At 48.1% G+C, this 144179-nt stretch overlaps 2 protein-coding genes and 2 pseudogenes across 6 annotated transcripts; 3 read left to right on the top strand and 1 right to left on the bottom strand.

The window, feature by feature from the left end:
* Window positions 1-1430: 1430 nt before the first annotated feature.
* On the top strand, window positions 1431-8741 carry LOC119961618 (annotated as a pseudogene).
* A 32303-nt stretch (window positions 8742-41044) lies between these two features.
* Window positions 41045-49793, top strand: LOC119961621 (zinc finger protein 436-like). 5 transcript variants are annotated; one of them, XR_005459688.1, is made up of 2 exons: window positions 41045-41147; window positions 46958-47013. XR_005459688.1 is itself a non-coding variant. In XM_038788917.1 (2 exons), exon 2 carries the CDS (start codon window positions 48904-48906, stop codon window positions 49675-49677), a length of 774 nt encoding a protein of 257 aa, XP_038644845.1. In that variant the 5' UTR covers window positions 41063-41147; window positions 48802-48903; the 3' UTR covers window positions 49678-49793. The 5 variants fall into 5 exon arrangements, 4 of the variants coding, with proteins under 4 accessions (XP_038644845.1, XP_038644846.1, XP_038644843.1 ...); XM_038788917.1 differs by lacking the exon at window positions 46958-47013 and adding an exon at window positions 48802-49793 and having other exon boundaries at window positions 41063-41147; XM_038788918.1 differs by lacking the exons at window positions 41045-41147; window positions 46958-47013 and adding exons at window positions 42887-42898; window positions 48802-49793.
* Window positions 49794-56805: 7012 nt separating this feature from the next.
* Window positions 56806-118194, top strand: LOC119961626 (annotated as a pseudogene).
* A 22909-nt stretch (window positions 118195-141103) lies between these two features.
* On the bottom strand, window positions 141104-142595 carry LOC119961609 (oocyte zinc finger protein XlCOF6-like; the record flags this gene model as incomplete). Its single annotated transcript, XM_038788903.1, has 1 exon — window positions 141104-142595. A coding segment is annotated over one exon (849 nt), but the record flags the coding sequence as incomplete, so codon positions are not given.
* Window positions 142596-144179: the final 1584 nt, after the last annotated feature.

Raw genomic sequence — 144179 nt, 5'->3', positions numbered from 1 at the left:
TTCACATCCTGGGGCTGTTTAGCACAGGGCTAAATCGCTGGCTTTGAAAGCAGGCCAGCAGCATGGTTCGATTCCCGTACTAGCCTTCCTGAACAGGCGCCAGAATGTGGCGACTCGGGGCTTTTCACAGTAACTTCATTTGAAGCCTACTCGTGACAATAAGCGATTTTCATTTCATTTCATTTCCTGATATATCAGATAGATATTGTTCTGACAGTGCCACCTGGTGTAAATAATTTGATTGAATATCCAAAGATTGGATTGGATTTTGTTTATTGTCATGTGTACCAAGGTACAGTGAAAAGTATTTTTCTGCGAGCTGCTCAACAGATGATTAAGTACATGAAAAGAAAAGGAAGTAAAAGAAAATACATAATAGGGCAACACAAGGTACACAATGTAACTACATAAACACCGGCATCGGGTAAAACCTGGTAGGAGTTAATGTGGACATGCCGAATTTCCATAGTTTCGGGAGGAAGTATAGGCGCTGTTGTGATTTCTTGGTGGTAGCGTCTACGTGGGCAGACCAGGACAGATTTTTGGAGATGTGTACCCTAGGAATTTGGAATTGCTAACCATCTCCACCTCGGCCCGTTGATGCTGAGGGGTGTGTACAGTACTTTGCTTCCTAATGTCAATGACCAGCTCTTTCGTTTTGCTGGCATTGAGGGAGAGATTGTTGCAGCTGCACCACTCCTCTAGACTCTCGATCTCCCTTCTGTACTCATCGTTATTTGAGATCCGGCCCACTATGGTCGTATCATCAGCAAGCACAGGGGTGAAGGGCCAAATTATTTCCATCGATAATGGAATGAACAGTCAATATCAGGGAATAGAGAGAAAAAGAGAGGGGAATAGAGAGAAAAAGAGAGGGAAAGCAATGATTCCGAGACAGAACCCAGTCCAAATAGAATCCGGGGAGCTGAAAACAAGGTTGGAAATGCTTAAAAATCTCTCCTTATTCCCAGAAATGAAATATGAGAGTACCGGGACGGAACGGTGGTGCAGTAGTTAGTACTGCTGCCTCATGGTTCCCAGATCCTGGGTTCAATCCTGGCCCCGGGTCACATTCTCCCAGTGTCTGCATGGGTCTTACCCCCACATCCCAAGAATATATGTAGGTTAACTCGATTGGCCACGTTAAGTTGCCCTTTAATTGGAAAAATGTATATAGCGAGCACCTATTCACAAAAATGGGTGTGATTTTTTTTGAAAAGCAATTGATCTCAATTGGGTAACAAATTTATTTTCACTGCAGTGTCACGGTTCAATGGCGCTGTAATTACCCAGTATTCCCTTTGTATGTGCAAGTGCCCTATTCACTCCACAGGAGCCAACCGCGCAGGCCCAATGCTGGGCTGTATGTGGAGCATGCGCAGTGTCACTTTTCTCGGGGTCCTGTGCGTGCGGGAGATGCTTTTCTGAACGGGTGAGAGTCGGTGGGCCGGAGGGAGGAATGGAGCCGGGAGTGGGGGTGGGGAGGGAGCCGAGGCTTCATAAACACCCAGTGCCGGTCTCACAACCGCAATAGGAACCTGGAGGTCCCGAATTTGTAACACCCAGGCTTTTCCCCAGGGGCAGGCCCAGGTGGCCGGCCGCCACCTTGGACCAGTGGGGTGAAGCGCATGCGCCGTTATGTGACGCAATCGTGTGGGCGGGGCTTCAGGGTTCCGGTGACCAGGGGTGAGTCTCCTTTGCGACATTTCTGTTCTCAGAGCTGGATTCAGGTGGACGCAGAGGCGACACTGATTCAGATGGTGATGGACATCCTGGTGCATCCTCAGCCACCGAGAGTAATTATGCAACATGTCGAGGATTTGAAAGCGAGAAACATGCCCCAATTTGATGCATTTTTGTTATGAGGCATCGAGGTGTCGCTCAATTCTCAGCAACATTTGTCACTGAGCCACACAGTGGAATATCAGAGCAGGTGGACAAAAGCTTGTCTGCAAGGTAGGTTTTAAGGAGATTCTGAAAATAGGAAAGTGAAGGAGTGAGCAGGAGAGGTTTAAGGAAGAATTTCCACAGCTTGGCTCTCAGGCAACTGAAAAAACAGGCACCAGTAATAGTGATTAATATTGCAAATGCTAAGTACAGCATTGTGGCGCAGTGGGTTAGCCCTGCTGCCTCACAGCGCCGAGATCCCAGGTTCGATCCCGGCTCTGGGTCACTGTCTGTGTAGAACTTGCACATTCTCCCCGTTTTTGAATGGGTTTCGCCCCCACAACCGTGGGGCCTCACGGTAGCATGGTGGTTAGCATCAATGCTTCACGGTAGCATGGTGGTTAGCATCAATGCTTCACAGCTCCAGGGTCCCAGGTTCGATTCCCGGCTGGGTCACTGTCTGTGTGGAGTCTGCACGTCCTCCCCGTGTGTGCGTGGGTTTCCTCCGGGTGCTCCGGTTTCCTCCCACAGTCCAAAGATGTGCGGGTTAGGTGGATTGGCCATGCTAAATTGCCCGTAGTGTAAGGTTAATGGGGGGATTGTTGGGTTACGGGTATACGGGTTACGTGGGTTTAAGTAGGGTGATCATTGCTCGGCACAACATCGAGGGCCGAAGGGCCTGTTCTGTGCTGTACTGTTCTATTTCTAAAAAAACCATCTTTGGTGGATTGGACACGCTAAATTCCCCTGAATGGAAAAAATGAATTGGGTACTCTAAATTTATTTTTAAAAAAGCAAAAAATGTTGAGAATGCTCATGCCCATAACATGTAAGATGTAGAGCAAAGTAGGCCATTCGGCCCATCGAGTCTGCCCTGCCATTCCATGAAATGGTGGCTGATCTGATATCCTCAATTCCACTTTCCCGTCTTATCCCCATAATTCCCTTGATTCCCTTCCTGATTAGCAATTGTCTATCTCAGTCTGAGTCCAGAATTAGATGAGAGCAAACATCTCGGTGGCTGGTTGAGATGACAGAGACAGGGAGACACAACCCTGGAGGAAAAGGTGCTTCTTAAACGCGAAATTTTATACGTCACTGAGCCACTGGATTAACTCAATATTACAGGGGGGTTGAATATGGGAGGTCATCTGAGGGTGTGTTAGGATAGTTGGGTCTAGAGGAAATAAGAGAATGGATTGGGTAGCACAAGTCGATAGCACTGTGGCTTCACAGCACCAGAGTCCGAGGTTCGATTCCCCGCTGGGTCACTGCCTGTGCGGAGTCTGCACGTTCTCCCAGTGTCTACGTGGGTTTCCTCCGGGTGCTCCCGTTTCCTCCTACTGTCCAAAGATGTGCATGTTAGGTGGTTTGGCCATGCTAAATTGCCCTTATTGTCCAAAAAGGTTAGGAGGGGTTATTGGGTTACGGGGATAGGGTAGAAATGAGGGCTTAGGTGGGTCAGTGCAGACTCGATGGGCTGAATGGCCTCCTTCTGCACTCTATGTTCATGTCGGCCAGACCAGGTAAGGACGGCAGATTTTCTTTTCAGTTCATTCTCGGGATGTGGGAGTCGCTGGCTGGGCCAGCATTCACTGCCCATCCCTAATTGCCCTTGAACTGAGGGCATGTCAGGGCATTTTAAGGGTCAACCAGCTGACTGGATCTGGAATCACATCAAGGCCAGACCAGGTAAGGATAGAAGATTTCCTTCACTGAAGGACATGAGTGAACCAGATGGGTCATTATAACAATCAACAATTGGCTGAGCCAGCCACTCAGTTTAAGGGAAATTAGGGATGGGCAATAAATGTTGGCCCAGCCAGTGACTCCCACAAATCATAAAATAGAACCCTGGAGTCTCCAGTCAGTCAATCCGGGAGAGTTGGTATCCGGTCCAGGCTCGCAGCGCATGCCATCATGGTCATCAGTAGACTTCCAATGAATTAAAATTTTACCTTCTGCCTTGGTGAGATTCATGCATTGGTCTCTAAAATCATTAGAACAGTAAAAAAGATTTTTGGGTCTCTGAAAAAAATAGTTGGCCCCTCGAGCCTGCTCCTTACCCACAAACTAGGAGTCGGCCCCTCGGGTTTGCCCCTTACACACAAACTAGGAGTCGGCCCCTCGAGCCTGCTCCTTACACACAAACTAGGAGTCGGCCTCTCGAGCCTGCTCCTTACGCACAAACTAGGAGTCGGCCCCTCGAGCCTGCTCCTTACATACAAACTAGGAGTCGGCCCCTCGAGTCTGCTCCTTACACTCAAACTAGGAGTCGGCCCCTCGAGCCTGCTCCTTACACACAAAGTAGGAGTCGGCCCCTCGAGCCTGCTCCTTACATACAAACTAGGAGTCGGCCCCTCGAGCCTGCTCCTTACACACAAACTAGGAGTCAGCCCCTCGAGTCTGCTCCTTACACACAAACTAGGAGTCGGCCCCTCGAGTCTGCTCCTTACACACAAACTAGGAGTCGCCCCTCGAGCCTGCTCCTTACATACAGACTAGGAGTCGGCCCCTCGAGCCTGCTCCTTGCAAACAAACTAGGAGTCGGCCCCTCGAGTCTGCTCCTTACACACAAACTAGGAGTCGGCCCCTCGAGCCTGCTCCTGACACACAAACTAGGAGTCGCCCCTCGAGACTGCTCCTTACATACAAACTAGGAGTCGGCCCCTCGAGCCTCCTTACACACAAACTAGGAGTCGGCCTCTTGAGCTTGCTCCTTACATACAAACTAGGAGTCGGTCCCTCGCGCCTGCTCCTTACACACAAACTAGGAGTCGGCCCCTCGAGCCTGCTCCTTACATACAGACTAGGAGTCGGCCCCTCGAGCCTGCCCCTTACACACAAACTAGGAGTCGGTCCCTTGAGCCTGCTCCTTACACACAAACTAGGAGTCGGCCCCTCGAGCCTGCTCCTTACATACAAACTAGGAGTCGGCCCCTCGAGCCTGCTCCATCAATCAAAAATTTTAACCTCAACTCCACATTCCTGCCGACCCCGATAACCTTTCACCCTCTTGCTTATCATGAGTCTATCCATCACTGCCTTAAAAATATTCAAAGACGGGGCAGCACGGTGGTGCAGTGGTTAGCACTGCTGCCTCACTGCGCCGAGGTTCAAGGTTCGATTAAGGCTCTGGGTCTCTGTCTGTGTGGAGTTTGCACATTCTCCCTGTGGTTGTGTAGGTTTCGCCCCCCACAACCCAAAGATGTACAGAGTAGGCGGGTTGGTGACGCTAAATTGCCCCTTAATTATTAATAAATGAATTGGGCACTTCAAATTTATTTTTAAAAAAATATTTAAGGACTCTGCTTCCACTGCATTTTAAGGACGGAAGTTCCAAAGTCATAGAATCCCGACAGTGCAGAAGGAGCCCATTCGGCCCATCAGGTCTGCACCAACCCTCTGAAAGAGCACCCCACCCATGCCCACTCCATCTTCATAACCCCACCCAACACCCACGTCCTTGGAGACGAAGGGGCAATTTAGAAAGGCCAAATCCACCTAACCTGGCCAATCCACCTAACCTGGCCAATCCACCTAACGTGGTCAATCCACCTAACCTGGCCAATCCACCTAACCTGGCCAATCCATCTAACCTGGCCAATCCACCTAACCTGGCCAATCCACCTAACCCGGCCAATCCACCTAACCCGGCCACCTAACCTGGCTAATCCACCTAACCCGGCCAATCCACCTAACCCGGCTAATCCACCTAACCCGGCCAATCCACCTAACCTGGCCAATCCACCTAACCTGCACATCTTTGACCTCTGTGAGGAATCCGGAGCACCCGGAGGAAACACAGACACAGGGAGAACGTGCAAACTCCACAGTCACCCAGGGCCGGAATTGAACCTGGGTCCCTGGTGCTGTGAGGCAGCAGTGCTAACCACTGTGCCACCTCCTGTCTTACAACCCTCAAGAGAAAAAAATACCTTCATCTCCATCTGAAATGGGTGACCCCTTATTTTGCAACAGTGATGCCCTTGTTCTAGATTCTCCCACAAGAGGAAACATCCTCTCCACATCCACCCTGTCAAGACCCCTCAGGACCTTATATCGTTCAATCCAGGTTTTACCCAAAACTTTAAATCTGTGTCCCGACTGTACGATCAGTGAATGGAAACAGAGTTTCTCTGTCCACCTGATGGAAATCTGGCATAATCTTGTGTCCCTGAATCAAATCTCCCCTCAGCCTCCTTTGCTGGAACCATTCTGGTAAATCTCCTCTGCACCTTCTCCAAGAACCTTCACATTCTTCCTGAAGAGTGGTGACCAGAGCTTTATAAAGATTCATAGAATAGAATTGGAGCCATAGAATTCCTACAGTGCAGAAGGAGGCCATTCAGCCCATCAAGTCTGCAGTGATTCTCTGCAAGGGCACCCTGTCTAGGCCCACACCCTACCCTGTCCCTGTAACCCCATAGCCCCACCTAACCTGCACATCCCTGGACACTAAGGGGTAATTTATCAAGGCCAATCCCCCTAACTTTCCCTTCTTTGGACTGTTAGAGGAAACCTGAGCACCGGGTGGAAACCCACGCAGACATGGGGAGAAAGTGCAAACTCCACACACACAGTCACCAAGGCCGGAATTGAACCCGAGTCCCTAGCGCTGTGAGGCAGCAGTGCTAATCACCGTGCCACCAGAAGCATAGTTTTGGGATCAATATTACTGTTTATGAATAAAAGCAAATTATTGCGGATGCTGGAATCTGAAGCCAAAGAGAAAATGCTGGAACATCTCAGCAGGTCTGGCAGCATCTGTAGGGAGAGAAAAGAACTAACAAAGGACCATCTGGATTCAACATGAGATCTTTTCTCTCCCTACAGATGCTGCCAGACCTGCTGAGATGTTCCAGCATTATCTCTTCGGTTAATGTTTATGAAGCTCAAGATCGAATTTGCTTTGCCATCTATTCTCTTTAATATGACTTGTAGATGTACAAAATCTCTCTTTGCCTCTTTCTCTCTTCTCCCAAAGAAGCCAGTTGGGTTTTTATAACAATCCAGCAGTTTTCATGGTCACTTTTTCCCAGTGCCGGCCCCACAAATGACCAGATTCATTCAGCTCAATTTCACAACCTGCCTTTGTGTTTTTGTGGGTTCTCTCTCACTCCCTATTTTCTGTTTTCAATCAGATTCACAGGGTGTTCGAAGGGGAGGCTTCAAAGTCCGGAAACTCAAACCAAGCATCACATCAGGATCTGACAGAGCCCTCAATTTATCATATCCTGAATCAGCGGATTTTGAACATGGAAGGAAAAAGCATCGTTCAAAGTGGGGAGAAACTGTACACGTCATCAGGCCCCATGAGACAGAAATGCAGCCGCACTGAGGAGAAACCGTGGAAATGTGCGGACTGTGGGAAAGGATTCACTTACCCATCCCATCTGGAAACTCATCGACGTAGTCACACTGGGGAGAGACCATTCGCCTGCTCCAAGTGTGGGAAGGGATTCACTCAGTCAAATGCCCTGCGGAGACACCAGCGAGTTCACACTGGGGAGGGACCATTCACCTGCTCCACGTGTGGGAAGGGATTCACTGAGTCATCCACACTGGGGAAACACCAGCGTGTTCACACAGGAGAGAGGCCATTCACCTGCTCCACGTGTGGGAAGGGATTCACTCAGTCATCCACCCTGCTGCGTCACCAGCGAGTTCACACAGTGGAGAGACCGTTCACCTGCTCCACGTGTGGGATGGGATTCACTGAGTCATCCACACTGCGGAAACACCAGCGAGTTCACACTGGGGAGAGACCGTTCAGCTGCATCGAGTGTGGGAAGGGATTCACTCAGTCATCCCAACTGCTGAGACACCAGCGAGTTCACACTCGGGAGAGACCGTTCACCTGCACCACCTGTGGGAAGGGATTCACTGAATCATCCACACTGCGGAAACACCAGCGTGTTCACACTGGGGAGAGACCGTTCACCTGCTCCACGTGTGGGAAGGGATTCACTCAGTCATCCACCCTGCTGCATCACCAGCGAGTTCACACAGTGGAGAGACCGTTCACCTGCTCCACGTGTGGGATGGGATTCACTGAGTCATCCACACTGCGGAAACACCAGCGAGTTCACACTGGGGAGAGACCGTTCAGCTGCATCGAGTGTGGGAAGGGATTCACTCGGTCATCCCACCTGCTGATTCACCAGCGAGTTCACACTGGGGAGAGACCATTCACCTGCTCCACGTGTGGGAATGGATTCAGTTCGTCATCCCACCTGCTGATTCACCAGCGTGTTCACACTGGGGAGAGACCGTTCACCTGCTCCACCTGTGGGAAGGGATTCACTGATTCATCCCACCTGCTGAGTCACCAGCGTGTTCACACTGGGGAGAGACCATTCACCTGCTCCACGTGTGGGAAGGGATTCACTCAGTCATCCCAACTGCTGAGACACCAGCGAGTTCACACTCGGGAGAGACCGTTCACCTGCACCACCTGTGGGAAGGGATTCACTGAATCATCCACACTGCGGAAACACCAGCGTGTTCACACTGGGGAGAGACCGTTCACCTGCTCCACGTGTGGGAAGGGATTCACTCGGTCATCCAACCTGCTGAGTCACCAGCGAGTTCACACTGATGAGAGACCGTTTCAATGTCCAGACTGTGGGAAGAGCAATAAAAGTTCTGGGGAATTGCTGTGCCATCAACGTGTTCACACTGACGAGAGACCGTTCAGGAGCTCTCAATGTGGGACTGGGTTCAGACAATCATCTTGCCTCACTGTACATCAGTGAATTCACACCGGGGAGAGGCCATTCACCTGCTCCACGTGTGGGAAGGGATTCACCACTTCATCCCACCTGCTGAAACACCAACGAGGCCACAAGTAACCACAGTGATTGGATTTTGCTGTGAACTCACATTCAGGACTGAACCATGTTCATTTGGGTCTCTTTCTGCAAATGAAGGCAACCTAATTAAGGCAAGGATTGATTGGGTGGAACAGGAAATGGAAGCCCATGGACCGGCGATCCAGAAGGTGGCCGAGCACGAGGACCATTTAACCGCGGTGGAGGTGGGGCTGATGAGGGACCACCAGAAAAAGTTGCAGGAGGACCTGGAGAACAGGTCCCAGAGACAGAACCTGAGGATTGTCGGTCTCCTGGAGGGCAGTGAAGGGTCGGACGCAAGGGCATGTGTGACAAATATACTGGAAAAGCTGATGGGAGATGGGGCGTTTTCTCGACCCTTGGAAGTAGATAGAGCGCTTGGGAGGTAGCCGCAAGCGATATGAACCTCCGAGGGTGATCCGGGTGCGAATGCATCGCTTCCTGGATAAGGAGCGGATTTTGCGGTGGGCAAAGCAGACACTGAGCTGCAAGTGGGAGAACTGTGAGCTGCGCATCTACCAGGACCTGGGCGTGAAACTGGCCAAAAGACGAGCTGGATTCAATAGGGTAAAATCGGCCCTCTTCAAACAGGGGGTGAAGTTTGGGTTGTTATACCCAATGCGTCTGTGGGTCACGTTTGAGGGCCAAGAACTTTACCTTGAATCGCCGGACGAAGCGATGGACTTTATCAAAGACAAAAGGCTGGCAGGAGTTTGAGGGCATTGAACCTTGGGGGAGGGTATTGCGGTATCGATTCTGTTAACGTTTCCTTAGTTTTGATCTGTATATGCAGTGCTCTCTGTGTAACAGTTTTTTAGGCCGTTGCTTAGATTTGTAAAGTTAACTTTATTTCAGTAGGTAGATGGTGGAGGGATTTTTTCTACTGTGTGTTGATTGGGGACTGTGATGTTTTGAATATGTATGTTTGAGCCGGGGGGGATGGGGTAGGATGTCTGGCGCCATGGGTGGGTTACCAGGCTAGGTGGGCTAAATCACGGAAGTGCAGTGGGGGAGGGGGTGGTGAGCAGGTGGTAAGTTTGTTCAGGGGGGTTGGGATTCTTGTGCTGCTAAAGTGGGGCGGAGGGGGGAAGAGGGAGCTGCTCTGCTGACAGAGGAGAAACTAATGCTGAGAGACAAAAGGGGAGGTCAAGGAAAGTGGATGCCCAAAGGTGGGCCAATGGAGGTGAATTGTGGGGGTGGGTGGGGTAGACCCGTGGAGGTTCGGACGGCCAAGAGAGAAGGAATTTTCTTTTTTTCTCCCATGTGCACAAAGCGTACTGCCGGATCAACTTCTTTATTCTGAGCATGGTTCTACTGGCGAGGGTGGTTGATACCGAATATTCGGCAATTGCTCTGTCGGACCATGCCCCACATTGGGTGGATTTACGGGTGAGTAAGGAGAGAGGGCAGCGCCCGCAATGGCGGTTGGATGTGGGACTGTTAGCGGATGAGGGGGTGTGCGGGCGGGTGAGGGAATCTATCCAGAACTATTTGGAAATAAATGACACGGGGGGTGTCTCGGCAGTGGTTAGGGGGGAGTTAATGTCGATACGGGCCCATAGGGAAAAGGTGGAGCAAGCAGAGAGGGACAGGGTAGTTGGGGAAATACTCCAGGTGGACAGGACATATTCGGAGGCCCCGGAGGCGGGGTTATTGAAGGAGCGGCAGAGGCTAGACATGGAGTTTGAGCTGTTATCTACAGGGAAGGCGGTGGAGCAACTGAGGAAAGCTAGGGGGGCGGTATATGAGTGGTGAGAAGGCCAATACGATACTGGCGCATGAGCTGAGGAAAAGGGAGGCAGCCCGGGAGATAGGAAGAGTGAAGGTCAGACGTGGGAATGCGGTCTTGTACCCAGCAGGGGTGAACGGGGTGTTTAAGGAGTTTTATAGCAAGTTATATGAGCCGGAACCACCAGCTGGGGTAGAGGGGTGAGGCAGTTTCTGGGTGAGTTGAAGTCCGAAGGAAGGACTGGTGGAGGGGTCGGGAGCCCTGATTGGAATTGAAGAAATAGTAGAGGGGCTGGAGGCCAGGCATTGGGTAAGGCCCCGGGGCCGGACAGCTACCCAGTGGAATTTTATAAGAAGTTCTCGGAGATGCTGGGCCCGCTGCTGGTGAGGGTATTTAATGAGGCAAGGGAGCAGGGTGCCCTTCCCCCAACAATCTCGCAGGCCTTGATCCTGAAGCGGGTGATGGACCCTGAGCTATGCGGGTCATATAGGTCAATCTCCCTATTGAACGTGGATGCCAAACTGTTGGCCAGAATATTGGCCTCAAGGCTAGAGGGCTGTGTCCCTGAGGTGATAAGGGAAGACCAGACGGGGTTTGTGAAGGGCAGGCAACTTACGGCCAATGTCAGAAGGCTTTTAAACGGTATGAGAGGTGGGAGAGGGAAAGGTATCGGATATCTACAAAGAACTCATGGAGTCGAGGGAAACTCAGATAGAGGAGCTAAGGGGCAAATGGGAAGAGGAGCTCTAGGGAGGGATAGAGGCAGGTCTGTGGGCGGATGCCTTGAGCAGAGTCAATACGTCCTCATCATGTGCCAGGCTCAGCCTGATACAATTTATGATCGTTCACAGCACAGACATTTTAAAAAAAATGTAGAGTACCCAATTTATTTTTTCCAATTAAAGGGCAATTTAGCGTGGCCAATCCACCTAGTCTACACATCTTTGGGTTGTGGGGGAGAAACCCACGCAAACACAGGCAGAATGTGCAAACTCCACACGGACAGTGACCCAGAGCTGGGATTGAACCTGGGACTTTGGCGCCGTGAGGCAGCGATTCTAACCACTGTGCCATCGTGCTGCCCCGTTCACCGGGCACACATGCTGGTGGCCTGGATGAGCAGGTTTTTTGGGGTAGAGGAGAGGTGTGTGTGTGTGTGTGTTGTTGGGGGGGGGGGGGGGGGGGGACAGCAAGTCATGTCCATATGTTCTGGGCCTGCCTGAAGCTTGGGGGATTCTGGCAGGGTTTTACAGATGTCATGTCGACGGCCCTAAAAACACGGGTGGTGCTGAGCCCAGAGGTGCCGGATTTTGGAGTGTTGGCAGTCCAGGGGGCGAGAGAGGCTGATGTCCTGGCCTTTGCCTCCCTGGTAGCCCGGAGACGGATATTGCTAGCGTGGAGGGACTCGAAGCCCCCGGAATCAGAGATCTGGGTTCGCGACATGGCTGGGTTTCTCAGTCTTGAAAAATCAAGTTTGCCCTCAGAGGGTCAACGCTCGGTTTCATCAGGAGGTGGCAGCCGTTTGTCGACTTCTTTAGAGAAAATTAACTGTCAGCAGAGGCAAAAAACTTAAAGGCGGGTAGTTAGGTTATTCTCTGTTGAGGGTAGGAGGGACTTGTTAGGGATGGAGATGATTTATGCACGATGTTTTATGTGGATTTGCATTGTTTACTGTTGTCACTTATTATTATAAAATTACAAAACCTTAACAAAATGTATTTTTTTAAAAAAATCAACATCACCAAAATCAGATCATCTGCACATTGCCACATTGCTGTTTGTGGCATCTTGCTTTGTGGAAATTGGCTGCTGCATTTCCTCTAACAGTGACGACACTTCCGAAGCTCTTTGGGACATGCTGTGGTTATGAAAGGCGCTACAGAAGTGCAAGTTTTAAATTGAAGATTGATGCTTTCTGATCCTTAATTGATTTCAGACATCCCCAATTAATAAATTTGCTTTGGTTCGGACAAGACTTTAACCAATTAAATCAAAGGCAGAATTCTGAACAGTAAATTTAAAAAGGAGTTTTTTAAAGAGAAGCTTTACTGAACGACTTGAAGACATTTACGTTTACAACTTCACGCAGGTGATCAGTCTGTGGAAGCGTAACCCTCCCTGGCTCCTCCTTTGACAGTAATTTCCTTGGAACTCGGCCTCGAGAGTCTTCAGTACTTGGCCAGCAAGGAAGACCTTCGGAACCTCGACCTTTATCCCCAAAGTGACCATTACCTCATGTCAGAGTTGGGCCTGTGGTAACATGACCATTGGTTAATTGGGCACCAGTTTAATTTAATTGGATCTTTAATTACTGACACCACCTTCTCTCATTACCTTTGACAGGAATACAATTGAACAGTTTCATACTATCCCTTTATCTGATTCTGTGCAACCCCTTATTCAGTTTCAAACATTGAGGCTAATCAGAGTTGGAAGGTCTCCCTTGCCAGTACATTTATCCTCATCGCACATTCTTTATATACACAGGAATTAAGCGTTTACATTTATACAACAAATAAAACTCAGACTTTTACTATAACTACTGATTTGTAATGCACTGTCCATAAATGGTGCTGGAATCTCATTGGACTGTAACTTCCAAAAGGGAAATTGGTACATTCTGAAAAAGAAAACAAAATAGTCGAACTATGGAATTAAATGGGTTGCTGTACAAAGAACTGGTATGGGAAAAATGGGCGAAATAGACTTTTCAGTGCTCGAGGAGCCTTGTGTACATTAAAGCAGTGGTAACGACCTGGAACCTACTGCCTCTGAGGGTAGGCGGTGCAGAGATGACAGAAGGATTGCAATAGGAAATTGGACAGGCACTGAGAGAAATAAACCCACAGGGATTCGGGGAAATGGACAGACTGGCTTCCTCCACAGGGAGCCGACATGGTCTCAAAGGGCTGAATGGCCCCATTCGCCATCCTCCAGATGCTGTAATCTCAGAAGAGAGATTCAGCTGCTCCAGTCGCTCCAACTAACTAGAGTCCCTCATCTCTGGTGCCATTCTCGTTAATGTCCTCTACACCCCAAGAACATCACATCTTTCCAAAAGTGGGGAGCCCATATACAGGGTTCCATTGCAGAGGGATAGAATTGAAAAACACGGAGGAAATGTTCAGCTTGTTTCGAACGATGGTTAGACTACACTGGGAGCTCTGTCAACATTGGTGATCTCCATTTAGAAAAAGAAATAGATGCACTGGATAAGGTGCAACAAAGATTCATAATGTACGGAACTGAGAGCATTTAACACTCGGGAAAGGCTGGGGCAGCTTTTTTCAGGAAAAGCAAAGGCTGATGGGTGACCTGGTGGAAGTCTTTGAGATTATGAAGGGATTCAATAATTCAATAGGTATTTCAGTGGAAACCTCTATCCTCAGCGAGTGGTGAGAATGTGGAACTCGTTACCACAGCGAGTGGTTGAGGTGAACAGCATGAATACATTGTATGGAAAGGTAGATACATACATGAGGGAAGGAATAGAAGGAGATGCTGATGGGGAGATGTAGAGGGGTGGGTGGAGGATCATGTGGAGCATAAATACTGACAAAGTCCATGGCTAACCTCAGCCAGTATGGGAATTTAACCTGTGCTGTTGGTGTCACTCAGCACGAACCAGCCATCCAGCCAACTGAGCAAACCGATCACCATGTAAATCTGTAATAATTCCTTAAATATCAGTGATTGCCTGTCTCCCGCCACAATATTTAATGTAGTTTCCCAGTGCACCTCAGACAACTTGCCCCTCATACCCTGATTGTTTTTTTCTGTGAGAAACATGAAGATAAATTAAACAAAAGAATCATGTAACCACCATAGCCCATCTTCATGGCAATGAGGCATGATTTTTGGGGTTTCCAAACAGAAATGGTAATGAAACATCTTCTAACCGCCAAACCCCTTTCGCTCCTTGATCCTTGCGAAATGTGTAACCAGATATTTGCAAGAAGGCCCAGAGAGAATCAGCCGACTGGGGGAGAAGCCGTGAGACCGGCCAGTCCAGCAGAAAGAAACCCTCCGACCATCCCCATTGACCAACAGAATGAACAAAATGCAATCCTGGATGTAATTGAGAACAGAAACAATAACAGCGGAATCCAATCCCTGTAATCAGTTCTGAACTTGTTGGTGTCTCAGAAAGTGCGATGAATTACTAAATCCCCTCACACATTGAGAGCAGGTGAATGGCCTCTCCCCAGTGTGAACTCCCTGGTGTGACTGCAGACGGCATAACCGAGTGAATTGTGTAAATAGAACAGAGAACGATACAGCGCAGTACAGGCCCTTCGGCCCACGATGTTGCACCGACATGGGAAGTCAAAAACTAAAGGCCATCTAACCTACACTATGCCATTATCATCCATATGCTTATCCAATAAACTTTTAAATGCCCTCAATGTTGGCGAGTTCACTACTGTTGCAGGTAGGGCATTCCACGGCCTCACCACTCTTTGCGTAAAAAACCTACCTCTGACGTCTGTCCAATATCTATTACCCCTCAATTTAAGGCTATGTCCCCTCGTGCTAGCCACCTCCATCCGCGGGAGAAGGCTCTCACTGTCCACCCTAACCCTCTGATCATTTTGTATGCCTCTATTAAGTCACCTCTTAACCTTCTTCTCTCTAACGAAAACAACCTCAAGTCCATCAGCCTTTCCTCATAAGATTTTCCCTCCATACCAGGCAACATCCTGGTAAATCTCCTCTGCACCCGTTCCAAAGCTTCCACGTCCTTCCTATAATGAGGCGACCAGAACTGGACGCAAAAGTCCAAATGCAGCCGTACCAGAGTTTTGTACAACTGCAACATGACCTCATGGCTCCGGAACTCAATCCCTCTACCAATAAAGGCCAACACACCATAGGCCTTCTTCACAACCCTATCAACCTGGGAGGCAACTTTCAGGGATCTATGTACATGGACACCGAGATCCCTCTGCTCATCCACACTGCTAAGAATTTTACCATTAGCCAAATATTCCGCATTCCTGTTATTCTTTCCAAAGTGAATCACCTCACACTTCTCTGCATTAAACTCCATTTGCCACCTCTCAACCCAGCTCTGCAGCTTATCTATGTCCCTCTGTAACCTGCAACATCCTTCCACACTGTCTACAACTCCACCGACTTTAGTGTCGTCTGCAAATTTACTCACCCAACCTTCTGTGCCCTCCTCTAGGTCATTTATAAAAATGACAAACAGCAACGGTCCCAGAACAGATCCTTGTGGTACGCCACTCGTAACTGAACTCCATTCTGAACATTTGCCATCAACCACCACCCTCTGTCTTCTTTCAACTAGCCAATTTCTGATCCACATCTCTAAATCACCCTCAATCCCCAGCCTCCATATTTTCTGCAATAGACGACCGTGGGGAACCTTATCAAACACTTTACTGAAATCCATATACACCACATCAACTGCTCTACCCTCGTCTACCTGTTCAGTCACCTTCTCAAAGAACTCGATAAGGTTTGTGAGGCATGACCTACCCTTCACAAAACCATGCTGACTGTCCCTAATCATATTATTCCTATCTAGATGATTATAAATCGTATCTTTTATAATCCTCTCCAAGACTTTACCCACAACAGACGTGAGGCTCACCGGCCTATAGTTACCGGGGTTATCTCTACTCCCCTTCTTGAACAAAGGGACCACATTTGCTATCCTCCAGTCCTCTGGCACTATTCCTGTAGCCAATGATGACATAAAAATCAAAGCCAAAGGCTCAGCAATCTCTTCCCTGGCTTCCCAGAGAATCCTAGGATACATCCCATCAGGCCCCGGGGACTTATCTATTTTCACCTTGTCCAGAATTGCCAACACTTCTTCCCTACGCACCTCAATGCCATCTATTCTAATAGCCTGGGTCTCAGCATTCTCCTCCACAACATTATCTTTTTCCTGAGTGAATACTGACGAAAAGTATTAATTTAGTATCTCGCTTATCTCCTCAGCCTCCACACACAACTTCCCACCACTGTGCTTGACTGGCCCTACTCTTACCCCAGTCATTCTTTTATTCCTGACATACCTATAGAAAGCTTTTGGGTTTTCCTTGATCCTACCTGCCAAAGACTTCTCATGTCCCCTCCTTGCTCGTCTTAGCTCTCTCTTTAGATCCTTCCTCGCTTCCTTGTAACTATCAAGCGCCCCAACTGAAACTTCACGCCTCATCTTCACATAGGCCTCCTTCTTCCTCTTAACAAGAGATTCCACTTCTTTGGTAAACCACGTTTCCCTCGCTCGACCCCTTCCTCCCTGCCTGACTGGTACGTACTTATCAAGAACATGCAATAGCTGTTCCTTGAACAAGCTCCACATATCCAGTGTGCCCCACCCTTGCAGCCTACTTCTCCAACCTACACACCCTAAGTCATGTCTAATGGCATCATAATTGCCCTTCCCCCAGCTATAACTCTTGCCCTGCGGGGTATACTTTTATTTTTTATTTTTTTTTTTTAATTTAGATTAGCCAATTATTTTTTCCAATTAAGGGGCAATTTAGCGTGGCCAATCCACCTACTCTGCACATTTTTGGGTTGTGGGGGCGAAACCCACGCAGACACGGGGAGAACGTGCAAACTCCACACGGACAGTGACCCAGAGCCGGGATCGAACCTGGGACCTCAGCGCCGTGAGGCGGTTGTGCTAACCACTAGGCCACCGTGCTGCCCTTTGCGGGGTATACTTATCCCTTTCCATCACTAACGTAAAGGTCACCGAATTGTGGTCACTGTTTCCAAAGTGCTCACCTACCTCCAGATCTAACACCTGGCCTGGTTCATTACCCAAAACCAAATCCAATGTGCCCTCGCCTCTTGTTGGCCTGTCAACATATTGTGTCAGGAAACCCTCCTGCACACATTGTACAAAGAACGACCCATCTAATGTACTCGAACTATATCTTTTCCAGTCAATATTTGGAAAGTTAAAGTCTCCCATAACAACTACCCTGTTACTTTCGCTCTTTTCCAGAATCATCTTCGCCATCCTTTCCTCTACATCCCTAGAACTATTAGGTGGCCTATAGAAAACTCCCAACAGGGTGACCTCTCCTTTCCTGTTTCTAACCTCAGCCCATACTACCTCGGAAGAAAAGTCCCCATCTAGCATCCTATCCGCCACCGTAATACTGTCCTTGACTAGCAGCGCCACACCTCCCCCTCTTTTGCCCCCTTCTCTGAGCTTACTAAAACACCTAAATAGAGGTGAACATCTTTGAGTTATGGGGTGACACCCACACAGACACTTGGAGAACGTGTCTCCACATGGACAGTAACGGGGGCCAGGATTGAACACTGGTCCTCAGCTCCGTCAGACCGCAGTGCTAACCATTTAGATGAGGGAACAAAATGCAATATCTCCAAATTTGCAGATGACACAAGTTGCGTGGAAGGGTGAGCTGTGAGGAAGTTGCAGAGATCCTTCAGTGTGATTTGCACAAGTTGAGTGAGCCATTCACCTTCATTGCAAGCGGATCCAAGTACAGAAGCGGGGATATCTTGCCGCAATTATACAGGGTCTTGGCGGGAATATTGTGTGCAGTTTTGGTCTCTGAATCTGAGGAAGGTTAGGTGTGTATTCGCTGGAGTTCAGAAGAATGAGGGGGGGGGATCTAATTGAAACCTATAATATTCTAACAGGACTTGACAGGGGAGATGCAGGAAAGATTCTCCCGACGGTGGGAGTGTAGAGAACCAGAGGTCACAATCTGAGGATACGGGGTAGACCATTTAGGACAAAGATTTTTTGTTTTTTAATTTAGTATACCCAATTAATTTTTTCCAATTAAGAGGGTCCAATTTAGCGTGGCCAATCCACCTACCCTGCACATCTTTTCGGGTTGTGGGGGTGAAACCCATGCAAACACGGGAAGAATGTGCAAACTCTACACAGACAATAACATAGAGCCGGATCGAACCTGGGACCTCGGCGCCGTGAGGCAGCAGGGCTAACCCACTGCGTCACCGCGCTGCCCCAATTTAGGACAGAGATGAGGAGAAATTTCTTCATCCAGAGAGTGGTGAGTCCTGGAATTTGTTACCACAGGAAATAGTTGAGGCCAATACATTGTATGTTTTCAAGAAGCAGTTAGATATCGCACTGAGGGCGAAGGGGATCAAAGGATGTAGAGGGGAAAGCGGGATTAGGCTATGGAGTTGGATGATAAACCATGATCATAATGAATGGCAGACAAGGCACGAAGGGCCAAATGGTATCTTCCTGCTCCTATTTTCTACGTAATCCCTTTTCACACTGAGGGCAGGTGAATGGCCTCTCTCCAGTGTGAACTCGCTGGTGTGTCTGCAGAGTAGATAACTGTGTGAATCCATTCCCACAGAGAGAGCAGGAGAATGGCTTTTTCCCAGTGTGAACTCACTGATGTTTCCGCAAGATGGATAAATCACTGAGTCTCTCCCCACTCAGAGCAGGTAAATGACATTTCTTCAATGTGAACTCGCTGATGGTTCCGTAGGCTGGATAACCAAGTGAATCCCTTCCCACACTGAAAGCAGGTGAATGGCCTCTCCCCAGTGTGAACTCGCTGATGGCTCCGCAGGTTGGATAACCAAGTGAATCCCTTCCCACACTGAGAGCAGGTGAATGGCTTTTCCCCAGTGTGAACTCGCTGGTGTGTCTGCAGACTAGATAACCGAGTGAATCCGCTCCCACAGATGGAGCAGGTGAATTGCCATTCCCCAGTGTGAACTCGCTGGTGTGTCTGCAGGCTGGATAACTGTGTGAATCTCTTCCCACACACAGAGCAGGTGAATGGCCTCTCCCCAGTGTGAATTCGCTGATGTCTCAGCAGGGTGGATGAATCAATAAATCCCTTCCCACACTGGGAGCAGGTGAATGGCTTTTCCCCAGTGTGAACTCGCTTATGTTTCTGCAGGCTGGATAAATCAATAGATCCCTTCCCACACTTGGAGCAGGTGAATGGCCTCTCCCCAGTGTGAACGCGCTGATGTTTCCGCAGGGTGGATAAATCAATGAATCCCTTCCCACACTGAGAGCAGGTGAATGGCCTCTCCCCAGTGTGACTGCGTCGATGAGTCTCCAGCTCAGATGGGACTCTGAATTCCTTCCCACAGTCTACACATTTCCACGGTTTCTCCATGTTTTGGGTCTCCTCGTGTCTCTCCAGGTTGGACAGTCAGTGGAAGCCTTGTCTACACACAGAACATGTGCACTGTCTCTCCTCACTGTGAATGGGGTGATGTTTTTTCAGGTTGTGTAACTGGTTGAAGCTCTTTCCACAGTCAGTTCACTGGAACTCTCTCACTCGGGTGTGTGCTGTGTGGGTCTCGGTGCCTTTCCAGTCACACTGATGTTTAAAATCTTTCGAAGTCGACAGATTGGACAAATATTTCTCCTCGCCGATGATATTCAGATCAGAAGGAAGCGAGTGAGTTTGGCACATCGAGACGTGATGTTTGAGATTTCTGCCTCTCATTCCTCCTCTTCCAATATCCTTTAAAAACAATTTACAAAAGTCATCATTGTTAGTACAGGATAGAAATTCACCGTAACTTCATTGCAATGTAAGCCTACTTGTGACAATCAAGATGATTATTATTAAAATTCAGAACAGACAATTCTAGTTCCCATGGAATATCATTTTCTCTCGTTCTCCAAAAGCTGTAAATCTCCATCCCACACAATCTCCCTCCATTCTCACTCTGCTGTATCTAATATTCACCCTCCCAATTCTCCTGAAGGTGCTGATTCATGTTGATTGACAGATCCAAACTCAGCTCACTGCTTCCTGACCAGGACACAGAGATTAGAATAGGATCAAGAGTAGGCCATTCGGCCCACCGAGTCTGCTCAATCATTCAATGAGATCCTTGGCCAATCTACCTCAGCACCATTTCCCCCACACAATCCCCATATCCCTCGATATCTTCAATATCCAGAAACCTGTCAATATATGTCTTGAACATCCCTGATGACTGATTTACTTATTACAGAACGGTAAATAATACATCTAATCTGTACCACATAACAACACCAGACATATCTCTGTCCATTATTAATTTAATGTCCCCTGAAATGTCAGCCATCTCCTGGGGAACCCACCCCTTTAATTGCGAACATTAGGAAAGTGACAATTTTTTTGAAATAAATTTTGAGTAACCAATTAAGTTTTTCCAATTAAGGTACAATTTAGTGTGGCCAATCCACCTACCCTGCACATCTTTGTGTTGTGGAGCTGTTACTCACGCAGACACGGGGAGAATGTCCACATGGACAGTGACCCAGGGCCGGGATCAAACACAAGTCCTTGGCGCCGTGAGGCAGCAGTGCTAACCATGGTGCGACCAGAGACCATTCTTTTCGTCAGACAAATAAATGCACGAACCTGTTAAGGAGATGGGTGGGAGGAGTTGGAAACACTTTGTGGAGCCGCGAACCTACATGAAAATATTGATTTCCCAATTAATGTGGTTCCAGTTTGGGCTCAAATCATCAATGAGGGCTCTGATCTCTGGCAAGGAAGGAAACCCTGGCAGGTGGGCGGGGCGGATTCACAAACACCTGCTGGAGGCCCCAAACCCCCCAATAAGACCCATTGATTTTATTGTCAGTCTGCAGACAGGAGCTGGAGAACTGAACCCAGGCAGAGGAGAGGGAGGGAGAAAACTGGGAATGGAGGAAAGAAATGGTGAGATGGGTTTGGATTTCAGCCCAGGGAGGAGAGAGAGTGTGTGGGACGGGGATTGACAGCTTTGGGGGAACAAGAGAGGGAAAAATGTTCCAGAGAAACTAGAATTGTCTGTTCAGAATTTCTATCCTGGACTGACAGTGATGGCTTTTGTTTGTTTTAATTACAAAAAAAATAAATTTAGAGTACCAATTCTTTTTTTCCAATTAAGGAGTAATTTTAGCCTGGCCAATCCACCTGCCCTGCACATCTTTTTGGATTGTGAGGGTGACACCCATACAGACACGGGGAGAATGCGCAAACTCCATATGGACAGTGACCCAGAACCAGGATCAAATCCGGGTCCTCGGCTAACCACTGAGCCACCGTGCCTGCCCCTAGTGATGACTTTTATCAACTCCTTTTACAGGATATTACAAGGGGAGGATTTACAGATGGAAACTCAAATCAAACTTCACATCAAGATTTAACAGAGTCACTCCATTCATCAGGACCTAAATATCATTGGCCTGTGAATGTGGAAGAAGAAATGTTTGTCTGTTCTGTCGGGAGGAAATGATTTTCAAGATCTATGTGACTGAAAAAAAACCCGATGCACACACAACTCGCGTGAGAGTGTTCCAGTGAACTGACTGTGGAGCTTTAACCAGTCACACAGTCTGAAAAAACATCACACCATTCAGAGCGGGGAGAGGCCGTACACATGCCCACTGTGGGGACAAGACATGAAATGAAAAATGAATTTACTTATTGTCACAAGTAGGCTTCAAATGAAGTTACTGTGGAAAGTCCCTAGTCGCCACATTCCGACGCCTGTTCAGGGAGGCTGGTACAGGAACTGAACCGTGCTGCTGGCCTGCCTTGGTCTGCTTTAAAAGCCAGCGATTTAGCCCTGTGCTAAACTAGCCCCTGTAACCCCTGACATAAACTGATCGTCAAATTTGAAGAGGGACAAGGACACCAGCAGCATGCTGAAACCATGGACATGTGGGGACTGTGGGAAGGGATTCAAGTCCCCATGTGAGCTGGGAACACATCACCGCAGTCACACCGGCTACAGACCATTCACCTGTTCTGAGTGTGGGAAGGGATTCACTCAGTTATCCGAGTGAGGATTTACCAAGATGTGGGAAACGAGCCGACTGTTTCACTCGGGCTTTGACTAAGGGTTAGAGATCAGACCGGACTGCGGAGCGGGGAGCCGACTGTTTCACTCGGGCTTTGACTAAGGGTTAGAGATCAGACCGGACTGCGGAGCGGGGAGCCAAGTGTTTCACTCGGGCTTTGACTAAGGGTTAGAGATCAGACCGGACTGCGGAGCGGGGAGCCAAGTGTTTCACTCGGGCTTTGACTAAGGGTTAGAGATCAGAACAGACTGCGGAGCGGGGAGCCAAGTGTTTCACTCGGGCTTTGACTAAGGGTTAGAGATCAGACCGGACTGCGGAGCGGTGAGCCAAGTGTTTCACTCGGGCTTTGACTAAGGGTTAGAGATCAGACCGGACTGCGGAGTGGGGAGCCAAGTGTTTCACTCGGGCTTTGATAAAGGGCTCAAGGTGCTGCAATTCTTTTGTTTTGTAAATTTAGAATACCCAATTCATTTTTTCAAATTAAGAGGCAATTTAGCGTGGCCAATTCACCTACCCTGCACATCTTTGGGTTGTGGGGTGAAACCCAGACAAACATGGGGAGAATATGCAAACTCCACACCCGTAGTGACCCAGGGCCGGGATCGAACTTGGGACCTTGGCGCTGTGACGCAGCAGTGCTAACCACTGCGCCACCATGCTGCCCGAGGTGTTGCAATTCTAATCGATAAACAGGTCCCTCTTTCGGTCACTAAGATCATTGCGGACACTAATGGGAGATACGTGGTGGTCAGTGGGTCATTGCCCCTAACTGGGACGATGTTCCTTTGTAAAAAATATTATTGGGGTCCACCCCAGACCTGGATACACATCAGTTGATTCTTGGAGCAAACATCAATTGCGTACTGGATCCTAAATGGACGGGTCCAAGCCCATTCATCCCCTACAAATACAGGAAAAGGGAATGAAACCGAACGGACCACCCGGCAGCGACCCAGGCACCGGAAACGACAATGGCAAACCCGGCAAAAGATAAAGAAAAGCTGTTCAAGAGCAAATTATAAAAGGATTATGGGACACAGATTTATGATTGTGAGCAAGATCTACAGGGGAGATTTTACACAGTGAGTGATAATGATCTGAACTCAATGCTTACACACAAAGGTCGATAATCTCCAGGTCCTGATAACCCGAATGGTGCTGTCAGAATTTGGTGTGAGGATTGGTTGTGAGTTTCCTGTCTGCGAATCCCTTTCTAAGTCCCTGTGAAAGAAGTTTACAAAGGCATCACTGTCAGTCCAGAAATGAAATTCGGGAAAGATAAATATTTCTCCTGGTTTGAATTTGCTGTGTGTAAATCCTCCCCGACTAATCCCCTGTAAAAAGCGTTTTCAAAATTAATCACTGTCAGTCCAGATTGAAATTCACAACATTCTCTCCTCCTGCTCCCTGGTCCAGGATGACCGCTCATGCCCCCCCCCCCCCCCCCCCCCCCGCTGCACACTGACCCTCTTGTCATCAGCAGTCCCTCGATTTGAGGGTGTTGTCCACTCAGGGTTGGGAGTTTCTGCCCTGGTACTTAATGTGACTGAACAGAGCCGCAGAGCTTTGGACACATGGGATAGGATGTCCAATGAACCTTGAATTTACAGTGCACAAGGAGGCCATTCGGCCCATCGAGACTGGATCGGCCCTTGGAAATAGCACCCCATTTAAAGCCACACTTCCAACCTATCCCCTCAACCCACAAACCCACCCAAACCCTTTCAAACACTAAGGGCAATTTAGCATGGCCACTCCATCGAACCTGCACATCTTTGGACTGTGGGAGGAAACCGGAGCACCCGGAGGAAACCCACGCAGACAATGAAATGAGAGAGTGAAATCTGGAGAGCAGGATTGGCTTCCTTTTCTTTCCATCTCTGCCGCCGCTTTGCATCATCAATAAGACATTGGGGCTCAGACTAATCCAGTTTGATGGACAAGTTGTCTCCATTCTGAACAATGGGGAACAAGCTCCTCCCACTCATTGAAACATCGCCCCGACAAAGATGAGAAACGCGCATGCGCCCTGATGCATATCCAATAAAGATGGCGGCCATTGACCGGAGCCGAAATTAGGTGTTGCAGTTCTGCTCTGTACAAACTGGGTCCCGGAAACTTTTTTCCGCGCTTTGCGGCTCACAAAAGCTTTATACAACGTTTCCACCCACCCCCGCGATCTCTTGCTCCCTCCATATTGTTAATCGCCTATCACCAATTTCCAATCTTAAAAACACATCCTTCTCCTTCGCCATTACCCACACTGCGCATGCCTCAATCACATTCCCCTCATTCACTCCGATTGGTTGGAGGACCAGCCGCCCTCACTCGTTCCTCCAGTTCCGCCTCCTCCTGCTATTGGTCCGGAGCTGCTGTCAATCACCCGGACATTGTGACGGTGACAGACGGTGAGAGGGGCCACAGGCTGACTGTCCAATAATAACAGTGAGAGTCTCAGTGGGACAATCAGACAATAATAGTGGAGATGGGACCCAGAGGAGAAACAGCAAAGGATTCAATCACTTTGAGAGTAATAAACACAGTGTCTTTCCAGTAATAAGTCAGACTGCAGTGTGTGAGTGAGGAGGCCATTCGGCCCATTGAATCTGCACCGACCCTATGAAATATCACCCTATCTGGGCCAATCTAGGGCGGCATGGTAGCACAGTGGGTAACACTGTTGCTTCCCAGATCCAGGGTCCCAGATAATAATTCTGTCACTGTTATTATTAGACAATAACCTGCCTGAAATGAAAATCGCTTATTGTCACAAGCAGGCTTCAAATGAAGTTACTGTGAAAAGCCCCTAGTCGCCACATTCCGGTGCTTTTTCAGGGGAGGCTGGTATGGGAATGCCTGTTATTCCAATGCTGGTGTGTGTAATCTGTCACTGTTATCATTAGACAATAATAGGAGGGCAAGATGCAAGGTAGCAATGATAATTTGATGTTTCTGTGTTATAGTCAGTGTCACTGGGAGGTGTGTGATAAAATAGGAATGGAAACATCGTGACAGAGGCACGTGTGACTGACTCCACCTGATTCAGAGCTGTTCTACCCAAGATGAGAGCAATGAGGACATGGGGAACTCCAGAGATTTCTGGTATCTGAGGTGCATCTGTAGAGGAACTGAAATCATTCTAGTGGTTCTCGATTTATACAGGAAATATATCTGACAGCTAAAACCAAAGTTTCAATCTTCTCTTTGAGACACATTGTGATTGAAAAGATCAAATGTTAAAACATCAGGAGAGGAACAAAACCTCCTGCTGTTGGGAAACAGTATCTCCCCATCGACACTGTCACAAATCCTTCATTTTAAACACCTCTATTAAATCTCCTTTTCACCTTCCCTGATATCCCGGTTTCTCCTGCTCTGAGTCAGAGGGACTCGAAACGTTAACTCTGTTTCTCTCGGTACCGATGCTGCCAGAACTGCTGAGTTTTTCCAACATTTACTGTATCGTTCCCTCTTTTTCCTCCTTCAATCTATCAAACACTTCATGATTTTGAACACCTCAATTAAACAGGAATAGGAGAAAAATATAGATGGAAGGAGAAAGAAAGACTGAGATTTAAAAAACAGAAAGGTGAGGGTGAGAATAAAAGATGAGTAATAGAGGAAACAAGGAACACAGAAAGAATGATATAAAATATAAGGGAGCAGGTTATCAGCTCTCAGCTACAGAGAGCAGAATGAACCATGGAAGAGAGAGATTGGGAAGATATTCCTGCTCCTTGTTGCACGTTTTGCTATGTGGGCAAAACGCGTTTATTGGGGTGTATTAACTTCCAAGTGCTTAACACCACTAGGCTCTGTTCTGTGTATTTATTCAGCTTAGGAGTCGCCAGGTGCCGTATAGACACCGTCACGAGTATTCCAAGGTCAAGTTCAAAGTAATAAAGACGATACACCGATTAGTAAGGTCCAAACGATAATATTTATTATACAGTTGTAATAAATATTCATGCACACACTAAGAGACTAAGCTATGACTAACCTAAAGTAATCAGAATACTTATCTAACAGGAACAGGCAAGGTCAGGGAGCGAGGCCTTCGTCCTGGTCTTGGGCTGCAACCTTCAGCAAGCGTTCTGGTCACTGGGGGTTCTAGCGGGCTTAGTTCGCGTAGCGAGCGTCGTACTGGCACTTACGGTTCGGCGGCTGGTGCTCGACGGCTGGAGTCAGATTGGATCTTCAAGTTCTTGGTCAGAGCCGGAGCACGGAAAAGCAGACAGGACAACACGAGGTCCCTGTCTTTTATAGGGATCCCAATGTCCTTCCCTCTTCTTGGGCGGGCTTTAACCTTTGGATATCTATTGGGTCAATTCCTCATCGATACTGTTTAAATTCCCCAATGCGAGGGGGGTCTCCGTGATGGGGGGGGCGTTTCTTATGCCCTTTTGTTTGGAGGTTTCTGGTGCCTCGATGTCTGGGCCTTGATTCAAATGTGTCCATTCAGAATCAAATGTATATTGTGTGGGTGTTCAGGTCTGATTGCCTCATTAGCATGCAAAGCGTTTTGCCATTTGCACCTAGCTAAGGTCTTCTCACCTGAGCCCAAACTGGTTTCTGTTACTTGCAGAATGCAAAATGCTCTCTTTGCAGACTGCTGTTCTGGCTAAACTGTCTGTTTCCCTGCAGACTTAGCGCTTGGCTTATTTTGTAGCTCAGCGTCCATTTTAGGTGGCTACATTCCCTCCTTGTGATCCTCACAATCAAAATATTGTGAAGGATCACCTATGTACGTCGCCTTGAGTGCATCTGGGTTGCCTTCTTTGTGTCCCCTGACCTCTTGCCAGTTCCTGGGCTACTCTATCTTAAACTATGGGAAGAAAAAATTTTACCTTACAGTTCTACTTGGCGCTATGTCAAAGGGGACATGCATTACCATAAACTGGGAACCTCTACCTATCACAATTATCCCTAACTTAACTTAAACATTTCCTCACACTCTAAAACCTTAACCATTCACACCACAACATCACATTTCCTAACTCGGCAGTCGAGTATAGGACAATATAATACAGGGTCGAACTTTATTTACAGAGTGCTTTAATCAGTGAGGGGCTGAGGGGCTTGGTGAAATCCGAAGATGGGAGATTGAACTCCATAGACGGTTGAGGGGCAGGGAGGCTCTCCTCTTCCACTTCCTCAACCTGAGGGTCTGTACCAGTATAATGAGGATCGCAATCACCAGTAGTGATTCGATTACGTATGACATGGAGTACCATGTCATAAATTTAGTGCACCAGGTCTGAACCTCACTGATCAGAGCTGAGCACTGGGGAGTGGTTGTAAGGGAAACATTTACTGTGGGGGTTGTGGGGGAAACGTGTCTTGCTTCCACACAAACAGATATAACAGTTAACAACAATAGGTGAGCTTCCATCATCTTCAACTTGGTTTTCCTTCTTTCTTCCTCCTGTATGGACAATCCTTGCTTCGATCCCTGTCTCGTCCTTCGAAAGCTATGGGATCAAGCACAGTATCTGTCAATACACAGTTTAAGATCTTTACCTGTTAGTGCATCTGTCTTTTAAATTCCAATTGACCCTTTAAAAATGACTGGCCAAGTCACACCCTGTGACTCCCCTCATTTTTTTTTTTTTCAAAAGCGAATTTGAAGACCAGAATACACCTAACAATCCTTCTCCTGCGAGCCGTCTCGCAGGCTTTGCTAGCTTACCATCCGAATGTTCCCGGATGTAAATAGCATGTGGGATGGCGGCCGAAGGGCTGCCTAACGAAAAACGAAAACAAATTTGAAAGAAACGTCCGAATGAGTTGCGTATGGGCCGCTACGGGTACGAGTTGGATGGGATCCCCGGGTAGGGCGTGCTGTGCCATACCGAGCTTGGCTGACCAAAGTGGGTTCTCAGACAGGGCGGGTCCTCAGTGCCGTTTGTCCACTGCCTGAGTAACCTGGATTAAACGGGTAAGAATGTGTTAACCGTGACTTGCAGCCTCTATTCACCGAATAGAGGGGCACCTAAAAACAAGGGAGCCAAGATGCTCCCACTGAGGATTGAGCTGGGCTTCAGATATTTCAGACGATAAGGTGAGCTGCTCACCATAGAAGTTCTCAGAGGTTTCGGCAGAGAAACTATTGGGTGTGTAAGGTGGTCACAAGCCTTACAACTTTGAAAAGATCTCCAATCAAACTGGTGTTTTGGAACCGAAGTTCTCAAAGGTATCTGCGGACAAGCTAACGTGTATGTGAGGTGGTCACAATCTTTTCAGCTGAAAAGAAGATGTCCATCCTCCAACTGAACCATTTACAGTACTGAGACAAACAAACATAAAACGATAACAAACATACGTGCAGGTTCCATCAGAAAGGACATCGCTTCCCTCAAACGATTCCTATTTTACATCATCTGGACACCTCACTTTTCCTCTGTCTCTGTGAACAGGGTCACAAAGGGGTTGCCGTATCGGGATTCAGACACCGTGTCGTCCTGCTCTCCCGGATCCCACACCCTTGTGTGGATCAGGCATGCTATTTTCGAATTGTGTGACCGGGGGTCACTTTCGTCATTTCGGACAAGTCTGTATGAATTGTCCCTGTGCCATAGTGTTGTGTCAAGTGTGTTGTCGGGGTAGTCGGGGTCGGGTGGTGGTTCTGGGTTTTTAAGGTAAGTGACTTCCATGGGGTCACTGGAGTCGGGGTCGTAGTTGGTGCAGTGTGGGCTGTATGGCTGTGTGCTGTCGCTGTCCTCAGAGTCAGTGTCTGTCCTGCTGTCTCTGCTGTGGCAGCTTGTGGGCGTTTCGGGGCGTGGTCTGTCGTGGTCTGTGGGCGGAGTCGTGGGCGAGTCCGTTGATGAACTGGTCTGTGAGGGGGATGGTGGAAAAGTGTCTCTAGTGGGCGGGGTGAAGTGTTCTGCTGCATCTAGCAGTACATGATGAGCATGGTTAGACTGTGTTCCATATGCCTTTAACTGGTTGATATGGAACCACGCGGTCTTCCCATTAGGATATTTTACCCTGTAAACTGAGGGGCTAATTTTATCCGAAATTGAGTAAGGGCCGGAATATTTTGGAGCCAAAAAACTGCTGGGGTTGTAAACAGATAACATTACCTGTTGCCCAACCTGGAATTCTGTGGGGTGTACGGTCTTATTAAAACAAGCTGTGCGTTGTTGGCGGCGTTTGCCTAGCTGAACTGCGGCTGCAATCTGTGCAGACCTCACAGTCTCAACCAAGTCTTTAACCGTCTTTTCGTGTGTGAGGGCTGTCACCTCGGGGCTGGTCATGTCCAGTCCTAAAAGGAATTCTGTCCCTTTCATAGGGCGTCCGGTCATGAGTGTGTGTGGTGTGTAGCCTGTGGAAGTGGAAACAGTGTTCCTTATGAACATGAGTGCAAATGGGAGCACTGAATCCCATGTGGAGTTATTCTCCTGAACCATTTTTCTAAGGGTAGTTTTTAGAGTCCGATTCATGCGCTCCACAATCCCGCTGGACTGTGGATGATACGCAATATGAAAATTTTGTTTTATTCCAAATATTGTCAGGACGTTCTTCATGACCCGTCCTGTAAAGTGAGATCCCTGGTCCGAATCAATACTTCGGGGTAAACCCCATCTCGTGAAGATGTGGTGGGTCAGGATCTTTGCAGCTGTCTTAGCTGTATTTGTTCTAGAGGGGAATGCCTCCACCCATTTGGTGAAGGTGTCGATGACCACCAGAACGTATTTATAGCCATTCCTACAAGGGGGCAATGGTCCTATAAATCGATCTGGAGGTTTGTCCATGGGCCGTTAACTGGGCGAGTATGCCGAAGTTGTGCCTTCTTAGAATACCTCTCCGGGTTATTCTGTGCACAAATAAGGCAATTCTCAATATAATGCGTTACATCGGTCCTGAGATTAGGCCACCAACAGAGTTGCCTGAGGTGCCTCGTTGTTGCATCAATTCCCTGATGCCCGTGGTTATCATGGAATAAAGCAATCATTGCATTCCTGTCCTGCTGCGGGACCACATAAAGTTGTTCCTTTATGATCACACCCTCATGTGTGGTCAGTGCGTGTTTAAATCTCTCGTACTCTGGCACAAAGTTGCCTTTAAAAACCTCTCTGAGGTCCTTATCCTGCTTTTGTGCTGCTACAAGATCTTTAATATCTGTCTGTGAGATTTGGACTGCGCTCACAGGGGCGCTAGCTGGTGCGCTAGCTGGGGGGGGTCCATAAGTGTCCTCGCCTGGAACCTGCCTTAGCCAGTGCGTCGGCCTTTACATTCCCAGGGGGGGATGACCTATGGTGACTTCTTACCTTTATTATGCCGAAGGTCCTGTCCTTCGCTTTTTCTAAAATATGCTGGAGCAGAGGGGCTGATGGAAGGGGTTTCCCGTCTGCGGAGACAAAACCTCGTGTCCTCCACAGGGGCAGAAAATCGGTCAAACTGTTACAGACATATAAGCTGTCTGAATATATGTCTGCTGGGCTGGGGAAAGAATCGGGGTGGTCCACTATATACGCTATGGCCGCGAGCTCTGCTGCCTGCGCGCCTAAGTGACCTGGTAGTTTTAGAGCGATTTCTTCGAGAGCGCGACCCTGCGCGTCCTCGACATAGATGCCACATCCTGTGATACGCTCACCATTTAAAACTGTGGAGGAACCGTCCACGTAAATCCTCAGGGGTCCACACGTGTCTGTGGGTTGGGGACTTTGTTTTGGGTTCCCTATCTTCCTGGGGGGTGTTTTTGCGATAAAGGGTCCTGTGTTATGCAGGGGAGCTACAATTTCACAGTCATGGGGCTGTCCGGGGTATTGGAGGTTGTCTGCTAAATATGTGTGTGTGCGGGTCCGTTTTACTGTAATGTCCCGTCCTTGTAGGAGTAGTGTCCACCTAGCTGCCCTAATCTGGCTAACTGAACCGTCCTTCAGTCGACCGTCTAGGAGTAACTGTGTGGGTGTGTGTTCGGTCAGAATAGTAATGGGGTTGAGTCCGGTAATGTATGAGAAGTATTGTACTGCCCAGAAGACAGCAAGGAGGTGCCTCTAACAGGCAGAGAATCCTTGTTCTACCGGGTCTAACAGTCGGGAGGCATAAGCCACTGGTCTTAGCTGCTCGTGCCGTTCCTGAAGCAACACGGCCGAGAGGGTCAGATCGGTGCTCGCTACCTCTATTGCATAGGGGGAAAGTTGGTCTGGGACTAGCAGCGCGGGTGCTGCGCTAAGGGCTCTTTTTAACTCTTCCACAGCCTCTGTATGCTGCGGAAGCCATTCCCAGGGGGCTCCTTTCTTAAGGAGGTCTGAAAGTGGGGCGGCTTTTGTCGCGAATCCGTCGATGTGGTTCCGACAATAGCCAACCAGTCCTAAAAACGACCGGAGGGCCGAAACATTTTGGGGAAGGGGCAATTTGACAATCGAATCAATTCTTTTGAATTCGATCTCGCGTTTGCCGTGTGTGATGACTGTTCCCAAATACATCACTTTATTTCCAAAATCTGGGCCTTTCTTGGGTTAACTTTACATCCAATCTCGGTTAAAAGTTCCAGGAGTTCGGCCAGAAGCGTAATGTGCTCTGCCTTTGTGTCTGTCTGCAGTAGTAGGTCGTCTACATACTGTACCAGACATTCGGGGCGGGAGAATTTCTCTAAACCACTTGCCAGCTGTCGGTGGAAAATGGAGGGGGAATTGTGGAATCCTTGTGGGAGGCATGTCCACGTATACTGCTGCGATTTGAAAGTGAAGGCAAATTTGTACTGGCACGCTTTTGCCAATGGTATTGACCAGAATCCGTTACTGATGTCCAATACCGTGAAGTATTTGGAGTTGAGACCCTGTTTGAGCATGGTCTCGGGACTAGTAGCTACCGTTGGGGCTACTGCGGGGGTGACTTTGTTGAGTTCCCGATAATCGATGGTCAGACGCCATGATCCATCGGGCTTCCTCACTGGCCAAATAGGGGCATTATTGGTCGAGGCTACCGTTCTGAGCACACCTTGCTCCAATAAGCTTCCTATCACCTTTTCTATTTCCACCTCTGCTTCCAGGGGAAATCTATACTGTTTCTGTGGTCGGGGGTCCTGTCCGGTAACGTGAACTGGTCCAGTCATTCTGCCACAGTCATGACGGTGACTGGCAAATGCTGTCCTGTGTTTGTTCAGTAGGGCTTTTATTTGTCTGTCGGAGTGGAGTGTAGTCAGGTCAAATGAGTACTCTCCCACTGCGCTAATCCGATTAGCGTAGTCTCCTACTGTGAGGGTGGCTGGTGCTCTGTCTGATCTAGCCATGCGCCAGACACACTGGTTCACTGGGTCGAACGACAAGCTATGAGCGTTCATAAAGTCTATCTCTAGGATGTGTTCTGCTGTCCGGGGAAGATTTACTAAAACAACTGGGTGTTTGGTGGAAATGTTCCCTAGCTGGATTGCTACGGGTGCTGTGATATGTCCCTGCTGCGAGTGTCCGGTGAACCCGCTAAGTGTAATGGTGGATGTGGTCGGCCACGTGTCTGCATGTGCCGTGGTCGTGGAGTTGATGGTGGTGCGGGAGCCTCCTGTGTCCCACAGTAACTCTATGGGCTTCCCTTTTACTCTCGCTGTGACTACGGGTCTCCCTGATGAATCCCATAGTGTGTCACAGACCCAAGTGGGGGAGCCCGAACACCGTCAGTTCGTCTCGTCCACCTTGGTGGGTCCTGACTGTACTGCTATATTGTGGATGGGTTTTGCCTTACTGCGGTTCAGAGTGCCTGTCTGCTGGCCTCTCTGAGATCGCTGGGGTGCATTGCATTCCTTTGCCCAATGCCCTAACTGTCCACAGTTATAGCACTCCTGTCCTTTCTGTTGTGGGCTGCTCTTCCCTTCATTTACCCATGCGGGTTTCTGGTGCTCTCTCACTGCCTGAATATCTGCGGCAGCCTGAGCCTCTTCTGGGGATCTAACCTTACTCTTTCCCTGAATTGATTGCTCCCAAGCGCGGGACAACCTTTTCAGGACCCATTTCTCATTATGGGCCTCTTCTGAGGGGTCATAACTGTTGCAAGCGCTCTGTCCTGCCTCTGTCGCGTGTGAGATTATAGTGCGCGTCCATTTGACCATATTTTCCCGGTTCAAATGCGCTCTATTTAACTCGCCGAAAACTGCGTTGAAATGAATCCACAGCCTTCCTGCGAATGCTGTGGGGTGTTCGGATCTTTTCTGCCGGCACTTATTCAGTCCTTCCACGGGGTCACCTCGATTATACCCTATGGCATCTAAAATGGAGGTGTGCATCTCCTCTAGGGTGCCTCCGGCAACGTTCTGTGGGTCGGGGAGGGCTGCTACTACTGACTGGTCTAAGCTCAGAACTGTGAGCTTAACCTGCTCTCTCTCATCCAGGCCGTACATGGTAGCCTGCTGTTTTACTTTAGCAAAGAACTGGTGGGGGTCTGCGGTGGGGAGGAACAGAGTGATCTTCTCACATGCGTCCCTGAGCTGGGTTACAGTTAAGGGGGTGGTGTAGGTTATATCTGGTGCGCCTTCTGTTATAGCTTTTCTCTGCGTGGTTACGGGGTTCATGGGTGCGGTTATGATCTGATCTGTGGGGGGTGGGGGTGCCTGCCTTTTCTGTTGCGCTGCTGGCGCACATGTTCCCTGAACATATCGCTGCGCTGTTTCACTTAATTCTTGCCAATCTGGGGCATTTTTTCCATCTAACTGGGTTCCAAAGCACATTTTGCACCGAAAGCAGCGATTGCAGCTCTGCAATCTGTTTCCTGCATTTCGCGTGATCCACAGTACTTTGCCTTTGTTCTGTGGTTGCAGCATGGAGTGCTCTCAAAGCTGCTTTGAGGTCAGAGCATTGCCTCTGCAATGCCTCCACCTGCTTCTCTGATTCCTCTCTTATCAGAACGGCACGTTGCACGTCCTGATAAGCCTTTTCGTACTGGGTCTGGGAACTGCTGAGATGGGCTAGACAAGACTGATGTGCCCTCTTGGCATCATCCACCTCTCTACCTTTCTCTACCAACTTCCCTCTTAGATCCAGATTTTCTTTCTCAATGTCCCTGACATCGACCTTACTCATTCGGTTCCTTTCTTCTAAATCTGCCCGGAGCGTCCTGACGACCTCCTCTGTGCCTCGCAACTGTGCCAAACAGGACACAATTGCCATCGGCTTACGTGCTTTACTAAGGTTCTTTTTGTGAATTTGAGAGAGGTTCTCCCACCAAGTATGTCCTATACTTCCGGGACCTGTCTCCTCATTCAAACAAAACTCTTTCCAAAGGGGCCATCCCTTTCTCTGCAGATATTTGCGGAGTTCCAGCTCCCACGTGGGACACTGACCTACTCTGCTACTGCTGCTGGTCACTGCGACCACAAACCTTTCTGGATCTATCAGACGTTCCATTGCCTGCATGGCCATTTTCTCTGACTCTCTTTTAGTTAATTTGGTACAGGGGGTTGCTGGGGTTGTGTTTCAAGAAACGGGTACGGCTTACGCTATGTTCCGTTCACAAAACTACCGAAAGTTTGTCGCAACAAAAATGCTTTCAGTTTTACCTTACAGCCCTGTTAGTACGCATGCACTAAACACCAACTTCCGAATTACGCTTATTAGTTTGAACACCTTGAATACTCGTGATTTCTTTACTTTCTTACTTTCTCTGTAAGTTGGAGTTTCCAATTCAAATTTCTGGGTCCTGGACGGTGTGGGGTTTCCACTTACAACCATTGTCCCGTCAGGATGTCGCCACTAAATGTTGCACGTTTTGCTATGTGGGCAAAACGCGTTTATTGGGGTGTATTAACTTCCAAGTGCTTAACACCACTAGGCTCTGTTCTGTGTATTTATTCAGCTTAGGAGTCGCCAGGTGCCGTATAGACACCGTCACAAGTATTCCAAGGTCAAGTTCAAAGTAATAAAGACGATACACCGATTAGTAAGGTCCAAACGATAATATTTATTATACAGTTGTAATAAATATTCATGCACACACTAAGAGACTAAGCTATGACTAAACTAAAGTAATCAGAATACTTATCTAACAGGAACAGGCAAGGTCAGGGAGCGAGGCCTTCGTCTGTCTTGGGCTGCAACCTTCAGCAAGCGTTCTGGTCACTGGGGGTTCTAGCGGGCTTAGTTCGCGTAGCGAGCGTCGTACTGGCACTTACGGTTCGGCGGCTGGTGCTCAACGGCTGGAGTCAGATTGGATCTTCAAGGTCTTGGTCAGAGCCGGAGCACGGAAAAGCAGACCTTGACAGAAGTTAAGCCGGAGCACAAAACAGACCGGACAACACGAGGTCCCTGTCTTTTATAGGGATCCCATTGTCCTTCCCTCTTCTTGGGCGGGCTTTAACCTTTGGATATCTATTGGGTAATTCCTCATCGATACTGTTTAATTCCCCAATGCGAGGGGTCTCCGTGATGGGGGGGGCGTTTCTTATGCCCTTTTGTTTGGAGGTTTCTGGTGCCTCGATGTCTGGCCCTTGATTCAAATGTGTCCATTCAGAATCAAATGTATATTGTGTGGGTGTTCAGGTCTGATTGCCTCATTAGCATGCAAAGCGTTTTGCCATTTGCACCTAGCTAAGGTCTTCTCACCTGAGCCCAAACTGGTTTCTGCTGCTTGCAGAATGCAAATGCTCTCTTTGCAGACTGCTGGTCTGGCTAACTGTCTGTTTCCCAGCAGTCTTAGCGCTTGGCTTATTTTGTAGCTCAGCGTCCATTTTAGGTGGCTACATTGTAAAACCCGTCTGGTTCACAAATGTCCTTTTGGAAATCTGCTCTCCTATGTGGCCTAGCCTACACGTGACTCCAGATCCACAGCAATGTTGTGTTTGACTTGAAATTGCCTCCTGAAATAGCCTCACAAGACACACAGTTCAAGGGTAATTGGAATGAGCAGTAATGCTGGCCCAGCCAGTGACCCCCACCTCCCATGAATTAATAATGTTTAAGGCGGCTCATTGTTCAACCTGAAGACGAGTAAGAAACTGTCTCTTTGATTGGATTTGATTTAGTGTCACGGGTACCGAGGTACAGTGAACAGTATTGTTCTGCGCACAGTCCAGACAGATTGTTCCATACATGAAAAAACAAAGTGCGGATCTTGGCAGTTTGCTCAGTTCACAAAATAATTTAATGACTTTGTAGACGTAGTTTATATTTTAATCACCACCCAAAACAAATTAAACATAGAACAGTCGAATGGTAATGTGTCCTCAAATAGACAGACATGAATTGGGGGAAATGGCAGAGATTTAACTGAACCATATTTTTGAAAAATTCGGCCTTCATGATGGAGAAACAGGAAAAGTCACTGAGGGAGATGAGAAAATCCAGGCTCAGTACGGATTTGCTGTCACCCCTCCTTTCTTATACATGAACGGGATTTCGGCTGCAGAACGTTTCACACCAAAACACGGGTCAAATATAAGTGACAGATAATTCTCAATTCACTCCCATTTAACTATGTTTGACATTGTTCAAAAGCTGGGCGGGCAATTTAGCGTGGCCAATCCACCTAACTTGCACATCTTTGGGTTGTGGGGGTGGAACCCATGCAGACACGTGGAGAATGTGCAAACTCCACACTAACAGTAACCCAGGGCTGGGATTCAAACCCAGGTCCTCAGCGCCGTGAGGCTGCAATGCTAACAACTGTGTCAAATGCCACCCTAAATGCTTCCTATATATGGTGTGGCGATGCTGGCGTCGGACTGGGGTAGGCACGGAAAGGAGTCTTCCAACACCAGGTTAAAGTCCAACAGGTTTGGAATCACTACCTTTCGGAGCGCAGCTCCTTCCACAGGTAAATGAAGAGGTAGGTTCCACAAACACATATAGAAAAATTCAATGATGCGAGATGGTACTTTGAATGCGAGTCTTTGCAGGTAATTAAGTCTTTACAGGTCCAGATGGTGCGACTGGAGAGAGGGATAATCACAGGTTAATGAGGGGTGAATTGTCTCAAGCCAGGACAGTTGGTCGGATTTCGTGAGAGCAGGACAGATAGTGGGGGGGTGAATGTAATGCGACATGAATCCAAGGTCCCGGTTGAGGCCCTAGTCATGTGTGTGGAACTTGGCTATCAGTTTCTGCTCAGCGATTCTGCATTGCCATGCGTCCTGAAGGCTGCCTTGAAGAACGCTTACTCGAAGATCAGAGGCTGATTGCCTTTGGCTGCTGAAGTGTTCCCCGATTGGAAGAGAACATTGCTGCCTGCTGAGTGTCATGCAGTGGTTTAGCTCAGTGGGCTAGACAGCTGGTTTGTGATGCAGAACAAGGCCAGCAGCGTGGGTTCAATTCCTGTACCAGCTTACCCAAACAGGCGCCAGAATGTGGCAACTAGGGGATTTTCACAGTAACTTCTTTCAGCGTCTGCATGGTCTCGCCAACGTACCACGCCTTGGCATATCCTTTCCTGCAGTGTATGAGGTTGACAACGTTGGCCGAGTCACCACGAGTATGTACCGCGTATCCGGTGGGTGGTGTTCCCGCGTGTCATGGTGGTACCCATGTTGATGATTGGGCACATCTTGCAGAGGTTGCCATGGCAGGGTTGTGTGGTGTCGTGGTCGCTGTTCTCCTGAAGGCTGGGTAATTTACAATGGTCTGTTCGAAGTTGCGTGGTTGTTTGAAGGCAAGTAGTGGGGGTGTGGGGATGGCTTTGGCAAGATGTTCATTTTCATCAATGATGTGTTGAAGGCTGCGAAGGTGATGTCGTAGTTTTTCCGCTCCAGGGAATTCATCAGGCAAATGAGGCTCTGGGAGTTCTTCCACAGACCCCAGGAGGCCTACAGCGAACCGAATGAGACAACCAGTGAACCGGAACAGCAGTCCGAGAGATCTGTGGAAGATCCAGCCAGCAGGAAGGACTGGAAAACCCGACCCATTGAACCAATCCAACCAGCTGATTCTGCTGCTCCTCTTGCACGAAACCACTCAGTAAAACTGCCTCGAAATTTTTGTCCAAATTCTGAACTCACATCTTTCTCCTCTTTTCCTGCTATCTCCCATCATGCTCTCTCAGAGCTCATCTTGTCTCTGATACTTACCCTTTGCTCCTTTGGCTCGATTCTCATTAAACTGCTGAACATCCAACTTCCACATGTTTCCACAGTGTCTCCATGGAGTCAGTGTCTTTGTGCATTTCCACTTTAGACAATCAAGTGAAGCTCTGTCCTCACACAGAACACGTGTATGGTTTTCTTCCCTTAGTGAATGGTGTGTTTTTCAGGCTGTAACTGGTTAAAGCGCTTTCCACAGTCTGTCCACTGGAACACACTCACTCAGGTGTGTGTGTGTGTCTTAGTGCTTTTCTAGTCGCACATATGTTTGAAATATTTTCCCACAAACAGAACAAACATTTTTCATTCCACATTCATAGTCTGAGGATATTCAGGTCCTGATTAATTAAGTGATACTGCCGGATCTTAATGTGATATTTGGTTTGTTTCCTGTCTGAAAATCCTCTCCTAATGCCCTGGAAAAGGAGTTTACAAAGGCCACACTATCAGTAAAAGATAGAAATTCAGAACAGACAATTCCAGTTTCTGGGGAACAGTTTTTCTCTCTTCTTTCCCCAAAGCTGTAAATCCCTGTCCCACACACTCTCCCTCCTCCCTGGGCTGAAATCCAAATAAAGTATTAGATCATTATTTTTGTATCTTTTTACCAAAGTTATATAATTAGAGGTAAGAATATGCTTTATAAGTCACTTCATTCCTGTACGAGCCTCCCCGAACAGGCGCTGGAATGTGGCAACTAGGAGCTTTTCACAGTAACTTCATTTGAAGCCTACTTGTGACAATAAGCAATTTTCATTTTAATTTCATTTCATTCATGACTTGTGACAGACTTTAATCTGAATCATCCTGACTGAGCAGACAGAATAACAAATGTTAACCTTGTGTCCAGAACTGACTGTGTGGAGATTTGATGAGCAATCGCAAAGGTTGTTTCTCCAAATCTTCCAGGGTTTCCTTTGTTTAACCTCTCCCTCTTGAACTAAGTTATACCAGATATCACACTCAGGGCCCATTCTGGTTCTCTTCCTGTTGACTAAATATCTTGAATCAAATATGGAGAAGACTGAATCCACTGTTCGGTCCCTGCACCAATCTCCATTCCTGACATACCGACTCTATCCCTCTCCCTGGCAACAGTCTGAGACTTAGCCAGTCTCTTTGTAAACTTGGTATCACATTTGATCCCAATATGAGCTTCTGACCTCATAGAATTTACAGTGCGGAAGGCCATTCGGCCCGTTGAACTGCACTGGCCTTTGGAAAGAGCACCCTAGCTAAACCCACACCCCCACTTATCCCTGTAACCCCCTAACCTTTTTAGATACTAAGGCAATTTACCATCTTCACCTCCCGATTCTACAATTCCATTACACACCTGGCTGCTCTCCCACAGTCTACCTCTGGAAACTTAAAGCCATCCAAAAGTCTGCGATCCATGTCTTTATTCACAGCAAGTTCCTTTCCCCTATGATCCCTGTGCTCCGATACGTGCATTTGCTCCCAGTCAATTCTCACCCTTGTTTTCAAATCCCTCCATGGACTTGTCTCTTCCTGTGTCTGTCATCTCTTCCAGCTCCACAACCCCCTGAGATATCTGCACAGCTCTGATCCTGGACTCTTGCACACCCCCGATTCTAATTACTCCGCCATAGTTTTCAGTTCCCTCGGCCCCAAGCACTGAATTCCCTCCTTGAACCTCCCTGTCTCCACCTCACTTACCTCCTTTCAGACTCTTTAAAACTCACGTCTTTGACCAAGTTTTTGGTCACCTGTCCTAATATCTCCTTTTGTGTCTGGGTGTCTCACTTTGTTTTATAATGTTCCTGTGAAGTTGACTGGGATGATTTATGATGTTAAAGGTGTTATATAAATAGAAGTTGTTGACTGTAACCATGACCTCCTGTTTTACAATATCCCACTGGTTTCACAACAAACTCTATCTCTGATGTTTTGCCCCCTGCGGGTTTGCAGCCTCTATAAAGACGGCGGCCGTTAACTCAGGCCTGTCACCGGGAGCAGGCCGCAGCTGTCCCCCCGCTCGATGCAAACCCGGGCCCGGAAACTTCTTATTGGGGTTTGGAGCCTCCACCGGGTTACAGTGAAACCTGCCACTTCGCGGCTCTGCCAGAGACCTGCTCCTTTTGCGGCCTGGTGGAGACCGTAGAGCACGTTTATGTTGTCTGTCCCAGAGGGGGTCGTCCAGCCCGACAGTCTGCCCCTCTTCCGCGGCCTCGTTCACGGCCGGCTGTCCCTGGAGAGGGAGCATGCGGTGTCCATGGGCACACTGGAAGATTCCCGTGCTCGGTGGGCACCGCAGGGGTTGGATTGCTTTATCGACCCCGATTTTCAGACTCTAATTTGACGGGTTTTAGATAAGTTTCTGTTCCCTTTCTTGTTCCATTTGGGTTGTGCTCCACTCGTTGTTTTAGCAGCACTCCCTTCTTTTGTTTTATCCATTATTTACTTTATTTTCTTTTGCTTAGTTCTTTTCACACCCAGCACCATGCTAAGGCAGATGCTGGCTTAATCCTGCATATGAACATAATGTGCAGGTCTCAAAACTCACAAAATCATATTAAAAAAACGAACATCAACATCAGACATAAGCTAAAGTAGTGAAGCCACAAAACAGCTTCAGTGAAACCTCCCGGCCGAGTCCAGCATGGCCACTGCGCATGCCTGAACTCACAATGCAGTGGGAATGATTGACGGCAGCTCTGATCCAATAGGAAGAGAGGGATGGGCCTGGAGGACCGAGTGGTTTGGGCGGGTCCTCCAACCAATCGGAGTGAATATGGGGCGGGGTCTGAGCCCGGTCTCCCACGTGAGGTGGAGCATGCGCTGTGCCGAGTACAGTTCAGGATTCAGGTGGTGGGCTGGAGATTCCTGGTCAGATCCCGCTCGGTGAGTCATGAGGGAGGGATGGAGCCGGCGGATGGGTCGGGAGGCTTCATAAACACTCCGTGTCACCCCGAATACGAATCTCGGATTTGCAGTTGAACCGGCGAAAGGTGCTCGGCCTTTTCACCGAGATAGGCCCGGGTGGCCTGGCGCATGCGTACGGAGCGAGAGTCCCGGCTTTGCTCCGCCTCCCATTCACTCTGATTGGCTGGATGACCAGCCGCCCCCGGTTAGTCCTCCAGCACCGCCCCCTGAGTTGGAGCAAACCCTTCAGCTTCATCCAACAGATAGAACATAGAAACATACAGCACAGAATAGGCCCTTTGGCCCACGATGCTGTGCCCAACCTTTGTCCTAGATTAATTCTAGATTATCATAGAATTTACAGTGCAGAAGCGGCCCATCGAGTCTGCACCGGCTCTTGGAAAGAGCACCCTACCCGAGGTCAACACCTCCACCCAACCCCATAATGCAGTAACCACACCCAACACTAAGGGCAATTTTTGACACTTAAGGGCAATTTATCTTGACCAATCCACTGAACCTGCACATCTTTGGACTGTGGGAGGAAACCAGAGCACCCGGAGGAAACCCACGCACGCACGGGGAGAATGTGCAGACTCCGCACAGACAGTGACCCAAGCCAGGAATCGAACCTGGGACCCTAGAGCTGTGAAGCAATTGTGCTATCCACAATGCTACTGTGCTGCCCTTAAGAACAAATTAATCTACACTTCATTATTCTACACTTCATTATTCTACCATAATCCATGTACCTCTCCAATAGCCGCTTGAATGTCCCTAATGTTTCCGACTCAACTACTTCCACAGGCAGTGCATTCCATGCCCCCACTACTCTCTGGGTAAAGAACCTACCTCTGACATCCCCCCTATATTTTCCACCATTCGCATTAAATTTATGTCCCCTTGTAATGGTTTGTTCCACCCGGGGAAAAAGTCTCTGACTGTCTACTCTATCTCTTCCCCTGATCATCTTATAAACCTCTATCAAGTCATCCCTCATCCTTCTCCGTTCCAATGAGAAAAAGCCTAGCACCCTCAACCTTTCCTCATAAGACCTACTCTCCATTCCAGGCAACATCCTGGTAAATCTCCCTTGCACCTTTTCCAAAGCTTCTGCATCCCTCGTAAAATGAGGTGACCAGAACTGCACATAATACTCCAAATGTGGCCTTACCAAGGTTTTGTACAGCTGCATCATCACCTCACAGCTCTTAAATTCAATCCCTCTGCTAATGAACGCTAGCACACCATAGGCCTTCTTTACAGCTCCATCCACTTGAGTGGCAACTTTCAAAGATCTATGAACATAAACCCCAAGATCTCTCTGTTCCTCCACAGTGCCAAGAACCCTTCCGTTAACCCTGTATTCCGCATTCATATTTGTCCTTCCAAAATGGACAACCTCACACTTGTCAGAATAGAAGTCTTACAACACCAGGTTAAAGTCCAACAGCTTCAAATCACTAGCTTTCGGAGCACTGCTCCTTCATCAGGTGAATGAAGAGGTATGTTCTAGAAACATATATATAGTCAAAGATGGAAACAATGCTTTGAATGCGAGCATTTGCAGGTAATTAAGTCTCACAGAGATAGGGGTATAGCCTAGTTTGCGGGCTACTTGAATAAATGTACATTTCTATAAAACCTTGCACTGCCACTGAACCCTCTGAAGTCTTTTAAAGCCAATGAAGTACTTTTGAAACATATTCACTGATGTAATGTAAGAAGCTGTAAGTACGTATGTGTAATCACATTTAGTTTTAAAATTGTTATTTTCATAGTGTATTCACTGTCATTGGTAACAAGGTCAAGGAAGCCCTTTTATACCTCTAACACGTGGCTTCCTGCAGCCATTTCCCCTTCTGTACCTTTTCTATATTAACTATGCATTGATTTCATAGCAAAAAACACTTTTATACCTCTAACACGTGGCTTCCTGCAGCCATTTCACCTTCTGTACCTTTTCTATATTAACCATGTATTGATTTCATACCATAAAACAATAATTACATTGATGATTATTCAGTGGTGAACATTAATTATCATTAGTGAATTGGTGTATTCGGTAATTATATTGCAAAGGCTAGATCTTTATTTTTAAAAATAACACCTTCAACCAAAATGTTTCCAGAAACTGCAGAGATATCAGAATTTGATTGAAAAAGTAAATTACTCCATAATTTTGTGAAGTTACTGGACATCATATTCTGCCAAGACTGTGTGGGCCAGGCAGTAGAGTAATGGTATTGTTACTGGGCTAGTAATCCAGAGACCCAGGTTAATGATCTGGGATCCAATCTGCCTATGATAGATATTGAAATTGAATAAAAGTCTCAAAGTACAAGTCTAACGGTGACTTTGTCGATTGTTGTAAAAACCCGTCGTGTCCTTCAGGAATTCTGCTCTCCTTACGTGGTCTGGCCTACACATTACTACAGATCCACAGCAATGTCATGGTTGACTTGTAAGTGCCCACTGAAATAGCCTCACAAGACACGCAGTTCAAGGGTAATTGGAATGAGCAGTAAATGCTCGTCCAGCCAGTGACGCCCACCTTCCATGAATGAAGAATTTTGAAGAAGGCTCAGTGAGGTACAGTGAAAAGTATTTTTTCCATATAAATTTAGAGTACTGCTCCAATAAAGCTCAAAGGAAACTTGAGAAACAGAACCTCATCCTTGATCAGGCAATTTATCTTTTATTTGTATAAATTTAGAGTACCCGATTATTTTTTTTCCAAATTAAGGGGCAATTTAACATGGCCAATCCGCCTAACGTGCACAATTTTGTGTTGTGGGGTTGAAATCCACGCAGACATGGGGAAAATGTGCAAACGCCACACGGACAGTGATCCAGGGCCGGGATTCGAACCTGAGCCCTCGGTGCCGCAGTCCCAGTGCTAACCACTGCGCCATATGATGCCCTGTATTCATTAAAAATTACTGTATTAATTAGCTAAAAATCTGCAGCAGATGATTAAATAAGTGGTGATCATTAATTGAGTTACAATCAGTGAAACAATTTTTTTAATGCATTGGACGTGGGCGTCGCAGGCTGTGCCAGCATTTATTACACATCCCTAATTGCCCTTGAGGGCTGGTAAGAGTCAACCACATTGATATGGGTCTGGAGTCACATGTTGACTAGACTGGGTAAGGACGGCAGATTTCCCTCCCGAAAGTACATTAGTGAACCAGCTGGTTTCATAGACTTTTAATTCCAGAAATATTATTGAGTTTAAATTCCATCAGCTGTGGTAGTAGGATTCAAACCCGGGTCCCCAGATCATTATCCTGGGTTTATGGATGACTAGTCCAGCCACGATACCACTACACCACCACCTCCCCACTGTGTAACTGGTTAAAGCTCTTTCCACAGTCAGTTCACTGGAACACTCTCACTTGGGTGTGTGTTGTGTGAGTCTCGGGCTTTTCCAGTCACACTGATGTTTGAAATCTTTTCTCATTGAGAACAGAGAAACATTTCTCCTTCCACATTCGAATGATGATATTCAGGGTCTGATGAATCAACTGACTTCTGTCCGACCTTGATGCAATATTTAGTCTCAATTTACCGAATACAAACCTTCTATTGTCCCGTAAAAAGAGTTTACAAAACTACGGTACTGAGGACCCGAGTTTGAAACCCGGCCCTGGGTCAATGTCCGTATGGAGGTTCTGTTCCTCGAGTTTCCTTTGAGCTTTATTGGAGCAGTGCAGGAGGCTGTGGACAGAGTGGGAGTGGGGCAGGGAATTAAAATGTTAAAATGATCAGAAGCTCAGGATTATGTTTGCAGACTGAATGGTGATGCTCCACAGTCACCCAATCCAGATTTAATCTCCTCAGTGTAGGGGAGACCAAATCGTGAGCAGTGAATACACAACACTGGATGGCAAGAAGTACAAATAAATCACGGTCACCTGGAAAGTGTGTTTGGAATCCTGGAATATGGGAAGGAAGGCGATGAACTGGTGTTTGTTCCATCTGTTGTGTCTGCATGGAAATGGTTTACAGTGATGTTCATAAGAACACATGAAATGGAAGCGGGGGGAGCCTATATGGATCCTCGAGCCACTGCATTTCTTGCTGGCTGTAACCTGCCCGTTCAGGCGTCATTCTGATATACTTTCCCGTATCGTCCCCAGTCCTTCCAGATCCATTTTATGATATGGATACATTAGCTCAACAATCCTGTGAACTAATTTAGTCTGGCCCAGTGTCACCGAGCTGAAATCCAGTCTTTCTCTGACACATTATTCTTGATGCCACAGCTGACAGGTTAAGAGTTTAGCAGTAAGTGGAAGAGGCAGGTTTGTAGATGCTCTGCAGTGTTACAGACTGGCTCGTTGGATCTTGTTCTGTCCCATCTTACATTCAGCTAACAGTAAAATGACTAAAATGCTGCAACATACAGGCATTTGGTGCAACAGTGAATTTGCTGCTCAGATTAGTTAAAGTCTCCATATTGTAAAATGGATCTCGAAGGACTGGAGAAGATGCAGGAAAAGATATTTGAATTATGCCTGAACTGGCAGGTTATACCCAGCAAGAAAGATTGGACAGGGCATAACCTTTTCTTTGGAAAAGGGAATGAAGGATGACCTGATCCTGCAAGATTATGAAAAGGTTTGATATGATAGACAAGTGGAAGATGTTTACATTGGATAACAATAAATATGAGTTAGTCATTAATTAATCTAATGTGCAGTTCAGAGGGAGATCACCCACACACTTCATGTGTGCAAAGAAATGGAGCCGGTGGGTAGCCGGGAAGCAATAGAAGCTGCGGAGTGACTTGGGGAGGCTTCAGAAAAACCCTGAGGAGGCTTCAACTCCCGAGTAAAATGTTAACGGTGCGGTCTTAACGGGCACCGAACAGAGTGAGAGCTGAGCGGTGACAGGCCCGGGTTACCGGCTGCCATCTTTACAGAGGACAAGGTGCCGCAGGGCGCATGTGCTGCGAGCCTGGACCGGTTGCCAACTTTCCCAGATTGACTGACTGGAGTCTCCAGGATTTTATTTGAATAATTTGTGGGAGTCACTGGCTGGGGGCCAACATTTATTGCCCATCCCTAATTTCCCTCAAACCGAGTGGCTGGCTCGGCCATCTCGGAGGGCATTTAAAGAGTCAACCACATTGCTGTGGTTTGGAATCGTGTCGGCCAGACCAGGTAAGGATGGCAGATTTTTTTTTCTGTTCATTCCCGGGATGTGGGTGTCGCTGGCTGGGCCAGCATTCACTGCCCATCCCTAATTGCCCATGAACTGAGTGCATCTCAGAGCATTTTAAGAGTGAACCAGCTGACTGTGGATCTGGAATCACATGTAGGCCAGACCAGGTAAGGATAGAAGATTTCCTTCACTGAAGGACAGGAGTGAACCTGATGGGTCTTTGCAACAATCGACAATGGTTCCATTGTCATCAATAAACTTTGAATGAAATCAAATTTTACCTTCTGCCTTGGTGAGCTTCATACCTGGGTGTCGAGAAAATCATTGGGACAGTAAAGGAGATTTTTGAATATTTCTCTTCAGATATTGAAAATGGGATAAAGGTTGATTGGCTGACAGTCAACCACTGTCCTGTAAGGTAATGAGTCCTTCTGCTTCCCAATTGGCCGAAGAAGGCAGTGTGTCACAAGGATGGATGTGTCGACCGATTAATGGCTGGAGGATGGGGGCAGGTCATGTGATCAAACCTCCAGGAATACATTTAATCAAAGTTGGCGAGGAGAGAATGTTGGGAATTTCTATCCTAAACTGACAGTGAGGTTTCTGTAAATTTATAGGATACTGGAAGTGGAGGTTTAACAGACGGGAAACGCAAACCAAACGTCACATCGCGATCTGACAGAGTCACTCGATTCATCAGAACCTGAATTTCAGCAGCATCTGGGTGTGGAAGGTAAAAGGTTTGTCTGTTCTGTCTGTGAGGGAAGATTTCAGGTCTCAGTGTGACTGGAAAAGCCCCGAGATTCTCAAACCCTGGTTAGACCAAACCTGGAGAACTGTGTTCAGTTCTGGGCAACAAGCCTGAGGAAGGATAGAATGGCCTCGGAGGGAATGTAGCACAGATTTACCTGAGTGATATCTGAACCCCCCGGGGTTAAATTACAAAACGAGATTACACAAACGAGTCAGAGACATGATGGCACAGAGAATGGCATTCGGCCCATTGAATCCATGCTAGCTCTCTGGAGCAATCCAGTCAGTCCCATTCTCCTGCTCCATCCCTGTATCCTCGCAGGTTTATTTCCCTCAAATCCAATTTCCTTTACAAATCAAATCATTCATTGTGTCTGTTTTCAAACTCCCTGATCGGCAGCAAGTTTCAGGTCATTGCCGGTCACTGTGTAAAAACATTTCTCATATCACCTCATATCTCCTGTACCTTTTACATACAAACTAGGATCAGGCCACTCGGCCCCTCGAGCCTACTCGGCATTCAATAAGATTGCGGCTGACCTCATTCTAACCTCAGTTCCACATTCCTGCCTACCCCTGATGACCTTTCACCCCCTTGCTCATCAAGAATCTATCCAGTTCTGCCTTAAAAAGATTCACGGACTCTGCTCCTACTGCCTTTTAAGGACGTGATTTCCAAAGTTTTACAACCCTCGAGAATAAAAAATCCTCATCTCCATCTGAAATGGGTGACTCCTTATTTTGCAACAGTGATACCCTCGTTCTCGATTCTCCCACAAGAGGAAACATCCTCTCCACATCAAACTTGTCAAGACCCCTCAGGATCTTATATAGATCAATCCAGCTTTTACCCAAAACTTTAAATCTGTCTACCTAGTGCTCGTACGATCAGTGAATGGAAACAGAGTTTCTTTGTCCACCCGATGGAAACCTCGCATAATCTTGTGGACCTGAATCAAATCTCCCCTCAACCTCCTTTGCTGGAACCATTCTGGCAATTCTCTGCACCTTCTCCAAGAACCTTCATATCCTTCCTGAAGAGTGGTGACCAGAGCTTTATAAAGATTCATTGAATAGAATTAGAACCATAGAATTCCTACAGTGCAGAAGGAGGCCATTCAGCCCATCGAGTCTACACCGACTCTCTGGACGGGCAGCCTGTCTAGACCCACACCACTACCCTGTCCTTGTAACCCCACAGCACAACCTAACCTGCACATCCCTGGACACTAAGGGGCAATTTATCAAGGTCAATCCACCTAACTTGCCCTTCTTTGGACTGTTGGAGGAAACCTGAGCACCGGGTGGAAACCCACGCAGACATGGGGAGAAAGTGCAAATTCCACACAGTCATCAAGGCTGGAATTGAACCCAGGTCCCTGGCACTGTGAGGCAACAGTGCTAACCACCGTGCCACCAGAAGCATAGTTTTGGCATCAATATTACTGTCCATGAAGCTCAAGATCGAATTTGCTTTGCCATCTATTCTCTTTAATCTGGCTTGTAGATATACAAAATCCCTCTTCACCTCTTTCTCTCTCCTCCCAGAGGCCAGTTGGGCTTTTATGACGATCCAGCAGTTTTCACGGTCACTTTTTCCCAGTGTCGGCCAGTCTACAAGTGGCCAGATTCATTCAGCTCAATTTCACAACCTGCCTTTGTGTTTTTGTGGGTTTTCTCTCACTCCCTATTTTCTGTTTTAAATCAGTTTCACAGGGTGTTCGAAGGGGAGGCTTCAAAGTCCGGAAACTCAAACCAAGCATAACATCAGGATCTGACAGAGACTTCAATTTATCATATTCGGAATATCATGGAACATGAAAGCATTTTTCACAGTGCGGGGAAACCATACACGTGTTGTGTGTGTGGACGAGGATTCGCTCGATCATCAGGCCTCACAAGCCATAAATGCAGTCACAGCGAGGAGAAACCCTGGAAATGTGCGGACTGTGGGAAAGGATTCACTTACCCATCCCTGCTGGAAACTCATCGACGCAGTCACACTGGGGTGAGACCATTCACCTGCTCCAAGTGTGGGAAGGGATTTATTAATTCATCCCACCTGCTGAGACACCAGTGGGTTCACACTGATAAGAGACCGTTCCAATGTCCAGACTGTGTGAAGAGCTATAAAAGTCCTGGGGATCTGATTCGCCATCAACGTGTTCACACTGATGAGAAACCGTTCAGGTGCTCTCAATGCGGGACTGGGTTCAGACGATCATCTGACCTCATTGTACATCAGCGAATTCACACCGGAGAGAGGCCATTCACCTGCTCCCAGTGTGGGAAAGGATTCACTCGGTCATCCAACCTGCTGAGTCACCAGCGAGTTCACACTGATGAGAGACCGTTCCAATGTCCAGACTGTGTGAAGAGCTATAAAAGTCCTGGGGATCTGATACGCCATCAACGTGTTCACACTGACGAAAGACCATTCAGGTGCTCTCACTGCGGGACTGGGTTCAGGCGATCGTCTGACCTCACTGTACATCAGCGAATTCACACTGGGGAGAGGCCATTCCCCTGCGCACCGTGTGGGAAGGGATTCACTCAGTCATCTGACCTGCAGAAGCATCAGTAAGTTAATACTGGGGAGAGGCCATTCACCTGCTCCAAGTGTGGGAATGGATTCACTCAGTTATCTAACATGCAAATGCACCAGCGAATTCACGCAAGGTATAGGCCGTTCACCTGCTCCAAGTTTGGGAAGGGATTCACTCAGTCTTTCAACCTGCTGAAACACCAACGAGGCCACAAGTAACCACAGTGATTGGATTTTGCTGTTCTTCACATTCAGGACTGAACCATGTTCATTTGGGTCTCTTTCAGCTGATAACAAACTCCAGCCCATTTACAGGGACTGATATTCTGCCTAAAAGTCAAATAAATTAGATTTGTGTTAAATACGCAGTGTGTTGAAACTTTTTAATATCTCTGACACAAGTTTGTTCCTTTTGAAGTACTCTCGCTCTCCCCTGTCTCTTCCATCCTCACCTCCAACAAGAACTGTGAGGAGCGTGTGGAGCTTCTTTGTGACTGAGATCGAGTAAATCCGATCAACTGCCTCTGCTGCTTCCCTCCCTTCCACGAGCCCACCGGACCAAACTGTCTCGAAAGTAATCCTTTCCCGAGTCCTGAACTCACATCTTTCACTACTTTCTCTCCCATCTCCCCTCATGCCCTCTCCGAGCTCATCTTGTCCATGAGACCCAGCTCCTGCTCCATCGACCCTATTCCCACTAAGCTACTGATCAGCCAACTACCCTGTGTCCACGGATATTGTCAACATTTCTCTCTCTCCAGGTACTATCCCTCTGTCCTTCAAATCTGCCATCATCACCACCTCTTCAATAAAACAAGCCATTGACCCTGCCATCCTTACAAATTACTGCCCCATCTTCAACCTCCCTCTCCTCTCCAAATTCTTTGAACATGTTGTCATCTCCCAAATCCTTGCCCATCTTTCCCAGAACTCCCATGTTTGAATCCCTTCAATCAGGTCTCTGCCCTGTCACAGTGAAATACAAGAGACAAACAAACAAAGGCAGACAATTTGTGGGCTTGGATCCAACACAGATATGTTCATAAGACCAGAAGACAAGGGTAGCAGCACAGTCATTATCGAGAGACAACACTACCTGCTGGCGTCAGACAGACAACTAGACAACACAAATGACAACACCAAGCTACCTGGACCCATATACACGAGACAGAAAGGAGAATTGGAGACAGACTGGAAGAACTCAGACTCCAGACACATTAACCAAAAACAGATGGAATAGCTGAGGGGATAACAGGTAGAACCAAGGAAGTTCCACCTGCTCTCTAAAATACCCAAACACGTATTAATAATATTCTTTGTTATTGTCACAAGTAGGCTGACATTAACAGTGCAATGAAGTTACCGTGAAAAGCCCCTAGTCGCCACAATCCGGTGCCGGTTCGGGTACACGGAGAGAGAATTCAAAATGTCCAAATTACCTAACAAGCACATCTTTCTGGACTTGTGGGAGGAAACCGGAGCACCTGGAGGAAACCCACACAGACGAGGATGGACGTGCAGACCCAACGCGAATTTAACTCGGAATCCTGGCGCTGTGAAGCAACAGTGCTAACCACTTTGCTACTGCCGGAAAATACCAGCAGACAGACACATCGGATCAAACTGTGAGAGAAAATCCTCCAGAACCAGAGAATTTACAATGCAGAAGGAGGCCATTCCATCCATTGAGCCTGCATCGGCCTTGGAAAAGCACCCTATTTAAGACCATGCCTCCACTCTATCCCAGTAACTCCACCTAACCTTTTTTTGGACACTAACGGGCAATTTAGCATGGTCAATCCACCCAACCTGCACATATTTGGAGAAAACTGGAGCACCCGGAGGGAACCTACACAGACACAGGGAGAACGTGCAAATGCCACAGTCACACCAGGCTGTAATTGAACCCAGGTCGCTGGTGCTGTGATGTAGCAGTGCTAACCACTTTGCAACCATGCCACATCTGTGGCGAGTGAAACACAGTTAACGTTTGTTGTTCCTTGTTGTAAGAGTTCTGTAGAAGGGTCAATGGACTCTTAAAAAAAGTCCATTGAAGTGGAAAGAAACTGTTTTATTCAAAAGTTTGACTCAGGAAGAAGTTTTAGTCTGTGTGAAGCTCAATCTTCAATCACTCAAAGCCCACAGTCTGATTGGCTGGAGGACCAGAGTCCATCCGATCCTCCAAGTCTTCCCATTGGTCAACACCTCTCACGCAGGAAATGAGATTCTGGAACCCACCTCACGTGGCCAACAGGAAGAAAAAATGATGCAGAGTCTCAGCCAATAAGGGAGGTCCACGATCAGCCCCGCCCCTCATTCACTCTGATTGGTTGGCGAACCAGCCATTCCTGCTCGGTCCTCAAGTCACGCCCCCTCTTCCTATTGGCCTGGACCTGCCGTCAATCACTCCCCAGGGCATTGTGATGTGGAGCATGCGCAGTGCGGCTCATGTCCAGGGACAGACGTTTGTTTGTCTCATCTTCAGGCGGGAAGGAGGCGGATAAGCGGAGGCAGCGTTAGGGGCAGTGGGTGGGAGGGGAGGCTTCACAAACACCCAGTGGAGGCCTCAAAACTAAAACAAGAAATTACTGCTCCCCAGTTTGCACCGAGTGGGAAGGTTTTCCTGCAAAGCCTTTCCCCAGTTAACCACCACCATCCTCATATGGTGCAGCAGGGCGCATGCGCGGTGATCCCTGTCCACTCAGCAGGGCTGACAGTAATAGATTCTGGAAACTCCTTTTACAGGAGGTTACAAGGGGAGGATTTAAACACAGCAAAGTAAAATCAAACAAGACATTAAGACCTGAAATTCTGTTTTGAACCAGATGTATTGACAATTTTTATATGATGCAAAGCAAGGCCAGCAGTGTGGGCAGCACAGTGCTGAGCACTGTTGCTTCACACCACCAGGTTCAATTCCTGACTTGGGCCACTGTCTTTGCAGAGTCTTCACGTTCTCCCTGTGCTGCGTGGGTTTCCTCCGGGTGCTCTGGTTTCCTCCACAACCCCGAAAGACGTGCAATTAGGTAATTAGGACATTCTGAATTCTCCCTCGGTGTACCCAAACAGGCCCGGAATGTGGCGGATTAGAGGCTTTTCACAGTAACGTCATTGCAGTGTTAATGTAAGCCAACTTGTGACAATAAAGATTATTAGAAATAAATCAAATCAAATGAAAACCAGGGTGACGATCACATTCAGGAGAAGTTATTAAAATGGAACCACATACAGATAAACTATATCAGGATTTACTGATATTTCCATTTTAATCACTGCTCCTGGTACCTGACACCTCTTAACTTGATCCATCACACCAACACTTGGCGGAACTGACTGGGCTGAGGTCTGTCGTGGATAAAAACTCGAGGATCACTTGTCATCACAGAATCCTAGAAATTTACAGCACAGAGGAGGCCATTCAACTCATTGTGTCTGTGTTAGCTGAAAATGGTTTATCCAGTCCACTTTCTGCCTCTTGGTCTGTAGCCCTGCAAGTCACAGAAACTCCACATCAGGGTGTCTTTAAATGTGATGAGGGTTTCTGTCTCTACCTCCCTTTCAGAGTTCCAGACCCCCACCTCACTCCTGGGTGAAGAAAATCTTCAATTCCCCTCTAATCCTTCCAATAGATACTAAATCTCTACCCCCCGGTTACTGACCTGTCTGTTAATGAAATAGGTCCTTCTGCCTTCTGATCCACTATATCTGGGACCCTCATGATTTTATACACCTCAATTAAATGTCCACTCAGCCTCCTCTGTTCCACAGAAAACAATCCCAGTCCATCCAATCTTTCCTCAGTTAAAATTCCCCAACCCTGGAAACATCCAGGGTAATCTCTTCCGTACTCTCTCCAGTACAATCACATTCTTCCTGTAATGTGGTGACCAGAACTGTACTCAGTACTCTAGCTGTGATCTAACTCGTGTTTTTTAGTTCTAGAATAATCGTTCTCTAACCTTCCATTAACTTCAATGTGATGGAAACTGACAGCTGCAACTTGTCAGCATTTGAAAGATATTTACAAATGATTTGAGAGTTTCTTACAGTTGGGATCTTTCTCTGTCCTGTCCATTCGAGGTGTTTGATAACAGCCTTTCTCTTGTGAATATCTAGCTGGAGTATTGGGCCCTGATATGTTTCCTTATTCACCTTGTTGACTAAATATTGAATCTTGTGGCTTTCAGATACTAGATAATCAAACTGCCAACAATAAATCGTCTTTTACTAATTTTATTTACAGCGCTGCAATAATACAGACAGTCAAATCCTTACATGGTTCTGGTCCTCAGTGAAATACTGAAATGATGAACTTTAGATGTACTTCATATATTCCACAGGCAACTAAGTACATTTGGTTTGTCCGCATTGAGTCCTTTTTTAAAATTTAGAGTACCCAATTGTTTTTTTTCCAATTAAGGGGCAATTTACTGTGGCCAATCCACCTACCCTGCACATCTTTGTGTTGTGGGGGTGAAACCCACACAGGCACAGGGAGAATGTGCAAACACCCAGGGCTGGGATCGAACCTGGGTACTCAGCGTCATGAGGCAGCAGTGTTAACCATTGTGCCACCCCATCCACATTGACTCTTATAAATTATTACAGATGCACCACAGAAAGCAACCTATCTTACTGCATCACAGCTTGTATGGTAACTGATCAGCCGAAGACCGGATTAACCACACTAAATTGCCCCTTAGTGCTCAGAAAACATGCTTAGGTTAGGGTCGTTGGTATAGGGAATGGGAGCGGACTTTTATCATCTTTATTATTATTGTCACAAGTAGGCTTACATTAACACTGCAATTAAGTTACTGTGAAAGGCCCTAGTTGCCATATTCTGGTGCCTGTTCGGGTACTCTGAGGGAGAATCCAGAATGTCCAATCCACCGAGCAGCACGTCTTTCGGGACTTGTGGGAGGAAACTGGAGCACCCGGAGGAAACCCACGCAAACACGGGGAGAACATGCAGATTTCAATGTGGGTTTTGAGGAGAGATTTAGCCTGCTGCTGCTGAGTAGACTGAACACTGGTTCTGAAATACTGTCACACTGATCCAAATCCTCCCAGTCAATCCAGATTTAAGTAGAATTATTTAAGTTAAAAAACTGGTACCATTTAAGTTCTTTAAACTTGGGTCAGCAAACCCCGTCACACAAACTACAAGAGATAGTCTTTGAGATTAATTATTCCTTTAATGTCTGTGTTGTTCTGAATGTTGACAGTATTAACCTTCTCCCTAACATGCGCTTACCCTTCTTTAGGTTCATTCTAAAAATGTTTAACTAACTTGCTGGAGTTTTTTGAGGAGCTAACAAAAGGCGTTAATGAAAATCGCTTATTGGCACAAGTAGGCTTCAATGAAGTTACTATGAAAAGCCCCTAGTCGCCACATTCCAGCGCGGCTGGTATGGGAATCGAACCGTGCTGCTGGCCTGCTTGGTCTGCTTTAAAAGCCAGCGATTTAGCCTGGTGAGCTAAACCAACCCCTGAGGGGGGGTAATGCTGCAGATGTGGTGTACATGGACTTTCAAAAGACTTGTGAGCAAAGCTATAGCTCATGGAATAAAAGAAACAGGAGCAACATGGATACAATATTGGCCGAGTAATAGGAAACAGAGAGGACTGGTCAATGGATATTTTTGGGAACCGCAGCACCCAGAGAAAACTCATGCAGACACGGGAGAACATGCAAACTCCACACAGGCAGCCACCCAAGGCTAGTATTGAACCCAGGTCCCAGGTGCTGTGAGGCAGCGGTGCTAACCACTGTGCAGCAGAATAATAAATCCCAGGATACTGAGTACTTTTGTTTTGTATCATCCGCAAACTTTGAAATTGTTCCCTGTACACCAACGTCTAGATCATTGATATACCTTCACTGAAGGACAGGAGTGAACCAGGTGGATATTTACAACAACCAGCAATAGCTTCATGGTCATCAGTAAACTTTCAATGAATTCAAATTTTACCTTTTGCTTTGGTGAGATTCATACCCGGGTGTCTAGAAAATCATTGGGACAGTAAAAAATATTTGTGTGACTCCGGAACATGATTAGGACAGTAAAGATATTAATTTTGGGTCTCTGGAAAACCATTAGGACAGTAAAAAGGATGCTGTTTTGTAAGCTGGATGTTTTGAGATGACCTGAGGTTATGAGAGTGTTGAAATCCTTCATTTCCTCAATGGGTAAAACTGGGGCTTAATATTTATCCGAAATAGCTATCTTTTACCTATTAGGTGTGTTAGGAAATAGTTGACTTCTACACCCGAGCTTTATAAAGATTCACAGAATAGAATTAGAACCATAGAATTCCTATAGTGCAGAAGGAGGCCATTCGGCCCATCAAGTCTGCACTGATTCTCTGAAAGGGATCCCTGCCCAGGCCCACACCCCTACCCTGTCCCTGTAACCCCATAGCCCCACCTAACCTGCACATCCCTGGACACAAAGGGACAATTTATCAAGGCCAATCCACCTAACCTGCCCTTCTTTGGACTGTTGGAGGAAACCTGAGCACCGGGTGGAAACCCACGCAGACACGGGAGAAAGTGCAAACTCCACACAGACAGTCACCAAGGCCGGAATTGAACCCGAGTCCCTGGCGCCGTGAGGCAGCAGTGCTAACCACCGTGCCACCAAGTGCATAGTTCCACTATCGATATTACACTTAATGAAGCTCAGATCGAATTTGCTTTGCCAACTCCTCTCTTAATATGTCTTGTAGACATACAAAATCCCTCTTCACCTCTTTCTCTCTCCTCCCAAAGAGGCCAGTTGGGTTTTTGTGACAATCCAGCCGTTTTCTTGGTCACTTTGTCCGAGAGCCGACCCCACAAATGACCAGATTCATTCAGCTCAATTTCACAACCTGCCTTTGTGTTTTTGTGGGTTCTCTCTCACTCTCTATTTTTTCTTTTTAATCAGTTTCACAGGGTGTTCGAAAGGGAGGATTCAAAGTCTGGAAACTCAAACCAAGCATCACATCAGGATCTGACAGAGTCCTCAATTTATCATATCCTGAATATCATCGTACTTTAAACATGGAAGGAAAAAGCATCGTTCACAGTGCGGGGAAACCGTACACGTGTGTGTGTGTGGACGAGGATTCACTCGATCATCAGGCCTCACAAGCCACAAATGCAGTCACACGGAGGAGAAACCGTGGAAATGTGTGGACTATGGGAAAGGATTCACTTCCTCATCCCAGCTGGCAACTCATCAACGCAGTCACACTGGGGAGAGACCATTCACCTGCTCCAAGTGTGGGAAGGGTTTCACTCGGTCATCCCACCTACAGACACACAAGTGGGTTCACACTGATGAGAGACCGTTCCAATGTCCAGACTGCGGGAAGTGCTATAAAAGTTCTGGGAATCTGATGCACCATCAACGTGTTCACACTGAGGAGAGACCGTTCAGGTGCTCTCACTGTGGGACTGGGTTCAGAAAATCATCTAACCTCACTGTGCATCAGCGAATTCACACTGGGGAGAGGCCATTTGCCTGCACCAAGTGTGGGAAGGGATTCACACAGTCATCCGCTCTGCAGCAGCACCAGCGAGTTCACACTGGGGAGAGACCATTCACCTGCTCCAAGTGTGGGAAAGGATTCACTCAGTCATCTACTCTGTCCATACACCAGCGAGTTCACACTGGGGAGAGACCGTTCACCTGCTCCCAGTGTGGAAGGGATTTACTAAGTCATCTGACCTGCTGAAACACCAGCGGGTTCACACTGACGAGAGACCGTTTCAATGTCCAGACTGCGGGAAGTGCTACAAAAGTTCTGGGAATCTAATGAGCCATCAACATATTCACACTGACGTGAAACCGTTTAGGTGCTCTCACTGCGGGACTGGGTTCAGACACTCGTCTCACCTCGCTGTACATCAGCGAGTTCACACTGGAGAGAGGCCATTCGCCTGCTCCCAGTGTGGGAAGGGATTCACTCAGTCATCCTCCCTGCGGAGACACCAACGAAGCCACAAGTAACCATAATGATTGGGTTTTGCTGTTCCTCACATTCAGGACTGAACCATGGTCATTTGGGTCTCTTTCTGCTGATAACAAACTCCAGCCCATTTACAGGGACTAATATTCTGGCTAAAAGTCAAATAAATTAGATTTGTGTTAAATACGCAGTGTGTTGAAACATTTTTTTTAAACAAACAATTTTAATGAGGTATTTTCCAGCATTCTAAACAGTAGAATTACAGAACATGAAAAAAAAGGGCTGTGCAGTAAACAAAGTACATAGTGCAATTGCCGTAGTCCACCCCACCCAGATCTGCCTAAATGACCCCCTATACACATTACCCTAACCCCCCCCCCGCCCCGCCCTGCTGACGATCAATTATCCGCAAATAAGTCAATAAATGGTTGCCACCTCCGGGCGAACCCTAACCACGACCCTCTCAAGGCAAACTTGATTTTCTCTAAGCCAAGGAAACTCGCCATATCTGACAGCCAGCCTTCCGACTTCGGAGGCTTTGAGTCCCTCCAAGCTAGAAGTATCCGTCCCCGGGCTACCAGGGAAGCAAAGGCCAAAACGTCGACCTCTTTCTCCCCCTGGACTTCCGGGGCCCCTGAAACCCCAAAAATCGCCACCTCTGGACTCATTGCCAATCTCGTGTTAAATACTCTGGACATGACGTCCTCGGATCCCTGCCAGTATCTCCTCAGTTTTGGACATGCCCAAAACATGCCGTACCAGCCTCCCCGGACAGGTGCCGGAATGTGGCGACTAGGGGCTTTTCACAGTAACTTCATTGAAGCCTACTCGTGACAATAAGCGATTTTCATTTTCATGTGGACATGGTCTGCCGGTCCTCTCAGCCACTTTACACACCTGTCCTCTACGCCGAAGAATCTGCCCATCCGGGACACTGTCATGTGGGGCCCGGTGGACGACCTTAAATTGAATCTGGCCAAGCCTGGCACATGTTGCAGTCCCATTAACCCTGCTCAGCGTGTACACCCACAGGCCTTCCTCAATTTCCCCTCCCATCTCCTCCTCCCATTTATGCCTCAGCTCCTCGGTCTATGTCTTCTCCACCCCCATGAGCTCCTTGTAAATATCCGAGACACTTACCTCCCCCACCCATCCTCTAGACACGACCTGATCTTGGATTCCCTTTAGAGGCAAGAGTGGAAAAGATGGCACCTGCCTGCGCAAAAAGTCCCGCACCTGAATATACCGGAATTCATTCCCCTCGTCAACCCAAACTTGGCCTCCAGCGCCCTCAAGCTCGGGAAGCTCCCTTCCAAAAACAAATCACCATCCGCTCAATCCCAGCCCTCTGCCATACCCAGAACCCCCGTCCAACCTCCCCGGGGCAAACCGATGGCTGTCACATATCGGGGACCAGACCGATGCTCCCGTTGCTCCCACGTGCCTCCTCCACTGCCCCCAGATCCGAAGGGTCGCCATCACTACGGGGCTGGTGGAGAAGCGCGCTGGCGGGAACGGCAGAGGTGCCGTCACCAACGCCCCCAGACTGGTACCCCTACACGAGGTTGCCTCCACCCGCTCCCAAGCCAACCCTCCCCCACCACCTACTTCCTTATCATGGCTACGTGAGCCGCCGAATAATAGTTGCTGAAATTCGGCAGTGGAAGCCCCCCTTCCCCCCCGGTTCTGCTCGAGCATCACCCTCTTCACACGCGACGATTTGCCCGCCTATGCAAAGCCCAAAATGATCTTGCTTACCCTCTTAAAAAAGGAACGTGGAATGAAAATGGAGAGACATTGGAACACGAATAAGAACCTCGGGAGGACCGTCGTTTTCACTGTCTGAACTCTCCCAGCTAACGACAGCGGGAGCGCATCCCACCTCCGAAACTCCCCTCGCATTTGATCTACCAGCCGGGACAGGTTCAGCTTGTGCAGTCGACCCCAATCCCGCGCCACTTGTATTCCCAGGTACCTGAAACTGTCCCCAACTAACCGGAACGGCAGCTCCCTCAGCCCCCCCCCCCCCACCCCCCTTCTCCCACCTCCCCTCCGGGTTGCTGCTGCTGCTGTCCCTGTACCCCATCGTTGAGCCAGAAAGTCGAGAAAAGGTTGCCACCACCTAAAGAACCCTTGTACCGACCCTCTCAGGGCGAATTTGACCTTCTCTAGCTTAATGAAACCCGCCATGTCATTGATCCAGGTCTCCACGCTTGGGGGCCTCGCATCCTTCCGTTGTAGCAAGATCCTTCGCCGGGCTACTAGGGACGCAAAGGCCAGCACACCGGCCTCTTTCGCCTCCTGCACTCCCGGCTCCACCCCAACCCCAAAAATCGCGAGTCCCCATCCTGGCTTGACCCTGGATCCCATCTCCCTCGACACCGTCCTCGCCACCCCCTTCCAGAACTCCTCCAGTGCCGGGCATGCCCAGAACATATGGGCATGGTTCGCTGGACTTCCCGAACACCTGACACATCTGTCCTCACCCCCAAAGAACCTACTCATCCTCGTCCCAGTCATGTGGGCCCGGTGCAGCACCTTGAATTGGATGAGGCTAAGCCGCGCACACGAGGAGGAAGAATTAACCCTCTCCAGAGCATCAGCCCATGTCCCGTCTTCGATCTGTTCCCCCAGTTCCCCCTCCCACATAGCTTTCAGCTCCTCTACTGACGCCTCCTCCGCCTCCTGCATAACATTGTAGATATCAGATATCTTCCCCTCTCCGACCCAGACCCCCGAAAGCACCCTGTCGCTCACCCCCCTCGCGGGAAGCGAAGGGAATCCCTCCACCTGCCGCCTAGCAAATGCCTTTACCTGCAGATACCTGAACATGTTCCCCGGGGGGAGCCCAAATTTCTCCTCCAACTCCCCCAGGCTCGCAAACCTCCCATCAGCTGTCTGATGCCCGCTCTGTGCCAACCCTGAAATCCCCCATCAATGTTCCCCGGGACGAACCTATGGTTCCCCCTTAACGGAGCCTCCATCGAGCCCCCCACTTCTCCCCTATGTCGCCTCCACTGCCCCCAAATCTTGAGGGTAGCCGCCACCACCGGACTCGTGGTATACCTCGTAGGAGGGAGCGGCTACGGCGCCGTTACCAGGGTCCCCAGGCTTGTATCTCCACAGGACGCCCTCTCCATCCGTTTCCATGCTGCCCCCTCCCCCTCCATTACCCACTTGCGCACCATCGACACATTGGCCGCCCAATAATACCCCGAGAGATTGGGTAACGCCAGCCCCCCCCCATCTCTACCGCGCTCCAAGAAGACCCTCTTCACCCTCGGGGTCCCATGCGCCCAAACAAAGCTCATGATGCTGCTAGTCACCCTTCTAAAAAAGGCCCGAGGGATAAAGATGGGCAAACACTGAAAAAGGAACAAGAACCTCGGGAGAACCGTCATTTTGACGGAGTGCACTCTTCCCGCCAACGATAGCGGTACCATGTCCCACCTTTTAAATTCCTCCTCCATCTGCTCCACCAGCCTGGTAAAATTAAGCTTATGGAAAGTCCCCCAACTCCTGGCCACCTGCACCCTCAGGTATCTGAAACTCTTCACGGCTCTCTTAAATGGGAGTCTCCCAATTCCCTCCTCCTGATCACCCGGGTGTACTACAAATACCTCACTCTTGCCTAAATTTAACTTATAGCCCGAGAAGCCCCCAAATTCCGCTAACAGCTCCATCACCCCCGGCATTCCCCCTTCTGGATCTGCCACATACAACAGCAGGTCGCCCGCATACAGCGATACACGATGTTCCTCCCCACCCCGCACCAGACCCCTCCATCTCCCTGACTCCCTCAACGCCATAGCCAAAGGTTCAATCGCCAGTGCAAAGAGCAAGGGGGACAGGGGGCACCCCTGCCTGGTCCCACGGTAGAGTCTAAAGTACTCCGATCTCCTTCCATTGGTAACTACACTTGCCATCGGAGCCTCGTAGAGCAGCCTCACCCATTTGATGAATCCCTCCCCGAATCCGAACCGCTCCAGCACCTCCCACAGGTACCCCCACTCAACTCTATCAAACGCTTTCTCCGCATCCAGCGCCACCACTATCTCCGCCTCCCCCTCCACTGCCGGCATCATAATAACATTTTTTTTTTTTTTTTTTTTTTATAAATTTAGAATATCCAATTCATTTTTTCCAATTAAGGGGCAATTTAACGTGGCCAATCCACCTAGCCTGCACATCTTTGGGTTGTGGGGGTGAAACCCACGCAGACACGGGGAGAATGTGCAAACTCCTCACAGACAGTGACCCAGGGCCGGGATTCGAACCCGGGTCCTCAGCGCCGTAGGCAGCAATGCTAACCACTGTGCCACCGTGCCGCCCATCATAATAACATTTAGCAGTCTCCGCACATTCGTGTTGAGCTGCCGTCCCTTGCCAAATCCTGTCTGATCCTCGTGTATCACCCCTGGCACACAGTCCTCTATCCTGGTGGCCAGGATCTTCGCCAGCAACTTAGCGTCAACATTGAGGAGCGAGATAGGCCTGTATGATCCACACTGCAAGGGGTCCTTATCCCGCTTCAGGATCAGAGAGATCAGTGCCCGCGACATCGTCGGGGGCAAAGCCCCCCCCCCCCCCCCCCCCTCCCATGCCTCATTGAAGGCTCGCACCAACACGGGGCCCACCAGATCCGCATACTTTTTATAAAATTCCACCGGGAACCCGTCCGGCCCCGGCGCCTTACCTGACTGCCTTTGTCCAATCCCCCTGACTAGCTCCTCCAACTCTATCGGCGCCCCCAGCCCCTCTACCAGCTCCTCTTGAACCCTTGGGAAACATAGCCTGTTCATGAAGCTCTCCATCCCCCCTCTCCCCATCGGAGGTTCTGACCGGTACAGTTCCTCGTAGAAGTCCCTAAAGACCCCATTTACTTCTGTCCCCTTCTGCACTACATTCCCACCCCTATCCGTCACTCCACCAATTTTCCTAGCCGCATCTCGCCTGCGGAGTTGATGCGCCAACATCCTGCTCGCCTTCTCCCCATACTCATATACCGCGCCCTGCGACCTCCTCCACTGTGTCTCCGCCTTTCTGGTGGTCAACAAGTCAAATTTGGCCTGCAAACTGCGCCGTTCCACCAGCAACCCCTCCTCCGGTGCCTCCACGTATCTCCTGTCCACATCCAGGAGCTCCCTCACCAGTCTCTCCCTCTCCTTCCTCTCCCTCCTTTCCCTATGGGCCCGGATGGAGATCAGCTCCCCCCGGATCACTGCTTTCAGAGCCTCCCAGACCATCCCCACCCGGACCTCCCCCGTGTCGTTGGTATCCAGATACCCTGCAATACTTCCCCGGACCCTCCTACACACCTCCCCATCAGCCAGCATCCCCACATCCAGGCGCCAGAGCGGACGCTGGTCCCGCGCCTCCCCCATCTCCAGATCAACCCAGTGCGGAGCATGGTCTGAAATCGCTATGGCCGAATACTCTGCATCCTGCACCTTCGGGATCAATTCCCTGCTCAAGATGAAAAAATCTATTCGGGAATAGACCCTATGGACATGGGAGAAAAAGGAATACTCCCGCGCTCTCGGTCTCCCAAACCTCCAGGGATCCACCCCTCCCATCTGGTTCATAAACCCCCTCAGCACTTTGGCCGCCGCCAGTCTCCTACCCATCCTTGAACTGGACCGGTCCAGTGGGGGATCCAGCACTGTGTTAAAGTCTCCCCCCCATGATCAGGCCCCCCGCCTCCAGGTCCGGAATGCGGCCCAACAAGCGCCTCATGAAGCCGGCATCATCCCAATTCGGGGCATATACATTAACCAGCACCACCTTCTCTCCTTGCAGCCTACCCTTCACCATAATATATCTGCCCTCCTTGTCCGACACCACCTCAGCCGCCTCGAACGCCACCCTCTTCCCCACCAGAATCGCCACCCCCCGGTTCTTCGCGTCAAATCCTGAGTGAAAACCCTACCCCACCCACCCCTTCCTCAGACGAACCTGGTCCGCCACCTTCAAGTGGGTCTCCTGGAGCATAGCCACGTCCGCCTTCAGCCCCTTCAGATGAGAAAATACCCTGGTTCTCTTAACCGGCCCATTCAGCGCCCTCACGTTCCAGGTAATCAGCCGGATCAGAGGGCAACCTGCCCCTCTCCCCTGCCGGCTAGCCATAGCTTATCGACTGCTCGCCCCAGGCCAGCTCGCCCCGCCTGACCCGTTCCCCATGGCGATAACGCCTCTCCTCTACCCCCCCGGCCCACACCAGCTCCTTCCTGGCCATTCCAGCAGCAACCCGGTATCCCCCCCCCCACCCCCCCAGGCTAGGACCCCTCCTAGCCGCGACGCACCCTCCATGGTACTTCCGTGAGTCAGCTGACTTCTGCTGACCCGGCAGCTCCCGCCAAAACCCATCTCCTCCCGGCATGGGTCATTCCCCTCTTGCCACACCTCCATGGCACCGCTTCAGCGGGGGAAAGAAAACCAGTGAAGGCCACGCCCCCACCTCCAGCTCCGCCCCCCCCCCCCGCCCCGCAGCACGGACATCCAGAGGAAAGCCCGCGCTTTCACACTGCCACACCCCACCCTTCTGACACAGCTCCTCAAAATCCAGTTTCACCCCAACCCCCAGCCCCGTACAGAAGAGAACATATAAAGCACATACCCCCAACGTTCCCCACACCCATACCCAACAGACAAACCCACCCGGAAACAGAGCAAAAAGAAAACCAGCTTAAAAATAACACCTGTCAAAATTGAAGAACAGCGACAGCGAAAACAGCAACGGCCATAGTGTGTCCCCAGACCCTAGTTTGAGTCCAGCTTCTCTGCCTGTACAAAGGCTCACGCCTCCTCCGGGGACTTGAAGTAGTGGTGCCGGTCCTTATATGTCACCCACAGACGCGCAGGCTGTAGCATTTAAAATCTGACCTGCTTGGCATGCAGCACCGCCTTCGTCCGGTTGAACCTGGCCCTCCGCTTTGCCACCTCCGCACTCCAGTCCTGGTAGATTCGCACCACCGAATTCTCCCACTTGCTGCTCCTCTCTTTCTTGGCCCAGCGCAGCACACACTCCCGGTCACTAAACCGATGGAACCGCACCAGCACCGCCCGCGGGGGTTCATTTGCCTTAGGCCTCCTGGCCATCACTCGATGAGCTCCCTCAAGCTCCAGGGGCAAATGGAAGGACCCCGCTCCCATCAACGAGCTCAACATCGTGGTCACATACGCCGGGAGATCCGACCCCTCCAGCCCCTCCGCCAGGCCCAGGATCCTCAAATTCTTTCGCCTCGTGCGAACGTCCAGCTCCTCCATGCGGTCTTGCCACTTTTTGTGAAGTGCCTCGTGCAACTCCACTTTCCCCACGAGGACCATGGCTTCCTCCTCCCTCTCAGCGGCCTGCTGCTGCAACTCCCGAATCAACACCTCCTGTGCCGCCTGGGTCCCAAGCAGCTTGTTTGTAGTTGCATTCAGGGAGTCCAGCAACTCAGCCTTCAGCTCCGCAAAACAGCGCAGAACATAGAACATAGAACAGTACAGCACAGAACAGGCCCTTCGGCCCTCAATGTTGTGCCGAGCCATGATCACCCTACTCAAACCCACGTATCCACCCTATACCCGTAACCCAACAACCCCCCCCTTAACCTTACTTTTATTAGGACACTACAGGCAATTTAGCATGGCCAATCCACCTAACCCGCACATCTTTGGACTGTGGGAGGAAACCGGAGCACCCGGAGGAAACCCACGCACACAGGGGGAGGACGTGCAGACTCCACACAGACAGTGACCCAGCCGGGAATCGAACCTGGGACCCTGGAGCTGTGAAGCATTTATGCTAACCACCATGCTACCCTGCTGCTCCTGCGCCCACTTCCACCAGTCCTCGGGTGTTCCGCCGGCCGCCATTTTGTCTTTCTTCCCCTGCTTTTCTTGGGGAGCTGCTGCAGCTTTTTCCTTTGCCCCACTCCGGGTGAGCACCATAAATTATGGGGAATGCTCCTCTAGACACCTTCCCCCACTGGGATTCGTCGGGACAGCGTCGACTGCTGCTAGAATTCAGCTTTCATAAAGGCCCTCAAGTCAGCTTGAGAAATCTGAGCTGGCCCTTCCCCCGCCTGCCTGCTTGTAGAGGCTCTTGTTTGCTGCTGCTTCCGCCCAATCATGCACTGTTTCTGAGGGTCTGATAACCCAGAAACATACTATTCCTGGGGGAAAGTACTCCTTGAACATTCACCTACGGCTTTTCATCGAAATTCCAACCCGTGCCGCCCAAAAAAGAGCTCTTTTCTGTAACCTTGGGCAGGAGCTGTCTCTGTGTGCTCACTCACTTCATGCTGCACACCGGAAGTCCATTGTTACTGTAAATTGATCACACACATTTAACTCAAACGACAAAGCTATTATGCACAAGACCTTAACTTAACCCTTAGTGTTGGATGGGGTTACTGGGTTATGGGGACAGGGTGGAGGTGTTAACCTTGGGTAGGGTGCTCTTTCCAGGAGCCGGTGCAGACTCGATGGGCCGAATGGCCTCCTTCAGCACTGTAAATTCTATGTCTATGTCTTAACTTCAAAGTGACTAGCAAGTCCCAGACAGATATTGGCCTTTATCTGGATCCCGAATCTTGTAGTCCCCAATGTTCAGTCCTTGGTCTGGTCTGTCCCTGGCTCTGGTCCTCCTTCAGTTGGTCGGGTGATGGTCTCCTTCGTCGACCAGTGGAAGTCACCGTTGTTGGTTACTGCTGCAGAGAGATTCTAAAGTTGTGCAGAATCTTTTAAACCTGCTTCAATTTCCTCCCCTTTGGAGGGTGGTCTCTTGGTCATTTGTCAATCAATTGATCATGGATCAATCAGCCTGATCGATCCAGTCCAATCAGGGGCTGCCACGTCAAATTTGGGGTAGGCACTCAGTGACCATGCCTGGAAGTGTTCGGGGGAGGTAGGCTTTCCAAAGGAATTTAGGTGCCGCTGTGTCTGGTAAAGAAGCGTGAATGACAGGACAATTCTATTGTTCCTGGAGATGGCCATTTGCTTATGTTATTTGCATAAACCTGTAAAATATTTTGAAGTCTGCAAACCCTTTTGCTGCAACTTTGTTTGATCTGTTCTGCAACCTGCCTGTGCATAAAACATGACCACTTTTCCCAGCATGCCTTGCTGGACACCATTTGAGGCGGCCACAGAATAGAATGTGAACTGGCACAATACAGAAAAATGGATTGTAAAAGTTTCTATGGCTACATAAAAAAGAAATGTTTGGCTAAGACAAAGGTTTGTCCATTACAGATGGAGTCAGGAGAATTTAGAATGAGGAATAGAGATCTCTACAGCCACCTCGTTCAACACTGGGATGTAGATCATCAGCTTTTGGGGTTTTATTAACTTTCAACCCCATTAATTTCTCCAGTGCTACCTTTTCACCAATACTAATCTCTGCCAGTCCTTTGGTTCTCTGGTGTTTTGGGGACAGTTTCTGTATCTTCCTCTGTGAAGACAGACACACATTGTTTAGTTTCTCTGCCATTTCCTTACTCCCCATTATAAACTCTCCTGTCTCTGCCTGGAATGGACCCACATTGGTCTTTGCTAATCTTTTCCTTTTCACATTCCTGTGGAAGCTTTTCCAGTCGTTTTTTATGTTTCTCGCCAGTTTGCTCTCATCAGTTTCTTGGTCCTCCTTTGCTAAAATCTAATGGATCTCATGAATCTTTAACTGTTCTTGTTCTCCACGGTTACATCACTTTTCCTGTTGGATTTTTGTTCCTTGAAGGAATCTATATTTGTTGTATACATGTTGTCAGGCGGATGTGCCTTTAACAAATGAGTGTTTATCAAATAGCTGCAGTGATGTCAGTATGTGGGAGGAGCTGGGCTGTCTGTCTTTCACTTTTGTTTTTGAGATGGCAGCTGCAGTGTGTTTTTGGTTTTGTTTCAGAGGTGAAGAGCTGCATTCACAGCAAGAAGATGTTATGATCTCTCTCTGCAATCTAAACACCATTTGATGATTTCAAAGTAATACCTGTTTCTGTAGAGAATTTAAACCTGCTGTCTTTATTTTAAAAGGGTTTAACTTGTGGATGTTGTTTGGAAGGTTATCAAGGGTTATCTATAAAATACTGTATCTTTTGTGGGGGGTCAGCATTGGTAGTTGATAAACTGTTTACTATTTGTTTATAAAATGTTAACTGGATTCATAGAATAAACATTGTTTTTGTTTTAAACATACTTTAGCTCTCTGTTACATCACACCTGTAGAGTGGGCCTTTGTGCTCCCCATAACCAAAATCTATTTAAAGTTGTGGGTGAACTCCATGGTATACTTTGGTGTTCACTAAACCCTGACCCATAATAAATTGGGGGCTAGTCTGGGATAAAAGTCTATCATTTGTGATTGGGTTGGTTAGCGAACTCAAAGACAGTGAGGGATGAGCATATTTGTCTTTGCATTTCAGGTGTGGAATTCCACTTTAAGTAGGGAGTGTGTTGTGGACACTGGCTCTTTCAGAGGCTCGGGCATTTTTGGGGGTGGAGAAGGTCACATGCAGTACCTTACAAACAGAGACTAAAAAAAGGCTTTTAGATTTGGCAAAAACATTGCAGTTAGCGTTACCTGACAGCACACTAAAAGTAGAGGTACTTAAAGCGCTAGTTGAGCATTTAAAATTGTCTGAGATACAGTCTGACTCAGTAGAAATGGCAAAAATTCAGTTACAAATCACAAGCCACTTGAACATGAAAAAGAATTAAAGCAGCTTGAATACGGGCAGCACGGTGGCCTAGTGGTTAGCACAACCGCATCACGGCGCTGAGGTCCCAGGTTCGATCCCGGCTCTGGGTCACTGTCCGTGTGGAGTTTGCACATTCTCCCCGTGTCTGCGTGGGTTTCGCCCCCACAACGCAAAAATGTGCAGAGTCGGTGGATTGGCCACGCTAAATTGCCCCTTAATAGAAAAAATAATTGGGTAATCTAAATTTATTTTTTAAAAAAGCAGCTTGAATACAAAACGAGAGAAAAAGAGAGAGAAAGGGAGATACAGATCAGGGAAAAGGAAAAGAGAGAGAAGAAAGAAACAAAGAAAGAATAGCCCCAGCACAACAAAAAGAAAAAGAGAGGAAAAGGCAAAAGAGAGTTTGAACTTCAGAAAATGGCCATGTGACATGAGTCAGTTAAAATTGGCGGATGTAAAGGGAAACATACAGTTGTAGGGAGGCTGGTGATAAGGATAAAGAGAAAGAGCGTCTTAGTCGAAGGTTTGGTGGTTAGCTATATAAATATGTCCAAGCATTGCCAAGATTTGATGAGAAGGAGATAGAAGCCTTTTTCATTTCATTTGAGAAGCTGGCTGAACAAATGACATGGTCACAGGATATGTGGGTATTACTGATTCAAACAAAGCAGGGAGGTAGGGCTAGTGAAATGTTTGCATCACTATCAGAGGAGGTATCTGGGACGTATGAGGAGGTGAAAAAATCCATCTTGGGTGCATATGAACTAGTGCCTGAAGCCTGCAAAGGTTTAGAAATTTAAGGAAAGAACCTGGTCAAACATACATGGAATTTGAAAGGATCAGAGTAATTTTGAAAGATGGATGAAAATAGACCACACGTATGAAGCTCTTAGTGAAATTATACTTTTGGAGAAGTTTAAAAATCCAATTCCTGCTGTAGTGAGAACTCATGTGGAAGAGCAGAGGGTTAAAACTGCGAGGTTAGCAGCAGAAATGGCAGATGATTATGATTTAGTTAATAAATCAAAGCTTGGTTTCCGACATCAGTTTCAGCCTGTGGAGGTCAGAAACTGGGGAAAAGAGAAATACTTAAGTGGGAGAGGTAAAGGAGGTCTGATGGGAGATAATAAGGAGAGCGTACCTCAGATTAAAAAGGAAATCCAGGAGGGTGGAAGGGAAATGAAAAGTTTCAAATGTTTTCACTGTAATAAACTAGGCCATGTAAAGTCACAGTGTTGGTGGTTGAAGAAAAGCACGGGGAAGGCTGATGTGGTAAAACAGGATAAGACAGTGGGGTTCGTTAAAGTGGGAAAGGAAAGCCCAAGTGAAGCGAAGGAGGTGCAAAAGATTGTACAGCCTGATCAAGTGGTGACTGATAAGAAGGTGCCAGATCTCTTTAAAGAATTTACTTGTGTGGGTAAATTTTACACATGTGTATCAGGAGGAGCAGGTAAAAAAGTCACAATTTTAAGAGATGAGGGAGCTAGTCAATCTTTAATGTCAGAGATGAGGAGTTATGTAGTTTGGGAAGAATGTTGCCAGAAATGGTGCTAATATGTGGAATTCAGGGTGAGAAGAGTAGTGTTCCATTATATAAGGTAAGGTTGGAAAGTCCAGTGAAGAATGGTGAAGTGGTAGTAAGAACAAGAGAAACTATGTTGTCCAGGAATACGGTTTATCTTGGGTAATGATATAGCTGGATTGGAGGTGGGAGTGATGCCTACTGTGGTTGATAAGCCAGTGGAAAATCAGACAACTGAAGTGTTGAAGGACGAATATCCTGGGATTTTTCTGGATTGTGTAGTAACGAGGTCGCAAAATCACAGGTAAAGACAAGAGGAGAAATCAAAGAGATTGAAGATGATGGGGCTGGTTTAGCTCACTCGGCTAAATTGCTGGCTTTTAAAGCAGACCAAGCAGGCCAGCAGCACGGTTCGATTCCCGTACCAGCCTCCCCGGATAGGCGCCGGAATGTGGTGACTTTTACTTTTCACAGTAACTTCATTGAAGCCTGCTCGTGACAATAAGCGATTTTCATTTCATTTTCATTTCATTTCAAGTGCAATTACCAGAAACGATTTTTGATCAGATGGTTGGAAAAGAACAGAACAGGTGGAGGATGAGGCGGATATTTTTAGCTCAGGAAAATCGGCGGAGTTACAACAGAAAGATAAAGAAATAAAACGGACATATCAGAAAGCATACACGGAAGGGGAATCTGGGTGTATACCAGAGTGTTATTACCGTAAAAATGATGTCTTGATAAGAAAATGGAAACCTTTTACATATGCAGGCGGATGAAAAGTGGGCAGAAGTTCATCAAGTGGTATTGCCGGTAGAGTATAGAAAGGAGATGTTGCGAGTAGCACATGAGGTACCAATGGGAGGTTATTTGGGAGTGTGGAAACTCAAGCTAAAAACCAAAAACCTTTTAATTGGCCTGGACTGCAGAAAGATGAAGTTAAATTTTGTCGATCATGTCACACATGCCAATTGATAGAGTAACCTCAAGCAGTGATAAAACCAGCGCCCTTAATACCCATTCCAGCATTTGAGGAACATTTTTACAAGGGTCTTAATTGATTGCGTAGGACCGCTTCCTAAAATGAAAAGTGGGAATCAATATCTTTTAACTATAATGGATGTGTCTATTACGTTGCCTGGGGCCATTCCAGTATGTAAAATTACAGCTAGAAAGATTGTGGAGGAGTTACTTAAATTCTTTACTCAATATGGACTACCCACAGAAATACTATCGGATCAAGGATCAAATTTTACCTTAAGGTTATTCAAAGAAGTTATGGCTAGCTTAGGAATAAAACAATTTAAATCAACTGCGTACCATCCAGAATCGCAGGGAGCATTAGAAAGGTGGCATCAGACATTAGAGACAATGTTGAGGGCTTATTGTCACGATTATCCAGAGCATTGGGACAAAGGAATTCCATTCGTACTGTTTGAAATTAGGGATGCACCTAATGAGTCAACCAAATTCAGTCCTTTTGAACTAATTTTTGGTCATGAGGTAAGTGGACCACTTAAATTGATAAAGGAAAATTTGGTGAGTCAGCAGTCGGAACTTACATTATTGGATTACGTGTCAAATTTTAGGGAACGATTAAATAGAGCAGGGGGATTGGCTGGACAACATTCAAAGTTGCACAAAATGTGATGAAATGGATAGCGGACAAGAAAGCAAAAGTTTGTAGTTTTGCCAGTGGAGGTAAAGTTTTAGTGTTATTACCAATGGTAAGTGAACCTTTAAAAGCAAGGTTTTGTAGACCTTATCAGATTGAAAGGAAATTAAGTGAGGTGAATTATGTGGTAAGAATGCCAGATAGAAGGAAAACTCACCGAGTGTGTCATGTGAATATGCTTAAAAGGTACTTTGAAAGGGGAGAGCAAAAGGAGGTGTTAATAATTTAAACTCAAAGTGACGAACCAAATCCAGATGACTTTGAATTGACATCACTCAAATTAAATTGTAAAACGAGGATGTTCTTAAAAATTGGGATAAATTGTTGAGTTACCTTCCAGAGGAAAAACAAACTTTGGTGTTCGCTAATCCCTGGCCCATAATAATGTGAAATAAAAGTCGCAAAAATCCCAGAGGACCATAGGCTTCTCTCCCATTTGACAGAGAGCGAGAGCTGACTGGAGGTGATTTAACCTGAGGGTCAGCCACCTCAGGCAAGGGGCCTGTTTGAGAAGGTGGGGCCTTCCTGAATAGTCAGCCAGTACGGGAGTTGAATCCTCACTGTTGGCCTCGCTCTGCATCACCAACCTGCCGTCCAGCCAACTGAGCTAACCGACCCCCTGATAAATATGTAATAATTCCTTAAATATTAGGTATTCCCTGTACCAATCAGTTTCCCAGTCCACCTCAGACAACTTGCACCTCAAACCCTGATAGTTTTCTTGTGTGAGGAACACCCACATAAATTAAACAAAAGAACCAGGTAACCACCAGGGTCCATCTCCATGGCAACATGGTATGCTTTGTGGGGTTTGAAACAGAAATGGAAACTAAACATCTTCTAACTTCCAAACACCCTTTCACTTTGTGATCCTTGTGCAATTTGAAGCCAGGTATTAGCAACAAGGCTCAAATAGAATCAGCCCACTGGAGGCAAAGTGGGGAGACCGGCCAGTCCAGCAGAAAGAAACCCACCGACCATCCCCACTGACCACCTGTCAGAATGAACAAAATGCAGTCCTGGCTGTAGAGCAGAAACAATAACAGCAGAATCCAACCCCTGTAATCAATTGTGAAATTGTTGGTGTCACAGCAGGTCTGATGAAGCATGCAATCCCGTCTCACATTGTGGGGTGGACGGCCTTTCCCCGGTGTGAACTCGCTGGTGTGTCCGCAGGTTGGATAACTGAGTGAATCCCTTCCCACACTGAGAGCAGGTGAATGGCCTCTCCCCAGTGTGAACTCGCTGATGTCTCTGCAGGTTGGATAACCGAGTGAATCCCTTCCCACACTGAGAGCAGGTGAATGGCCTCTCCCTAGTGTGAACTCGCTGGTGTGTCCGCAGGTTGGATAACTGAGTGAATCCCTTCCCACACTGAGAGCAGGTGAATGGCCTCTCCCCAGTGTGAACTCGCTGATGTCTCTGCAGGTGAGATAACGGAGTGAATCCCTTCCCACACTGAGAGCAGGTGAATGGCCTCTCCCCAGTGTGAACTCGCTGGTGTTTCTCCAAACTACACAGTTCAGTAAATCCTTTCCCACACTGAGAGCATGTGAATGGCCTCTCCCCTGTGTGAATTAGCTGGTGTCTCAATAGGCGCGATGAATCACAAAATCCTTTCCCACACTGGGAGCAGGTGAATGGCCTCTCCCCGGTGTGAACTCGCTGGTGTGACTGCAAGTGAGATAACTGAGTGAATCCCTTCCCACACTGAGAGCAGGTGAACGGCCTCTCCCCAGTGTGAACTCGCTGGTGTTTCTGCAGGTGGGATGATTGAGTAAATCCTTTCCCACACTGGCAGGAGAACGGCCTCTCCCCGGTGTGAATTCGCTGGTGTCTCAATAGGCGGGACGAATTATAAAATCCTTTCCCACACTGAGAGCAGGTGAATGGCCTTTCCCCGGTGTGAACTCGCTCGTGTGACTGCAGGCTGGATACTTCAGTAAATTCTTTCCCACACTGGCAGGAGAACGGTCTCTCCCCGGTGTGAACTCGCTGGTGTTTCTGTAGGGTAGATAATTGATTAAATCCTTTCCCACACTGAGAGCATGTGAATGGCCTCTCCCCAGTGTGAATTCGCTGGTGTCTCAATAGGTTAGACGAATCACAAAATCCTTTCCCACACTGAGAGCAGGTGAATGGCCTCTCCCCAGTGTGAACTCGCTGGTGTGTCTGCAGGGTGTATACTTCAGTAAATCCTTTCCCACACTGGGAGCAGGAGAACGGCCTCTCCCCAGTGTGAATGCGTCGATGAGTTTCCACCTCTGATGGGGCTCGGAATCCCTTCCCACAGTCCCCACATTTCCACGGTTTCTCCATGTTTTGGGTCTCCTCGTGTCTCTCCAGGCTGGACAATCAGTTGAAGCCTCTTCCACAGACACGACACAGGTACGGTCTCTCCCCGCTGTGAATGTTATGTTTTTCAGGCTGTGTAACTGGTTAAAGCTCTTTCCACAGTAAGTTCAGTGGAACACACTCACTCGGGTGTGTGTTGTGTGGGTCTCGGTGCTTTTTCAGTCACACGGATGTTTTAAATCTTTAGCTGACAGTTCGGGCAAACATTTCTCCTTCTAGATTGAAAGGCCGACGATATTGAGGTTCCAGGGAATCCAGTAACTATCAGATCGAGACGTGACGTTTGAGATTTCTGTCTGTAATTCCTCCTCATCTAGTATCCTGTGAAAACATTTAACAAAATTTATGCCTGTCAGTACAGGACAGAATTACCTCATCTCAGCTTTCTCTCCATTTATCTGCCAGTTCCCATAACCCTCAACATCCAGGTTCTGGCACCACACAACTATAATTCATCACTTACCCTGATTGCCTCGCACTCACCTACATAATCTTTGAATTAATATTTGTTATGATGTCCCTGGAAGACATCGGAGGTTTGGTCTGGTCAGATTATGCCGGAAAAAGTCAAGAAATCATTGATAAAGCAGCGCAGGTAGATTCAGTGGGGATGGAGCCGCTTTTACAACATGGCGGCCTGACCCTCAGGAGGTCTCTCAACCCCGCGCTCTCTGGGGCTCTCTGGGAGGTGCTGAAAATGATGACTGCCGACATTATCCGTGTTACTGACCAGAGGCTGAGTGTGCTGACTCAATATCTGTGTGCTCATGAGGCCCAGCTACAAAATGCCATGACGAGGCTCGATGATCCGGAGCAAGATGCCTCCTCGACAGAGGCAAGAATTCAATCCTTTGAAAACCAGCCGAGTGCCGTGGCGGAGGTCCTAGAGGACTTGGTGAACCGAGGGTCGGAGAAAGAAAATCTGAGAGGTCAGCCTGTCAGAAGGTGTGGAGGGTAAGGCTCCCATTAGGTTCTTCGAGGACCGGCTGCCATGTTTTCTCAAGCTGGGTGTTTCAAATGAGAAAGGATACATTATATCCTGTCTCTGAGGCTGAGGGATAGTTTTCATCCCAGACCTGTTATCATTCACTTCCACAACATGAAAGATCGCCAGAAGGACCTGGAGACGGGTACGGTGAGGTGGCACCTGGCACCAGAAGGGAGGGAGGATTCAGGACTTTTCAGCAGCAACACAAAGTGTCGAGGCTTCGATGAAGTTCAAAGGCAGCTCAAGCCTGTGGGGAGTGAAATATGTCATTTTTTATTCTGCAACCCGAAAAATTGTATCCATCAAGTCTTTCAATAATCCAACTTTTTGGGTCACGATTTCAAGGTGAGAGGGGGAAAGTTTAAGGGAGATGTGCGATGGAAGCTTTTTTACGCAGAGGGTGGTGGGTGCCTGGAATGCTTTGCCAGCGGAGGTGGTAGAGGCGGGCACGATAGCGTCGTTTAAGATGCATCTAGACAGATATATGAAAGGACGGGCAACAGAGGGAAGTAGATCCTTGGAAAATAGGCGACGGGTCTAGATAAAGGATCTGGATCGGCGCAGGCTGGGAGGGCCGAAGTGCCTGTTCCTGTGCTGTGGCATTTTTGTTCTTTGTTTAACTATTGCCTTGACCTTCATTCAACCAATGAAGGGAGCGGCTGGTCCTCCAGCCAATCAGAGTGAATGAGGGGGCGGGACTGGGCTGAGTGACGCATGCGCAGTCTGATTAATGGCGACGCGAAGGTAATTTCTCGGATCCACAATCCGTAAAGGGTGGGAATGGCAGGTCGGACAGATCAGCCGGATCATTGGACACACTTTATAAACATGTTATAGAAACAGGAAACCTGGAAAAATACCCTACCGCTACCCGGTGACCTGAGCGCGGACTGCAGCTTTCTGACAGGACAAAGCGGCCGCCATCTTTGTTGCGCACTGACAGCAATGCGCACGCGCATTATCCATTTTAATCGGCGCTGCTCGCAGCAGTGCGCATGCGCGCCCGCCATCTTTATTGGGGCAGGAACAGCAAAGCGCAGGCGCAGTGGCCATCATTGATGGGGGCAATCTTTAAAAAGATGTTTCTTCGTGTCAGAATGTCCATCAAACTGTTTCACTCTGAGTATTTATAAGGCAGAGCAATGATATATGTCCAGGGCAGTGACAATAATTCCTATTGTGCCTTGACCAGAATAAAACTTTCAGACTTTTCAGAGAAACTTTACAAAATAACAATTGACATTGAGCCACAGGAGATGTTAGCTTTGGAGGACAATCTAACTGGAGGAAAGTAAGTTATAGAATCGCAGAGTTTTAGGGTGGAAATTTCAGAGCTTGTGGCTCAGCCAAATGATAAAAGACCAGAAATGGTGGAGCGTCAGAAAAATAAGGAATGCTGTACTGGCCGGAATTAATGAGGACAGAGATCTCCAAGAGGTGGGGAGGAAAGGGGGGGGGGGGGGGGGGGGGGGATTACAGAGATCAGGATGATCCCAACTATGGCAATACAAGAATGAGAAATTTCAACTTTCGGTGCTTCTGAAAGGGAATCATTTGTAGATCAGTGAGCACAGGGGATGGGTAAACAATACTTCTGAGTAAACACATGGGTCGCAGAGTTTTGGATGGGATGGAGGGGTTGTTTAACATTGAGGGCTGACTGGGGATGCGTTAGAAAAAATTGGTCAAGAGGTAACAAAAGATTGAATGATGGTTTCTGCAGCAGATAAAAAGACACCAAGTCGGAGTCAGGCTGTGTTGCTGAGGTGGAAATAGATGATCTTGGTGATGATGTGGATATGTGTTCGGAAGCTCAAAAGGGGTGAAATAGAACATAGAACAGAACAGGCCCTTCTGCCCTCAATGTTGTGCCGAGCCATGATCACCCTACTCAAACCCACGTATCCACCCTATACCCGTACCCCAACAACCCCCCCCCCCCTAACCTTACTTTTATTAGGACACTACGGGCAATTTTGCATGGCCAATCCACCTAACCCGCACATCTATACTGATCTACAAATGATTCCCTTTCAGAAGCACATCACATATCCACATCATCACCAAGATCATCTATTTCCACCTCAGCAACACAGCCTGACTCCGACTTGGTGTCTTTTTATCTGCTGCAGAAACCATCATTCAATCTTTTGTTACCTCTTGACCAATTTTTTCTAACGCATCCCCAGAGATCCAGCAGAGGGCAGCAGAGCAGAGCTACTGATCAGCTGTTCTGGGGAAATTTGCATACGTGCAGTGCGGTCAGCCTAAGTTGAAGGTGAATCTGCGAAGGGGACCCGAGGAGTTTGAGTGAAGGCAATCATCCAGCAGAGGGCAGCAGAGCAGAGCTACTGATCAGCTGTTCTGGGGAAATTTGCATACGTGCAGTGCGGTCAGCCTAAGTTGAAGGTGAATCTGCGAAGGGGACCCGAGGAGTTTGAGTGAAGGCAATCATCCAGCAGAGGGCAGCAGAGCAGAGCTACTGATCAGCTGTTCTGGGGAAATTTGCATACGTGCAGTGCGGTCAGCCTAAGTTGAAGGTGGTTTGTGGAGAGGCTGTTGGCAAGTGACAGTTAAACCCGAAACACTTCGTGAGTGTTTCCCACCCTACCTCCTCCTCTAACCAACCCCCCCACCCCACGGTGGTTGGGAAGCGGGAGCAGGGGCCTGTCGTGAAGGTGAGTGAGTGCCTTTAAATTTGCTTACCTTTGAGCGGGAGCAGGGTTTGAGGTAATATCAGGTAAGCTCTTCCTTTCTTTTTCTTTTTCTTGTTATTTTTTAAATCTAGAGGTGATGTCAGGGAAGGCAGTACAATGCTCCTCCTGCAGAATGTTTGAGGTGAGGGACGCCGTCAGTGTCCCTGCTGATTTCATCTGTGGGAAGTGCACCCAACTCCAGCTCCTCAAAAACCGTGTTAGGGACCTGGAGCTTGAGCTGGATGAACTTCGGATCATTCGGGAGGCAGAGGGGGTCATAGATAGGAGCTTCAGGGAAATAGTTACACCAAAGACTGGAGATAGATGGGTAACTGTAAGAGGGACTGGGAAGAAGCAGTCAGTGCAGGGACCCCCTGCGGTCGTTCCCCTGAGTAACAAGTATACCGTTTTGGATACTTGTGGGGGGGACGACTTACCAGGGGTAAGCCATGGGGTACGGGCCTCTGGCACGGAGTCTGTCCCTGTTGCTCAGAAGGGAAGGGGGGAAAGGAGTAGAACATTAGTAATTGGGGACTCAATAGTCAGGGGCACAGATAGGAGATTTTGTGGGAGCGAGAGAGACTCACGTTTGGTATGTTGCCTCCCAGGTGCAAGGGTACGTGATGTCTCGGATCGTGTTTTCCGGGTCCTTAAGGGGGAGGGGGAGCAGCCCCAAGTCGTAGTCCACATTGGCACTAACGACATAGGTAGGAAAGGGGACAAGGATGTCAGGCAGGCCTTTAGGGAGCTAGGATGGAAGCTCAGAGCGAGAACAAACAGAGTTGTTATCTCTGGGTTGTTGCCCGTGCCACGTGATAGTGAGATGAGGAATAGGGAGAGAGAGCAATTAAACACGTGGCTACAGGGATGGTGCAGGCGGGAGGGATTCAGATTTCTGGATAACTGGGGCTCTTTCTGGGGAAGGTGGGACCTCTATAGACAGGATGGTCTACATCTGAACCTGAGGGGCACCAATATCCTGGGGGGGAGATTTGTTAGTGCTCTTTGGGGGGGTTTAAACTAATTCAGCAGGGGCATGGGAACCTGGATTGTAGTTTTAGGGTACGGGAGATTGAGAGTATAGAGGTCAGGAGCACAGATTTGACTTCGCAGGAGGGTGCCAGTGTTCAGGTAGGTGGTTTGAAGTGTGTCTACTTCAATGCCAGGAGTATACGAAATAAGGTAGGGGAACTGGCAGCATGGGTTGGTACCTGGGACTTCGATGTTGTGGCCATTTCAGAGACATGGATAGAGCAGGGACAGGAATGGTTGTTGCAGGTTCCGGGGTTTAGGTGTTTTAGTAAGTTCAGAGAAGGGGGCAAAAGAGGGGGAGGTGTGGCGCTGCTAGTCAAGGACAGTATTACGGTGGCGGAAAGGATGCTAGATGGGGACTCTTCTTCTGAGGTAGTATGGGCTGAGGTTAGAAACAGGAAAGGAGAGGTCACCCTGTTGGGAGTTTTCTATAGGCCACCTAATAGTTCTAGGGATGTAGAGGAAAGGATGGCGAAGATGATTCTGGAAAAGAGCGAAAGTAACAGGGTAGTTGTTATGGGAGACTTTAACTTTCCAAATATTGACTGGAAAAGATATAGTTCGAGTACATTAGATGGGTCATTCTTTGTACAATGTGTGCAGGAGGGTTTCCTGACACAATATGTTGACAGGCCAACAAGAGGCGAGGCCACATTGGATTTGGTTTTGGGTAATGAACCAGGCCAGGTGTTAGATCTGGAGGTAGGTGAGCACTTTGGAAACAGTGACCACAATTCGGTGACCTTTACGTTAGTGATGGAAAGGGATAAGTATACCCCGCAGGGCAAGAGTTATAGCTGGGGGAAGGGCAATTATGATGCCATTAGACATGACTTAGGATGTGTTGGTTGGAGAAGTAGGCTGCAAGGGTTGGGCACACTGGATATGTGGAGCTTGTTCAAGGAACAGCTATTGCATGTTCTTGATAAGTACGTACCAGTCAGGCAGGGAGGAAGGGGTCGAGCGAGGGAACCGTGGTTTACCAAAGAAGTGGAATCTCTTGTTAAGAGGAAGAAGGAGGCCTATGTGAAGATGAGGAGTGAAGTTTCAGTTGGGGCGCTTGATATTTACAAGGAAGCGAGGAAGGATCTAAAGAGAGAGCTGAGACGAGCAAGGAGGGGACATGAGAAGTCTTTGGCAGGTAGGATCAAGGAAAACCCAAAAGCTTTCTATAGGTATGTCAGGAATAAAAGAATGACTAGGGTAAGAGTAGGGCCAGTCAAGAACAGTGGTGGGAAGTTGTGTGTGGAGGCTGAGGAGATAAGCGAGATACTAAATGAATACTTTTCGTCAGTATTCACTCAAGAAAAAGATAATATTGTGGAGGAGAATGCTGAGACCCAGGCTATTAGAATAGATAGCATTGAGGTGCGTAGGGAAGAAGTGTTGGCAATTCTGGACAAGGTGAAAATAGATAAGTCCCCGGGGCCGGATGGGATTTATCCTAGGATTCTCTGGGAAGCCAGGGAAGAGATTGCTGAGCCTTTGGCTTTGATTTTTAGGTCATCATTGGCTACAGGAATAGTGCCAGAGGACTGGAGGATAGCAAATGTGGTCCCTTTGTTCAAGAAGGGGAGTAGAGATAACCCCGGTAACTATAGGCCGGTGAGCCTAACGTCTGTGGTGGGTAAAGTCTTGGAGAGGATTATAAAAGATACGATTTATAATCATCTAGATAGGAATAATATGATTAGGGACAGTCAGCATGGTTTTGTGAAGGGTAGGTCATGCTTCACAAACCTTATCGAGTTCTTTGAGAAGGTGACTGAACAGGTAGACGAGGGTAGAGCAGTTGATGTGGTGTATATGGATTTCAGTAAAGCGTTTGATAAGGTTCCCCACGGTCGTCTATTGCAGAAAATACGGAGGCTGGGGATTGAGGGTGATTTAGAGATGTGGATCAGAAATTGGCTAGTTGAAAGAAGACAGAGAGTGGTAGTTGATGGGAAATGTTCAGAATGGAGTTCAGTTACGAGTGGCGTACCACAAGGATCTGTTCTGGGGCCGTTGCTGTTTGTCATTTTTATAAATGACCTAGAGGAGGGCGCAGAAGGATGGGTGAGTAAATTTGCAGACGACACTAAAGTCGGTGGAGTTGTAGACAGTGCGGAAGGATGTTGCAGGTTACAGAGGGACATAGATAAGCTGCAGAGCTGGGCTGAGAGGTGGCAAATGGAGTTTAATGTGGAGAAGTGTGAGGTGATTCACTTTGGAAAGAATAACAGAAATGCGGAATATTTGGCTAATGGTAAAATTCTTGGTAGTGTGGATGAGCAGAGGGATCTCGGTGTCCATGTACATAGATCCCTGAAAGTTGCCACCCAGGTTGATAGGGTTGTGAAGAAGGCCTATGGTGTGTTGGCCTTTATTGGTAGAGGGATTGAGTTCCGGAGCCATGAGGTCATGTTGCAGTTGTACAAAACTCTAGTACGGCCGCATTTGGAGTATTGCGTACAGTTCTGGTCGCCTCATTATAGGAAGGACGTGGAAGCTTTGGAACGGGTGCAGAGGAGATTTACCAGGATGTTGCCTGGTATGGAGGGAAAATCTTATGAGGAAAGGCTGATGGACTTGAGGTTGTTTTCGTTAGAGAGAAGAAGGTTAAGAGGTGACTTAATAGAGGCATACAAAATGATCAGAGGGTTAGATAGGGTGGACAGCGAGAGCCTTCTCCCGCGGATGGAGGTGGCTAGCACGAGGGGACATAGCCTTAAATTGAGGGGTAATAGATATAGGACAGAGGTCAGAGGTGGGTTTTTTACGCAAAGAGTGGTGAGGCCGTGGAATGCCCTACCTGCAACAGTAGTGAACATGCCAACATTGAGGGCATTTAAAAATTTATTGGATAAGCATATGGATGATAAGGGCATAGTGTAGGTTAGATGGCCTTTAGATTTTTTCCATGTCGGTGCAACATCGAGGGCCGAAGGGCCTGTACTGCGCTGTATCGTTCTATGTTCTATGTTCTATCTTTGGACTGTGGGAGGAAACCGGAGCACCCGGAGGAAACCCACGCACACAGGGGGAGGATGTGCAGACTCCACACAGACAGTGACCCAGCCGGGAATCGAACCTGGGACCCTGGAGCTGTGAAGCATTTATGCTAACCACCATGCTACCCTGCTGCCCCAATATTTCACCAGCGTTGTAAACAGGCTGCTTCTGCCTCAGACATTTGGCAGGGACAGGGATGGAGTTAGTGGCAAGGGAATTCTCAATTCTTCTCAATATTTAAAGAGGAAATTTCTGCTCCTCCAGTACTGGATCTCAGACAAGTTCGGACAGTGCATGCCTTGTAGTGGAACCTGCAGGGGATGGTTTTTTTTAAAAAAATGTTTATTCAAATTTTCAACAAACCACTCCAAACAGAAAAAGGAATAAAACACAAAACAAGCAAAAATTATACATGGGATTTCCAACAAAATACAATAATCCCTATTTAACAAATAAACACGCCAGTAAGGAAAACGCCCCATTCTAATCTGAACAAAAAAGAAAACCCCCCCCCCCCCCCCCCCCCCCCCCGTTGCTGCTGCTATTGTCCTCCACCTAACGTTCCACGAGAAAGTCAAGGAACGGTTGCCACCTCCTGGATAACCCCTGCACTGACCCTCGCAAGGCAAACTTTATCCTTTCCAGCTTGATGAACCCTGCCATATCGTTAATCCAAGCTTCCACGCTTGGGGGCTTCATATCCCTCCACATTAGTAGGATCCTTCGCCGGGCTACCAGGGACGCAAAGGCCAGAACACCGGCCTCTTTCGGCTCCTGCACTCCCGGCTCGTCCGATACCCCAAATAATGCTATTCCCCAGCTCGGCTTGACCCGGGTGTTCACCACTTTGGACATAGTCCTCGCAAAGCCCCTCCAGGACCCCTCCAGCACCGGGCAAGTCCAGAACATATGCGCGTGATTTGCTGGGCTCCCCGAGCACCTCCAACACCTGTCCTCCACCCCAAAAAACCTTCTCATCCTCGTCCCCGTCATATGCGCCCTATGAACAACTTTGAACTGTATTAGGCTGAGCCTGGTGCAAGAGAAGGAGGAATTAACCCTACTCAGGGCATCAGCCCACATATCCTCATCCAGCTCCTCCCCCCACTTGCCCTTTAACTCCTCCACCGAGGCCTCCTCCACTTCCTGCAGTTCCTGATAGATCACTGAGACCTTGCCTTCTCCAACCCATATTCCCGAAATCACCCTGTCCTGAATCCTTCGTGCTGGGTGCCGCGCAAATTCCCTCACCTGCCTTCTCACAAATGCCCTCACTTGCATGGACCTAAAAGCATTCGCGGGAGGTAACCCAAATTTCTCCTCTAGCGCCCTGAGGCTCGCAAAAGTCCCATTGATGAATAGGTCCCCCATTCTTTGAATCCATGCCCGATGCCAGCTCAGAAACCCCTATCCATCCTTTTTTTTTTTTTTTTATAAATGTTTTTATTCAGTTTTCGTATTTTATATTGAACAAATTACAAATTGTTAGGAGAGAGAAAAAAACAAACAAACAAAAACAAACACGCAAAAATTAACATACATATTTACAGGTAAGCATCTTCGTAGTAGTAACTGCGCCCCCCCCCCCCCCCTCAACATGTTTATTTAGCTTGGTTTTGGGCCTTAGCTAGCCATCGAACCCCCGTAACGAACCTGTAGCCCCCCCCCCCCCCCTCCCGCTACCTTCCCCCGACTATTCTTCCTCTTGTACATTGGCCACAAATAGGTCCCGGAACAGTTGCATGAATGGCTCCCACGTTCTGTGGAAGCCGTCGTCCGACCCTCGGATGGCAAATTTGATTTTCTCCATTTGGAGAGATTCCGAGAGGTCGGACAGCCAGTCCGCAGCTCTGGGCGGTGCTGCTGACCGCCAGCCAAACAGGATTCTACGGCGGGCGATCAGGGAGGCAAAGGCAAGGGCATCCGCCCTCCTCCCCAGGAATAGATCTGGCTGTTCTGAAACCCCGAAGACCGCCACTATCGGGCATGGCTCCACCCTCACTCCCACCACTTTGGACATTACCTCGAAGAAGGCTGTCCAGTACTCCACGAGTCTGGGGCAGGACCAGAACATGTGGGCGTGGTTGGCCGGGCCTCTTTGGCACCGTTCACATCTGTCTTCCACCTCCGGGAAGAACCTACTCATACGGGTTCTTGTTAAGTGGGCTCTATGTACCACTTTTAGTTGCGTCAGGCTGAGCCTTGCGCACGTGGAGGTGGAGTTGACCCTATGCAGTGCTTCGCTCCAGAGTCCCCACCCGATCTCCATCCCCAGGTCGTCCTCCCATTTCCTCCTTGTTGCGTCCAGTACGGTGTCGTCCCTATCTACCAGTCGGTCATACATGTCACTACAGTTCCCTTTCTCTAGGATACTTGCGTCCAGTAGGTCTTCCAGTAGTGTCTGTCGTGGCGGTTGTGGGTACGTCCTTGTCTCCTTTCGTAGGAAGTTTTTGAGCTGCAGGTACCGTAGCTCGTTCCCCCCAGCTAGCTGAAATTTCTCTGTCAGTTCGTCCAGTGTTGCGATCCTGTCGTCCGTGTATAGGTCCCTGACTGTCAGTGTCCCCCCGTCCTGCCTCCACCTTTTGAAGGTGGCGTCGGTCAGTGCTGGTTTGAACCTATGGTTGTTGCAGATGGGAGCCCTGTTCGACATTTTGGTCAGGCCAAGTTGCTGCCGCAGTTGGTTCCAGGATTGGAGGGTGGCTGTCACCACTGGGCTGCTGGAGTGTTTTTTGGGTGGGGATGGGAGTGCTGCCGTGGCGAGGGCCCGGAGGGAGGTTCCCATGCAGGAGGCCTCCTCCGCACGCACCCACTCAGCTTCTGGCTCCTGGATCCATCCCCTTACTCGCTCGGCTGTTGCTGCCCAGTGGTAGAATTGTAGATTCGGGAGGGCTAACCCTCCCCTGGTTTTTGTTTTTTGTAAGACCTTCTTTGGGATCCTAGCATTTTTACCCCCCCATACGAACGCCATGATGAGTTTGTCCAGCGCTTTGAAAAAGGCCTTGGGGATGTAGATCGGAATGGATCTAAACAGGAAGAGGAACCTGGGCAGTACGTTCATTTTGATCGTCTGAACTCTCCCCGCGAGGGAGAGCGGGAGTGTGTTCCATCTTTGCAGGTCCTTTTTAACTTCCTCCGTCAGGCTGGTGAGGTTCCATTTGTGGATCCCTTTCCAGTCATGGGCTATTTGGATCCCCAGGTAGCGGAATTTATGTCGGGCTTGTTTGAACGGCAGCCCCTTTAGTGCTGCCCCCCCCCCCCCCCTTGCGGGTGTAATGGGAAGATCTCACTTTTGCTCATGTTGAGTTTGTAGCCCGAGAAGGCTCCAAACTCTTTCAGGAGCGCGATGATTCCGTCCATGCTGCTTTGTGGGTCCGAGATATAGAGGAGCAGATCATCCGCATAGAGTGAGACTCTGTGCTCTCTACCTCCCCTTCGGATCCCCCTCCAATTTTTTGCTGCCCTGAGCGCGATTGCTAGCGGTTCGATTGCTAGTGCGAACAGCAGCGGGGACAGTGGGCATCCTTGTCTGGTGCCCCTGTGCAGCTGGAAGTATTGGGAGTTGGTATTGTTGGTCTGTACACTCGCCATGGGAGCGTTGTACAGGAGCTTTACCCAAGCTGTGAACCCTGTTCCAAGCCCGAACCGCTCCAGTACCTCTATGAGGTATATCCATTCGACTCTGTCGAAGGCCTTTAACCCCTATCCATCCTACCCGGAACAAACCTGTGGTTCTCTCGTATCGGGGACCAGACCGAGGCCCCCACCTCGCCCCATGCCACCTCCACTGCCCCCAGATCTTCAGAGTCACCGCCACCACCGGACTCATGGTGTATCTTGTCGGCAGGAGCGGCAACGGTGCCGTCACCAGCGCCCCCAGACTCGTACCCACACAAGACGCCACCTCTAGCCTTTTCCACACCACCCCTCTCCCTCCATTACCCACTTGCGGATCATCACCACATTAGCTGCCCAATAATAGCCACATAGATTTGGCAGCGTCAGCTCCCCTCTGTCCCTGCTATGCTCCAAAAACACCCTCATCGCCCTCAGGGTGTTTATTCGCCCATACGAATCCCATAATGCTCCTGCGTACCCGTTTAAAAAAAGCCTTGGGGATTAGGATGGGCAGGCACCAGAACACAAACAGGAACCTCGGGAGGACCATCGTCTTGACCGACTGCACCCTACCCGCAAGGGAGAGTGGCAGCATATCCCATCTCTTGAAATCTTCCTCCATCTGTTCCACCAACTGTGCCAAATTGAGCTTATGCAGGGCCCCCAAGTTCCTAGCTACCTGGATCCCCAGGTATCGAAAGCTCCTCTCCGCCCTCTTCAGCGGTAACACGTCTATCCCCCTTCCCTGGTCCCCTGGCTGCACCACAAAGAGCTCACGCTTCCCCACATTGAGCTTATAACCCGAAAAGTCCCCAAACTCCCCAAGGATCTGCATAACCTCCACCATCCCCTCCACTGGGTCTGCAATAGAGAACAACAGGTCATCAGCATATAATGACACCCGGTGTTCCTCCCCTCCCCGAACCAATCCCCTCCAGTTCCTAGACTCCCTCAGTGTCATGGCCAGTGGCTCAATTGCCAGTGCAAACAACAAGGGGGATAAGGGACACCCCTGCTTCATCCCGCGGCACAACCTAAAGTACTCCGACCTCCGCCGGTTCATAGTCGCACTCGCCACTGGGGCCCTATATAACAGACTGACCCACCTTATGAAACCTTCACCGAACCCAAACCTCCGAAGCACTTCCCAGAGATACTTACACTCCACCCGATCAAAGGCCTTCTCCGTGTCCATGGCTGCCACTACCTCCGCTACCCCCTCCACCGAGGGCATCATGATCACATTAAGGAGCCTCCGCACATTCGTATTTAACTGCCTGCCCTTCACAAACCCCATCTGGTCCTCATGGATTACCCCCGGGACACAGTCCTCAATCCGCGTAGCCGGAACCTTCGCCACAAACGTAGGGCGCGATTCTCCCGAGTCACGAAGACTCGGGAAGCAGGCGTCAAAAACGGGCGGGTTTGACGCCAGCCTCCGCCCCCCCGACTGGGAACCGATTCTGTTCCCCGGTCGGGGCTAGCATCGCGCGGCCGTGAACTCCAGGCATGGCGGGCTTAATGAATTTCGTTAAGCCCGCTAGCCAGAGTTAGCGACGGCTGACGCATCAGATGACGTCAGCCGTGCATGCGCGGATTGGACGACTCCAACCCGCGTATGCGCGGATGACGTCATCACGCATATGCATGAAACACACGCATGCGCGGGCCGGTATGCCCCTCAGCCGCCCCGCGAATGGATACAGCGGGGCGGCGGAGGGAGAAAGAGTGCGCGGGGTAAGTACCCGCTGCCAACGATCGGTGCCCACCGATCGCGGGCCCATGGCACCCTTGGCACGGCCGTGGTACTGCCGTGCCAATCGGTGCCATGGTTCCCCAGATCGGGACTTTATGGCCGTTTTTATGAACGGTCAGACCAGGTGTGTTTTACGTTCATAAAAACGGTCGTAAAGGCCTTGGAAATCGGCCCATCGGCCAGGGGTGAATCGCTGCTCGCCGTAAAAAAACTGCGGGCAGCGATACGTGTCGGGAGGCGGGCGTGGGGGGGGGGGGGGGAAGAATAGCGGGAGGGCGTCGGACCAGCGTGGCTGTAAAAATTTACGCCGCCCGCTATTCTCCGCCCCGTCGTGAGTGCGGAGAATCGCGCCCGTGGCGTCTACATTGAGGAGCGAAATCGGCCTATACAATCCACATTGCAATGGATCCTTGTCCCGCTTCAAAATCAGCAAGATCAGTGCCCGGGACATTGTCGGGGGCAGGGTTCCCTCCTCCCTCGCCTCATTAAAAGTTCTCACCAGCAACGGGCCCAGCAGGTCCACATACTTTCTGTAAAATTCAACCGGGAACCCGTCCGGTCCTGGAGCCTTCCCCGCCTGCATGCTCTCCAATCCCTTAACCAGCTCCTCCAGCCCAATGAGCACCCCAAACCAGCCACCTGCTCCTCCTCCACCCTCAGTTGATCCAAGAATCGCCATATCCCCTCCCCTCCTCCGGGGGCTCAGACCTATACAGATCCCCATAGAAGTCCCTAAGGACCTCGTTTATTCTCACCACACTCTGCACCGTATTCCCCCCTCTGTCTCTAATGCCACCAATCTCCCTCGCTGCCTCCCTCCTATGAAGCTGATGTGCCAGCACCGGCTCACCTTCTCCCCATACTCATATACCGCCCCCTGCATTTTCCTCCACTGCGCCTCTGCTTTTCCCGTGCTCAATAGATCAAATTCCATTTGGAGGTTTCATCGCTCCCTAAGCAACCCCTCCTCGGGTGCCTCTGCATAGCTCCTGTCCACCCTTAATATCTCCCCCACCAATCTCTCCCTCTCCCTCCTCTCTCTCTTCTCCCTATGGGCCCTAATGGAAATTAGCTCTCCCCTAACCACCGCCTTCAAAGCCTCCCAGACTACCCCCACCTGCACCTCCCCATTACCGTTGGCCTCCATGTATCTTTGAATATACCCCCGGATCCGCTCGCACACCTCCTCATCTGCCAACAGTCCTGCATCGAGGGGCCATAACGGGCCCTGGTCCCTCTGCTCCCCCAACTCCAGCTCCACACAATGCGGGGCGTGGTCCAAGATGGCTATAGCCGAATATTCCGTTCCCTCCACTTTCGGGATTGTGCCCTACTCATTATGAAGAAATCTATCCGGGAATATGGCTTTATGGATGTGGGAGAAAAAAGAAAATTCTCTGGCCACTGGCCTGGCAAACCTCCACAGATCCACTCCCCCCACCTGGTCCATAAACCCCCTGAGCACCTTGGCCGCAGCCGGCCTCTTACCCGTCCTGGACCTGGAACGGTCCAGTGCTTGGTCCAGCACCGTGTTGAAGTTCTCCCCCCCCCCCCCCCCCCCCGCCTTCCCATTATCAAGCTCCCTGCCTCCAGATCCAGGATCCGACTCAACATACGTTTCATAAATCCGGCATCATCCCAATTTGGGGCATAAACGTTCACCAGTACCACCCGCATCCCCTGTAACCTTCCACTCACCATCACATCCCGACCTCCATTATCCACAATATTCATCGCCTGAAACGACACCCGTTTCCCCACCAGTATTGCAACCCCTCTATTCTTCGTATCCAGCCCTGAGTGAAAAACTTGCCCTACCCATCCCTTTCTCAGCCTAACCTGATCTGCCACGTTCAAGTGTGTCTCCTGTAGCATGACCACGTCTGCCTTCAGTCCCTTTAAGTGCGCCAACAGCCGGGCCCTCTTGACCAGCCTCTCACATTCCATGTTATCAGCTGGATCAGGGGGCTATTCCCCCCCCCCCCCCCCCGCTGACTAGCCATCCCCTTTTTTAGGCCAGCCACGTGCCCGTGCCTCCCGCATCCTCCACTCCCCCAGGCGGCAGACCCCCACCCCGACTCCCTCTTCTACCTCCAGCTCCCCTTTGGCCAATACAGCAGCAACCCAGTTCTTCACCCCCCCGACCAGACCACCATCCAGCCATTCTGCTCCCCCATTACGCTCCCTTAAGTCAGCTGATTCCTGTTCCCCCCGGCCACTCCCACCATTCCAACCCCCCCCCCCCGACCCCCCCCCCCCCCCCCCCCCCCCACCAGTATGGTAATCCCCCGCCTCCCCCTGCCAGTCAATATACGCTCTCCTCCAGCACCGCCCTTCCCCCCAGGCCACGCCGCTCCCTTCCTTAGCGCGGGAAAAAGCCAACGCTTTCCATCCGAGCCGGCCCCGCCCCCAATGGCACAGCTCTTTTTTCTGCGACCTCGCCCCAGCTCCCCAACCTGGGCCTCCAAACCCCCCCTCCATCAGTGGGGACCTGCCCCTACAGTACCGGCGCCCACACTCTCACACAGCCCCCACATCATACCCCACTCACCCCTTCCCATGTCCCCTCTTCTCAACCCGAAACCAGCAGAACACCCTCACAATACAGTAAACATCCCCACAACAAACCCTCAGTTCGAGTCCAGCTTTTCAGTCTGAATAAAGGTCCACGCCTCATCTGGCGCCTCAAAATATCGGTGACGGTCCAGAAACATAACCCACAATCGCACGGGCTGCAGCATTCCAAACCTCACTCCCTTCCGATGGAGAACCACCTTGGCACGATTAAAGCCAGCCCTCTTCTTGACCACCTCCACACTCCAGTCCTGGTAGATACGGATCTCCATATGCTCCCACCTGCTGCTCCATTTTTCCTTTGCCCATCTCAGGACGCACTCCCTATCCATAAAGCGGTGGAACCTCACCACTGCAGCCCTTGGCTTTGGGCCTCCTTGCCAGGACTCGATGAGCCCCGTCCAGCTCCTGGGGCCTCGGGAAAGCTCCCACGCCCATCAGCGTATTGAGCATTGTAATTACATATGCCCCAGCGTCAGACCCCCTCCACTCCTTCAGGGAGACCCAGAATCCGAAGATTCTTCCTCCTCAACCTGTTTTCCAGGTCCTCAAACTTCTCCTGCCACTTCTTGTGTAGTTCCTCATGCGCCTCCACTTTCTCCGCCAGGCCCAGAATCGCGTCCTTGTTCTCTGAGGCCTTCTGCCACACCTATCGAATCGCTGCCCCTTAGGCCTTCTGGGTCTCCACCAGGTTTTCTATCGACGCCTTCATTGGCGCCAGCATTTCTGCTCTCAGCTCTGCAAAGCAGTTTTTGAGGAACTCCGGCTGCTCCCGCGACCACTGCGCCCACACTGCTTGATCTCTACCCGCCACCACCTTTCTCTTCCTGGGCCACTCTCTTCGCTGCTCCAAAACCACTTTTATGATCGCTCCACTCCTGGTCCACTCCATACAGTGCTGGGGGAACGATACTATCACCTGCCCACACTGGGAACCGTCGTACCAGTGCCGCTGGGGCTACTCAAAAGGGCACAAAAGTCCGTTCTTGGCGGGAGCTGCCGAACGTGCGACCTAGCAAAGCATGACCGCAACCGAAAGCACGGACTGTAAAAATTGTCCGGCTCTGTTCACCTGGATCCACCTTGTGGGCATTTTCTAAATAAGAAATTGGGGGCTGGTTCCGCTCATTTGCTTGGACAAATGGTTTGTGATGCAGAGCCAGTCCAACAGCGTGGGTTCAATTCCTCTACCGGCTGAGATTAGTCATGAAGGCAGAATCCAGGACCAGTTAACCATTCCGATGAAACTCACCTCCCGTCCCGGAGATCAGCATCTCCCTGATCCGGGACCAGTAAACTATTCTGAGGAGACTGTCACTGCCAGCCCCAGACAGCAGCACCCCCCTGATCCGGGATCAATAAACCATTCCGAGGAGGCTGTTACCTCCAGCCAAGGAGATAAGCACCCCCCTGATGTGGGTCCAGTAAACTGTTCCCACCTGATCCAGGGCCATACGTCTTTTCTGTCTATTTAGCTGTTGCATTAAATGTAAACTGTTGCTTCTTAATCAACTGCTTTAAAATCACCTATGATTTCGATCCCCTTTTTGGATAATGTGTGACTCCTGGACACTTGTCCATGAGAGTAAGGGAAGGTCTTATCTCTGAGTCAGGAGGTTGTGGGCTCAAATCCACCTCCAGAAACATGAGCATCAAATCCAGGTTGCTATTCTGATGCAGTCCTGAGGGAGCACTGCACTGTCAGAGGTCCCGTCTTCCAGATCAGACCTTTAACTCTGGCCCCATCTGCCCTCAGTTGGGTGTAAAAGTTCCCATGATGTTATTCCGAAGAGCAGGGGCGATCTCCCTGGTTTACTGCTGAATTCATCACTCAACAAACATCACTGAACAGATTCTCTGGGCACAATCACATTTCTGTTTGTGGGATCTCGCTGTGCACATTTGGTGACTGTATTTCCTACATTACAACAGTGACTACATTTCAAAAGAACCTCATTGGCTGTAAAGGGACATCCTGAAGTTGTGAGAGGCGCTATATAAATACAAGTCTTCCATTAACAAAGGAGAAAAGACCCAACAATGGAACAGTCGGTAAAAGGACATCAATCAGTCTCCTCTTATCTTCGAGAAATCAAGGACTCCAACACTGTGTTTGACACAAAGCTGATTTAATTCATCTCTATCCAGAACATTAAACTCCAGTTACAAGGATTATTAACATCAACTGAAACAAACTCTAACTGTCAGAAAGAACATGGTTCAGTCCTGGATGTGATTCACAGCAGCAATAACAGCAGAATCCAACTCTTGTAACTTGTGAAATCGCTGGTGTATCTGCAAGGTGAATGAATGAGAGAATCTCTTCCCACAATTGGAACAGGTGAATGGCCTCTCCCCAGTGTGAATTCACTGGCGTTTCTGCAGGGTGAATGAATCAGTGAATCCCTTCCCACTCTCGGAGCAGTGAACCGTCTCTCTCCAGTGTGAGCGCGTTGGTGGGTCAGCAGATCCATTTTGCTTCTAAAGCTCTTCTCACAGTCAGAACACATAAAATGTCTTGTGTCAGAGTGAACATGTTGGTGTGAAGTGAGATGGGTTAGAGTTATAGAGTTTTACAGCACAAAACAAGGCCCTTTGTCCCATTGTGTCTGTGCCGGCTATCAAGCACCAATCTATTCTAATCTCAGTTTCAGGGATTATTAACATAGAACATAGAACAGTACAGCACAGAACAGGCCCTTCGGCCCTCGATGTTGTGCCGAGCAATGATCACCCTACTTAAACCCACGTAACCCGTATACCTGTAACCCAACAAACCCCCCCCTTAACCTTACTTTTTAGGACACTACGGGCAATTTAGCATGGCCAATCCACCTAACCCGCACATCTTTGGACTGTGGGAGGAAACCGGAGCACCCGGAGGAAACCCACGCACACACGGGGAGGACGTGCAGACTCCACACAGACAGTGACCCAGCCGGGAATCGAACCTGGGACCCTGGAGCTGTGAAGCATTGATGCTAACCACCATGCTACCATGACATCAACTCAAACAAACTCCATCTGACAGAATGAACATGGTTCAGTCCTGGATGTGATTAACATCAATAACAGCAGAATCCTGGAGGCACTTGTGAACTCGCTGGTGTGTCTACAGGGTAGATGCCTGAATGAATCCCTTCCCACACAGGGAACAGATGAACGCTCCCTCCCTGGTGTGAATGCGCTGGTGTTTCAGCCAGAGGGAATGCTGAGTGAATCCTTTCCCACACACGGAGCAGGTGAATGGCCGCTCTCCAGTGTGACTGCGCTGGTGTTTCAGCCGGAGGGAATGCTGAGTGAATCCCTTCCCACACACAGAGCAGGTGAACGGCCTCTCCCCAGTGGGACTGCGCTGGTGAATCAGCAGATCCATTCTACCTTTGAAGCTCTTCTCACAGGCGAAACATTTAAACGGTCTCGTGTCAGAGTGAACACGTTGGTGTGAAGTGAGGTGGGCAGACTGACTGAATCCCTTTCCACACTCAAGGCAGGGTAATGGTCTCTACCCAGCGTGAACACGCTATAAATTGCCCCCGAGTGTCCAAAAGGTGAAATGGGGTTACAGGGAGAGGGCAGGGGAAGTGCGCCTGTGTTGCGTGCTCTTTTGTCGGGTTGGTGCAAGCTCAATGGGCCAAATGGTCTCCTTCTGCACTGTATGGATTCTACGATGCTGCCAGGCCTGTGGAGTTAATCTGGCATTTTCAGTTTTAACTCTAGATTACACACATTTGTAATCCACTAATTATATCTACGAGGAGCAGTGTGTTGATGTTTCAGCTATTCCGGTCTTAGGTGACTGTGTGGAGTTTGCACATTTTCCCTGTCTGTACCTGGGTTCCCTCCGGGTGCTCCAGTTTTCTCCCACAGTCCAAAGATGGGCAGGTTAGGTGGATTGGCCGTGCTAAATTGCCCCTTAGTGTCCAAACAAAGGTTAGGTGGGTGGAGGCATGGGCTGAAGTAGGGTGCCATTTCCGATGGCCGGTGCAGGCTCAATGGGCCGAATGGCCACCTTCTGCCTGAACCGATGGATGTGACTGGTGGGATTTCCCTGGGGGTAGCCCAATTGATTCACAGCACCAGGGTTCAGAGTTGAATTCCCACTTGTACCACTGTCTGTGTGGAGTCTGCACGTTCTCCCCATGCCTGCGTGGGATTCCACTGGGTGCTCCAGTTTCCTCCCACAAGTCCCGAAAGACATACTTATTAGGTGAATTGGACATTCTGAATTCTCCCTCTACGTACCCAAACAGCCGCCGGAAGGTGGTGACTAGGGGCTTTTCACTGTTACTTCATTGCAGTATTAATGTAAGCCTACTTGTGACAATAATAAAGATTATGTGTTTGTGTATTTTAGGTAGAGCTTCCTTGGTTCTACCTGTTGTTCCCTCAGATATTCCATCTGTTTTTGGTTAATGTGTCTGGAGTCTGAGTTCTTCCAATCTGTCTCCAATTCTCCTTCCTGTCTCGGGTATATGGGTCTAGGTAGCTTGGTGTTGTGATTCATGCTGTTTAGTTGTCTGTCTGTCGCCAGCAGGTATTGTTGTCTTTCGATAATGACTGTGCTGCTACCCTTGTCTTCTGATCTTATGAACATATCAATGTTGGATCCAAGCTCCCAGATTGTCTGTCTTTCTCTCCGGGTGAGATTCTGTTTGTTTCTTGTATTTCACTGTGACAGGGCAGAGACCTGATTGAAGGGACTCAAACATGGGAGTTTTGGGAAAGATGGGCAAGGATTTGGGAGGTGGCAATATGTTTTGGAGAGGAGAGGGAGGTTGAAGATGGGACAGTAATTTATAAGGTTGGCAGGGTCAAGGGTTTGTTTTGTGGAGGAGGAGGTGATGATGGCAGATTTGAAGGATAGAGGGACACTTGAAGAGAGAAATGTTGACAATATCCGTGGACTCAGTAGTTGGCTGATCAGTAGCTCAGTGGGAATATGGTCAATGAAGCAGAAGCCGGATTTCATGGACAAGATGGGCTATGAGAGGGAACGAGGGGAGATGGGAGAGAAACTGGAGAAAGATGTGGGTTCAGGGCTTGGGAAAGGATGAAATTTAGAGACAGTTTGGTCTGGTGGGTTCGTAGAAGGAAGGGAAGCAGCAGAGGCGGCTGATCGGATTGACTCAATCTCAGTCACAAAGAAGCTCCACGAGCTCCTCACACATCATGTTGGAGATGAGGATTGAAGAGACAGGGGAGAGCGAGAGAACTTCAAAAAGGAACTAACTTGTGTCAGAGATATTAAAAAGTTTCAACACACTGCGTATTTCACACAAATCTGATGTATTTGACTTTTAGCCAGAATATTAGCCCCTGTAAATGGGCTGGAGTTTGTTATCAGCAGAGAGACCCAAATAAACATGGCTCAGTCCTGAATGTGAAGAACAGCAAAAATCAAACACTGCACAGCGATCAAAGAACAATACAGCATAGGAACAGGCCGTTCGGCCCTCCAAGCTTGTACCGGTCATGATAGCTACCTTGGCCAAAACCCTTGTGCCATATCCCACTATATCCATCTTATCCATGTGTTTGTCAAGATGCTTTTTGAACGCCGTTAAGGTAACTGCTGTGTGGCCTCGTTGGTGTGTCAGGAGGTGGGATGAAGCGGTAAATCCCTTCTCAATTTGGAGCAGGTGAACAGTCACTCTCCAGTGTGAACTCGCTGGTGCCTCTGCAGGGTGGATAAGTGAGTGAATCCTGTCCCACACTTGCGGCAGGTGAATGGCCTCTCTCCAGTGTGAACTGGCTGGTGCCTCTGCAGGTCGGATGTATCAATGAATCCCTTCCCACACCAGGAGCAGGTGAATGGCCTCTTCCCAGTGTGAATTCTCTGGTGTCTCCGCAGGGCTGATGACTGAGTGAATCCCTTCTCACACCAGGAGCAGGTGAATGGTTTCTCCCCAGTGTGAACTTGCTGGTGTTTCTCCAGGTCGGATGACCGAGTGAATCCTTTCCCACACTTGGAGCAGGTGAATGGCCTCCCCCCAGTGTGAATTCGCTGGTGCTTCTCCAGGTCAGATGACTGAGGGAATCCCATCCGACACCAAGAACAGGTGAATGGCCTCCCCCCAATGTGAATTCGCTGGTGTTTCCGCAGGGCCGATGACTGAGTGAATCCCTTCCCACACTGAGAGCAGGTGAATGGCCTCTCCCCAGTGTGAACTCGCTGGTGGTTCCGCAGGGTGGATGACTGAGTGAATCCCTTCCCACATTGAGAGCAGGTGAATGGCCTCTTCCCAGTGTGAATTAGCTGGTGTGACAGCAGGTTGGATGACTGAGTGAATCCCTTCCCACATTGGGAGCAGATGAACGGCCTCTCCGCAGTGTGAATTCGCTGATGTGCAGTGAGGTAAAATGATCGTTTGAACCCAGTCCCACAGTGAGAGCACCGGAATGGTTTCTCATCAGTGTGAACACGTTGATCGATCAGCAGTTCCGCAGAACATCTGTAGCACTTCCCGCAATCTGGACATTGAAAAGGTCTATCATCAGTGTGAACTCGCTGGTGCTTCTGCAGGGCGGATGGCTGAGTGAATCCTTTCCCACACTTGGAGCAGGTGAATGGTCTCTCACCAACGTGAATTTGCTGGTGTTTGCGCAGGGCGGATGGCTGAGTGAATCCTTTCCCACACTTGGAGCAGGTGAATGGTCTCACCCCAGTGTGAATTCGCTGGTGTTTGTGCAATTGGGATAACTGAGTGAATCCCTTCCCACACTTGGAGCAGGTGAATGGTCTCTCCCCAGTGTGACTGCGCCAATGAATTTCCAGCCTGGATGGGGCAGTGAATCCTTTCCCACAGTCCGCACATTTCCACGGTCTCTCCTCAGTGTGACTGCATTTGTGGCTTTTGAGGCCTGATGATCGACTGAATCCTCGTCCACACACACAACACGTGTACGGTTTCTCCCCACTGCGAACGATGCTTTTTCCTTCCATGACCAAAATCCGCTGATATTCAGGATATGATAAATTGAGGACTCTGTCAGATCCTGATGTGATGCTTGGTTTGAGTTTCCGGACTTTGAATCCTCCTCTTCGAACACCCTGTGAAACTGATTTAAAGCAGAAAATAGGGAGTGAGAGAGAACCCACAAAAACACAAAGGCAGGTTGTGAAATTGAGCTGAATGAATCTGGCCATTTGTGGGGCCGGCTCTGGGAAAAAGTGACCACGAAAACGGCTGGATTGTTATAAAAACCCAACAGGCCTCTTTGGGAGGAGAGAGAAAGAGGTGAAGAGGGATTTTGTATATCTACAAGACATATTTAAGAGAGTAATTAGCAAGTCAAATTCGATCTTGAGCTTCATAATTAGAAATATCGATACCGAAACAGGATAGCTAGGCTTCTGGTGGCACAATGATTAGCACTGCTGCCTCACGGCGCCAGGGTCCCGGGTTCAATTCTGGCCTTGGTGACTGTCTGTGTGGAGTTTGCACTTTCTCTCCGTGTCTGCGTGGGTTTCCACCCGGTGCTCATGTTTCCTCCCACAGTCTAAAGAAGGGAAAGTTAGGTGGATTGGCCTTGATAAATTGCCCCTTAATGTCCAGGGATGTGCAGGTTAGGTGGGGCTATTGGGTTACAGGGACAGGGTAGGGGGTGTGGGCCGAGGCAGGGTGCCCTTTCAGAGAATCAGTGCAGACTCGATGGGCCGAATGGCCTCCTTCTGCACTGTAGGAATTCTATGGTTCTAATTCAATTCAATAAATCTTTATAAAGCTCTGGTCACCACTCTTCAGGAAGGATGTGAAGGTTCTTGGAGAAGGTGCAGAGAAGATTTACCAGAATGGTTCCAGCAAAGGAGGTTGAGGGGAGATTTGATTCAGGGACACAAGATTATGCCAGATTTCCATCGGGTGGACAAAGAAACTCTGTTTCCATTCACTGATCGTACAAACAGTCAGGACACAGATTTAAAGTTTTGCGTAAAACTTGGATTGAACAATATAAGATCCTGAGGGGTCTTGACAGGGTGGATGTGGAGAGGATGTTTCCTCTTGTGGGAGAATCTGGAACAAGGGCATCACTGTTGCAAAGTGAGGGGTCACCCATTTCAGATGGGGATGAGGATTTTTTTTTCTCTTGAGGGTTGCAAGATAGGGGGTGGCATCGTGCTTAGCACTGCTGCCTCACAGCAACAGGGACCCAGGTTCAATTCCCACCCTGACTGTGTGGAGTTTGCATCTTCTCCCCCTGTCTGTGTGGGTTTCCTCCGGGTGCTCCGGTTCCCACCCACAGTTCAAAGATGTGCAGGTTAGGCTGAATCGGTTAGGATTGTATTCGCTGGAATGTGAACTCAGAAGAATGAGGGGGGATCTCATAGAAACCTATAAAAGTGGGTGGCACGGTGGCACAGTGCTTAGTACTGCTGCCTCATGTCGCCAAGGACTCAGGTTCGATCCCTGCCCCGAGTCATTGTCTGTGTGGAGTTTGCACCCTCTCCCTGTGTTTGCGTGGGTCTCACCCCACAAATCCAAAAATGTGCAGGGTAGGTAGATTGGCCACACTAATATTGCCCCTTAATTGCAAAAAAAAAAAAATTGGGCACTCTAAATGTATGTTTAAAAAAAAACAGGGCGAGACAGAGTAGATTCGGGAAGGATGTTCTCGATAGTGGTATGTCCAGAAATAGGGGTCACAGTCTGAGGATACAGGGTAGACCATTTAGGACAGAGATGAGGAGAACTTTCTTCACCCAGAGAGTGGTGAGCCTGTGGAATTTGTCACTACAGGAACTAATTAAAGCCAAACATTGCATGTTTTCATGAAGTAGTTAGATCCAGCACTTCGAATAAAGGGGAATGAAAGGATATGGGGGAAAGCGGGATTAGGGTATTGAGCCTAATCAGCTCTGATCGTTATGAATGGTGGAGCAGGCTCGAAGGGCCGAATGGCCTCCTGCTTCTATTTTCTATGTTGCTCCGTATCTATGCATGTAAATGGTCCAGGAGGTATGAGGAAGAATATTTTTACACAGCCAGTGGCAATGACCTTAAACTTGCTGCTTATGACAGTGTTTGGAAATAGACACAATAAATTATTTTTTTTATAAATTGGATAGAAACCTGAGAGAAATAAACCCGTGAGGATACAGAGATAGAGCAGGAGAATGACTCTGACTGGATTGCTCCAGATAATAATAATCTTTATTAGTGCCACAAGTAGGCTTACATTAACACTGCAATGAAGTTACTGTGAAAATCCCCAAGTCGTCACACTCTGGCGCCTGTTCGGGTACACAGCGAGAATTCAGAATGTCCAATTCACCTAACAAGCACGTCTTTTGGCACTTGTGGGAGGAAACCGCAGCACTCAGAGGAAACCCACGCAGCCACGGGGAGAACGTGCAGACTCCGCACAAACAGTGACCCAAGCCGGGAATCGAAACCGGGTCCCTGCTGCTGTGAAGCAACAGTGCTAACCACTGTGCCGATTAGAGAGCTCGCATGGACTCAATGGACCGAATGCCCTTCTCTGCTCATAATGACTAACATTTTTTGTTTTTCTAAATTTTTAAAATAAATTTAGAGTACCCAATTCATTTTTTCCAATCCACCTACTCTGCACATCTTTGGGCTGTGAGGGCGAAACACACGCAATGTGCAAACTGCACATGGACAGTGACCCAGAGCCGGGATCGAACCTGCGACCTTGGCGCGGTGAGGCAGCAGTGCTACTCACTGTACCACTGTGCTGCCAGCCTACTCTGACATTTTTGTCTAATCTCGCCTTGTAATTTAACCCCGGGGGGGTTCAGATATCACTCGGGTAAATCTGTGCTGCACTCCCTCCGAGGCCATTCTATCCTTCCTCAGATTTGTTGCCCAGAACTGAACACATTTCTCCAGATTTGGTCTAACCAGGGTTTGTGAATCTCGGGGCTTTTCCAGTCACACGGAGACCTGAAATCTTCCCTCACAGACAGAACAGACAAACCTTTTACCTTCCACACCCAGATGCTTCTGATATTCTGGTTCTTATGAATCGAGTGACTATGTCAGATCGCGATGTGACGTTTGGTTTGTGTTTCCCGTCTGTTAAACCTCCTCTTCCAGTGTCCTGTAAATTTACAGAAACCTCACTGTCAGTTTAGGATAGAGATTCACAATATTCTCTCCTCGCCAACTTTGATTAAATGTATTCCTGGAGGTTTGATCACATGACCTGTCACCATCCTGGATGGTGGTTTAGCACGCTGGGCTAAATCGCTGGCTTTTAAAGCAGACCAAGGCAGGCCAGCAGCACGGTTCAATTCCCATACCAGCCTGCCCGAACAGGCGCCGGAATGTGGCGACTAGGGGCTTTTCACAGTAACTTCATCGAAGCCTACTCTTGACAATAAGCGATTTTCATTTTCATTTCATTTCCTCCAGCCATTAATCGGTCAACACATCCATCCTTGTGACACACTGCCTTCCTCGGCCAATTGGGAAGCAAAAGGACTCCTGACCTACCAGGACAGTGTTTGACTAGGGCAGCACGGTGGTGCAGTGGTTAGCATTGCTGTCTCACGGCGCTGAGGTCAGAGGTTTGATCCCGGCTCCGGGTCACTGACCGTGTGGAGTTTGCACATTTCACCCCGACAACCCAAAGATGTACAGGTTAGGTGGATTGGCTACGCTAAATTGCCCTTTAATTTGAAAAAATGAATTGGGAATTCTAAATTTATTTTTTAAAAGTAAAAAAGATTGACTATCAGCCAAACAACCTTTATCCCATTTTCAATATTTTTTTATCCACTGAAGAGAAATGTTCAAATGTATTTTTTACTGTCCTGACCCAAAATTAATATCTTTACTGTCCAAATCATGTTCCAGAGTCACAAAAATATTTTGTACTGTAATGATCTTCCAGGCACCCAGGTATGAATCTCACCAAGGCAGAAGGTAAAATCTGAATTCATTGAAAGTTTACTTTTTAAAAATAAATTGAGTGTACCCAATTCATTGTCGCGCGACACCCGTTCATCCGCTGTTGCAGCGTCTGCATGGTCTAGCCAACGTACCACGCTTCGGGAGCTTATTGGGGGTTTGTGAATCCTCCCCGCCCACCTGCCAGAGTTTCCTTCCCAGGCAGTTCCCTTCCAGTCGGGGAACACTTCAGCAGTCAAGGGCATTCAGCCTCTGATCTCCGGGTAAGCGTTCTAAGGCAGCCTTTAGGATGCATGACAACGCAGAATCGCCGAGCAGACTTATAGCCAAGTCCCGCACACATGAGTATGGCCTCAACCGGGACCTTGGATTCATGTCACATTACATTCACCCCTCCACCATCTGGCCTGGGCTTGCGAAATGCTACCAACTGTCCAGGCTTGAGACAATTCACACTTCTTTAACCTGGATTCCCTCTATCTCTGGATCTGTCAAGACTTAATTACCTGCAAATGCTCGCATTCAAAGCATTGCCTGGCATCTTTGACTTTGCCTCTGTATATATTTCTGGAACAAACCTCTTCATTCACCTGAGGAAGGAGCAGTGTTCCAAAAGCTAGTGATTTGAAACAAACCTATTGGACATTAACCTGGTGTCAGACTTCTTACTGAGCTCACCCCAGTCCAACACCGGCATCTCCACATGATGGTGAAGGGTTTGCTCCAGCTCTCAATGCCCGGGGACTGATTGACGGCAGATTCGGACCAATAGAAAGAGGGGGCGGGGCTGGAGGACCGAACAAGTTCCTCCAGCCAATCAGAGTGAATGGGAGGCGGAGCAAAGCCGGGGCTCTCGCTCCCTCCGCATGCGCCCGGTCACCCGGGCCTGTCTCGGGGAAAAGCCCGAGCAGCGATCGCCAATTCAACTCCCATATCCGAGCTTCGTAATCCGAATTTGGGGCCTACACGGAGTGTTTATGAAACCTCCCGACCCATCCACCGGCTCCATCCCTCCCTTATGACTCACCCGATCTGAAATTGACCGGCTGAGAATTACCGCCCGACCGCCGGAATCCTGATCTATCATCGGCACTGCGCATGCTCCAATAAAGGATGGTGATTGGGGCTCAGTGACGCCCCTGATTCACTCTGATTGGCTGGAGGCGCAGCTGGGTCCTCCAGTCCCGCCAGTTTCTTTCTATTGGCCTAGAGCTGCCGTCAATCACTCCCCGGGCATGGTGATATGGAGCATGCGCAGTGCCGATGCTGGACTCAGCCGGGAGGTTTCACCGGAATCAAACCCGGGTCCCTGGTGCTGTGAAGCACCAGTGCTAATCACTGTGTCACCGTGGGGTACAGGAGCAGAGGTACCTATGTGTATATGTGCATAAGTCATTAAAGATGGTAGGATAGGTGAAGAGAACAGTTAAAAAGGCATATGGGTCAGCACGGTAGCACAGTGGGTAGCACAGTTGCTTCACAGGTCCAGGTTCGATTCCCAGCTGGGTCACTGTCTGTGTGGAGTCGGCTGTATCTGCATGGCTTCCCTCTGGGTGCTCCAGTTTCCTCCCACAATTCCCGAAAGACGTGTTTGTTAGGTGAATTGCACATTCTGAATTCTCCTTCCGTGAATCCGAACAGCTGCCAGAATGTGGTGACTAGGAGCTTTTCACAGTAACTTCGTTGCAGTGTTAATGTAAGCCTACTTGTGTCAATAAAAATTATTAAAGGTTATTATAATATTCTACAATAAGGGCATGGAGTACAGTAGCAAGCTGGTTCTGCTGAACTTATATGAGACACTAGCTAGACCACAGTTGGAATATTGTGTACAGTTCTGGGTGCCACAGAACTGTATACAATATTCCAACTGTGGTCCATGGTAGACTTCTTCCAACTAACAACAGGAGATCCAGGAACAGGTAACAATAGTTAATTTCAATTCAAGCATGGATGGAACTATCCCAGTGAAACGTCTGTAGGAGCACCTTCCCCTGAACCAGATCTTTGACTTTCCCACCTAAATGTTTAATATTACCTGGCTGGAGCTCAGAAAGGAAAATTTGAAGAGTGGTGACCGTATGACATTGTCCACGAGCATGGTGACCATCCACATCTAGTCCCTTTTGGATAAAATCAAACATAGTAATTATTCTCAATCTAGTTATCAGACTTCTTAAATTTTGTACCTGACACACTTATTTCCATAGTAACATAGATACCGTGCTTCCTTCCCTCAGTTCTGAATAGCCCATAAAAGACTTGTTCTTCCCAATTTATCCCGACCATCATGTGGAACTTCCCAATTAGTCTTCCTGCTGCATAACTGGATTAGTTTGGACACAGGTTCAGGTGCTGATAAACATCCTGGTGTTTCCTCAGCCACTAATTATGAGCATATGGGGACTAATTATGAGCATATGGGGACATGAAAGACAAAAACACTCCCCCAATTTGATCCCTAAACAAAAAATCTTTTTGTAAGACATCAAGATGTGACCCAAATCGAATTAGAGTCTCTTTTTGATAGAAAACCTCATCATGTCGGATGGGTGAATCCTTGCTGTGAGAGATAAGGGAAAGTCTATGACCTCTTTACCATTCTCACGTTAGGTTAAGGGTCCTGACAAGTGTTTGAAATCAGGTTTATCTGGAGTCTGTCATACCGGTGCCAATGATTGTACTTTGGGTGGATCCCATGGACCCTCCTCTAGAGCAGCATTCCTGGTGAGTCAGACTGCCTGGTTATTACCATCACCCTCTTCACCAACTCCTGCTACTGGTGTACCTTCACCTCGCAAATAACAACTAGTTCTGGACAATTACTAGCAACATCCGAAATCATTCAGAGTTTGGACTGGTGTGTGAGTGGTTTCCTTTCTGCTGTGGAGAAGCTGTGTGTTTTTTGCTAGATAAATATGTTTTCACTGAGAGTGTTACAACTAATGGAGCTTTCAGAATTGTGGTTGATTCTGTCAACAGTTTCAAGGGCAATAATAATGATGATGTCCTCAGATTGATAGGCTAAATGCTGTGATGGTGTGGAGTTTGCACATTCTCCCGTGTTTGCATGGGTTTCGCCCCCACAACCGAAAGATGTGCAGGGTAGGTAGATTGGCCACGCTAAATTGTCCCTTAATTGAAAAAATGAAGTGGGTATTCTAAAAGAAAACGGGCAAATCATTTTTTTCCACAGGGGTGAATGTGACTATGAACAATCCAATTGGAAAACAGCAGATACACATTGTTCTCACTCTGCCAGCAGGGCTGTGGGATTCAATGAAGACATCTTCCAAAGAGCCAGTACAAGTCTAATGGGCCAAACGACTTCCATTCATGCAGTATCGTTCTGTGAAACACTGAATATTCAGTATCAGGAATAGAGAGAGAAAGAGAGAGGGACCAGTGGCGGCGCGATTGAACCCAGCCAGAGTCAGTACCATGAGAGGCGGTAAGAGAGGAAACAGCATAGAAGCTTGAATACCTTTGCGTGGTCACACAAGAGAACACTGAGAAAACGGAACATAGTAGATCACCAATTCACAATTTGAGATTTTTAATTAATTAATCTCAAATCGTAACAAAGTTATTTGGTTGAGTGTTTCGGATTTGATTGGTAGGACTATTACCAATCATTCCCTGCGGTTGTGAATGTGCCCTATTCACTCCACAGGAGGCCAGTGAGCATGCGCAGTGGTGTCTCCGGTGCATGCACAGTGGTGTCTCCGGAGCATGCGCAGTCGAGGCTGTATCTGGAGCATGCGCATTGTCACTTTGTTCGGAGCCCTGCCAGTGCGGGAGCGCCTTTGTGGTGGGTTAGAGTCGGTGGGGCGGAGTGAGTAATGGAACTGTGAGTCCGGGTGGAGAGGGAACGGAGGCTTCATAAACACCTGGTACAGGCCCCACGGCCGGAATCAGATCCTGCATGTCCCGAGTTTGCAGCTGCGGAGGTTCTCTCCGGGAAAGGCCCAGTTCCAGCGGCGCCATCTCCGTTCCACAGGGAGCGGGGCGCATGCGCGGCCATTTTTTTGGAGCAGCAGATTCAGGGTCCCGGTGACCAGGAGAGAAAATGTTTGAGTAAATGAAAGGTGCGAAATACGGGCGCCCTCTTTATATGATATGGAGATGCCAGCGTTGGACGGGGGTGGGCACAGTACGAAGTCTTAGAACACCGGGTTAAAGTCCAACAGGTTTGTTTTGAATGGCTAGCTTTCGGAGCACAGCTCCTTCCTTAGGTGAATGAGGAAAAATTTCTTCCCTCAGAGGGTGGTTAGTTTTTGCAATTCTCTTCCCCAGAGAACAGTGGAGGCTGCATCATTAAATATATTCGGAGCAGTGGGTGGAAAGTTACAGCATTTGGGGAATGAGATAGGAAAGCATGTTTCACAGTGTCAATTGTCTGTTCTGAATTTGTGAGCTGTACTGACAGTGATGACATTTCTAATCTCCTTTAATAGAATATTAAAAGCAAGATCTGCCGGCGTCCATTTCACGATCAGTGTGACTGGAAAAGCACCGAGACACGGACACCAGCACTATGAGGAAACCATGGAAATGTGGAGATTGTGGGAAGGGATTCACTTTCCCATCTGAGCTGGAAACTCATCGACATACTCATACTGGGGAGAGACCATTCACCTGCTCTCATTGTGGGAAGGGATTTACTAATTCGTCTGACTTGTTGAGACATCATCGAGTTCACTCTGGGAAGAGCCCATTCACCTGCTCCATGTGTGGCAAAGGATTCAGAGATTCATCCAGCCTGCTAACACATCAGCGAGTTCATACCGGGGAGAAGCCATTTACCTGCTCAGTGTGTGGGAAGGGATTTACTAATTCATCCAACCAGCTGAGACATCAGCGAGTTCACACTGGGAAGAGACCATCTACCTGCTCCGAATGTGGGAAAGGATTCAGAGATTCATCCTGCCTAATGGCACATCAGCAAATTCACACTGGGGTGAGACCATTCACCTGCTTACTGTGTGGGAAGGGATTCACTAATTCATCCAACCTGCTGATACACCAGAGAGTTCACACTGGGGAGAGACCATTCTCCTGCCCTGTCTGTGGGAAGGGATTTACTATTTTATCCAACCTGCTGACACACCAGCGAGTTCACACTGGGGAAAGACCATTCACCTGCTCCGTGTGTGGCAAGGGATTTACCAATTCATCTAACTTGCTGACACACCAGCGAGTTCACACTGATGAGAAGCCGTTTATCTGCTCCGTGTGTGGGATAGGATTCAGAAATGCATCCCATCTGCGGAGGCACCAGCGAGTTCACAAGTAATTAGAGGGGTTGGATTCTGCTGTTAATCACATCCAGGACTGAACCATGTTCACTCTGACAGTTGGTGAACAGGGAAGGTCAGAGGGTTTCCCTCTGGACTGGTCGGTCTTCCAATTTTCACTCCAGTGGGCTGATTCTCTTTGAGCAAGAGCACATTTCCACTGCAATGATCTGCAAATGCAGATATAGTACATTAATCTTATCCTGTTTAGTAAATAGTCTTTTGCCTACCGCAAAAGGTGTCCTTTTGTCTTTCATCCGTCCTCATTCCAAGTGTTGGCCGCTGTCTAGACAATCTTTCTCACTGATTTCTCCACTGCTCTCACTGCTTGTCCCATCGAGAGGCCAGTCCACATTCTGACACTATCCACCCAGGCCACCTTGGGCTTTCCTTGTACACAGTTTCCAGGTGCCTGCCATTACCTTTGTCCAAACACTCCCTTCCTATTCACAACACTTGTCCAAAATACGTGAGCTTCCTTGATATCACTGCCTCAAACTGGTTCCTCTGAACACCAGCTTTCTCCAGCTCCCACTCATTCATCCACTTTGCTGTCCATGACAGACAGAATACCCGTCTGAGTCCTTTCAATTCAAACACTTTTATTGGAGCCTCGTCCGGCTTCTTGATGATGCAGCTTTCACAGCCGGACATTGTCACCGGCCACACAAGGGCTTTCGGAAGATGAATGTTCATTGTAACCCAGATGCTGCAACTGCTCCACACTCTTTAAGTGAGATCACAACACCATGGCGCTTCAGTCTGGCCTGAACGTATTTGGTAGACTCTGGGGAGTGGGAAGTCAATTCAGTTCCAAAAACAAGTAGCAGGATAGAGAGTAAAGAAATAGTCCGGAACCTAAGTTCAGGAACTGCAGCCAATGGCAAAATGCCAATAAGTATAAGGGTGGGACGGTGGCACAGTGGTTAGCACTGCTGTCTCATGGCGCCGGGGACCCGGGTTCGATCCCGGCCGCGGGTCACTGTCCGTGTGGAGTTTGCACATTCTCCTTGTATCTGCGTGCGCCTCACTCGACCAATCCCAAAAGATATCCAGGGTACGTGGATTGGCCATGTTAAATTGCCCCTTAATTGGGAAAATAATTGCGTACTCTAAATATTAAAAAAATTACTACCGTGAGTATACTGGTTAAACCAAAAGAGGTAAATAATAAACAAGTGAATAAAGCAACAGTGCTGAGGGGCATGTTGGGGGTCTCGCCGAAGTAAGAGTTCGACAAACTAATGCACGGAGTGTAAGGAATAAACTAGATGAGCTGCAGGTGCAAATTCAAATTAAAGATTATGATACAGTAAGTATTACAGAGACATGGCTGCAGGATGGTCGGGACTGGGAACTAAATAAAGCTGATTATAAAGTTTACAGGAGGGTCGGGGAAGATGGCAGAGAGGGCGGAGTAGCCTCACTGATTAGATATACTGTCACCTCTATGGTGAGGGAGGATAAATGGAGGGAATGAATCCAGTGGAGAGCATTTCGATGGAACAGAAAAAGATCTAAAACTGTAAAGGGTGTTGTGTATCGGTGCCCTGGTGCCAGTTCTGAGTGTTAGATTGTATAAATGCAGAAATTAGGCATGTGTGTATCAAAGGCAGAGTAGTATTAATGGGGGATTTTAACTGACACATAGATTGGGAGAGGCAGACAAGGAGCTGTCAGAAAGGTGGTAAATTTCTGGAATATGTCCGGGATAGTTTCCTGCAACAATATGTTCCAGATGTAACAAGGGGACAGGCTATATTAGATTTAGTTCTGAGTAATGAATCAAATTTAATTAGTAGACTAACTGTGCGGGAACATTTACCAAAGAGTGATCACAACATGACTGAATACAATGTAGGGGTTAAAAGTGAAAAACACAAATCATATACTCGAATTTTAGACTTGGGTAAGGCTGATTTTAACGGAATGAGACAGAGACCGTCCACGGTAAACCGAGAACATCTGTTAATGGGTCAAACAACTGAAGATCTGTGGAGAATATTTAAAGAAACATTTAATGAGATACAGAGCAAGTGTATACCCCTTCACACAGAACAACAGCCATGGACAACTGAAGGAGTTTGGGACAGCAAAAAACTAAACGTGAGGGGTCACAAAAATGCAAAATATGAACAGGCTGGACAAATGGGAGAGATGCAAAGACTAGCAAAGGATCACAAAGAAGATTATAAGAGCTAAAACGGATTATGAAAGGAAACTTGTAATGCACATCAAAATCAAAAAGCAGAGTTTTTATAATATGAAAGAAAAGTGGGTGGACAAGAGTAATACAGTCCCACTAAAAGCTGAAAATGGGGATATTGTCAGTGATCATGGGGAAATGGCAGACATGTTGAACAATTAGTTTGTCTCAGTGTTTACAATTGAAAAGGAGGATATTTTTCTGGAAGTCCCATAAAAATGACTAGACGGTAAAGAACAAAGGGATTTCATACAATTAACATAAGTATAGCATCAGTAACTGGGCAATTAATGGCACTAAAGCGTGACAAATCCCCAGGACGTGACAGGTTCCATCCGAGGGTGTTAAAGGAAGTAGGGGAGCACATTGAAGATACCCGAACTATAATCTTCCAGACATCCCTCGATTCACGAATAGTCCCTCTGGATTGGAAAATTGCACATGTCACTCCACTTTTAAGAAGGGTGAAAGGGGTAAACCAGGGAATTACAGACGGTTTAGCCGCACATCTGTGGTGGGGAAATTGCTGGAGTCTATAATCAGGAATGGGTAGCTGGGGGCAGCACGGTGGCCTAGTGGTTAGCACAGCCGCCTCACAGCGCTGAGGTCCCAGGTTCGATCCCGGCTCTGGGTCACTGTCCGTGTGGAGTTTGCACATTCTCCCCGTGTCTACGTGGGTTGTGCCCCCACAACCCAAAAATGTGCAGAGTAGGTGGATTGGCCACACTAAATTGCCCCTTAATTGGAAAAATTGGGTAATCTAAATTTATTTTTTAAAAAAGGAATGGGTAGCTGAACAGCTCAAAAAACTTTGGTCAATCAATCAGGGGACCCAGCATGGATTCATGAAGGGAAAGTCATGCCTGCACATGAACACTCAGTTTGGGTTCCATCAAGGTAAATTGGCTCCTGACCTCATTACAGCCTTGATTCAAACACGACAAAAGAGCTGAATGCCGGAGTTGAGATGCGAGTGACTGCCCTTGACAGCAAGGAGCCTGAGCAGAACTGGAGTGAATGGGAATTGGGGGAATACTCGCCGCTGGTTGGAGTCATACCCGGTACAATGGAAGATGATTATGGTGGTTGGAGGTCAATCATCTCCGCTCCAAGGCATCACTACAGGAGTTCCTCAGGGTAGTGTCCTTGGCCCAACCATCTTCAGCTGCTTCATCAATTAACTTCCTTCCATCATAAGGTCAAAAGTTGGTACGCTCGTAGATGACTGCAAAATGTTCATCACCATTTGTGACTTCTCAGAAAATGAAGCAATCCATGTTCAAATGCAGCAAGCACTGGGCAATATCGAGGCTTGCGGTGACAAGTGGCAAGTTACATTCACACCACACCATCTCCTACAAGAGAGGATCTATCCATCACCCCTTGATATTCAATGGCATTACCATCACTGAATCCTCCAAAATCAACATCATGGGGGTTACTTTTGATCAGAAACTGAACTGGACTAGCAATATTAATAATGTGGCTACCAGAGCAGGTCAAAGGCTAGGAATCCTACGGGAATTAACTCGCCTCCTGCCATCCCCCTCTCCTCCACACCCCTTAAAGCCTGTCCACCATCTACAAGGCACAAGTCAAGAATATAATGGAATATTCTCCACCTGCCTGGATTAGTGCAGCTCTAACAACACTAAATAACCTCAACACCATCCAGGACAAAGGAACCCACTTGACTGCTCCCCCTTCCACCAACATTCAATCCCTCCATCACCGACGAACAGTGGCAACCGTGTGTACCATCTACAAGATGCATTGCAATAACTCGCTAAGGTTCCTTCGGCAGCACCTTCCAAACCCACAACACTACCATCCAGAAGGACAAGAGCAGCAGATACCTGGGATCCCACCACCTGGAGGTTCCCTTCCAAGTCACTTGCCATCCCAACTTGGAAATATAAAGACGTTCCTTCACAGTCGCTAGGCCAAAATCCTGGAACTCCTCTCTAACAACACTGTGGGTGTACCTACACCTCAGGTACTGCAGCAGTTCAAGAAGGCAGCTTACCACCGCCTTCTGAAAGGCAACTAGGGATGTACAATAAATGCTGGTCTAACCAGCAACACCCACATCCCGTAAATTAATTTTATAAAATCTTATTGAATTTTTTGAAGATATGACGAAGGTAGTGGACAGTAGAATGTTTATGGATTTTATTTATATGAACTTCCAGAAGACATTTGACAAAGTTCCACATAAGAGACTTAACTAAAGTGGAAGGCCCGGGGGTAGTGTCTTGGTTGGGTGACCTGTACGACTTCCTGTGATTAGAGAAGAGAAGATAAAGTATGAGTTAAGCGGCTCTTCAGGGGGGTTAGAGGAAAGCTGAGGAATGTTTGTGACCGTGTTTGAGGGGCTGTTCGTTGCGGGGGAGGGGTGGGGGGGGGGGGTGAAAAAGCAGAAAAATCTGTGCAGACTGCACAGTTGATTGTTGTGAAGTACATTTAAGAGGTGTTTGTTTGCTGTAACCTGTTTTGATACATGTTTGTAATAAAATACATTTAAAATAAAATAAAGTGGAAGGCCATGAAGTTGAGGGAAAATTATTGACATGGTTAGGAAATTGTTTAGCTGACAGGCGAACAAGAGTGGGGATAATTGGTAAGTATTCTAATTGGTAGGATATGACTAGTGGTGGTCACAGGGATCTGTGTTGGGGCCTCAATTATTCACGCTATTCATTAATAACTTCAATGATGGCATAGAAAGACATGAACCAAATTTGCTGATGGTACAATGTTAGGTGACATTGTAGGCAGACCAGATGATTGCATAAAATTGCAAGGAGATAGTGACAGACTTGGTGAATGAGCAAAAGTGTGGCAGATTGAATTTAATGTCAGCAAGTTTCAGGTTACCCATTTTGGACCGAAAAGAATGGAGCAGAGTACTATCTAAATGGATAGAGATTACATAGAGTTTGTGTCCAAATAGACTTGGGGTTAAGGTGCACAGATCCTTAAAATGCCATGAACAAGTGCAGAAAATGATCAAAAAGGCTAATCGAATTTATATCTTTATATCTTGAGGATTGTAGTACAAAGACACAGAACCTATGATGCAACTATACAAAACCCTGTTTAGACCCCACTTGGAATACTGTGAGCAGTTCTGGACACCACACCTTAGGAAGGATATATTAGCGTTGACGGGAGAGCAACATAGGTTTACATTAATGATACCTGGACTACAGAGGTTAAGTTACACGAGAGATTACACAAATTATGCATATTTTTCATGATTTTAGAAAGTTAAGGGGTGATCTGATCAAAGTATTCAAGATATTAACAGGGAAAGACAGAGTAGATAAAAATAAACTAACTATCGCAGGGCAGTTCGAAAACTAGGGGGCAGAGTCCAGAAATTCGGGCTAGACAGTTCAGGAGAGGTGTTTCGAAACACCTCTTCACTCAAAGGTTCATGGTAGCACGGTGGGTAGTATTGTTGCTTCATAGCTCCAGGGTCTCGGGTTCGATTCCCGGGCTTGGGTCACTGTCTATGTGGAGTCTGCACATTCTCCCTGTGTACGCATGGGTTTCCTCCAAGTGCTCCGGTTTCCTCCCACAGGTCCCAAAAGACATGCTGTTAGGTTATTTGGACATTCTGAATTCTCCCTCAGTGTACCCGAACAGGCACCGGAATGTGATGACTAGGGGCTTTTCACAGTAACTTCACTGTAGTGTTAATGTGACAATAAAGATTATTAAATTAAATTAGAGTTCGTAAATGTTTGGAACTCCCTCCCACAGTTATTAATTTTAAATCTGAGATAGATTTTTGTTAAGCAAAGATATTCAGGGATATTGACAAAGGGCAGGTGTATGGAATTAGGCCACAGATCAACCATGATCTCATTAAATGGTGGCACAGGCTTGAGGGGCTGAATGGCCTACTCCTGTTCTTATGACTTTTAAAAGATCTACAACAGACATCGTGGGCCAAATAATTTCCATCTGTACTGTATCATTCTACAAAACAGTGAATATTCAGTATCATAGACAGGGATCACTGACTGTGATTGGAGCTAGCCAGAGTCAGCACCATCAGTGGAAGAGAGAGAGAGGGAAACGCATAAAAGCCGGAAAACCTCTGCTTGCATGCAATGGAGAACGTTCAGAAATCAAAGAATTTAAATCGTAGAATTTACAGTTCAGATGGAGACCATTCATCCCAGGAAGTCTGCACCGGCCGTTGGAAAGAGCACTCTACTTAAGCTCACACCTCCACCCTATCCCCGTAACACCACCTAACCTTTTTTTTTTTTTTTTTTTCTTTTTTTTATAAATTTAGATTACCCAATTATTTTTTCCAATTAAGGGGCAATTTAGCGTGGCCAATCCACCTACTCTGCACATTTTTGGGTTGTGGGGGCGAAACCCACGCAAACACGGGGAGAATGTGCAAACTCCACACGGACAGTGACCCAGAGCCGGGATCGAACCTGGGACCTCAGCGCCGTGAGGCGGTTATGCTAACCACTTGGCCACCGTGCTGCCCTCCACCTAACCTTTTGAAATGAAATGAAAATCGCTTATTGTCACAACTAGGCTTCAAATGAAGTTACTGTGAAAAGCTTCTCATCGCCACATTCCGGCGCCTGTTCGGGGAGGCTGGTATGGGAATTGAACCGTGCTGCTGGCCTGCCTCGGTCTGCCTTAAAAGCCAGCTCTTTAGCCTTGTGCTAAACCAGCCCCGTTTCGGCACTAAGGGAAAATTTAGCCCCATATGGAACATAGCAGATCACCAATTCACAATCTGAGATTTTTATATTAATTTATCTCAATTGGTAACAAAGTTATTTTGTATTAAATGTTCGAGCTGTCAATGGTACGGCTATTACCCAACATTCCTGGCGGCTGTGAATGTGTCCTATTCACTCGACAGGAGCCAGTGCGCAGGCGCAGTATTGTACTCGGAGCATGCGCAGTGTCACTTTTCTGGGAGCCCTGCCAGTGCGGGAACGGTTTATATTTCTGCAGGTGTGAGTCGGGGCGGAGAGAGGAATGGAGCCGGGTACCGCGGGTGGGGAGGGAGCGCAGTTTTCATAAATACCAGGTGCAGGTCCCAAGGCCTGAACAAGATCTTGCAGGTCGCGCGTTTGCAGCTGTGGAGCTTTTATCCGGGACCAGGCCCAGTTCCGCGGCCGCCATCTTCATTCAGCGGGGAGCAGAGCGCATGCGCGGACATCCTGCTGACAATGGAGAGAATCAGAATCCCGGCAGAAGGAGCCATTCGGCCCATCCATCTGCACCCACCCTGGGAAAGAACAGCCTCTCTACCCCCACACCCTATACCAATAACCCCACTTAATCATTTGGACACTAAGAGGAAATTTAGCATGGCCAACCCAGTTAAACTGTACATCTTTGGTCTGGCGGAGCTTTAGGGTTCCAGTGACCAGGAGAGAAATGTTTGTCTCATTGAGAAAGGTACAGGTTAAAGGGCGCCATCTTTAGAGGAGGGAGGTTCTGTAGGGCACATGTGCGGCCATCCCAATAACAGAAGGATAAGATCAGAATTTGAAGCAGAAAGAGGCCACTTGGACAATCAAGGCTGCTCTGCCATTCAGTAAACTCATGGCTCATCTGATCATTGTCTTAACTCCATTTTCCCCTGGCCCCCATCCTCCCTAACATTTTGACTGCCTTGCAGGTAAAAATGGTGCATAACACAACCTTTAATATACTCAATGGCCCAGCCTCCTCTGTTCACTGGGGGAGAGAATTCCACCGACTACTGGTCCTCTGAAAGAAGCAATTGCTCCTCATCAAACTGTCCCTGCAATTCTTGATTCACTATTGAGAGGAAACGTCTTTTCAGGACTTACCCTGCCAACTTCCCTCAGAATCTTATATATGCTTCAGTAAGATAACGTCTCATTTAACTAAATGGCAATGAGTATATGTGTAACCTGCCCAACCTTTCCTCATAAAACAAATCCCTTCATGTGAGGAATCAACTCAGCGAATCTTGCCCAACCTGTTTCCAATGTAAGCAGATCCCAGTTTACGTAATCCAGTGCTAGGAAACAGGAGGAGGGAATGTTATGAATTTATGTACTGGATTTTGGAAACTTGTTTTCCAGGGGGTTAGAAGAGGAGGATTTTCACATAGCAATCTGAAGTCAGAAAAAAATGTTTATCTCTTAATTTCTAACCACAACTGACAATTGTAATCTCTTTTTATAGTTAGGAGCTTTGAAGACTGCGATTTCCTCTGACTCCAGTGCTTCTGATATCTCTCCAGCTGCAGCTCCAGCAGGTGGTTTTAAATTTGAAAATGGTGAAATTGTTCCAGAGGTGAGTATTGTTGAGCATTCATAATTTAGAGTTTTTAGTATTGTGCTTTGTTACCTATGCTCAGGTTCCAGGGCTCTGGGGCAGGTTTGGCTCCTTTACTGTGGATCTGAATCCATGTTCACCCATTGCTCTGTTTCAGCTCTGCCCTCCCTGAACACCTCTCTGCTATTGTTTAACTTCTTCTTCCTCTAATAGTGGGTTTATTTTAACTATGTTTGGTATTTTACTGTTATCTGGGTGAATATTGCTTGTGAGAGTTGGTCTCTGGCCTCCTGGAGAGTTCCTTTTTCCACAGAATCATTGCAATATTACAGTACAGGTGAAGGCCATTCAGCCCATCATGCCCATGCTCTTTGCAAGAACTAATCAGCCTCTCCGGCTCCCCTGCTCTTTCCTCATATCCCTGCAGGTTTTTTCTTTCCAGGGTCTTGGACAATTCCCTTTGTTTTGTTGTTTCAGTCTGGCTGGAGTGGAGATGGAGTAGAAGCTTCTGGGTTTAACCCTGAGGACTTTGTACCCCAGTTTGGAGCAATGATTTCAGATTTGAAATCGTCAAGGGAGCAGATTCCAAGGGAGATTGGGTTATAAACTGACATTTAGGAACACGTTTTCCTGGAGGTGATTTTGATCTGTTTTATATGTACATATTTTGTCAGATATATTCTTGGGATTTGGGTGTCACCAACAAGACCAGCAGCAAATATTGCCAATCCCCAGTTATCTGTGGAGAAGATGATGTTTTGCCTTCTTCAACCACCGCAGTCCGTGTTGTGAAAGGACTCAAACAATGTTGTTAGATAAGGAGTTACAGGATTTACACCCAGCCATAATGCAGCAATGCCAAAAATGCCCAAGTCGATGTCAATGATTTGTATTTATATACGTTTAACATATTAACATTTTCAAAGACATTTCACAGAAATGGCAGAAAGCAGCATTTGACACTGAGCCACATGACGGGATATTAGAGCCGGTGACCGAAAGCTTGGTCAACGAAGATTTTCAGGATTTTCAATGAAGTTGGTTCAGCTTCTGACAGTTGCTGGAGAGAGGGATGGAGTCAGTGGTTTAGAGAGTGGAATTGGTATCAGGATCATCTGCATCTCTATGTATGACACTCTCTCTCTCTCTCTCTCTCGCTATATATATATATATATATATATTTTATATATATATATATATACTCTTCATCTCTCTTCACCCATAGTGGGCAAACTCTTTTTTTTCCAGAAAACATTTTATTGAAGCATTTAAAATTTTCACAATTTAACACATTAACATTTCTTAAACAGTCGCGTGGGCCGACACGCAGGTGGCAGGTTCCCTTCTCTGAAGGACATCACTGAGCCAGTTGGGTTTTTAGGACAATCCAGCAGTTTTCATGGTCACTGTTTCCTAGTGCTGACCCCACAAATGACCAGAATCATTCAGCTCAATTTCACCACCTGCCTTTGTGTTCTTGTGGATTCTCTAACTCTTTTTTTTTCTGTTTTAAATCAATTTCACAGGGTATTACAAGGGGACAGTTTGCAGTCTGGTTAGGGGCTGCTTTAGCACAACGGGCTAAAGAGTTGGCTTGTAAAGCAGAACAAGGCCAGTAGCGCGAGTTCAATTCCTGTACCGGCCTCCCGAACGCGACTAGGGGCTTTTCACAGTAACTTCATTTGAAGCCTACTTGTGACGATAAGCGATTTTCATTTCATTTCAGGAAACTGAAACCAACATCACATCAGGATCAGGCGGAGTTGCCTATTTTATTATAACCTGAATGTGATCGTATTTTAAACATGGAAGAAAAAAGCACCGTTCACAGTGAAGAGAAACCGTACAAGTGTTCTGTGTGTGGACGAGGCTTCAACCAGTCATCAAGCCTCTCAAGACACAAGCACAGTCACAACAGGGAGAAGTTCTCGAAATGTGGAGACTGTGGGAAAGGATTCACTCATTCATCTGCGCTACAGAATCACCAGCGAATTCATACTGGGGAAAGACCATTCATTTGCTCCGAGTGTGGGAAGGGATTCACTCGGTCAGCCACCTTGCTGAATCATCGGCGAGTTCACACTGGGGAGAGGTCGTTCACCTGCTCCGAGTGTGGGAAGGGATTCACTCAGTCATCCCACCTGCTGACACACCAGCGAGTTCACACTGGGGAAAAGCCATTCACCTGCTCCAAGTGTGGGAGCAAATTCACTCAGTCATCCCACCTGTTGATACACCAGAGAGTACACACTGGGGAAAAGCCGTTCACCTGCTCTGAGTGTGGCAAAGGATTCGCTCGGTCATCCCACCTGCTGAGACACCGGCGGGTTCACAGTGGAGAGAGACCGTTCACCTGCTCCGAGTGTGGGAAGGCATTCACTCAGTCCGGCAGCCTGCATTTACACAAACTCACTCACACTGGGGAGAGACCTTTCACCTGCTCAGAGTGTGGGAAGGGATTCACTCGGTCATCCGACCTGCTGATACACCAGCGGGTTCACAGTGGCGAGAGACCTTTTAAATGCGCAGACTGCGGGAAGTGCTATAAAAGTTCTGGACAATTGATGTCCCATCAACGTGTTCACACTGACGAGAGACCGTTCAGGTGCTCTCACTGTGGCACTGGGTTTAGACGATCAACATACCTGACTGTACATCAACAAACTCACACTGGAGAGAGACCGTTCACCTGCCCCGTATGTGGGAAGAGATTCAATGATTTATCCACTCTTCTGAAACACAAGCGCGTGCACACTGGGGAGAGGCCATTCACCTGCTCTGAGTATGGGAAGGGATTCACTCAGTCAGCCAACCTGCTCACACACCAGCAAATTCACACTGGAGAGAGGCCATTCACCTGCTCCGACTGTGGAAAAGGATTCATTGAGTTATCCAATCTGCTGAGACACCAATGTGTTCACAAGTAACTACTGTGATTTGATTTTGCTCTTCCCCCGACGGACTGGTTCCTGATCTTGTCCGTTCTTATCACTCCACACATCCATCTCAGCATCTGAATCTCATTCTTCTCCAGTTGTTCCTCTCTTCTTGATGTAGTCCAAGTTCCTGCACGATATAACAAGGCCAGTCTCACAGTTGTCTTATTGATTCTTCCTTTTCAGTTTCAATTACAATTTTCTGTCACATAACATTCCGTCGCACTTCTTCCAATTGCTCCAACCAGAGCTCATCTGATTCTTCATTTCCAAACTTCCATCTTCTCTCACATACTTGAAGCTACTCGCATTCTCCAAATCTTCACCCATAATCTTTACACCGTCGCTCCGATCCCCTTCCCTAATCCCAGCTACACCTTCACTCTGATCCCCTTCCCTAATCCCAGCTACACCTTCACTCTGATCCCCTTCCCTAATCCCAGCTACACCTTCACTCTGATCCCCTTCCCTAATCCCAGCTACACCTTCACTCTGATCCCCTTCCCTAATCCCAGTGTCAGCTACACCTTCACTCTGATCCCCTTCCCTAATCCCAGTGTCAGCCCATAAATTGGATCATTGGTTCACTGATGACTTTGAGGGGGTGCATGGTGACACAGTGGTTAGCACTGCTGCATCACAGCGTCAGACCCAGCATGACTCCGGCCTTGGATAAATGTCTGTGCATTTCTCCCTGTGTCGGCGTGGGTTTCCTCCGGGTGATCTGGTTCCCTCCCAACAGTCAAAACATGTGCAGGTTAGGTGGATTGGCCATGATCGATGCGTGGGGTTATGGGGCTAGGGTGGGAGAGTGGGCCTCAGTAGAGTACTCTTTCGGTGGGTCCTTGCAGACTCGATGGGCCGAATGGCTTCCTGCACTGTAGGGATTCTATGATTCTAAGTCTGTCATCCTTACCTGGTCCATACAGACATGAAACGTTATATAACGTTAGATCTGTTAGACGTTAGATATGTCAGGAATAAAAGAATGACTAAGGTAAGAGTAGGGCCAGTCAAGGACAGTAGTGGGAAGTTGTACGCGGAGTCCGAGGAGATAGGAGAGGTGTTAAATGAGTATTTTTCATCTGTATTCACACAGGAAAAAGACAAAGTTGTCGAGGAGGAGAATACTGAGATACAGGTTACTAGACTAGAAGGGCTTGAGGTTCATAAGGAGGTGTTAGCGATTCTGGAAAGTGTGAAAATAGATAAGTCCCCAGGGCCGGATGGGATTTATCCTAGGATTCTCTGGGAAGCTAGGGAGGAGATTGCTGAGCCTTTGATCTTTAAGTCATCTTTGTCTACAGGAATAGTGCCAGAAGACTGGAGGATAGCAAATATTGTCCCCTTGTTCAAGAAGGGGAGTAGAGATAACCTCGGTAACTATAGACCAGTTGAGCCTTACTTCTGGTGTGGGAAAAGTCTTGGAAAGGTTTATAAGAGATAGGATGCATAATCATCTGGAAAGGAATAATTTGATTAGAGATAGTCAACATGGTTTTGTGAAGGGTAGATCGTGCCTCACAAACGTCATTGAGTTCTTCGAGAAGGTGACCAAACAGGTGGATGAGGGTAAAGCAGTTGATGTGGTGTATATGGATTTCAGTAAAGTGTTTGATAAGGTTCCCCACGGTAGGCTATTGCAGAAAATACAGAGGCATGGGATTCAGGGTGATTTAGCAGTTTGGATCAGAAATTGGCTAGCTGATAGAAGACAAAGGGTGGTGGTTGATGGGAAATGTTCTGACTGGTGTCCAGTTACTAGTGGTGTACCACAAGGATCTGTTTTGGGGCCGCTGCTGTTTGTCATTTTTATAAATGACCTGGAGGAGGGCGTAGAAGGATGGGTGAGTAAATTTGCAGATGACACTAAAGTCGGTGGATTTGTGGACAGTGCAGAAGGATGTTACAAGTTACAGAGGGACATAGATAAGCTGCAGAGCTGATCTGACAGGTGGCAAATGGAGTTTAAGGAAGAAAAGTGTGAGGTGATTCATTTTGGAAGGAATAACAGGAAGACAGAGTACTGGGCTAATGGTAGGATTCTTGGTAGTGTGGACGAGCAGAGAGATCTCGGTGTCCATGTCCATAGATCCCTGAAAGTTGCCACCCAGGTTGAGAGGGTTGTTAAGAAGGTGTATGGTGGGTCTTCAGGGATTTCTACAGGGAATTGTACCGGTCTGAGCCGCCCAGGAGGAGGGGGGGAATGGAGAACTTCCTCGATAGATTGAGGTTCCCAAAGGTCCAGGAGGAACGGGTGGAGGGGCTGGGGGCGCCGATAGAGCTGCAGGAGCTAGTTAAAGGGAGAGGCCAGATGCAGGCGGGGAAGGCGCCGGGGCCGGATGGGTTCCCGGTGGAATTTCATAAGAAGTATGTGGACTTGGTGGGTCCAGTGCTGGTGCGAGCCTTCAATGAGGCGCGAGAGGGGGGGGGTTCTGCCCCCGACAATGTCACAGGCCCTGATCTCCTTGATCCTGAAGAGGGACAAAGACCCTGTACAGTGCGGGTCCTACAGGCCTATCTCCCTCTTGAATGTAGATGCCAAACTGTTGGCAAAGGTCCTGGCAACCAGAATAGAGGATTGTGTGCCAGGGGTAATCCATGAGGACCAGACGGGGTTCGTAAAGGGACGACAACTTAACACAAATGTCCGGAGACTGTTGAATGTGATTATGATGCCAGCAGTGGAGGGGGAGGCTGAGATAGTGGTAGCACTGGATGCGGAGAAGGCATTCGATAGGGTGGAGTGGGAATACCTGTGGGAGACGCTGGAACGGTTTGGGTTTGGGGAGGGATTTATCAAGTGGGTGAAGCTGCTGTATTCGGCCCCGATGGCGAGTGTGGTTACAAACGGGAGGAGGTCAGAGTATTTTGGGCTCCATCGAGGTACCAGGCAGGGATGCCCCCTATCCCCCTTACTATTTGCATTAGCGATCGAACCGTTGGCGATGGCACTGAGGGGTTCAGGGGGGTGGAGAGGACTGACAAGGGGAGGGGAGGAACATCGGGTATCACTCTATGCGGATGATTTGTTGTTGTATGTGGCAGACCCGGAAGGGGGAATGCCGGAGGTAATGGAAATACTAGCGGAGTTTGGGGACTTTTCGGGATATAAATTAAATGTGGGTAAAAGTGAGGTCTTTGTGATACACCCGGGAGATCAGGGGGAGGGAATTGGGCGGCTCCCCTTTAAGAGAGCAGTAAAGAGCTTCAGGTACTTGGGGGTGCAGGTGGCAAGGAACTGGGGGACCCTCCACAAGCTGAACTTTTCAAGGCTGGTGGAGCAGATGGAGGAGGAGTTCAAGACGTGGGACATGGTACCGCTGTCGCTAGCAGGGAGGGTGCAGTCAGTCAAAATGACGGTCCTCCCGAGGTTCTTGTTTCTGTTCCAGTGCTTGCCCATCTTTCTCCCCAGGGCCTTCTTCAAGAAGGTAACTAGCAGCATTATGGGCTATGTGTGGGCACATGGCACCCCTAGAGTGAGAAGGATTTTCTTGGAACGGAGTAGGGACAGTGGAGGATTAGCGCTACCCAATCTTTCCGGATACTACTGGGCGGCGAACGCATCGATGGTGCGCAAGTGGGTGATGGAGGGGGAGGGGGCAGCTTGGAAACGTATGGAAAGGGCGTCCTGCGGCAATACAAGCCTGGGGGCGCTAGTAACGGCACCATGGCCGCTCCCCCCCACAAGGTATACCACGAGTCCGGTAGTGGCGGCCACCCTTAAAATCTGGGGGCAGTGGAGGCGACACAGGGGGGGAAGTGGGGGGTCTGATGGCGGCGCCACTGAGAGGGAACCACAGATTTGTCCCGGGGAACACTGGCGGGGGATTCCAGAGCTGGCACAGGGCGGGCATCAGGCAACTGAGGGACATGTTCATAGAGGGGAGGTTTGCGAGCCTGGGAGAGCTGGAGGAGAAATTTGAGCTCCCCCCGGGGAACACGTTTAGATACCTGCAGGTGAAGGCATTTGCCAGACGACAGGTGGAAGGATTTCCCTTGCTTCCCGATAGAGGGGTGAGTGATAGGGTGCTGTCAGGGGTCTGGGTCGGAGAAGGGAAGGTCTCGGACATCTACAAAATAATGCAGGAGGTGGAGGAGGTATCGATAGAGGAGCTGAAAGACAAGTGGGAAGCGGAGCTGGGAGAGCAGATAGAAGATGGGACATGGGCGGATGCCTTAGAGAGGGTCAATTCGTCGTCGTCGTGCGCAAGGTTGGGCCTCATCCAATTTAAGGTGCTGCACAGAGCCCATATGACGGGGACTAGGATGAGTCGGTTCTTCGGGGGTGAGGACAGGTGTGTTAGGTGTTCGGGAAGCCCTGCGAACCATGTACATATGTTCTGGATGTGCCCGGCACTGGAAGAGTTCTGGGAGGGGGTGGCGGGGACGGTATCGAGAGTGGTGGGAACCAGGGTCAAACCAGGGTGGGGGCTAGCGATTTTTGGGGTTGGGGTGGAGCCAGGAGTACAGGAGGCAGGGGAGGCCGGAATATTGGCCTTTGCGTCCTTGGTAGCTCGGAGAAGGATCTTGATTCAGTGGAGGGACACAAGGCCACCAAGTGTTAACACCTGGTTAAACGACATGGCAAGCTTCATCCAATTGGAAAGAATCAAATTCGCCCTGAGAGGGTCGGTACAGGGGTTCTTCCGGCGGTGGCAGCCCTTCCTTGACTTTCTGGATCAGAGATAGGAACTGGAGGCCGAAACAGCAGCAACCCGGGGAGAAAGGGGGGGGGGGGATAGCAACGAAGGGAGCACGTCAGCGGGGGGTCGCGGGCAATGACTGCCCGAGGCCATCGGTAGAAAGGGAAAAAACGGTTTGGTTGCTAGACTGGTAGCGCGGGGGGGGGGGGGGGGGGGGGGAGGGAGAGGGTGGGGGGGTGCGCGCGGGGGAGGGCGTGGGGAGGATTTTCCAGGGGGGATTTGTTGTGTTATAATTTAAAATGTAGTAGGGGTAAATGTTTGTATCGAAAAATTTCAATAAAAATTATTTAAAAAAAAAAAAAGAAGGTGTATGGTGTGTTAGCTTTTATTGGTAGAGGAATTGAGTTTCGGAGCCATGAGGTCATGTTGCAGTTGTACAAAACTCTGGTGCGGCCGCATTTGGAGTATTGCGTGCAGTTCTGGTCGCCATATTATAGGAAGGATGTGGAAGCACTGGAAAGGGTACAGAGGAGATTTACAAGGATGTTGCCTGGTATGGAGGGAAGATCTTATGAGGAAAGACTGAAGGACTTGAGGCTGTTTTTGTGAGAGAGAGAAAAAGGTTAAGAGGTGACTTAATTGAGGCATACAAGATGATCAGAGGATTAGATAGGGTGGACTTTGAGAGCCTTTTTCCTCGGATGGTGATGTCCAGCACGAGGGGACATAGCTTTAAATTGAGGGGAGATAGATATAGGACAGATGTCAGAAGTAGGTTCTTTACTCAGAGAGTAGTAAGGGCGTGGAATGCCCTGCCTGCAACAGTAGTGGACTCGCCAACACTAAACGCATTTAAATGGTCATTGGATAGGCATATGGACGATAAGGGAATAGTGTAGAGGGACTTTGGAGGGGTTTCACAGGACGGCGCAACATCGAGGGCCGAAGGGCCTGTACTGCACTGTAATGTTCTATGTTCTACGTTAACTTTTTCTCTCTCCAGCATTTTCTGGTTTTATTTCTGATTTCCAGCATCCGCAGTATTTTGCTTTTATTTAATACAATCGTTTTGTCACAAAGAACAATATAGCACAGGAACAGGCCCTTCGGCCCTCCAATCCTGCGACAATCACGTGTCCTATCTAGACTTGTATCCTTGTATACCCCGTCTGTTTGTGTACCTATCCAGATAAGTCTTAAAGGTCGCTAACATATCTCCCTCAACCACCTCACTTGGCAGTGCATTCCAGGCCACCACCACCCACTGTGTAAAAAAACTTCCCCCACACATCTCCACTAAACCTTTCCACCCTCACCTTGAACTTGTGCCCCCTTGTAATTGTCATTTCCGCCCTGGGAAAAAGCCCCCAACTGTTCACCCTATCTATACCCCTAATGACTTTATAAACTTCTATCAGGTCGTCCCTGAGCCTCTATCTCTATGGGGAGAACAATCCCAGTTTATTCAATCTCTCCTCATAGGTAATACCGTCCATACCAGGCAACATCCTGGTAAACCTTTTCTGAACTCTCTCCAAAGCCTCCACGTCCTTCTGGTAGAGCAGTGACTAGAATTGGACACAGTATTCCAAATGTGGCCTAACCAACGTTCTATATAATTGTAGCATAATTTTCAAGCTTTTATACTCGATACCCCGTCCTATGAAGGCAAGCGTGCTGTCTGCTTTCTTCACCACCATTTCCACCTGTGCTGCCACTTGTAAGGATTTGTGGACCTGCATGCCCAGATCTCTTTGTGTCTATGCTCCTGATGGTTCTTTCATTTATTTTATTTTTCCCACCTGAATTACATCTACCAAAATGCATCACCTCGCATTTGTCCAGGTTAAAATCCATCTGCCATTTCTCTTCCCAATTTTGCAGCCTATCTATATCCTGTTGTATTCTCTGACAATCTTCATCACTATCCGCAACTCCTGCAATCTTAGTATCATCCGCAAACTTGCTAATCAGACCCGCTACGTTTCCTTCCAAGTCATCCTTCTTGTGGCAGCACGGTAGCATAGTGGTTAGCACAGTTGCTTCACAGCTCCAGGGTCCCAGGTTCGATTCCCGGCTGGGTCACTGTCTGTGCGGAGTCTGCACGTCCTCTCCGTGTCTGCGTGGGTTTCCTCCGGGTGCTCCGGTTTCCTCCCACAGTCCAAAGACTGGATCCTTGACTTTCTGACCAACAGACCAGTCAGTAAGAATGAACACCAACACCTCCTCCACAATAGTCCTCAACACCGGTGCCCCGCAAGGCTGCGTACTTAGCCCCCTACTCTACTCCCTGTACACACACGACTGCATGGCAAAACTTGGTTCCAACTCCATCTACAAGTTTGCTGACGATACGACCATAGTGAGCCGGATCTCGAACGACGAGTCTGAATACAGGAGGGAGATAGAGAACTTAGTGGAGTGGTGCAACGACAACAATCTCTCCCTTAATGCCAGCAAAACTAAAGAGCTGGTCATCGACTTCAGGAAGCATAGTGCTGTACACACCCCTGTCAGCATCAACGGAGCCGAGGTAGAGATGGTGAGCAGTTTCAAATTCCTAGGGGTGCACATCACCAAAAATCTATCCTGGTCCACTCATGTCGACGCTATCACCAAGAAAGCACAACAGCGCCTTTACTTCCTCAGGAAACTAAGGAAATTTGGCATGTCCACATTAACCCTTACCAACTTTTACAGATGCACTATAGAGAGCATCCTCTCGGGCTGCATCACAGCCTGGTATGGCAACTGCTCGGCCCAGGACCGCAAGGAACTTCAGAGAGTCGTGAATACCGCCCAGTCCATCACACGAACCTGCCTCCCATCCATTGATTCCATCTACAGCTCCCGCTGCCGGGGGAAAGCAGGCAGCATAATCAAGGATCCCTCCCACCCGGCTTACTCACTTTTCCAACTTCTTCCATCGGGCAGGAGATTCAGAAGTCTGAGAACACGGACGAACAGACTCAAAAACAGCTTCTTCCCCACTGTCACCAGACTCCTAAATGACCCTTTTATGGACTGTCCTCATTAACACTACACCCTGTATGCTTCATCCGATGCCAATGCTTATGTAGTTACATTGTATATCTTGTGTTGCCCTATTATGTATTCTCATGTATTTTCTTGAATTCTGTTCAATTCCCTTTTCTTCCCATGTACTGAATGATCTGTTGAGCTGCTTGCAGAAAAATACTTTTCACTGTACCTCGGTACACGTGACAATAAAAAAATCCAATCCAATCCAATCCAAGATGTGCGGGTTAGGTGGATTGGCCATGCCAAATTGCCCTTAGTGTCCAAAAAGGTTAAGTGGGGGTTACTGGGATAGGGTAGATAGGTGGGGTTGAGTAGAGTGCTCTTTGTAAGGGCTGATGCAGACTTGATGGGCTGAATGGCTTCCTTCTGCACTGTAAATTCTATGATTTATATATATTACAAACATGTGGAGATGCCGGCGTTGGACTGGGGTAAGCACAGTAAGAAGTCTTACGACACCAGGTTAAAGTCCAACAGGTTTGTTTCAAACACGAGCTTTCGGAGCACTGCTCCTTCCTCAGATGAATATAGAGGTATGTTCCAGAAACATTTATATAGACAAATTCAGAGATGCCAGACAATGCTTGGAATGCGAGCATTTGCGGGTAATCAAATCATTACAGATCCAGAGAATGGGGTAACCCCAGGTTCAAGAGGTGTGAATCGTCTCAAGCCAGAACAGTTGGTAGGATTTTGCAGGTCCAGGCCAGATGGTGGGGGATGAATGTAATGCGACATGAATCCAAGATCCCGGTTGAGGCCGCACTCATGCGTGCGGAACTTAGCTATAAGTTTTTGCTCGGCAATTCTGCATTGTTGCGTGTCCTGAAGACCACCTTGGAGAACGCTTACCCGGAGATCAGAGGCTGAATGCCCTTGACTGCTGAAGTGTTCCCCGACTGGAAGGGAACATTCCTGCCTGGTGATTGTCGCACGATGCCTGTTCATTCGCTGTCGCAGTGTCTGCATGGTCTCGCCAATGCCAATGGACTTTAACCTGGTGTTGTAAGACTTCTTACTATATTACAAAGAGCAGAGGTCCCAGAACTGATCCCTGCGGAACACCACTAGTTACAGACCTCCATTCGGAAAAACACCTCTTCCACTGCTACCCTCTCTTCTATGGCCAAGCCAGTTCTAGATCCATCCAGCTCGTTACATTGACCTTCCTGATATTTCTCTGTTATTTGTCTCAAGACGTACCTTTGGGGATCTGTTTCTGTCGATGTTAATAAACTTGATCCCAATCATATGTGTTAATATTCTCGATAATGGGCAAATAAATCAGCTTTGTGTTGAATAGCCAGTGTCAATCGTTTTAATATCTCTAATACAAGTTAATTCCTTTCGAAAAGCTCTCCCTGTCCCCTGTCTCCTCATCCTCAGCAGTAACAAAGGGTGTGAGGAGCTGATGGAGCTTCTTTGTCACTAAGATTGAGACAATCTGATTTGCTGCTTCCCTCCCTTCCACTAGCCCAGCAGTTCAAAATTGCTCTGAAGATCTGCTCAGCTCTGGCCCTAAACTGACGTCTTTCTTTAGTTTCTCTCCATCTCTCCTCCAGAGCTCATCGTGTCCCTGAGACCCACCGTCCATTCGATTCACTCTTTCCCACTAAACTGCCAATCATCCAGAGAGTTCTGACGGAGCGCAGCTTAATGGAGAATGGAAGATGGGGATCAGTCAGGAGGGCATTGGAATAGCTGAACCTGGAAGTAAGAGACGAGAATTTCAGCAGTAAATGGGCTGATGCAGGATGGAGCTAATTGTCTTACAGAGGTGAAAAGAGGTCATCTCAGTGATGGAGAGGATATGGAGTCAGTAGCTCAGCTCAATGTTAAAGAAGACATGAAGGTTGCAATTGGTCTGGTTCAGACTGCGGGCAGGGAGGAGGATGGTGTCAGTGAGGCGAACAAATGTTTATGGAGGGGGGAGGTGCTGGGTGGGGCACGGGGGTGGAGTTCATGGGTCTGAGTATTAATCCACCTCCTGGGCCACAATGTACAGAATACAGAATTAACCCATCTCCGCATCACCACATAAGAACTAAGAGAAGGAGTCGGCAATTCAGCCCCTTGAGCCCACTACGCCATTCAATATGATCATGGCTGACCTCTCAGACTCAACTCCACTTTCCTGCCCATTCTCCACAACCCTTTGACCCATTACAAATTAAATATCTATATTTCTCCTCTTTAAATTTACTCAAAGTCCTGGCATCCACCACACTTCTGGGTAGTGAATTCGACAGATTCACGGCCCTTTGAGAGAAATAATATCTCCTCATCTCTGTTTTAAATCTGCCACCCTTTATCCTGAAATTATGACATTGAGGGCGCCATTCTCTCCCCCCCCCCCACCCCCCAATGCCGGGAGGGAGAATCGCGGGGGCGCCAGGCGAGTCCTGCCACGCCGCCCTGGCACCCGCACGCGATTCTCCCACCCCCTCCAAATCGAAACGCCGAGATTTACGGCAGGCCGCTCAGAGAATTGCGGCTCGCCGTTTGTAACGGGCAAGCTGCGATTCTCCAGCCCGGATGGGCCGAGCGGCCTGCCCAATGCGACGTGTTCACGCCGGCGGCAAACACACCTGGTCGCTGCCGGCGTGAACAGCGCGCGAGCGCTGCGGGGGCGGCCTGTGGAGTGGGGGGGGGGGGGGGGGGGGGGGAATTGAGCACCGGGCGGGGCGCTCAAAAGGGGTCTGGTCCGCAATCGGTGCCCACCGATCGGCAGGCCGGCCTCTCTGAGAGATGCACTCCTTTCCTCCGCCGTCCCGCAAGTTCACTCCGACATTTCTTGCGGGGCGCCCGCATGGAGGACGGCAACCGCACATGCTCCCTGCTGCACACTGCCCCCTATGGGGATGGTGGTGAACTGGGGAAAGGGTCTGCAGGAAAACCTTCCCGCTCGGTGCAAACACGGGAGGGGTAATTTCTTGTGTGTTAAATGAACAATAGGTAATAAAAATGCCTCAGATTTGATTGTCAGAAGCAGAGGACAAATGAACTGCAGTGCGGGATAGAAATTGCCCCCATTCTCCCCTCCTGCTCCAGGATTAGTAAAGTGAGTTAAAGATAATTTCTCCTGAACAAATCCATTGCTGCATTTCCTTCCTGAAGCCACATTTGTCCACTGGGGCCTGGCACCGGGAGATAGCGGCAGCTGCCATTGTGTTGGGTGTTGAGGCGGTGCGGCTAGTTTGTTATTGGGGGTGTTGAGGCCCCCACTGGGTGTGTGAAGCCTCCCCTCCCACCCACTGCCCCTAACGCTGCCTCCGCTTATCCGCCTCCCTCCCGCCTAAAGATGAGACAAACAAGCGTCTGTCCCTGGACATGAGCTGCACTGTGCATGCTCCACATCACAATGCCCTGGGAGTGATTGACAGCAACTCCAGACCAATAATGCAGGAGCAGCTGGTCTTCCAACCAATTGGAGTAAATCAGGGGCGGTGCTGATCCCGGATCTCCCTCATTAGCTGAGACTCTATCTTTTGAGTTCTTCCCATTGGCCACATGGGCGCGACTTCCAAAACCTAATTTCCTGCCTGAGCGATGTTGACCAATGGGAAGATTTGGAGGACCGGGTGGACTCTGGTCCTCCAGCCAATCAGACTGCGGGCTTTGTGTAATTGAAGTTTGAGCTTTACACAGACTGAAACTTTTTCCTGTGTCAAACCTCTGAGTAAAACACTTTCCACATTTCACTTCAATGGACTTTATAAATTAGAGTCCATTCACCCTTCTGCAGAACTGTTACAACAAGGAACAACAAACATTAACTCTGTTTCTCTCCCAACAGATGATTAGGACTGCTGCCTCATAGTGCCAGTGACCTGGATTCAATTCCAGCCTTGGGTGACTATGTGGAGTTTGCACATTCTCCCCGTGTCTGTGTGGGTTCCCTCCGCGTGCACCTGTTTTCTCTCACTGTCCAAAGATGTGCAGGTTTGGTGGGTTGGCCTTGCTAAATTGCCCCTTAGTGTCCAAAGGTGAAGTGGGGTTATGGGGAGAGGTTGGGGGAAGTCCAGATGGGTGGTGTGCTCTTTTGTAGGGTTGGTGCAAACTCAATGGGCCGAACGGCCTCCTTCTGCACTGCAGGGATTCTATGATGCTGCCATAGTGGCCTTTTTGGTGTCTCAGGAGATGGGATGAAGTAGTGAATCCCTTCCCACATTAGGAGCAGGTGAATGGCCTCTCCCCAGTGTGAATTCGCTGATGTACAATGAGGTCAGATGATTGTCTGAACCCAGCCCCGCAGTGAGAGCATCTGAACGGTTTCTCGTCAGTGTGAACACGCTGATGGTGCACCAGTTCCCCAGAACTTTTATAGCAATTCCCGCAGTCTGGACATTGAAACGGTCTCTCATCAGTGTAAACTCGCTGGTGACTCAGCAGGTCAGATGACTAAATTAATCCCTTCCCACACCCTGAGGAGGCGAATGGCCTCTCCCCAGTGTGAATTCGCTGGTGCCTCTGCAGGTCAGATGATCGAATGAATCCCTTCCCACACTTGGAGCAGCTGAATGGTCTCTCTCCAGTATGAATTTGTTGGTGCCTCTGCAGGTTAGATGATCGAGTGAATCCTTTCCCACACTTCGAGCAGGTGAATGGCCTCTCCCCAGTGTGACTTCGCTGATGCACAGTGAGGTCAGAGGATTGCCTGAACCCAGTCCCACAGTGAGAGCATCTGAACGGTCTCTCGTCAGTGTGAACACGCTGATGGCGAATCAGTTCCCCAGAACGTTTATAGCACTTCCCGCAGTCTGGACATTGAAACGGTCTCTCATCAGTGTGAACTCGCTGGTGTGTGGACAGAGAGGATGACTGAGTGAATCCCTCCCCATACTCTGAGCAGGTGAATGGTCTCTCCCCAGTGTGGCTGCGTCGATGAGTTTCCAGCTTGGATGGGGAAGTGAATCCTTTCCCACAGTCCAGACATTTCCACGGTTTCTCCTCGGTGTGACTGCATTTGTGGCTTGTGAGGCCTGATGATGGAGTGAATCCTCGTCCACACACACAAATCAAGTACGGTTCCTCTCCACTGTGAACGATGCTTTTTCCTTCCATGTTCAAAATCCAATGATATTCCGGATATGATAAATTGAGGGCTCTGTCAGATCCTGATGTGATGCTTGGTTTGAGTTTCTGGACTTTGAAGCCTCCCCTTCGAACACCCTGTGAAACTGATTTAAAACAGAAAATAGGGAGTGAGAGAGAACCCACAGAAACACAAAGGCAGATTTCAATTCAGCTGAATTAATCTGGTTACTTGTGGGGCCGGCTCTGGGAAAAAGTGACCATGGAAATGGCTGGATTGTTATAAAAACCCAACTGGCCTCTTTGGGAGGAGAGAGAAAGAGGTGAAGAGGGACTTTGTTTATTTACAAGACATATTAAGAGAGTAGTTGGCAAAGCAAATTTGATCTTGAGCTTCATAATTAGAAATACTGATACTGAAACTATGCTTCTGGTGGCACAGTGATTAGCACTGCTGCCTCACATCCGGTCTTGGTGACTGTCTCTGTGGAGTTTGCACTTTCTCCCAGTGTCTGCATGGGTTTCCGCCCGGTGCTCAGATCTCCTCCAACAGTCCAAAGAAGGGCACGTTAGGTGGATTGCCTGTGATAAATTGCCCTTAGTGTCCAGGGATGTGCAGGTTAGGTGAAACTATGGGGTTACAGGGACAGGGTAGGGGTGTGGGCCTAGGCAGGGTGCCCTTTCAGAGAATCAGTGCAGGCTTGATGGGCCGAATGGCCTCCTTCTGCACTGTCGGAATTCTATGGTTCTAATTCTATTCTATGAATCTTTCTAAAGCTCTGGTCACCACTCTTCAGGAAGAATGTGAAGGTTCACGGAGTAGGTGCAGAGGAGATTTACCAGAATGGATCCAGCAAAGGAGGTTGAGGGGAGATTTGATTCAGGTCCACAAGATTATGCCAGATTTCCATCAGGTGGACAAAGAAACTCTGTTTCCATTAACTGATCATACAAGCAGTCGGGACACAGATTTAAAGTTTTGGGTAAAACCTGGATTGAACTATATCAGATCCTGAAGGGTCTTGACAGGGTGGATGTGGAGAGGACGTTTCCTCTTGTTGGAGAATCGACAAATAGGGCATCACTGTTGCAAAATAAGGAGTCACCCATTTCAGATGGAGATGAGGATTTTTCATTCTCTTGAGGGTTGCAGGACTTTGGAAATCACGTCCTTAAAAGGCAGTGGAAGCAGTCCTTCAATATTTTTAAGGCAGAGCTGGATAGATTCTTCATGAGCAAGGGGGTGAAAGGTTATCATGGGTAGGCAGGAATGCTGAGCAGGTTCGAGGGGCCGAGTGGCCTGTTCCTAGTTTGTATGTAAAAGGTACAGGAGATATGAGGTGATAGGAGATATATGTTTTTACACAGCGAGCGGCAATGACGTGATACTTGCTGCCCATGAGGGAGTTTGAAAATAAATACATGAATCATTTGATTTCAAAAGGAAATTGGATAGACATTTGAGGGAAATAAACCTGCGAGGATACAGGGATAGAGCAGGAGAATGGGACTTACTGGATTGCCCCAGTGAGCTAGCATGGATTCAATGGGCCGAATGCCATTCTCTGTGTCATCATATCGCTGACTCTCTTGTATAATCTAGTTTTGTAATTTAACCCCGGCGGGTTCAGATATCACTCAGGTAAATCTGTGCTACACTCCCTCCGAGGCCATTCTATCCTTCCTCAGGTTTGTTGCCAAGAACTGAACACAGTTCTCCAGGTTTGGCCTAACCAGGGTTTGTGAATCTCGGGGCTTTTCCAGTCACACTGAGACCTGAAATCTTCCCTCACAGACAGAACAGACAAACCTTTTACCTTCCACACCCAGATGCTGCTGATATTCAGGTTCTGATGAATCGAGTGACTCTGTCAGATTGCGATGTGATGTTTGGTTTGTGTTTCCCGTCTGTTAAACCTCCTCTTCCAGTATCCTGTAAATTTACAGAAACCTCACTGTCAGTTTAGGATAGAAATTCACAACATTCTCTCCTCGCCAACTTTGATTAAATGTATTCCTGGAGATTTGATCACATGACCTGCCCCCATCCTCCAGCCATTAATCGGCCAACACATCCATCCTTGTGACACACTGCCTTCCTCGGCCAATTGGGAAGCAAAGTGACTCATTACCTTACAGGACAGTGATTGACTGTCAGCCAATCAACCTTTATCCCATCTTCAATATTTTTATATCCACTGAAGAGAAATGTTCAAAGAAAATTACATTAAAATCTTCTTTACTGTCCTAATGATTTCCCAGACACGAATCTCACCAAGACAGAAGGTTAAATTTGAATTAATTTAAAGTCTACTGAAGACCCTGAAACCATTGTTGGTTGTTGCAAAGACCCATCTGGTTCACTCATGTCCTTCAGTGAGGGAAATCTTCCATCCTTACCTGGTCTGGCCAATATCCAAAGGCCAAAGACGTGCAGGTTAGGTGGATTCAAATGAAATGAAATTAAATGAAAATGAATAAAAAATTGGCCATGCCAAATTGCCCTTAGTGACCAAAAACGGTTCGGAGGGGTTATTGTGTTACGGGGATAGGGTGGAAGTGAGGGCTTAAATGGGTTGGCGCAGACTCGATGGGCCGAATGGCCTCCTTCTGCACTATGTGTTCTATGCACATGTGACTCTAAATGCACAGTCAGCTTGTTGACTCTTAAAATGCTCTCTGAGATGCACTCAGTTCAAGGGCAATTAGAGCTGGGCAGTGAATGCTGGCCCAGCCAGCGACACCCACATCCCGTGAATGAATAGAAAAGAAAATCTGCCATCCTTACCTGGTCTGACCGACACGATTCCAAACCACAGCAATGTGGTTGACTCTTTAAATGCCCTCCGAGATGGCCGAGCCAGCCACTCGGTTTAAGGGAAATTAGGGATGGGCAATAAATGTTGGCCCAGCCAGTGACTCCCACAAATGATTAAAATAAAATCCTGGAGACTCCAGTCAGTCAATCTGGGAAAGTTGGCAACCGGTCCAGGCTCACAGCGCATGCGCCCTGTGGCACCTTGTCCTCTGTAAAGATGGCGGCCGGTAACCCGGGCCTGTTACCGCTCAGCTCTCACGCTGTTCGATGCTGTTTAAGACGGGACCGTTAACATTTTACTCAGGAGTTGAAGCCTCCACGGGGTATTTATGAAGCCTCCCGGCTCACTCCGCAGCTTCTATTGCTCCCTGGCCACCCACCGGCTCCAATCCTGAAAGTTGCTCGATTGTTTCTATCCCGCTCCTCGCACCGTCAGCGACAACCTGAACTGCATATGCGCCGGACACAGCCCAAACGGTGCATGCCCCATTCACAGCCGGACTCTGCGCATGTGCGCGGAGCTTCTGTAATGTGGATAGAGCACATTCTCGGCCACAATTCATGTTGGGTACTAATTCCACCATTGAAATAGATATCGTTGATAGAAATTATTTTTGCCAACCGATTACAATTGGTACCGTTGGACCAAGGGAACAAATGTATTAAATAAATTAATACAGCAACTAAAGAGCACAGGCCCTTCCACCAGAGTCTGTCCTGGGTGTGATTGACAACAGACCAAACACGGACAGTGAGTTGTTAACGGGTTGGGGTCTGAGCAGGTTCAGGTGAACAGTGATTTTTGTCTTCCTGGACAGAACAGTTAAACTGCCCCTCGTCCATAACAATGTGCTGCAATTGGATCAAATTGTCTGGGCTTTTAAAGTTGGAGTGTTAACCAGTGGGAAAACTGAGGAAATTCCTTTGCACATGTGAAGTGTGTGAGTGATCTCCCTCTGAACTGCACATTAGATTAATCAATCACTAACTCATATTTATTCTTATTCAGTGGAAACATCTTCCACTTGTCTATCATATCAAACCTGTTCATAGTCTTACAGGATCAGGTCATCCTTCATTCCCTTTTCAAGAGAAAATGTTATGCCCTATCCAATCTTTCTTACTGGATGTAACCTGCCAGTCCAGGCATAATTCAAATATCTTTTCCTGCATCTTCTCCAGTCCTTCTAGATCTATTTTACAATATGGAGACTTTAACTAATCTGAGCAGCAATCTCACCATTGTCCCCAAATGCCTGTATGTTGCAGTATTTTAGTCATTTTACTGTCAGCTGAATGTAAGATGGGACAGAATAAGATCCAACGAGCCCGTTTGTAACACTGTAGAACATCTACAAACCTGCCTCTTCCCCGTACTGCTAAACAGTTGACTTTTTCACTCTTAACCTGTCAGCTATGTCATTAAGAATAATGTGTCAGAGAAAGACTGGATTTCAGCTTGGTGACACCAGGCCAGACTAAATTTTAGTTCATAGAATTGTTGAGCTAATTTCTCCATATCATAAGATGCCACTGATGATTCCTGAACTGTCAAACTAATTTATATTTACCCTCTGTTCATCTGAAAAGTGTTGATTTCTGCTGTTACTGCCACTGATAATCACACCCAGAACTGAACCATCTTCAATCTGACAATTGGGGTTTATTTCGATTCCCTGTAACTGAGCTGGGCGAGTGTTTAATATCTTGTTGTTTGTGAAATAAATCAGCTTTGTCTCAAACACACTGTGTCAAGTCCTTGATTTCTCTTGGGGGAAAGGAAATTAATTGATGGCCACATGGCACCAGGCCATGCCCGTCAGTCTTTTTAAGACAGAGATATATTGGTTCTTGAATAAGAGGCTCAGGTGTTATGGGGAGAAGGCAGGATAATGGGGACGAGAAACATATCAGCCATGATCGAATGGCAGAGCAAACTCGATGGGCTGAATGGCCTAATTCTGCTTCTCTATCTCTTTTTTAATGAGAAGATCTCAAAGAAACGTATAAAATTCTAACAGGAGTGGACAGAGTAGATTCATAAAGAATGTTCCCAATGGTGGGAAGTCCAGAACTAGGGGGTCATAGCTTGGGGATAAGGGGTAAAACTTTTAAGACTGAGGTGAGGAGAAATTTTTTCACCTAGAGAGAGTGACGAGCCTGTGGAATTCATTACCACAGAAAGTCGTTGAGGCCAATACAGTGTACAATTTGAAGAAGGGGTTTGATACAGCTCTTGGGGCTAAAGGGATTAAAGGATATGTATGACTCTGTAGCACAATGGATAGTGTGTTGGACTTCTACTTAATGGCAAGTAAGGGATTCAAAGGTTGTGGGCTCATATCCCACCAGAGTCAACTGTTAGCGTGGCACAGTGGTTACCACTGTTGTCTCACAGTGCCAGGGACTCAGGTTCAATTTCAACCTTGGGTGGCTGTCGGTGTGGAGATTACACCTTCTCCCCATGTCTACGTGGGGACGCAGACATGGGGAGAAAGTGCAGAATCCGCACAGACAGTGACCCAAGCCTGGAATCGATAAGAATGGGTGATAAATGCTGGCACAGCCTGCGACGCCAATGTCCAATGAATAAAAAAAAAGTTTCATTAATTGTCACTCAATTAAGGATCACTACTTATTTAATCATGTTACAAACTAATTAATACACTAATTTTTAATTAATACATTTGGTTAATACAAGATACACTGGTTCTTTTCTGAGTAGTACTATAATCCATACGCTTCACCCGCTGTCTGTGTCTATGTATTTACATTGTATGTTTATTGTATGTCCTATGTTTTTTCATGTATGGAGCAATCTGTCTGGAAATGTAGAACAATATTTTTCACTGTACCTTGATACACGTGACAATTAATCAAATCCAATCAAAGAGACAGTTTCTTACTTGTCTTCAGATTGAACAATGAGCCGCCTTAAAAATTATTCATTAATGGGAGGTGGGCGTCACTGACTGGACCAGCATTTACTGCTCATTCCAATTACCCTCGAACTGTGTGTCTTGTGAGGTTATTTAAGGAGACTTACAAATCAACCACAACATTGCTGTGGATCTGGAGTCACGTGCAGGACAGGCCACAAAAGGAGAGCAGATTTCATAAAGGACATTAGTGAACCAGACGGGTTTTTACAACGATCAACAATGTCAACATTAGACTTTGAATTTGAGACTTTTATTCAATTTCAAAAACTGTCATAGGCAGATTCGATCCCAGATCCCTAGAGCATTAACCTGGGTCTCTGGATTACTCGCCCAGTAACAATACCATTACACCTCTGCCCAGCCCACATAGTCTTGGCAGAATATGATGTCTTGTAACTTCTCAAAATTATAAAGTAATTTATTTTTTCAAACAAATTCTGATAGCTCTGCAGTTTCTGGAAACATTTTGGTTGGAAGTGTTACTTTTTAAAATAAAGAACTAGTCTTTACAAGATAACTACCTCACACACCAATTCATGTATGATAATCTATGTTCACTACTGAATAATCATAAATTTAATTATTGCTTTTTGCTGTGAAATCAATGTGGTTAATACAGAAAAGGTACAGAAGGTGAAATGGCTGCAGGAAGCTGCATGTTCGAGGTATAAAAGGGCTTCCTTGACCGTGTTACTAATGACACTAATGAATACACTATGAAAATAACAATTTCAAAACTAAATGTAATTACACATACATACTTACAGCTTCCGACATTACAACAGTGAATATGTTTCAATTCAAAAGTACTCCATTGGCTTTAAAACACTTTAGGAGGTTCAGTGGTCGAGAGGTTTTATAGAAATGTACATTTATTCTAATTGTCCGCATATATTACACTCGGTGTCCTCACCAGAATCATTGATAAAGATTGAGTCTTAATTTTGTGTAATACCCACGTCATTGACACCATTTTGAATACTCTGAAAATCCACACACACCATATGCACAATTATTTGTTGTAAAACACAGCGAGTTTTTGTGATTTGGAATGCACTGTTGATAAATGGTGCTGGAATCTCATTGGAATGCAATTTCCAAAAGGGAATTTCATGCATTCTGAAAAAGAAAACAAAATAGCCGAACTCTGGGATTAAATGGGTCGCTGTACAAAGTGCTGGCATAGGAAAAATGGGCCAAATAGACTCCTCTGTGCTCAAACAGCCTTGTGTACATGTAAAGGGAGTGGTAACAACCTGGAACCTATCGCCTATGAGGGTGGGAGATGCAGAGATGATGGAATGATTTCAATAGGAAATTGGACAGGCATTGAGAGAAATAAACTCACAGGGATTTGGGGATAGAACAGGGCAATGGACAAACTGGCTTCCTCCATAGGGAGCCGACACGGTCCCAAAGGGCTGAATGGCCCATTCCTCACCCTTCAGATGCTGTGATCTCAGGAGAGAAATTCAGCTGCTCCAGTCACTCCAACTAACTGGTACATTGGCGAGACCATGCAGACACTGCGACAACGAATAAACGGGCATCGTGCGACTATCAACAGGCAGGACTGTTCCCTTCCAGTTGGGGAACACTTCAGCAGTCAAGGACATTCAGCCTCTGATCTCCGGGTCAGCATTCTACAAGGAGGCCTTCAGGAGACGCGACAACGCAAAATTGCTGAGCAAAAACTTATAGCTAAGTTCCGCACGCATGAATGCGGACTCAACCGGGATCTGGGATTCATGTCGCATTACATTCGGCCCCCACCAACAAGCCTGGACTTGCAGAGGCCTACCGACTGAACTGGCTTGGGACAATTCACACCTCTTTAACCTGGAGTTACCTCTCTCTCTGCATCTTTGATGATTTGATTGCCTGCAGGTGCTCGCATTCCGGGGCATCTCTGACTGTGTCTATATAAACATTTCTGGAACAAGCCTTTCCATTCACCTGAAGAAGGAGCCGTGCTCCGAAAGCTCGTGTTTGAAACAAACCTGTTGGACTTTAACCTGGTGTTGTAAGACTTCTTACTGTGCTCACCCCAGTCCAACGCCGGCATCTCCACATCACAACTAACTGGAGTCCCTCATCTCTTGGACCATTCTCGTAAATGTTCTCGACACCGTCTCTGAGAACTTCACATCTTTCCCAAAGTGTGGGGCAATTATATATAGGGTTCCATTCTAGAGAGATAGAATTGAAAAGCACGGAGGAAATGTTCAGCTTGTTTAGAACCGGGGTTAGACTACACTGGGAACACTGTCAACATTGGTGATATCCATTTCGATTAAGGAAATAGAGGCACTGGATAAGGTGCAACAAAGGTTCATAATATACAGACCTGAGAGCATTTAACACCCAGGAAAGTCTGGGGCTGCTTTTTTCTGGAAAGGAGAAGACTGATGGGTGACCTGGAGGAAGTTTTTCAGATTATGAAGGAATTCAATAATCCAATAGGAATTTCAGCAGAAACCTCTTTACCAGCGAGTGGTGAGAATGTGCAACTCACTCCCACAGCAAGTGGTTGAGGTGAACAGCATTAATCCATTGAACGTAAAGCTAGATACATATATGAGGGAGAAAGGAATAGAGGGAGATGCTGATGGTGGGGGGGGGGGGAGAGGAGGAGGAGGGTATAGAGGGGGGGAGAGGAGGAGGAGGGTATAGAGGGGGGGGAGGAGGAGGGTATAGAGGGGGGGGGGATATAGAGGGGTGGGTGGAGGGTCATGTGGAGCACAAATACTGACAGACCATGGCTAACCTCAGCCGCTATGGGAATTTAACCTGTGCTGTTCGTGTCACTCAGCACAAACCAGCCATCCAGTCAACTGAGCTAACCAATCCCCGTGTAAATCTGTAATAAATCCATAAATATTAGTGATTGCCTGTCTCCCACCATACTATTCAATGTAGTTTCCCAGTACACCTCAGACAACTTGCCCCTCATACCCTGATAGTTTTCTTCTGTGAGAAGCACCAAGACAAATTAAACAAAAGAACCATGTAACCACCATAGCCCATCTTCATGGCAATGTGGCATGATTTGGGGGATTTCAAAACAGAAATGGTAATGAAATATCTTCTAACCTGAACAGCATGGTAGCATAGTGGTTAGCACAGCTGCTTCTCAGCTCCAGGGTACCAGGTTCGATTCCCGGCTTGGGTCACTGTCTGTGTGGAGTCTGCACGATCTCCCCGAGTGTGCGTGGGTTTCCTCCGGGTGCTCCAGTTTCCTCCCACAGTCCAATGATGTGCGGGTTAGGTGGATTGGCCATGCTAAATTGCCCTTAGTGTCCAAAAAAGATTAAGTGGGGTTACTGGGATAGGGTGGAGGTGCGGGCTTGGTTGGGATGCTCTTTCCAAGGGCCGGTGCAGACTCGATGGGCTGAATGGACTTCTTCAGCACTGTAAATTCCATGATCTATGAACCTCCAAACTCCCTTTCACTCTTTGATCCATGTGAAATGTGTAACCAGATATTCGCAAGAAGGCTCAGAGAGAATCAGCCCACTGGGGGAGAAGCCGTGAGACCGGCCAGTCCAGCAGAAAGAAACCCTCTGACCTTCCCCACTGACCAACAGAATGAACAAAATGCAATCCTGGATGTAATTGAGAACAGAAACAATAACAGCAGAATCCAATCCCTGTAATCAGTTGTGAACTTGTTGGTGTCTCAGAAAGTGCGATGAATTAGAAAATCCCTTCGCACATTGAGAGCAGGTGAACGGCCTCTCCCCAGTGTGAACTCCCAGGTGTGACTGCAGACGGCATAACCGAGTGAATTGTGTAAATAGATGTAAACGGGTGTGAGATAATCAGGATTATGGAGACATGGCTGCAGGATGACCAGGGGTGGGAACTGAATATCTTCAGTATTTAGGAAGGACAGACAAAAAGGAAAAGGCAGTGGAGTGGCAGTGCTGGTTAAAGAGGAAATTAATGCAATAGTGAGGAAGGATATTAGCTCCGACAATGTGGAGTCTGTATGGGTAGAGCTGAGAAACACCAAGGGGCAAAAAACATTAGTGGGCATCTTATATAGACCCCCAAACTGCAGTGGTGATGTTGGGAATGGCACAAAACAGGAAATTAGGCCGATTGTATAAGTTTCTGTCGGTATGTGAAGAGAAAAAGATTGATGAAGACAAATGTAGGTTCCTTACAGTCAGAAACAGAGGAATGTATAATAGGGGACAAAGAAATGGCTGAGCAAATAAATACATACTCTGGTTCTGTCTTCACAAATCAGATGCTAGAAATGTTGGGGAACGCAGGATTTAGTGAGAGGAAGGAACTGAAGGAGATCAATATTCGAGAAATGGTGTTGGGGAAATTGATGGGATGGAAGGCTGATAAATCCCCAGGGCCTGATAATCTGTATCCCAAAGTACTTAAGGAAGTGGTTCTAGAAATAATGGATGCATTGGTGGTCATCTTCCAGGATTCTATAGACTCTGGAACAATTCCTGCACATTGGAGGGTGGATTATGTAACTCACTATTTAAATAGGGAGCTCGAGACAAAACAGGGAATTATAGACCAGTAAGCCTGACATCGGCAGAGGGGCAAATTTTAGAATCCATTATCAAAGATTTTAAAGCAAAGCACTTCGAAACCATTGGCAGGATCGGACAGAGCCAGCATGGATTTATGTAGGGGAAATCATGCTTGACAAATCTACTGGAATTCTTCAAGGGTGTAACTGGTAGAGTTGACGAGGGAGAGCCAGTGGATGTGGTATATTTGGACTTTCAGATGGCTTTCGACTTATTCCTGCATAAGATATTAGTGTGTAAAATGAAAGCACATGAGATTAGGGGTCGTCTCTTGAGATGGATAAAAAACTGACTGGCAGACAGGAAACAAAGAGGAGGAATTAATGGATCTTTTTCAAATTGGCAGGCAGTGGCTAGTGGGGTACCGCTGGGATCAGTGCCTGGGCCCAGATAATCACAAGATATATAAATGATTTTTCTTTTCAAATTTAAAGTACCCAATTCTATTTTTGCAATGAAGTGGTAATTTAGCATGGCCAGTTCCCCTCCACTGCACATCTTTGGGGTTATGGGGGTGAGACCCACGCAAAATCGAGAACTTGACTGCACACAGACAGTGACCCAGGCATGATTGAACCCTGATCCTCAGCACCATGAGGCAGCTGCGCCACTTATATATTAACAACTTAGATGAGGGAACAAAATGCAATATCTCCAAATTTACAGATCACACAAGTTGCTTGGGAGGGTGAGCTGTGAGGAGGATGCAGAGATCCTTCAGTGTGATTTGGACAAGTTGAGTGAGTGGGCAAATGAATGGCAGATGCAGTATAATTTGGAGAAATGCGAGGTTATCCACATTGGTACCAAAAATGAGAAGGCAGACTATTATCTGAACGGCCATAGATTAGGAGAGGCGGGGAATGTGCAACGAGACCTGGGTATCCTCGTACACCAGTCACTGAAGGTAAGCACGCAGCTACAGCAGGCGGTAAAGAAGGCAAATGGTACGCTAGCCTTCATTGCGAGCGGATTCAAGTACAGGAGCAGGAATATCTTGCTATTATTACACAGGGCTGTGGCGAGGCCATACCTGGAATATTGTGAGCAATTTTGGTCTCCTTATCTGAGGAAGGATGTTCTTGCTCTAGAGGGAGTGCAGCGAGCGTTTACCAGACTGATTCCTGGGATGGTGGGACTGACGTATGAGAGATTGAATCAGTTAGGTTTGTATTCGCTGGAGTTCAGAAGAATGAGGGGGATCTCATAGAAACCTATAATATTCGAACAGGACTTAACAAGGGAGATGCAGGAAAGATTTTCCCGATGGTGGGTGTGTACAGAACCAGAGGTCGCAATCTGAGGATACGGGAGATACCATTTAGACAGAGATGAGGAGAAATTTCTTCAACCAGAGAGTGGTGAGCCCGTGGAATTTGTTACCACAGGAAAACTTTAAGGCCAATACATTATCTGTTTGCAAGAAGCAGTTAGATACAGCACTGAAGGCGATCAAAGGATATGGAGGGGAAAGCGGGATTAAGCTATTGAGTTGGATGTTAAGCCATGATCATAATGAATGGCAGATCAGGCGCAAAGGGCCAAATAGCCTCTTCCTGCTCCCCCTTTTCATGTTTCTATATAATCCCTTCCCACACTAAGAGCAGATGAATGGCCTCTCTCCAGTGTGAACTCGCCGGTGTTTCTGAAGGTTGGACGAATTACTGAATCCCTTCCCACACTGGGAGCAGGTGAATGGCCTCTCCCCAGTGTGAATTCGCTGATGTTTCCGCAGGGTGGATAAATCACTGAATCCTTTCCCACACTGAGAGCAGGTGAATGGCCTCTCCCCAGTGTGAATTCGCTTATGTCTCTTCATGGTGGATGAACTAACAAATCCCTTCCCACACTGAGAGCAGGTGAACGGCCTCTCCCCAGTGTGAACTCGCTGATGGTTCCGAAGGTTGGACGAGTTATTGAATCCCTTCCCACACTGAGAGCACGTGAATGGCCTCTCCCTAGTGTGAATTCGCTGGTGTGTCTGCAGACTGGATAAATGTGTAAATCCATTCCCACACTGAGAGCAGATGAATGGCTTCTCCCCAGTGTGAATTCGCCGGTGTGTCTGCAGGGTGGATAAATCACTGAATCCCTTCTCACAGAGGGAGCAGGTGAATGGCCTCTCCCCAGTATGAACTCGCTGATGTCTCCGTAGGTTGGATGAAGAACTGAATCCCGTCCCACACTGGGAACAGGTGAATGGCTTCTCCCCAGTGTGAACTCGCTGGTGTGTATGCAGACTGGATAACTGAGTGAATTCCTTCCCACACTGAGAGCAGGTGAATGGCCTCTCCCCAGTGTGAACTCGCTGGTGTGACTGCAGGTTAAAGAAGTGAGTGAATCCTTTCCCACACTGAGAGCAGGTGAATGGCCTCTGCCCAGTGTGACTGCGGCGATGAATCTCCAGCACAGATGGGGCTCTAAATCCCTTCCCACAGTCAGCACATTTCCACGGTTTCTCCATGTTTTGGGTCTCATCGTGTATCTCCAGATTGGACAATCAGTTGAAGCCTTGTCTACACACAGAACATGTGCACTGTCTCTCCTCAGTGTGAATGGTGTGATGTTTTTTTCAGGCCGTGTGTCTGGTTGAAGCTCTTTTCGCAGTGAGTTCACTGGAACTCTCTCACTCGGATGTGTGGTGTAGGTCTCGGTGCTTTTCCAGTCACACTGATATTTCAAATCTTTTGACGCCGAAAGATCGGACAAAAATTTCTCCTTCTCGTCGATGATGTTCAGAGCCCGTTGTTTTCAGATCAGAAGGAATCGAGTGAGTTTGTCACATCGAGACGTGATGTTTGAGATTTCTGTCTATAATTCCTCCTCTTCTAATATCCTTTAAAAACAATTTACGAAAGTCATCACTGTTATTACAGGATAGGAATTCAGAATAGACAATTCTACTTCCTATGGAATATAATTTCCTCTCTCCTTTTCCAAAATCTGTAAATCTCCATCCGACACAATCTCCCTCCATTCTCACTCTGCTGTATCTACTATTCACCCTCCCAATTCTCCTGAAGATGCTGATTCATGTTGATTGACAGATCCAAGCTCAGCTCACTGCTTCCTGACCAGGACACAGAGATTAGAATAGGAGCAAGAGTCGGCCATTCGGCCCACCGAGTCTGCTCAACCATTCAATGAGATCCTTGGCTGATCTACCTCAGCACCATTTTCCCTCACGATTCCCATATCCCTCGATATCTTCAACATCTAGAAACCTGTCAATATTTGTCTTGAACATACCTAATGGCTGAGGCTCCATATTCCTCTGGGGTAGAGAATTCCGAAGCTTCATCACATCCTCGAGTGAAGAGATCCCTCCTCATCTCAGCTTTCACTCTATTTTCCTACATGTTCCCCGTAACCCTTAACTCCATTGTCAATAAAATATCTGTCTAACTTGCGGTTCAATATATTCAATGACCCCCAGATACAACTGGTCCCTGTGGAAGAGAAATCCAACACAACCCTCTGAGGGAAGAGATAGCTGGAAATCTATAACATAGCTACAGTCTTATAGTACATGGAGAGAAATAATTATGAATTTTATTACGGAACTGTAATTAATATATCTAATCTATAGATATAGAACAGTACAGCACAGAACAGGCCCTTCGGCCCTCAATGTTGTGCCGAGCCATGATCACCCTATTCAAGCCCACGTATCCACCCTATACCCGTAACCCAACAGCATCCCCCATAACCTTACTTTTATTAGGACACTACGGGCAATTTAGCATGGCCAATCCACCTAACCCGCACATCTTTGGTCTGTACCAGATAAGAACATGAGACGGATACCTGTCCATTTACTGTCCCTGAAATGTAGCCCTCTCCTGGGGTACCCACACCTTTAATTGTAAACATTAGGAAAGAGTTTTTAAAAATATATTTGGTGTAACCAACTTTTTATTCCAATTAAGGTGCAAAATTAGCTTGTTCAAATCACCTACCCTGCACATCTTTGGGTTGAGAAGGTGAGACACACGCAGAGACGGGGAGAATGTGTAAATTCCACATGGAT

Source organism: Scyliorhinus canicula, unplaced genomic scaffold (assembly GCF_902713615.1).
Source record: "Scyliorhinus canicula unplaced genomic scaffold, sScyCan1.1, whole genome shotgun sequence".
Lineage (NCBI taxonomy): Eukaryota > Metazoa > Chordata > Chondrichthyes > Carcharhiniformes > Scyliorhinidae > Scyliorhinus > Scyliorhinus canicula.
The sequence above is the reverse complement of the archived record's forward strand: the minus strand, read 5'-3'. Positions and strand labels throughout refer to the sequence as shown.

Coding starts and splice junctions, on each gene's coding strand:
- LOC119961621 (XM_038788917.1), top strand. CDS start 48,904: ATGGAACATGAAAGCATTTTTCACAGTGCGGGGAAACCATACACGTGT.